Source organism: Rissa tridactyla, chromosome 23 (genome assembly GCF_028500815.1).
Source record: "Rissa tridactyla isolate bRisTri1 chromosome 23, bRisTri1.patW.cur.20221130, whole genome shotgun sequence".
In the NCBI taxonomy this organism is placed as follows: Eukaryota; Metazoa; Chordata; class Aves; order Charadriiformes; family Laridae; genus Rissa; species Rissa tridactyla.
The window spans coordinates 2,850,138-2,983,332 of NC_071488.1; the positions used below are offsets into that span (position 1 = coordinate 2,850,138).

At 60.8% G+C, this 133,195-nt stretch overlaps 10 protein-coding genes across 24 annotated transcripts in view; 6 read left to right on the forward strand and 4 right to left on the reverse strand.

The window, feature by feature from the left end:
* The first annotated feature begins 2,154 nt into the window (after positions 1-2,154).
* Positions 2,155-9,886, forward strand: ANKRD35 (ankyrin repeat domain 35). Its single transcript, XM_054183028.1, has 12 exons — positions 2,155-2,193; positions 3,828-3,958; positions 4,075-4,163; positions 4,438-4,502; positions 5,089-5,146; positions 5,275-5,345; positions 5,431-5,537; positions 6,389-6,552; positions 6,673-8,201; positions 9,338-9,427; positions 9,507-9,572; positions 9,745-9,886. Exons 1-12 carry the CDS (start codon positions 2,155-2,157, stop codon positions 9,802-9,804), a joined length of 2,469 nt encoding a protein of 822 aa, XP_054039003.1. The 3' UTR covers positions 9,805-9,886.
* Positions 9,887-11,508: 1,622 nt separating this feature from the next.
* PIAS3 (protein inhibitor of activated STAT 3) lies at positions 11,509-31,495 on the forward strand. Of its 3 annotated transcripts, XM_054182523.1 has the most exons (15): positions 11,521-11,655; positions 13,284-13,341; positions 15,882-16,347; positions 19,994-20,078; positions 20,635-20,685; positions 23,045-23,135; positions 24,639-24,773; positions 24,911-25,016; positions 25,613-25,686; positions 26,214-26,374; positions 26,839-26,975; positions 27,421-27,592; positions 27,938-28,071; positions 29,224-29,261; positions 30,018-31,494. In XM_054182523.1, exons 2-15 carry the CDS (start codon positions 13,327-13,329, stop codon positions 30,288-30,290), a joined length of 1,938 nt encoding a protein of 645 aa, XP_054038498.1. In that variant the 5' UTR covers positions 11,521-11,655; positions 13,284-13,326; the 3' UTR covers positions 30,291-31,494. The 3 variants fall into 3 exon arrangements, with proteins under 3 accessions (XP_054038497.1, XP_054038498.1, XP_054038499.1); XM_054182522.1 differs by lacking the exon at positions 13,284-13,341 and having other exon boundaries at positions 11,509-11,655; positions 30,018-31,495; XM_054182524.1 differs by lacking the exons at positions 11,521-11,655; positions 13,284-13,341 and adding an exon at positions 14,476-14,642.
* Positions 31,496-32,120: 625 nt separating this feature from the next.
* On the reverse strand, positions 32,121-34,853 carry NUDT17 (nudix hydrolase 17). Of its 10 annotated transcripts, XM_054182536.1 has the most exons (8): positions 34,706-34,853; positions 33,892-34,014; positions 33,637-33,820; positions 33,534-33,559; positions 33,326-33,418; positions 33,140-33,238; positions 32,511-32,647; positions 32,124-32,417 (listed from the first exon to the last, which is right to left on the reverse strand). In XM_054182536.1, the coding sequence occupies exons 1-8, from the start codon at positions 34,775-34,777 to the stop codon at positions 32,222-32,224; spliced, it is 930 nt and encodes a 309-aa protein (XP_054038511.1). In that variant the 5' UTR covers positions 34,778-34,853; the 3' UTR covers positions 32,124-32,221. The 10 variants fall into 10 exon arrangements, with proteins under 10 accessions (XP_054038505.1, XP_054038503.1, XP_054038502.1 ...); XM_054182535.1 differs by having other exon boundaries at positions 32,122-32,417; positions 33,140-33,418; positions 33,510-33,559; XM_054182533.1 differs by lacking the exon at positions 34,706-34,853 and having other exon boundaries at positions 32,123-32,417; positions 33,892-34,640.
* Positions 34,854-34,941: 88 nt separating this feature from the next.
* POLR3C (RNA polymerase III subunit C) lies at positions 34,942-40,687 on the reverse strand. The gene is made up of 15 exons (XM_054182525.1): positions 40,548-40,687; positions 39,675-39,851; positions 38,941-39,196; positions 38,421-38,606; positions 38,195-38,283; positions 37,815-37,919; positions 37,566-37,658; positions 37,314-37,394; positions 37,177-37,228; positions 37,020-37,080; positions 36,795-36,945; positions 36,538-36,639; positions 35,497-35,546; positions 35,258-35,407; positions 34,942-35,157 (listed from the first exon to the last, which is right to left on the reverse strand). The coding sequence occupies exons 2-15, from the start codon at positions 39,819-39,821 to the stop codon at positions 35,076-35,078; spliced, it is 1,605 nt and encodes a 534-aa protein (XP_054038500.1). The 5' UTR covers positions 39,822-39,851; positions 40,548-40,687; the 3' UTR covers positions 34,942-35,075.
* On the forward strand, positions 40,648-59,631 carry RNF115 (ring finger protein 115). The gene is made up of 9 exons (XM_054182543.1): positions 40,648-40,957; positions 50,927-50,985; positions 52,076-52,127; positions 54,806-55,017; positions 55,595-55,666; positions 55,841-55,924; positions 57,729-57,811; positions 59,104-59,219; positions 59,386-59,631. Exons 1-9 carry the CDS (start codon positions 40,865-40,867, stop codon positions 59,515-59,517), a joined length of 903 nt encoding a protein of 300 aa, XP_054038518.1. The 5' UTR covers positions 40,648-40,864; the 3' UTR covers positions 59,518-59,631.
* A 2,720-nt stretch (positions 59,632-62,351) lies between these two features.
* ITGA10 (integrin subunit alpha 10) lies at positions 62,352-79,518 on the reverse strand. The gene is given in 31 exon segments (XM_054182624.1): positions 62,352-62,880; positions 62,993-63,106; positions 63,222-63,317; positions 63,474-63,587; positions 63,678-63,779; positions 63,902-64,015; positions 64,088-64,172; positions 64,274-64,357; positions 64,457-64,533; positions 64,613-64,705; positions 65,571-65,712; positions 65,795-65,880; positions 65,977-66,084; positions 66,209-66,351; positions 67,714-67,880; positions 68,088-68,218; positions 68,394-68,597; positions 68,971-69,114; positions 69,229-69,377; positions 70,344-70,488; positions 70,815-70,888; positions 70,992-71,157; positions 71,319-71,469; positions 74,048-74,196; positions 75,403-75,530; positions 75,617-75,731; positions 75,849-75,937; positions 76,091-76,188; positions 77,272-77,291; positions 77,293-77,384; positions 79,467-79,518. Coding segments are annotated over 31 exon segments (3,495 nt in total). The 3' UTR covers positions 62,352-62,817.
* Positions 79,519-80,347: 829 nt separating this feature from the next.
* LOC128901008 (toll-like receptor 2) lies at positions 80,348-84,881 on the reverse strand. The gene is given in 3 exon segments (XM_054182731.1): positions 80,348-81,134; positions 81,136-83,008; positions 84,794-84,881. Coding segments are annotated over 2 exon segments (2,442 nt in total). The 5' UTR covers positions 82,915-83,008; positions 84,794-84,881; the 3' UTR covers positions 80,348-80,471.
* Positions 84,882-99,584: 14,703 nt separating this feature from the next.
* Positions 99,585-104,641, forward strand: LOC128901063 (SLAM family member 7-like). Its single transcript, XM_054182834.1, has 7 exons — positions 99,585-99,651; positions 101,523-101,852; positions 102,172-102,444; positions 102,520-102,645; positions 102,843-102,934; positions 104,300-104,387; positions 104,518-104,641. Exons 1-6 carry the CDS (start codon positions 99,588-99,590, stop codon positions 104,372-104,374), a joined length of 960 nt encoding a protein of 319 aa, XP_054038809.1. The 5' UTR covers positions 99,585-99,587; the 3' UTR covers positions 104,375-104,387; positions 104,518-104,641.
* A 2,067-nt stretch (positions 104,642-106,708) lies between these two features.
* On the forward strand, positions 106,709-115,700 carry ETV3 (ETS variant transcription factor 3). Of its 4 annotated transcripts, none has more exons than XM_054182755.1 (5): positions 106,709-106,982; positions 108,167-108,229; positions 109,219-109,456; positions 111,710-111,825; positions 114,429-115,700. In XM_054182755.1, the coding sequence occupies exons 2-5, from the start codon at positions 108,184-108,186 to the stop codon at positions 115,616-115,618; spliced, it is 1,590 nt and encodes a 529-aa protein (XP_054038730.1). In that variant the 5' UTR covers positions 106,709-106,982; positions 108,167-108,183; the 3' UTR covers positions 115,619-115,700. The 4 variants fall into 4 exon arrangements, with proteins under 4 accessions (XP_054038730.1, XP_054038727.1, XP_054038731.1 ...); XM_054182752.1 differs by having other exon boundaries at positions 106,709-106,871; XM_054182756.1 differs by lacking the exon at positions 114,429-115,700 and adding an exon at positions 112,232-112,877 and having other exon boundaries at positions 106,709-106,871.
* A 16,628-nt stretch (positions 115,701-132,328) lies between these two features.
* LOC128901194 (ETS translocation variant 3-like protein) overlaps positions 132,329-133,195 on the forward strand; it is a 2,796-nt gene continuing 1,929 nt past the window's right edge. The window contains exons 1-2 of the mRNA XM_054183029.1: positions 132,329-132,389; positions 132,628-132,865. Of these exons, the coding sequence (XP_054039004.1) occupies positions 132,329-132,389; positions 132,628-132,865 (299 nt within the window). The remainder of the gene's footprint in view (positions 132,390-132,627; positions 132,866-133,195) is intronic.

Genomic DNA, 133,195 nt, shown 5'->3' on the forward strand with positions numbered 1-133,195 from the left:
GCGTGGAACGAGTCCGTCCAGCCTCAGCTCACCTGGGTTTGGGGCCTGAGGTAGGGGGAAGATGAACTCATGTATGACATGAGTGTGTTCAGCCTCAGCTGATCTGGCTTTGGGGCCTCAGGAGGTGACGGGGCCTGGGGGGGTGGGGTGGGAAGGATGCACTCATGCGTGACACAAGTGTGTCCGGCCTCAGCTCATCCGGCTCTGGGGCCCTCGGGGGGATGGGGAAGGGACGCGCTCATGCATGACACGAGTGCGTCTGGCCTCAGCCCCCACGGGTTGGGGGGGGCCGCGGGGGCTCAGGCCTGATTTCCACCCCCACCCCCCCCCCCCCCCAAACATCTCCCCTTCCCTCTCAGCAGCTGAGCCACAGCCCCCACCCCGCCAGCCTCTCCTTCCACCACCCCGCCTTCGCCCCCTGCCCCCGGGAGGAGCTGGATTACCGGGGGGGGCGACCCCGACCGGCTGCGGGACGGCGAGGACTCCCTGGATGTGCACCTGGAGGACGAGGCCTTGGGGAGCCACCACTCCCCCCCCGCCAGCCCCCGAGGTGGGTCCCCGCGATGGGGCCGGGGGGGGGGAGGGCGGGAGCCAGCCCTGGGCACCCACTTTTCCCGTGCCGGGGATGGGGGGAGGATTAACCGGGTGTTTTTCCATAGATTTCCTGAGGATGCAGGATATTCCCGAGGAGGTGGAGAACAGCCAGGAGCTGAAGGAGGGCGACGGGGGCTCCTCGGACAGTTAGGGACCGGCTCCAGCCCCGGTCCCCCCCGGTCCCCCCAGCACGCCACGACACCCCCTTCCCCCCCCCCCCCCCCCCCCCCCCCCCCCAAAGGAGATGCTGGGGGCAGGATCCAGCCGTGGGGCGGTCGGGGACAGCGGGTGGGGGGCACCCAGGGGGGGGTTTTGGGGAGCTGCTATTCCCGTGGGAGCCTTATGGAGCTGGGGGGTGGAAGGGGGGGGGGTGTGCGGTTGCCCCTTCCCCTCCTCCAAGCCAATGGCGGGGCGGGGGTGGGGAACGACACACAGCGGTTTGGGACCGATGTCCCCCCCCTCCCGCTCTGCTGGGATTTATTTATTTATTTTGTTGTCTTGGGGTGGGAGGAGGCGGCCGGGGGGTGGGGGTGTGTGTGTGGGGGGGTCCCAGTTTGTCCCAGCGTTGGGCAGGATGCGGCTTCTCCCTTCTCCCCCCCCCGACCCCCCCCCCCGGGGACAGCAGTGACGTCCCCAGCGAGGGTGAGCCCGTCTCTACCAAAGCTTGTCCCCCAACCCTGGTTTTTTGGGGGGGCTGCCCGGGTTGGGGGGGGGTGGGGGGGGGGGCCCCGCCCGCCGGGACAGGTGGTTTTAATCGGTTGGTTGGTTCCCCTTGGTTTAACTGTAAAAAAAAAAAAAAAAAAAAAAAAAAAAAGGAAGAAAGAAAAAAAAATTGGAAAATGATTAAAAAGACCAGTTTGGACCCAACTGTGCGGGTGGGGGGGTGGGGGGAAGGGGGATATTGGGGAGGGGGCTGCGGCAAGAGCCGGATCCAGCACCCCCGGGGTGGGGACACAACGTGGGAGGGGTGAGGTGCTGTGGCCGTGGCCTGCGGCGAGCGCGTGGGGTCTCAGCCGTGCGGCGAGCGCGTCGGGGTCTCAAGCTGACGCCTGCGTCCATCGGTGTGTGTCGTCCCCCCCCCCCCCCCCCCCCGCAGTGGGAGAGCGGTGGCGGGTGACACACACTCCCCCCCACCCCCCCCAACAGCTGTCCTGCGTCCCCAGCCTGTCCCTACCTTGTCCCCTCGGGGTGAGCTGAGTGTGTCTGTTCTCAGCAGGCTGCTCTTTGCACGGCGCCTGACGCCAGGGTGATGGGTGCCCATGGCTGGGGTGCCCGGGTCGGGTGGGGGGGGGACGGGACCTGGGGACAGTGAGGAGGGTTTTCCCGGCTCTGACGGGGAAACTGGTGAGCGGGAGGTCCCCGGGGAGGTGACGGGACAAGCCCGGGCTGGGTGCGAGCCAGCCCCGGGCGTGGGGAGGTGACGGGGCGGAGGACGCGCACCCGAAGCGCCCGCACCCACACGCCTCCGACGCTCGTCGCACCCGCATCCACCCCGGCCCAGCGGGGGCCAGGGGGTCCCGACCCCCCTCCGGACCCCCCCACCCCCCGGCCTCGGCCACCATGAAGCGGATCTTCTCCTGCTCCAGCTCGCAGGTGGCGGTGAGTCCCGTGTCCCCGTCCCCCCCCCATATACCCCCATCCCGGGGCTGGGGACCCCCCTCCCCACCCGCCCCGTGGAGGGGGGGTGACACCCAGCCACGGTGCCCTGCCTGCACCCGTGGGTGCTGCCGCAGTGCCCGGGGGGGGGAGAAGGGGGGGTGCGGCCATATCTGGGGTGAGGGGATGCTCCGGCCCCACTGCTGCCAGCCGGCCCCCAACCGCAGCCGGCCGTGGGGCTCGGCGCCGGTCCTGCCCCGATGCCGGCTGCAATCCCAACCCCAGCCCCAATCCTGGAACCGATCCCGGCCCGATGCCGGCTGCAATCCCAATCCCAGCTCCAATCCTGTATCCAATCCCAGCCCCGATCCTAACCCCACTCCTGGCCCCGGTGGTGGCTGCGATTCCGACCCTGATGCCAGCCCCGATGTTGGCTGTGATCTTGAACCCCCTGTCCCAGCTCCGATGCCGGATCGAATCCCAAACCCAGTCCCAGCCCCGATGCCGGCTGCAATCACAGCCCCAGCCCCAATGCCGGCTACAGTCCCCATCCCAGCTCCGATGTCAGCCCCCATCCCGACCCCAATCCCAGCCCTGCTGCTGGCTGCAATCCCAATTCCAGCTCCGATGCCAGCCCAACCTCAATCGGGACCCCAATCCCAGCCCAGATCCCTGCTCTGATGCCACCTGCCCGATCCCTGCTCTGATGCCAGCTGCAATCCCCATCCCAGCTCCGATGCCAGCCCCCAACCTCAATCCGGACCCCAATCCCAGCCCCGATCCCTGCTCCGATGCCTGCTGCAATCCCAATCCCAGCCCCAACCTCAATCCCGATCCCCGTCCCAGCCCCGATGCCTGCTCCCGATGGCCCGTTTGCCCAGCTGCTCCCCGATGCCAGCTGCAGCCCCTATCCCAGCTCCGATGGCCCGTTTGAATCCCAGTCCCAACTCCGATGCCCTTTTGATCCCGATCCCAATCCCAGCTCTGATGCCGGCTGCAATCCTAAACCCCAGTTCCAGCCCCAATCCCAGCCCCGATGCCGGTTTGAATCCCAACCCCAATCCCAGCTCCGACGCCGGCTGCAATCCCAACCCCGGTTCCAGCCCCGCTGCCAGCCCCGATCCCAGTTTGATCCCGATCCCGACCCCCAGTCCCGACGCTCAGCCCCGCTGCTCGGCCCCAGCACTTGCCCCCAGCCTGGTCCCGGTGCCCGGCCGTATCCCACCGCCGGCCCCCGCTGCCCACCCGGCCCCTCGCGGCGGTGGGGCCCGACACGGCGTGGTGGCAGCCCGACAAACCAGCCGGGCAGGCGCAGGCAGGGACACGCTCGCCTGCCTCGCCTCACCTCGCCTCGCCTTTCCCCGGCCGGCACCCAGCGCCCGGCCCCGCGGGGGCCCGGCCGTCCCCAGCGAGGTGGGGGGAAACTGAGGCACGGCTCCGCGCCGCTGCCCCGGGGACGCGCCTCCCAAGAGAGGGCTCAGCCCCAAGGCGCCGTGGGCTTTCTGCCTGGTGGAGAAGCCGTGCCTCAGTTTCCCCTCTGGGGCAGGGGAAGGAAGGGTGGGGGGGAGGGGGGTGTCCCCCTTCCTACAGCCCCCCCCGGAGCTGCTGGCCGCCCCCCCCCCCTCCCCCCCCCGCAGGTTGAGAGCTGGAACAAGCAGGACCAGAAGCTTTTGGAAGCGGTGGAGAAGGGCGACGTGGGCAGGGTGGCCGCCCTCGCCTCCCGCAAAACCGCCCGCCCCGCCAAGCTCAACGCCGTGGGACAATCTGCGTACGTCACCCCCGGGGGGGGGGGGGGGGGCGGGGAGGGACACACATATACAACACGGGGGTCCCCAGGGTGACAGACAGGGACCTCGGTGGCAGCCACCTCTCGCCCTCCTCCAGCTTCCACCTGGCCGCATCCAGGGGTCTCACCGAGTGCCTGACGCTGCTGCTGGCCCACGGGGCCCCCGTCAACGAGAAGAACGATGACGGTAAGTGGGGGACACTGGTGGGGACACCGCCTGGCATGGAGGGGGGGGGGCACACACAGCCACAGGGTCCCCGTGTCCCCTTGGGGTGACGGCGAAGGGCTGAGCGTACCCCACACCTGCACCCCGAGGCACCGAGCCCCGGGGGAGCGCCCTGTCCTGCCACGCCGGGGAAAGATGTCCCCAAGGCGAGACGTCCCCTGGGGGCGGGGGGGACATACACACACGCTGGCCGTATCCCCAGTGCCCCCATGCCCAGCCCGCGGGTGTCTCGCAGGTAGCACCGCTCTGCATCTGGCCACCATCGCCTGCCAGCCCCAGTGCGTCAAGGTCCTGCTGCAGGTAGGAGCCGGGATGGGGACAGGGATGGGGACAAGGATGGGGACGGGGGATGGGGACAGGGATGCAGAGGATGAGGATGGAGCTGGGGACGTGGCTAGGGATGGAGACAGGGATAGGGATGGGGACAAGGACAGGGATAGGGACAGGGGCAGAGATGGGGATGGGAATGCAGAGGGGGATGAGGACGGAGCTAGGGATGGAGATAGGGACAAGGACGGGGACAAGGACAGGGATGGGGATGGGGATGGAGATGCAGAGGGGGACAAGGATGGAGATAGGGATGGAGATAGGTCAAGGATGGGGACAAGGACAGGGACAGGGACAGGAATGAGGATGGAGATGCAGAGGGGGACAAGGAGGGAGATAGGGATGGAGATACATCAAGGATGGGGACAAGGATGGGGATGGGGACAGGGATGCAGAGGGGGATGAGGATGGGGACAAGGGACGGGGGTGGAGGAGGCAGGGACGAGGACGACGATGGGAACAGGGCTGGGGAGGGCCCGGGCAGGACGCTGGGTCCCGTCCCCAACCCGGGGAGGGTCCCTGCCCGCTGTCATGTGTCCCCCCACCCGTCCCCCCCCAGTACGGTGCCAACGAGGGCCACGTGGACGGGCAGAACCGGACCCCCCTGCACTGGGCTGGTGAGTGCTGGGGACCCCAAACCAGGCGGGGACTGGGGGGGACAGCGAAGACTCCTACTGGGGGGGGGGGGGGGGCCTCACCTGACACACCCCCCCCCCCCCCCCATGTGTGTCCCCCCCCCCCGTAGCCTCCTCGGGCTGCGCCTCCAGCGTGCTGCTGCTCTGCGACCACGAGGCCCTCCTGGATGTCACCGATGCCGTGAGTGGGGACCCGGGGGGGGGTGTGTGTGGCAGGGGACGGCAGGGACTGACGGGCCCCTCGTGTCGTCGTGTTCCCCCCGCAGCACGGACAGACCCCCCTGATGCTGGCGGCGCGGGGGAACCACGCTGCCATCTGCGCCCAGCTCCTGCAGAGAGGGGCCGACCCCAACCTGGCCGACAAGGACAAGAAGTGAGTGGCCGCGGGGACAGGGGGAACACCTGTAGGACATTTGGGGGTGACAGCGAGGGGTGGTGGTGGGGGGGTGTCTCTGCTCTGCCCCCCCACGCCCGGGGTGAAGGCTGGGTGGCTCTGCTCCATGGGGACCCCGGAGGTGCCCCGAGCAAAGGCGGCTCTGGTGCTGTCCCCTGTCCCCAAGGGTCTGCGGGAAGCCACCGCTGCGGAGAGCGGTCCCCGGGGAGGGAGGGGAAAAGGGGTGGGGAGGGACCCATGGCACTGCGTCACCGTGCCATTGTATCACCATGCCACTGGGCCACCGTGCCATCATGCGCTGTGCCATTGAGCCACTGTGCCGCCGTGCCACCATGCCACTATGCCACCGAGCCACTGTGCCACCGAGCCATTGCGCCACCATGTTACCATGCCATCGTGCCACCATGCCATCATGCCGCCATGTCATTGTGCCACCGTGCCACTATAGCATTGTGCCACGGTGCCATTGTGCCACCATGTCATTGTGCCGTCATGCCACTGAGCCATCGTGCCACCATGTCATTGTGCCACCGTGCCATCGTGCCACTATGCCATTGTGCCACCTAGCCATTGTGCCACCGTGCCATTGTGCCACTGAGCCATTGTGCCACCGTGCCACTATACTATTGTGTGACCATGCCATTGTGTCACCGTGCCACTATGCCATTGTGCCACCTAGCCATTGTGCCACCATGCCACCGAGCCATTGTGCCACCATGCTACCATGTCATTGTGCCACCGAGCCATTGTGCCACCGAGCCACTATACTGTTGTGTCACGGTGCCACTGTGCCACCATGCCATCGTGTCACCATGTCACCGCTCCCGCAGGACGGCCCTGACGCTGGCCTGCGAGCACTGCAGCGTGGAATCGGCCGAGCTGCTGCTGAGCCACGGGGCGGCCGTGGGGGACGAGGACCGCTGGCACTACGCCACGCACAACCCCAGCCGGGCGCTGCGGCGGCTCCTGCGTCGCGCCCGCGGCGGGGGGAGAGGTGAGACGCCCCCCCCCCGCCATCACCCCCACCCGCCACCACCCATCCGGCCTCGCCCGGCTGCTTATTTTTGGGGAAAAAAAGGAAGAAAAAGGGGGTTGTTTCTTTTCCGCCCGGCAGAGAACGGCACCGGCTGTGCCGGCGACCCCCCGCCGCGGGTGGGAAGCCAGGGAGAGGGGACGCTGAGCAGCGACAGTGAGGAGGAGGAGGAGGAGGACGAAGAGCAGCAGGATGGGCGCACTGTGCGGCGGCTGCAGGAGCGGCTGGTGAGGAAGACGCGGGAATGCCAGCGGCTGGCGGCCGCCGCCGCCGGCATCCGGCAGCAGGTGCGGGAGCTGGCGCGGCTCCTACCCAGCTGCAAAGCCGGGGACGGGACGGAGGATGAGGATGGCGCCTGCCTGGCCCTGCTGACCCAGCACGTGGAGGAGCTGAGGAAGAGGATGATGGCCGAGGAAGACGGGGATGGAGGACACCAATCCGCGGCACAGCTCGATGGCGGTGCCGGCGTGCCGGCGCTGGCGCCGTTCCTGACCTGGCTGGGGGAGGAGTGTGCCAAAATGCGGGCAGCGAAGGCGAGCGCCGTCATCCGGAGCAAGGGGCTGCGGAAGGAGGTGGAGGAAGCCCTGCGGAGCAAACTGCACTACGAGGTGGTGTCGGCCGACGCCGTCCGGAAAAGCCTGGTGGCTTGGGAGAAGCTGGTGGTGGGGCTGGAGCAGGCGCTGAGCCGCGCCGACGAGACCCACGCCAAGATGCTCGAAGGATCCCGCGTCCTCCTGGAAAACCTCCGGCGGGAGCCGGCACGGCCGCTCGCCGGGACGGCGCCTTCCCAGTGCCTGGTGAACGGCACGGAGCCGGTTCTGTGTGGGAAAAGCCAAGAGGAGCCGCCGCGGGAGGGTGGGAGGTTGGAGAAGGAGCTGCTGGAGCTGAAGGAGAGCAATGGGATGCTGCTGGGGGAACTGGCCCGGCTGGGCCGGGAGCGGGAACGGCTGCAGGAGGAGCTGCGGCGGCTGCGAGAGCGGGATGCCGGTAGCGAAGTGGCAGCGGAAGGTTCTGGAACAGCTACTTTGGCCCAGGAACTGGCGGCTGAGCGGGAGGAGGCGGCGCGGCTGCGGCGGAGGCTGGCGGGGCAGCGGCGGGAGCTGGCGGCGCTGCGGGACGGGGTGGGCGAGAGGGTGCGGGAGGCGGCGGGCGACGCCGGCGACGCCGGCATCCTGCGGGAGCTGCACCGCAAACTGGACGGGCTGGTGAGGTCCCAGCACGAGGCCTTGCAACTCGTTGCAGAGATGGAAGGTGACGGCACCCACGGGGACGGCGGGTCGCCAGGCGAGCCGGAGGGGGTGCTGGGCCAACTGGTGGAGGAGCCGGGGACGGCAGCGGGTCCCTGCGTGACGCCGGAGCGGGACACCGGCACCGCCGCCCTGTGTGGCCAGGAGGTGGCCGGGGAGGTGGCGGGGGACGAGGCCGGGAGGTGGCGGGCGGCGGCGGCGGAGGCGAAGCGGGCGGCGGAGGCGGCGGAGGCGCGGGCGGCCGAGCGGGAGCGGGAGGCGCGGGAGCTGCGGGAGACGGCGCAGGGGCTGGAGCGCAGTGTGGGCAACCTGCGGGCCCGGACGGGCGAGCTGGCCAGCGCCTGCCGTGACAAGGACGCGAAGGTAAGGGACACGGGCGGGCAGGGACAGTGACCCCTTCCCATGGACACCTTCTTCCCATCGCTGTCCCCTTCCCATCGCTCTTCCCATCGCTGTCCCCTTCCCGTTGACACCTTCTTACTGTCACTGTCCCCTTCCCATTGCTGTCCCCATCACCCTCCCCTTCCCATCTCCTTCCCATTGCTGTCTCCACCACTGGCCCCTTCCAATTGGTGTCCCTACTGCCATCTCCTTCCCATCACTGTCCCCTTCCCATCACTGTCCCCATCATTGTCCTCATCACTGTCCCCTTGCCATCACTGTCCCCATTGCCATCTCCTTCCCATTACTGTCCCCATCACTGTCCCCTTCCCATCACCACCCCCCTCCCATATCTGTCCCCATCACTGTCCCCTTCCCATCACTGTCCTTTCCTATTATTGTCTCCATCGCTGTCCCCTTCCAACTGGTGTCCCCCTTGCCATCCCCTTCCCATCACCATCCCCAATGGTGTCCCCATCACTGTCCCCTTCCCATCAGCATCCTCTCCCATATCTGTCCCCATCACCGTCCCCTTCCCATCAGCATCCTCTCCCATATCTGTCCCCATCACCGTCCCCTTCCCATCACTGTCCCCATCGCCATCCCCTTCCCATCACTGTCCCCATCACTGTCCCCTTCCCATCACTGTTCCCATCACCGTCCCCATCGCCGTCCCCTTCCCATCACCGTCCCCATCGCCATCTCCTTCCCATCACCACCCCCCTCCCATATCTGTCCCCATCGCCGTCCTTTTCCCACCCCTGTCCCCCTCCCATATCTGTCCCCATTGCTGTCCCCACCCCCTTCCCCTCGCCATCCCCTTCCCATCCCTGTCCCCTTCTCCGTCCCCGCCATTGCCCGTCACCCCTCACACCAACCCTCCCGGGGGGAGCCGGAGCTGGGGGGCCGGGGGCTGCCCAGGGACCTCTGGGGCGACCAGGAGCTTCTTCCCACCCAAGTCCATCTCCCAGCCAGATTTGGGGGGGGGGGGAGGGGACACACGGACAGGGACAGACGGGAACCAAAGGGACAACCCCGGGGTGTGATGGGGACCGGCCGGTCCCCACCAGCACCCTGACTTTACCCCCCCGCCCCGATATCCTCCCCCCCCCCCCCAGATGAAGAAGCTGCTGGCGGAGACGGAGAAGCTGTCGGCAGAGGTGCTGGGGCTCCGCAGCCAGAACGCCCGGCTCCAGCTCCAGCTGGAGGTGGGTGCCAGCACCCGGTGGGTGCCAGTCACCCGTTGGCACCCTCTTCGTCGCCCCACCTTCCTCTTCTCCTCCCCAGGTCCAGCAGAAAAACCACCGGGACATCGTGGCCATCTATAGGACCCACCTGCTCAATGCTGCCCAGGTGGGACCCCGCGTTCCCCCTCGCTTCGGGGTGACACGGGCGGGAAGGGGGGGGGCGGGGGGTGGGATGACAATTTTTGGCTGGAAAAATACAAATCTGGAGAGCGGCACGGAATCTGGGTGCCCCACGGGAGGCCGGATCCGGCCCCACGGCAAAGCCCTCCTCCCCGCAGGGCTTCATGGACGAGGGGGTCCACGCCATGCTGCTGCGGATCCTGCGGACGGAGGAGTGAGGGGCAGGACGGGGGCCAGGCCCGTCACCCCCCCACCACACACACCCCACGCCAAGCCATTAAACTGGAAAAGCCGCGTGTCCCCATCTCGTGTCCCCGTCCGCAGCCGGGGAGGGTCGAGGTGGCGGGTCCTGCCCCATCAGGGGACCCGGGGGGGGGGGGGGACACCCCGGGAGGGCTCGCAGCACCTACCGTGGGCCCCGGTCACCCCCACCACGTCCCCGGCCAGGACTGGGCAGACCACAGGCCAGCACTGGTCCCAGTAAAGCCCCAGCCCCATATAGCCTCAGCCCCACACAGCGCCGGTCCCCATATAGCCCCTGTCCCATACAGCACCGGCCCCTATACAGCGTCAGCTCCATAGTGCACTGGGTCTATACCGTCCCAGCCCCACACAGCCCCAGTTCCATAGGGCCCCAGCCCCACACAGCACTGTTCCCATATAGCCCCAAGTCTCATACAGCCCCAGCCCTATATAGCTCCAGCTCCCCCCCCAGCCACCGTCCCATATAGCCCGATCCTATATAGTCCCAGCCCCATATAGTCCTGGTCCCACAAAGCCCCAGCCCCATATATCCCGGTCCTACACAGCCCCAGTCCCATATAGCCCCAGCCCCACACAGCCCTGGCCCCGTATACTGCCGGTCCCATATAGCCTGGTCCCATATAGCCCCGGTCCCATATAGCCTCGTCCCCCCCCTACAGTCCTGGTCCCATATAGCCCAGTTCTGTATATCCCGGTCCCATACATCCTGCCCCCACACAGCCCTGGTCCCATATAGCCCCGGTCCCACACAGCCCTGGTCCCATATAGCCCAGTCCCGTATATCCCAGTCCCACGCAGCCCCGATCCCATACAGCCCAGTCCTGTATATCCTGGTCCCATACATCCCGGCCCCACACAGCCCTGGTCCCATATAGCTGGGTCCCACACAGCCCCTGTCCCCACACAGCCTTGGTCCCATATAGCCCGATCCCATATATCCCGGACCCACACAGCCCCAGTCCCATATAGCCCCAGCTCCGCACAGCCCCAGTCCCATATAGCCCAGTCCCGTATATCCCGACCCCACACAGCCCCGGTCCCATATAGCCCCAGTCCCATATATCCCGGTCCCATATAGCCCAGTTCCATATATCCCGGTGCCATATAGCCCCAGTCCCGTATACTCCCAGCTCCACACAGCCCCGGTCCCATATAGCCAGGTCCCATATAGCCCAGTCCCGTATATCCCGGCCCCACACAGCCCCGGTCCCATATAGCCCAGTCCCGTATATCCTCGTCCCATATAGCCCAGTCCCGTACATCCCGGTCCCATATAGCCCAGTTCCATATATCCCGGTCCCATATAGCCCCAGTCCCGTATATCCCGGTGCCATATAGCCCCAGTCCCGTATACTCCCAGCTCCACACAGCCCCGGTCCCATATAGCCAGGTCCCATATAGCCCAGTCCCGTATATCCCGGCCCCACACAGCCCCGGTCCCATATAGCCCAGTCCCGTATATCCTCGTCCCATAGAGCCCAGTCCCGTATAGTCCCAGCTCCACACAGCCCCGGTCCCGTATAGCCCAGTCCCGTATGTCCCGGCCGCACACATCCCGTTCCCCCCCGGGACGGGCCGCCCCCGGCACAGCCCCCTCCCGGCCGGTGCCGGTGCCGGTGCCGGGGGCGGGGCGGGCGCGGCGTTGTGGTTGCGGCTGCGCGGCGGGCGCGGAGTTGCGCGACGCTCCCTGCCCCCGCCCGCCGCCCGCTCCCCGTCCCCTGCGGCCGCGGCGGGGCGCGGAGTTTGCCTCGGTCCCTGCGCGGCGGCTGCCATGTCCCAAGATGGCGGAGGCGGCGGAGCTGAAGGTGCGGCGGGGCGGGGGGAAGCGGTGGCGGCGGCCGGGGCACCGGCGGTGCGGTGCGGGGCTGGGCGGGCTTGTGGGGCCGGGGCCAGGCAGTGTGGGGCTGAGAGGTCTGGGGGGTTGGGGCCAGGGAGTGTGGGGCTGGGGGGGGCCTGTGGGGCCAGGGCCAGGGCCAGGCAGTGTGGGGCTGAAGTGAGGCAGTGTAGGGCTGAGGGGTCTGTGGGGCTGGGGCCAGGCAGTGTAGGGCTGAGGGGTCTGTGGGGCTGGGGCCAGGCAGTGTGGGGCTGAGGGGTCTGTGGGGCTGGGGCCAGGCAGTGTGGGGCTGAGGGGGCTTGTGGGGCCAGGGCTGGGCAGTGTGGGGCTGAAGTGAGGCAGTGTAGGGCTGAGGGGTCTGTGGGGCTGGGGCCAGGGCCAGGCAGTGTGGGGCTGAGGGGGCCTGTGGGGCCAGGGCCAGGCAGTGTGGGGCTGAGGGGCCTGTGGGGCTGGGGCCAGAGCCAGGCAGTGTGGGGCTGAGGGGGCTTGTGGGGCTGGGGCAGGCAGTGTGGGGCTGGGGCCGGGTGGTGTGGGGCTGAGGGGGGGCGGTCCTGTGGGGATGGAGTGAGGCAGTGTAGGGCTGAGGGGTCTGTGGAGCTGGGGCCAGGCAGTGTAGGGCTGAGGGGTCTGTGGGGCTGGGGCCAGGCAGTGTGGGGCTGGGTGGGGTGGGGTGGGAATGTCAGTGTGGGCATGGAGTGTAAGGCTGAGGGAATCTATGGGGATGGGGGGGCCTGTGGGGCTGAGGGGATCTGTGGGAGTGGAGTGAGGCAGTGTGGGGCTGAGGGATGTGTAGGGACAGAGGACTAGTAGGGGTTGTTGTGGGGCTGAGGGGGTCTGCGTGGGGATGGAGTGAGGCACTGTAGGGTTGAGGGGTCTGTGGGGCCCAGGGATTTTCCTGGTTGGGGATGTGATAGTGTGGGGCTGAGGGTCAGGCAGCCTGGGACTGGAGGGGTATGGGTGAGTGAGGACTTGCATGGGGCTGGGGGGGATGTGTGGGGCTGGGGGACTCTGCAGTGGGCCCCAGGAGGTGTGTGGGGCTGGGGACAGATGGGGGAGGGGCTGTGTGGGGCAGGAGTGGGGGGCTGTGGGGTGCCAGAACCAGGGGTTAGGGCTGTACCGGGGTGTGGGGCAGTGATGGGTGAAGGCGGGGGGGGGGGGGGCGGGCACAAGGCGTGGGGATGCTGTGGTTGGGGTGCACGGGGGGGGGCTGAGGTGAGCCGTGGGGAGAAGACACAGGGACCAGCGGGGCGAAGTGGCCACAGGGAGGGTGCCGGGGTCTGGCTCTTGGGGTGACCCACGGCAGCCAGCCCCGGTGGATTCCCCCCCTCCCCATCTGCGAGAGGAGGGGGCCGCAAGTCCCTGGGCGGGGGCTTTGGAGGTGCAGAGCCACGGAGAAAAGAGGTAGAAAGCGGAAAGACGGGAGAGCCGGAGAGGTCAAGAGCCCCGAAGGATGGCGGGGGGAGGCAGGTTTGGGGTGCGGAGGCAGGTTTGGGGTGCGGGAGGAGGGAGCGGAGAGCGTGTAACATGGTAGTGCTGCACCAGTGCTCACGGCTGGATGGGGTTTCATCTCCCTCCACTCTCTTTTTCTCGTTTTTTTAGGAGTCAGAGTGTGTCACCACCTTTGCCCACCAGACTGTGGAATATGAAATTGCCCCTGGTAACTAATTCCAAAGCTGATTTTGGTTTTTGTTTTTTTTTTTTTTTTTCCCCTCTCTCCTTGTTCATTTAATATTTTTCCCCCTCACAGGCTGGAATATAGGTTTTAGCTGGCTGAAGTGGCCTGGGAGTCCTGCCCCCTTCCCTGCACTGGGAACAGTAAGACATTTGGGAACTGGCACCTTTTTGGCAGCCAGCCACCGCAGGAAGAGAATTCTCTGGAGTATTATTTGTCCGTAATCTTTCCAGCAGTGCCCTATCCAAATTTTTCATACAGCCTTACAGTGTGATCTTTCTTCCTCCCCCTGAAATTGAAGCCTGGCTACAACGGGAGCCCCGTCAAATGGCAAAACGTTAACGATCTCGGTGGAGAAATTGGATCCGATAATTGTAATTAGGTGACCTGGGAGAGCGCAGAAGTCGAGCTCCGTCAGCCATGGCTATAATCCCACGATGTGGGGACACAGTTTAGCAAACGGTAGAGCCCAGAGCGACCCGGCGCGAAGCGTCTGGTGCGTTTTCCGCTCCCTCTGCGGATAAATCCCCACAGAGGAATTCAGGTTTAAGTCTAGACGTAGCCTAGTGCACAGGTTTTCCTCTCTGGGGTTTGCCCCCCGCCTCCCCCACCCTTTCGGTGGAGCTTGGCATTATTTGAGGCTTCTTCAAGTTTATTTTTCAATCTCTGCTCCTTTTCTCTCCTCCATCTCCCCTAAACCCCCTTTCTGGTTTCCTCGCCAGGAGTTTGTTGAAGCTTTTTACCATCTGTGTCTCATTGTAAAAACGAGACGAGCCAGTTGAAAACGAAATGATTTCTCCTTATAAAGCCCGGAGTTGGCTTAAGCCGCTTTCCTTTATTTAAAAGCCCAAACGGTGACTCCCCTGGAAAGAGAAGAGGTTTACGGACGTGCCTTGTTCAACAGCAGCACGGTCGGAGTCGAGTCTGCTGCGGCTCCAGCCGCTTCCCAAGCCTCGGCTGCCCTCTGGGAGCTCTCGATTGCCGTCTCTTCTGGCAATAAAGAGAGGGTTTTTTTTCCGCCGCTCCAATACTCGGAGCGGTAATCGGAGAGGTTCCGGGGGAGATAAGAGTCCACAGCTGCAGCAGCGGTGGTGACACAGCCATCCTATGTCACGAGTGTTCTTTTAACGGTAAATGTGACTCTCGTGCTGCCGAGCCATGCTACACTCCTCTCCTGCTGATCGAAGGACTCTGTCCGGAGGATTTGTGGGAATAATGGATGGGGGAAGAGGTCGGCTCCTTTACAATGATTGTCGCAAAAGGGGAGGGATGGGTATTTGACAAAGGTGTGTCCCTAATGTGTTTTTTCCGAGAGGTGTTTAAAACGGGCACTGTCAAAGTCGAGCGACCCCAAGTCGAGCTTTTTCACCGTGCTGCCAAGGGTTGGGGGGCAGGAGGGGATAAAATTGATCATTCTTCTCTTGAACATATTGCCCAGCAAAGGTCGTAGGCAAATCCCACGTGTTTTTTTTTTTTTTTTTTCTACGCGAAACCCGGCGCTGAGTCTGTTCTGCATCAGGGCCCACATGGCACTTGTTGCAGCGGCGGCGCTGGCTTTGGTGGCTTTAACAAATGCTTCCCTTTTTCTCTCCCCGCCCGGCAAGCGGAAGATCCGTCGCATTGTCCTCCCAAGATGATGCTTTTTGTGGTGCAGGGGGTGACATGATCCTCACACAGGGAATCAAACTGCCTTAAAACCCCTTGGCGCGTAGACCGGAATTAACTATTTAATAAGCTTGACCTGTTGGTTCTGGAGTTGCGCCTCTTCGTTTGGTGTTTATTAGTGACTCTAGAAAACTTGGTCCGTAAGCTGTAAAGTCAAGGTGTTCCCGTCAGCTTTTTTCCCCAAAGGAAAATAACTCCGTTGGGGTTGAGAATCGGTCCGAATGCAAAATGCACCTCCCGTTAAACCGATGAGGTTTCAGCCTTTATTTTGCATTTCTTTTATCAAAGGGATTGCCCTTTTTTGGCGTTTCTGAACTTGCAGAAGCCAACCTTCCCCCTCTCTCCCTGTCCCCCCGCCGGTGCTCCGCTGCAGCTGGACGAAGCCCCTCCGTGGAAGCAAAATTGGGGATTTAACCCCAAATTGTAACTAATTTGAGAACAATTTTGCTGTTGTTGAATTGCTTGCGTTTTGGGAGCCTGGAGGGCAAAGTCTAGATGCGGAGCGGTGGTGAAACCCTATTTAAAAGGGAGAGTGTGGGGAGTTGCTCCATCCCAGGTTTAACCCTTTTTCAGTCGCGTGAAAGAAAAGCTTGTGCTATCCTACGTACAGATATATCTATGCTCCCCTAGTGCTGTATGTCATATTACAAGGTCAGAAGAAGTAAAAACAAAGGTAAAACCAAATCTAAATATTTACACTTCTGCTACTGACGAGGTTACCGGTGACAAGGGGGACTTCAGACTTTGGCAGCGTCTCTTTTAAGGCCTCCACCATCTTCCTTAGCGAAGCCGTGGCTTGTTTTTGGACGGTGTTTGCTCCCGCAGTAGTTGTAATGGTGGTTGTTTTATTTTTCTTGCAGCATATGGTTATGAGCTTTAGGGTATCAGAGTTACAAGTTCTCTTGGGCTTTGCTGGAAGGAACAAAAGTGGAAGGAAGCACGAACTTCTCACCAAGGCGTTACAGCTGCTGAAATCTGGCTGCAGCCCGGCTGTCCAGATGAAAATTAAAGAACTTTACCGCCGGAGGTTCCCAAGAAAGATCTTAACCCCTTCGGACTTGTCCATGCTCCACATTCAGGCGAGGCAGCTGCCCTCGGCCACCGCGCTGACGCAGGGCACGGTGTGTCACCTGCCCTATGACCACAGCTCGGCCGCGGCTGCTGTGCCGGCGGCTCTGCTGCCTCCGGCGCCCGTGCTGGGACCCAAGCACGAGACGGATGTTCAGCACCTATCGCCGCCCATCCATCCCGTCCATCCCGACGTCAAGATGAAGAGGCTGCCCTTCTACGACGTCTACGATGAGTTGATAAAACCCACCACGTTAGGTACGTTCCAAACTGCTTGTTCCTCCTGTTCTTCGGAGCCTCCCTTTGTTTGCTCGGGTAGAGAAGACAGAGTGGGAGCGGCGTGACCAGGGCAAGCCACCAGTGCGGATTCAAAAGGCTGATTTCCAGATGGAAGTGGGATTTTGTAGAATCATGGAATGTTTTGGGCTGGAAGGCACCTTTAAAGGCCGTCTAGTGCCACCCTCTGCTATGCACAGGGACGCCTCCCACCAGCCCAGGTTACTCCAAGCCCCATCCAACCTGGCCTTGAACCCCTCCAGGGATGGGGCAGCCACAGCTTCTCTGGGCAACCTGGGCCAGGGGCTCACCACCCTCAGAGCCAAGAATTCCTTCCTCACATCTCATCTCAATCTCCCCTCTTCCAGTTTAAAACCACTACGCCTTGTCCCATGGCTCCCCTCCCTGCTCCAGAGTCCCTCCCCAGCTTTTCTGGAGCCCCTTTAGGAACTGGAGGGCGCTGCAAGGTCTCCTTGGAGCCTTCTCTTCTCCAGGCTGAATCCCCCCACCAACTCCCCCCATAGCAGAGGGGCTCCAGCCCTCGGGTCATTTAGACCCATAACTTCCCTCTCCAACTTGTGTGGGCTGCCAGAAACGGAAGCTTTTAGTTGCTTGTCAGTCTTATTCCAAATTTATTTGCATGCAAAAGGGTATTTCTCTCCCAGCTGACACCTTTTCTGTTCAGTGTATATTTTATAGGCGTACATAAATTTGGGATTATTTACTGTTTTCACCCGGTAGAGCCTGGGGTTTTATTTGCGTTCTGAATTGCGAAGCTTTCTCTGGTCTGGCACATCAGAGAATAAAAACGTGGATAAATTGGCACAGGCCCCCTTTCCGAACAAATCGGTGACTGCCAGGAGAGTTAATTATGAAAAGTGGTTTGTTATTTTTGCAAACAATTGGTGATACAACTGCCAGCAAAATCCTCTGCCACCTTTGAGTCTCAGTTCTGCCTTAATTAGTAACAAAAATGTCCTAAAAATCATCAAACAGGTAAAATTAATGAAGGTGGCGAACCTGAGCGGAGGCCAGGTCTGCGTCGGTGAGAAAACTTGACGTGGGGCAGGAAGCAAAGAGGGATCTTAAAATAAGAGCAGAAATGGGGTAGGGCAGAAGGGCAAAGCCACTTGTTTCTCGACGTGATGTGGGGGCCGGGTGCCCCGATGCTTCTCCGTTTGTAAGGTAGGGATAAGAAAATGCTGGGGTTTGCCGAATTCCAGAAAAATTGGGTGTTTGTTGGAATCTTTCGAATGCTGGCGGGGAGGCGTACAGTGCGGAGTTGGCCTGGTAGTTCCTGCTGGCTTTGGAGGGGCCGCTGCGCTTGGGGCGATTGGAATCCACAAAGAAAGGAGGTTTATTCTGGTTTTTAGAAGCAGTTTTGAGCTGTATTTTTACTTTAGGCTGAGCCCGCCTGGCCTTTTCAGACTAGAACCACCCATCTTATGCCTTTTAAATGGTTTTTGCTTGGATTCGGGGTTGTTTTTCTTTCATATAAACATAGTAATGTTTGATGAAGTGGAGATAAGTATATCTGTACTCCAACCAAAACCCCTGCGCTTTTTTGGGGGCTTGGTTTCGTTCCCATTTTGCTAAAAATTGCCTTTTCTTGGGTTTGGCTTTATTCAGCCTCTCGGACAACCTGTGGTTAAGCTTCTTCCTGAAATGGAATACTCGCCTTGAAAAAGAAATGATTTTTTTTTTTTCCCCTCTTCCCTGATAAAACTCCCGTACTTACATGTTGGTGCTTGAACTTGAAATAATTTTTTGTGTAATTCCTAGGGAATCGTGGGCTTTTATTTTTGGCTTCTGGTGGTTTGTGTCTTTCTTCTCCCTTTAGCTGTGTAAACATCCCTTTCCCATTCTTTTATTTTAGTTACTTGGGGCAATTTGTTACGAGGACGCAGATAGGAAGGTTCTGGTGTCCGAAAAATGCCAGAAATAAGCAATAAATGAAAACGGGGATGGAGAGGGTGATGACGGGGGTTAACGATGAAGCCTCCTGGTCCGTCCACGCTCCATTTGCCGCCAGCGAGGAAGGCCCAGCCTTTGGCTATCCCACTCCCCATCCTATTCCAAACCTCTGGCTGGGATGTTGCGAATCTCGGAGATGTCGGTGTTCCTCGCTGGGTTGGATGAAGGCTGCCAGCTGAGCAATAACACGGGTTACGAACTGGTTATAAGATGGAAGTTGGTTATCGATTATAAATGGAGGTGGCGGAGAAAGCGGCAGATATCGGTTAGAACCGCTTGGATACCGAGCGGCTTTACCCCAGCTCTGTTTGGAGCAGGATTTTGTCATCGAGGAGCGAAAGGCTCAAGCAGAAAGTCCTAAGATGGTCAAAATTCCTCTGAATTTCCCCGCTTCGGGTCTGCCAGCCTGTGGCTGCTGCCGGTCTGGGGAAGATCTGGCAGGTCATCTGCCAGGAAAAACTCAGGGCCTCGCATTCCTCGCATTCCTGAGCTGCAGGAGGCTGGAGAAGCAAAACCCCTCGCCCCACTGAGGAATCTGGGCATGAATCCGCTTTTCTTGGGAGGCCAGCGCAAGGGTGTCCCTCTCCCAGGGCAGGTGGCACCGAGGACGGAGCCAACCTTCTCCTCTGTGGACCTGTGGTCGCCTCGGATGGTCACGCTATGACCAGCTCATCGCAAGTGTCACCCGACTCCTTGAAATAAATAACGGATCAAAACGTGAGGTTTACACTTAACACGTGCCACTGCGATAACGTCCTCGGTTTCGTTTTCTCTTGGCCCAGGGATGCTCCGCATCCCTGAGAGCACCGGCGGGAGCTGCCGTTGCTCAGGACCTCTCCTGACGGGTGTAAAAACGAGTGCAGAAGAGGCCAAATTGGCTCTTTGCAAATGACATTGGTTTCTGGCGGCAGCTGTCTTCATTCTAGGATGCTGATGCTCTGCAAATATTAATAAAATAGCTCCCTGTCGTTGTGAGGGAGACAGACACCCGCTGGTTTTACCGAGGGAGAAGCTCAAGCGCAAAAGAAGTCACTTGGTTAAGGTCAGGGTAAGAGAGGGGGAAATCCTGGTTTATTTTTACATGTTTCTTGCACCAAGCGTTTTTGCTGTGCTCCTCACTAACCCCCACCTAAAATTCGTGATTCTCCCACGATGTGGGTTTCTCCCCGTGTTGTTTATTTTTGATCGAGGCCGTGGCTGCTTTTCTCTAAATTCGCCGCGACTCCGTCCATGTGCCCGAGCAGAAAATGGCAACGCCTGATTCTTATTCAGCAGCTGTACTTATTCCACAACCACAGTAATTATTATAATTTCTAGGGCAACGGATGATCTCTGGCGTTCCCTTAGCTCCGCGTGTGATCTCCCTTTTCCCAGCCTGTCTCCTGATCCCCGGGCAGCACCATACATTCCAGGTCTCAGTTTCCCTCATTAATAAAATGCCGGAAGCCGAACGTTTACCTTGAAAGACAGACCCGGCGCTTGGTTACGTGGTCAAGAACTTGGAGGGCCCCTGCATGAACCGCGGCTAATTTTGAACAACAGATCGCCTTCTGCTTTTAGTGGACGCTGTCCTTTGTTTCTTACGAACCCGGGCGCCTGCAGGTGTAAGAATGACTTAACGATGATTTAATTTGTCTTAAATTCTCTTCTTCAGCCTCGACGAACAGTCAGCGGTTTGAAGAAGCTCACTTCACCTTCGCTCTAACCCCCCAGCAGGTTCAGCAGATCCTCACCTCCCGGTAAGTGAACGGGCGTCTCGGGATGCCGTGCGGAGCGTGTGGCTTCCACGTTGTCACCGCTCCGGTGCCGTCCAGGAGAATAAAATGCCAAGTTGGGTGTAAAAAGGGGAGTTCCTTGCTGTCAGCGGTGCTGTGCTCCTTACAGCCATCGGGGACCTGCCTCAAAGCCGGCAGAGCGGAATTATTGCATGGAAGAAAGAAAATTGGGATGAAAACTTGGTAGTTCCTCCCAAAATTTCAGACTACCCTCCACCTGGGCTTATAAACACAGTCAGTTGTTTGCATCGGCAAGTCTGTAGTTGGCATTATGTTCTTAAAACAGCAGCGGCAGGAATCCTGGAGGTTGATTTTTCTCCTTTTCTCGCCTCTTCTGTTTGCTGGCCTTTTGCTTTACCTCCTTGTTTGGGAATTTTGCCTGCTAGTTCCGGCAGGTTTCGTTCGTGATACGCCTAACGTGTCTCGATATCGGTAGAACTTAAGAAAATCTCATGCTGTTCTAGTTGCAATTCTTTGTTAAGCGCTGCTGAGCGTCTAAAGAGCTTCTTTTCCATTGCAGAGATATCTTGCCAGGTGCCAAATGTGATTACACGATACAGGTGCAATTAAGGTAAGGTAATGCCTTTTTTGATGAACGCACCAAGTCCCGTTCCCTGAGCTCGTGTCTCGGTCTTAATTTATCTTTGATTTTGCCGAATCCCGCTTGTACCACTTGATTTGGTTGGAAATTGCATGGCGATTTGCTCGGAGGAAATGGGAAACGTTTGGCGCTGCGTTCGGAACTCGGGTTTTTCTATGGAGCGAGGGTTTGGCAACACCAAACCACGCGGCTCCTTCTGACCTCGGCGGGGCCGAGGGAGTTGTCTCTGGGCGGCGCTTTGCTGGCAGAGGCGGCACAGCCTCGCACACAAGTTTTCTCGATTTGAAGTGTGGCAAAATTCGATCTTTTCCGGAGTTTTACGCGCATAGATAGAACTCGCTTCTTTCTCTTCTCCGTTTTAATTCTTTGCCTGTTTGCAGACTGGTTGCAAAAAGGCGGGATAAGACACGGGAATGACATTGCCTTCAAATTTGAACATTTTTTTAACATTCACTCAGCTATTACTCATGTAAATGCAAGACACGTTGGAGAGCGTGAGTAGAAAAATAACTTGCGAGTGCTTCCCGGGTTGCCCTCTGATTCTTGCAGTCGGTGCCGGGGCGGTTATTTAAGTGCCTGCCCACGTTGTCCTACAGCTCTGAACAGGAACCGAGGTGGCTCTTGCCCAACATTCAACCCTTGGCAGGGTTAAAAAATGTTAAAATTTTATTACCAGGGGGTTGAATTTGGCAAAGAGACGGAGAATGACTGCTGTACTCTCGGGGGGGGGAAGCAATGAGGAGCTTAGGGCTTTAGTTGTGCTATCTGGAAGTCTGCAGAAAAGCGGTTATTTGAAATCGAAGCCTTTGATTTAATTCAAAAGGGAGCCTGGTGGGTTTCAGGAGGGCGTTCGTTGTTAATTAGGATTCCGTGACAATGTCTCTCTGATTTGGGGCGCGCGGTGGCAGTTTTCCTGCTGTGTCCATCTGTTCCGCTCTTGCGCGTGGAGCTGGTGGAGCGAAGCATACGGGCAGCCTGTTCCCTGGAAGGCGTCAGGAGGTGGATGCTTGGAAACGTCTCTTCTGGGACGCAGAAAAACACCACGTGCATTTCAGAAGGGCCAGTTCCAGCGTGTGTTGCTTCTTACTGTGTTTTGGGCATTGCAGATGAAACGGAGTTTACCAAATAATCCACCGGGAAACTTTCAGGAGGCTCCTGGAGTGTCCGAGTGCATCCCTTCACCTGGAGAAGCTGCCCTTTATTCAGCAAACTTCAGTGCAGGAGTTAAAAAAGAGGGTTGGGATCGCTTCTCCTCCTCCTGATGTGCTTCAGCACGTGCGGTATTCTCGTGTTCCCAAGCAAGAAAAAGATTAACTCTCAGTTTTTATTCTTTGTTTTATTTGGCACGCAGGGAGAGGTTAGAAAACAATAAGATCGGATTTATTTTTTGAGAACGTTGGCATCGGCGTGAGGGGCCAGGGCTTGAGCTCGCGGCTCGGAAGGAGCCGGCCGAGGTGGGAGCCTGGCTCGGGGCTGCGGTTTCGGCTCCAGCGGAGCCCCCCCTCCCTGGAGAGAAAACAGAGCGCGTGGCCGTCCGATTAAACGGGGTGAGGATTTGAACCCTGGCCCCTTCTGGGCTGCTGGTGCTGACGGTTGGACTTGACGATCTTAAAGGTCTTTTCCAGCCTCGGCGTTTCTCTGAGGGAGGCAGCGGGAGGCTCTCGAGTGGTGGCAGATGAGTTTTGAGAGAGTCCAAGCAGTAACCACGCTGTCCTGCAAGATTTGCTTTGGGTCAAATACAACTTTTTAGTTCCTCGGTTGCTTTTGTCGGGGAGCTTGGAGATGTAATTCCCTTGCATCTTGAAGGGCTGCAGAATCTGTGGGTGAAGAACACACCCAAAGCTGAGTTAAACCGTCCCCTCCGGCGCTGCTGGGGTGGGATTCCGTCGCAGAGGGGACGGCAGCCCTCCTTCGTCCCGCCCGGGTTAGCTCTCCCTGCCGCTTGAACCCCGAGCTCACTTTGCGGCATTTTTAGGAAGGATGTTAGGCCGGAGAAACGTGCGTCGCCTTTGAAACCGCGATTCTGGATCACCTAAATTCTCATCTGGGGTGAATAAAAATGAGCCCTGCCCCCTACACGCCTCGTCCATGCACGTTAGTAGTTGGTTTAAATTGCTGGCATTTTTCTGTCTTGTTTCTTCTATCGCTTTTGCCGCGCGTAGGGTTTGAAACACCTGTAGGGCTGTCCATCTGCTTACGCGTTTCCCAGCCATTCACGCGTCCTGCTCGGAAAATGTTTTTTTCCCTTTTTTCAAGGGAAGTTTGGCTGCCGTTTTTTTTTTTGCGAGTGTCGCCACTCACTTGCCAGTTTCTCCCTCCTGCTTCTTAGGTTTTGCTTGTGTGAAACCAGCTGTCCCCAAGAAGATTACTTCCCTCCTAATTTATTTGTCAAGGTCAATGGAAAACTCTGTCCCCTGCCTGTGAGTAAATCTTATTTCTTCCTAATATGTTGTAGACGAAAGCCTGCCCTTTTAGACAGCTGCAGCTCCCAGGGAGCGCGGTGGGAATGTATTTTCTGGAGATGAAAGACTTGACATGAAGAAATGGTGCGGTCAGAGCACAAAACTGATTTCATGTTCCAGGGCTGTGGATTGGCGATGAAAGCTGCTCTTTGATTCAAGGAAAAGAATATGCAAACTGTGGGCCTGATTTTTTTTTTTTTTTTTTTTTTTTTTTTAAACCAGCAGATTACGTCTCGTTTTTGGACAAAAAAAAAACCAACTTGATAATAAAAATGCAGAGTAAAGCCTGCGTTTTAATGGAATAACGGCACTGCCCTTAGTTTATCGCGCTGCAGGATGCTCCGGTCAAGGAGCGCTGGGTCACGTGGGGGAAAAAATAGAATAAGAAATAGCGCTTGCTACAGTTAACGGCCCAAAAAGGGATGCGATTCGGCGTCGCACCTAGGAGAGGTATCGGCGGTCGAACAGTCAGGGCAGCTCCCTCTCAGCTGTCCCACGCTGGCTTCGCTCCATTAACGCTGGCGCTTCTTGCAATCAAACCTGCAGAACAGCCTCTGAGCTGCTCTGCCCCAGCCCCTCCCTTTGCCTTTGCAGAGATTTGCATTTTTTTGCCTCAAACGTTCGGTCTGGTTTTGGCCGAGGCAATTAGTAACCTGCTTTGAAAAAAATAAAATAAATAAAAAATAAAGAGAGAGAGAGGTCGTTTCCGGCCTCGTGGGGCGCAAAGAGGGAAGCGCATGCAAGACGCGAGATGGCTAAAGGGTGTCCGTCCCCCCGCCCCAAGCTTCTGCTCGCAGAGAAGGTTTCCTGCGTTCATTTTTGGGTGAGTCATCTGCAGCTGAGAAGCTCTTCCTGCCGCAGCAGCTCAACGGGAACGCTTTTTTAGTTTTACTTCTGCTTAAAACTGATGGGCGGCTGCTGAGTCGGTCTCGAGCTGCCCCCTCGAACGGAGGGCAATGCAAAAAGGGTGGCGTAAATCTGAGCTACGGAAAAGGCGCTCTTGGGCTGAATGGTGGGGCGGGTTTCTAAGGAAGTCGGAATGTGGCTATAATAAAGCAAAAATGAGATCAGTGCGAGATTTGTCGCGGGGTGTCATTTTTTAGCTTCCCAGCCTCGTGGAACTGGGTAGAATTTGGTTTTTAATTCAAGGCGATTCGTGTACGACACATCCCGGACTGGCGGTTCTGTGTTTGGGGAGAGGTTTGGCTGGCAATGAAAGTGAGCCCCAGCGCGCTCGTCGGCGTAAGGGTATCAGAGGGAACCTTTATTCTTAATTTCTTGACGCTGAGGAATAATAACGTACTGCGTTGAGATTTTTTAGACCAATTCTCATACGAGCGCTCGGGTGCGACACGAAGTATCTGCAGGTACAGGAAGAAATCGGGTTGGTAGGTTCTTGCGTGCGGCCTTACGCCTCGGAGAGGATTTCTCCTGTACTGGGTGATCGTTCTCTCTTCGCAGGGTTATCTCCCACCCACAAAAAACGGCGCGGAGCCGAAGCGACCCAGCCGCCCCGTCAATATCACCCCCTTGGCGCGCCTTTCGGCGACCGTCCCCAACACGATTGTGGTGAACTGGTCCTCGGAGTTCGGCAGGGTGAGCGAGGGGAAAGCCATTTGCTGCGGGACCGAGGTCGTTTTTGCAGCAGCGTCGAACTGCGCGGATCCAGGAGGGCCCTCTCCTTTCCCGGTGGGTTTTTCTAGGTCTGAGCAGTGTCAACTTCTCCCCGACAGAACTACTCCCTGTCGGTGTACCTGGTGAAGCAGCTGACGTCGGTAACGCTGCTCCAGAAGCTAAGAGCCAAGGGCATCCGGAATCCAGACCATTCACGAGCCCTGAGTAAGTACATCTTGGGAAAGCGTGACTGTGCTTGACCTGATCCCGGGGAGACAGAGCAGGTCGGAATTAGCAGCGCAGACCTTTATTGCGTGTCCCTTCTCGCAAGCCCCCACGCGCTTGCCGGGTCCCGTTGGTGAGAACTCACTGGGAAGGTGAGGATTGTAAAGATTACGGATTATTTTTCAGCGATGCCATTCGACGGGGCTCTAAATCTTCGTATCGCCGCCCATCTCCGTGGTGATACTTCCAGATCCTTGGTCCTGTGAGCAGCAGTGCGAGCGCAGCCATTGCTGCTCGCGCTCAAATTATACGCTGTTGCCGACAACCAAGTGTTTCCCCTGCGCTGTCATTTCACAGGCGGGTTAAAACCTTCAGGGTAGGGACTGTCTCCGTGCTGCATCTTGCCAAGGAGACTCTTGCCGGAGCTGTTAGCCTAATAGTAATAACGAAATGTCTGCTGCCGTGAGCATTGCCTGCCTGTAATTTGGATAATAAGTGTTGTGGTGCAAATTATAAAATCATGTCTGTACGTATTTCTGCGTGTAAAAGAAGGAGGATGTTGACAGGAGACCTTTTTTCCCCTCCTCTTCTTTCAGTCAAAGAAAAACTAACAGCTGATCCTGACAGTGAGATAGCTACAACCAGCTTACGAGTTTCCCTGATGTGTCCAGTAGGTTTCTACGTTTTTGTTCGTTTTGCTCGGACAGGCCTTTGCGAACAGCTTCCCGCTTGACCTTCCCTTTGCGTAGGAACGCTTCGGAGCGAGCGAGACGAGAGCTAATGCTGCCCCAGCCCTGCTTTTGTTCAAAAGTCAGCTTGGATTCCTACAGAAAGAGCGGAACCGCTCGCTTTCAGGCATTAAAAAAAACCTCCCGAGATCGCTGGCCTAAACTGCCTAGCCAAAAAATGTCTTCTGTTGACCTGATCCTTGTCTTTCACCTTGAGTATTAGCATGTGTTTGAGGTGGAAGCAAGCTTCAAAACAAAACAAAAAGGCAAAAAACACCCTCAGGAAAGCTTGTTTTCTCTCGCGTGTTAATTCTTCAGTGACGTTTAGTTTTAACCTTGTGCTAAAAGTGCTGGAGTGCTGGGCAGGGGAGAGAAGGGAATGAACGGAATGACAGCGCTGGCTTTACTTGGTGCTGCGAGAGGTGGGTTTGGACAAAACCACCTTCACTTCTTCTTTCTTGTCCCCCAGCTGGGTAAGATGAGGCTGATCGTGCCCTGCCGAGCCATCACCTGCACCCACCTCCAGTGCTTCGACGCAGCGCTCTATCTCCAAATGAATGAGAAGAAACCCACCTGGACTTGTCCCGTCTGCGATAAGAAAGCCCCGTATGACAACCTGATAATCGACGGGTGAGCTGAGCTGGCTTCGTACAAAGTCTTTAGCCGGGATAATGTTTTTCTTTTCAGGCTTATCCTCTAATGCCAGCATATATAGGCAAGTTACAGCCTCGAAGAACTTAAAATCTGATTTTCGTTCCCTAAACTGCTTTGATTCCAATCTGGAGAGATTTCTCCCAAAGAACAAGAAGGCTTTGTCAAAATCTTGGCTGCCTTGCCGGCAGTCTCCGCAGGGGCAGTGACGAGGGAACCTGCTTCCCGGGGTTTGAACAGAGCCCTCCTGTGTACGTTGAACAGCCCCGTCGTAAAACTAAATTTGCAGGTGATAACTGGCGCAGGTTTTAGAGCAGTAATTCTTCGTACCCCTTTCACCTGAGCACCGTTGGTCCCCGGTCATTTCTGCCCTCCGTCCGCGTGCGTTTATGCGCGAGGCCGTGTGGTGGTTGCTGTCCCCAGCGTGTGCTCTCACCCCGCAGGTTGTTCATGGAAATCCTGAACTCCTGTACGGACTGCGATGAGATACAGTTCATGGAGGACGGCTCCTGGAGCCCCATGAAGCCGAAGAAGGAGAACCAGGAGGTGTGCCAGACGGCTGCGTTCAGTGGGATCGAGGGTACGGGAGCTGTGGTCACCAGCTGTTTTGTTGGGGTTTTTGTTGAGATCTTTTTTTGCCAAAGCAACGTTTACACTTAACAGTTTTTACAATTACAAAACAACATTCAGAGCGTTTCGGATCCCATCTGGGAGCCGGTATTTGGGATCACGCTGAAATACCAGGAGCATGGCAGGCACTTAGCACAGCACTGTAGAGTAAGTGCTAGAAAAAACAAAAATAATCAAGAAAAACGCAAGTTCCTCTTGAAACTGCAGCATTAATTCCAGGTGGGCTATGGAGACCTGACCCTTAGCGTGGGGCGGGATGATGCTTCTGGTCTGGGACAGGGTGTGGATTTGGTACGAGCTGTTTGGAAGCCCCGAGTGTATCGCGGGGCTCGTGGAGGCGATGGGGTTTCGCTCGTCTCCATTTCGGCAGCTGATGGCTGGTTTTTCCCCTGCAGCCACCTCCCTTTACACGGTGAGCTCCGAGGGCAAGAACTCTTCGGAGGGCAAAAAAAAGGTGGAGGTTATTGACCTGACCCTGGAGAGCTCGTCGGACGAGGAGGAGCCACCGGCCAAGAAGCAGTGCCCGGTCTCCAGCGTGGCTCTTCCGACGGCGGCTGGTCCCAAGGGGTAAGGCAGGACGGGAACACACCCCGCCCCCAGGCTCTGCTGGGCTTTGGCTTCTCTTGCTTCCTGCCCTCTGCTTCCTTCCTTCCCTCAACGCTGGTGTCGGGGCGGTAACCGGATCCACGTCTGCTTGGCCCTGGGAAGCGCCACCGCTGCTTCCCACACCTGGCCAGGGTGAGGGGACACCCCTCTTGGACCATGGGACCTGGGAGGAGGGAGGGAATGTTTTTGCTGCGGGTACGGCGGCATCGAGGTTGGGGTTTCTTGCTGATAAACAACGGAGGAATGTTACCCTCGGCCTGTTGTTCTGCTGCTGTTAACGGGCGTTGGGCCTGTGTTGTGTTTCAGGGTGTTAAGTATTGATCACCGGCCGTCTTCCGTGCTTCGGAGTCCTCCCATGGCAGCTCTCGGCAGCGACTATCTCTCCAACCTCCCCATTCCTGACTACCATCCCTCCTACCAGGTGCCTTCAGAGCTTCAAGGTAACAACAAAGGCCTCTGGCAGCAGTTACCAAATACACGCAGTTGTACCAGTTCACCAGACTAAGCAGCTGGCCGAAACGGCTGGTGCCCGGGTCCCTCTTCCCACCGAGCTACGGGGGCCTTTGGGTCGCTCACATGCAGAGTCTTTCTCGGCCGGGCGGCTGCTGCGGATCCCAGCGAGTGTTTTTTGAGTGACAGAGTCGACTGGCCCAACACAGAAAGGGGAAGAAGGAAACTAGAGTTACCTCCCCCCTGGGGTGTGACGCCGGGGGGGCGGGGGGTATCCCCGGGGCCCTGCAGGTGAGAGCGGGAGTGACAGAACAGCTGGAAATCCGGGTGTTGGTCGGAGATCGCAGGTAGGAATGACTCAGGTTTTGGTTAGCGTGTCCCAGGGCCACCGAGAGACGCGACGAGGCTGCGACTCCCTTTCTTGGGCGCTGGCTGGCCGGGTGGGAGATGGGATTGCGTGTCCCGACCCAGCAGAAGGAAAGAGAGAGACTGGGGTCCGTGACCGTGTAGTAAATAACAAACCATTCCCAGGAACCCACTGGGGTGGGGATCCCCGTGTGCTTCACGGGAGTTATTTAAACCTCGCTTGTGTTTACAAACCCGGTTTTACAGGCGGGGAGGCAGCTGCCCAAAGGGAGGAGGGTGACGGGTTTGAGTCTGCCTGTCCGGTCAGCAGTGAGACCTGGAAATACTCTCAGTCCTGCGTGCAGCTCACGCGTCCCTCGTGCCCCGTTTGGCGCAGGCACAGTTGTCATCTGCTGGAGTTGGTTTGGTCCCAGACCCTTTTGTCGAGCGGTTTGAAGCGTCGCGGCGTCGCCAGCCGGGTGGGGGCTGCGTTGAACCGGCCCTTGGCGCTTTGCTGCCACTTGGGTTTGGTGCCAGGCCCCACGACAGCTCTGGAGGAGGGAAATTCCATCCGCTCTGTGCTGTGCCGAGGTGCCGAGGCCGCGGCGCTGGGTTACAGAGGAGTTGTAGGAACAGGGCGGGAGGGTGTGGTGACGATACTGGGGTGTCTGGTCCTTGGAAGCAGCCGGAACCCATCTGCTGCTGCCCCTGCGTTAGCGGGGTTTGGCTCCCCTTTCCTGCCAGAAGTTTATTTACCGTCAAGAGATTTATTTTTTTTCCCCTTTCTGTTTTTCTAGGTCTGGATTTGTTTTCCTTCCTTCAAAGCGAAAATCAGGTAGGTTTTGGGGTTGGTTTCCTTTTTTTTTTTTTTGGTTTGTTTCGGTTTTGTTTTCCTTTTCTCTTTGCCAAATCTGTGGACTGGCAAAACACATCCCTCGCCACTCGGCGAACCTTCCTCCTCCATCCTCCTCCTCTCTGAGAACTGTTGTAGGCCGGCGGTGGGGGTGCCAGCTTTGGCGCTCCCACGGGCATCGCCTGACACCGCAGGGAGACACCTCGCGTCTGCCCAGCACCTCTCTGCTTTCGCAGTTACCTACTTTCTTGAGTGCCTCGCTAAGGCAAGTTTAGAATTGCCAAGGGCTCGGGGGTGGAAGGATTTTTGCTTTTCCGCGGCTGAATCCACGCGGACGTAGGTGGAAAGCAGAGGGATTTGGCGGCGGTCGCTGGGAGCTGACTCGTTCCATCCACGCGGGGCTCGGTGCAGGGCACGGATCCTGCACGCGCGGCTTTTCAGGGTCCTCACTTTGGGCTCCGTCTCCTTTCTCTGTGCCGCGTGTCGTTCCTCGCTGCTGCCGCGTGTCTCCTCTGCCGTTGGTGCCCCTGAAGCCCACGCTCGCACCGGGTGGCACTGCCAGGAGGCAGCGGGTGCTGGTGGCTCGGGGGCCAGTCTTGGTAAACTGGTACGTTTACCTGGGGAGCTCTGGGAGGGGTCCCTGCGCGACCCCTCGTCTCTGTGGGCGCCTGCGTGGGACCGGGGCTGGGGTTTTGTGGGCACCGTGAGCTGATCGGGGGTTTTTCCTTCGCTCGGCAGCATTACAGCCCGTCCGTCATCACCTCCCTGGACGAGCAGGATGCGCTCGGCCATTTCTTCCAGTACAGAGGCACGTCCGGCCACTTCCTAAACATGAATCCCCTGGGCCCCGTGATGGCAGGATCCCACAGCGCCGTCAGCCCGGCCGGCGGCCGCATCAGCAGCATCGTCTCCACCAGCTCCCTGCGAGAGAGCCACGGACACAACGGCACAATCAGTAGCACCGCCGCGGCGCTCCCGGGCTGCCGGCCAGACATCATTTCCCTGGACTGAGCCCACGCCGATGGCCGTTATTCCCTCTCCCAGGGATGGGAGACAGATTCCCCGTAAGACTGGGAGACGAGGGCAGATTCCCTGTCGGATTGGCTTCCCTGTCCCGGGGCTGGAAGGACCCAACCGAGCAGCGTTGGGTTGTGTCTCTCCTCTCTCTGTGGAGGCCGTCTTCCCCCCGCGCAGCCCCCAGCCCTTGCGAGGGAGGGGTTCCCAGTCTTCTGGATGCATCCCACAGCTGTATCCGTGCTTGCGCCTTCCCGAGTGCGTTGGGATGTGGGCTGGGGAGTGCCTGTTTCTGAGGGGGGGGTGTGTGTGCGTGTGGGTGTGTGTGTCACCAAACCCCCTGACTTTAGCGAAGTATTTTATTTAAAACCTTTTATATCGTGTAGGATTCTGCTACAGCTATCAAAGAGCTGGGGAGGGGAAGGCAGCCGCCCGCTCCGCCCCGGGGCCCCCACGGGCCCTCCCAGGCGAGGCCGGGACCCCCTCCTGAGCGTCCCCCCTTTCCCCCCCGGGAAATTATTCCTCATTTCTAATGGAAGGCGGCAGGGGGAGAGCCGAGGGGTGCAGGGCTGTGTTGGAGGAGGAGGAGGACGGGGGGAAATGGGGGGACCCGGGAGGAGGCGGCGGGTGCCCCGACCACGCTGCCGCCTCCTGCCCGTCCCTCCAGCGACGGCGCCCTCTCGGTTGTATTGACGATGTATTTTTTTAAAAGAAAATGTAATTTGTTTTCCTCCTTTTAAATATTTCCAGCACAGACCTGTACAGAGAACAAATAGATGATCTATATTTTCAGTTGCAGCTTTTGTACATATAAAACTCCAAAGATTTCCCCGTTTCTGTATCTCCGCGCGGGCTAAATGAAGGTTGCGGCGTCTCTGGGGACGGCGCATCGCCCATTGCACAAATTATTTATGTATTTAAACGTATACTTTAGTTTGTAACCTCTACAGCGATGTACCTGCGGCTTCGTGAGTGTCCAAACCGGCTTGCTCCCTGCCGCCGAGCTCATCCCGGTTCCTGCGGCGCGACTCGCCGAGAGGTACCACACGTAGCAACTCTTTTCTTTTTTTTTTTTTTTTTTTTTTTTTTAAGCACCTTTTTAGCTCCTTCCCCCGAAATTCAGAGCGGCGTCGGGAAGGGGGAGCTGCGCACAGTATTCCGCTTGGACCATTTCCTATTGTATCGTAACCGCGGTAAATATTTCAATGCAATAAAAGTGTTAAAATGCTGAGGATCTGCCGAGGTGCCCGGGCACGGGGAGCTGCTCCTGTTTAGCGGGAGCCAAACCCCCGCTGCTGCTGCTGCTGCTGCTCCGGCGTGAAGCGCGGGAGCTGGGGGCACCCAGGAGAGCGTTGGGATCTTGACCTTGGGTTCCTGGAGTTTTTGAACCTCTGGATTCCTGGAATCCCCCCCGTGGGAGGTGCGGGGCTGGCTCGCCACGGGCTGGGCTCCCCCACGTCCCCTAACTCCGCTCTGCTTTCCCCGCAGCGAGACGTACCCGGCGAGGGACCCTGCCAGCCCGGCATCGGACCCCGCGCCCCAGCGTGCCCGCCGCTGCCTCTCCAGGTACTGCCAGGGGGACGACACGTCTCCTGCCACCCCGGCAGAGTGACGTGCTGGCAGCCTGGGAAACGCGTACCCCGCTCCGTACCGAGCTGCCCGACCCCTCGGAGCAGCTTCTCTAACGACACGGAGTCCACCCTACGCCCAAAGAAACCCACCCAGCCCAGTCTTGAGCAGCTGCTGGGCGCTGATCCCCTGAGCTGTGTCCCCCCCGTGCCACCTCCCTGTCCCCTCCTCGCCCTTCCCGTGGCCGGCAGAGTCTGTGCCCACCTTCCTGCTCCCCTCGCCACCACCTGAGATCCCCCCCCAACTCCCAACACGGACTCTAGTCCCCGCGGGCAGGAACTTTATTCCCTTCTGTGGGGTCACGGGAGCGGGGTGACGCCACCCGAGGGCTGGACCTGTCCCCGCTCCCGGAGGGACTCCAGGCAGAGCCGAAGGGCGAACTTGGTGCCGGTGCTGACCCGCTCCACGTCCTCCCCTTCGGCCGGCGCTGTGTTCAGGAGGGTGGCGGTGGGGAGCTGGGTGGTGCTGGAGGAGCCACCGCTCACCTCCGTGATGCTGAGAGGGACAGAAAACGATTAGGGATGGGGCCGCGGGGGGTCCTGGGGCTCTGCGCCCCCTTTCTTGCTGCCCCAGCATCCCTGTCCTCACCTGACGGTGGCCGGCAGCTCGCTGGGGACATTGCTCAAAGTCTCGGCTCCGTCCTCCGTGGCTGCGATGGCCTCCAGGACGGGGGGCTCCAGCCAGGCGTAGGCGCTCACCTCGCTCTCGCTGGGACGCATCCTGGCCTGGACCCCGGCCTGGCGCTCAGGGGAGGGACCGACCCCGGGGACACACCGGGACGTTGTCCCCAGCCCAGGGCTCAGGAGAGGGATCACCCCCAAGGACACACCGGGACATTGTCCCCAACGCAGCAATTGGCAGAGGGATCACCCCCCCACACACCCCCCCACGCCCAGGGAGCCACGGGGACAATGTCCCCAACCTGGCACTCAGGTGAGGGATCAACCCCGAGGACACACTGGGGCAATGTCCCCAACTCGGCACGTGGCAGAGGGATCCCCCCATGGGGACACACCTGGATGTTGTCCCCATCCTGGCACTTGGCAGAGGGGTCACCCCACACTGTGGGGACACACCAGGATGATGTCCCCAACCCCACTGCTCAGGAGAGGGACCAACCCCCAGGGGGGACACCTGGATGTTGTCCCCAACCTGGCACTTGGCAGAGGGGTCACCCCAGGGCCACACTGGGACACTGTCCCCAACCCCACACTCACGTCCAGCCCCTGGTGTGGCTCCTGGCAGAGCAGCAGCAGGTAGGTGACGATGTGGTGGCGGCGCGGCAGCCCCCGGCTCAGCATGGGCGGGTAGATGGACTGCGGGGACAGGGGGGCTCGCGTACAGGAGGGGACCGCAGGGGTACCCCCAGGGGTGCTGAGCGCCCCCCCGGGGAGGGCCGTTACCTCCCAGAGGCCGAGCATCCTCCAGGAGAAGGTCCCCGCTTCCAGGCGCAGCCCCGTCTCCTCCTCCAGCTCCCGCAGCCCCACGTCCAGCAGCTTCGCCCGAGGAGAAAATGGGGGGGGGGGTGTGTGTGCGTGGGGGGTGTTTAAGGTTGCACACCCCCCCAATTCACCCTCTCCCTGTCACCTTGTCCCCACGTTGTCCCCTCACCTCTTCACCCGGCTCCACGTGCCCACCTGCGAGGAGGGAGAGTGGGTGAGGGGCACCCCAAAGAAACCAGACTCCCCCCCCCCCCCCCCGCCCAGGGACTCACCGGGCGGCACCCAGAGGCCGGGGAAGATGCTGAGGGTGGGGGCGCGGCGGGTGAGCAGGATGTGGCCGGTGCTGGCCCGCAGCAGCACGGCCACCCCCGCTGCCACCCCCCGGCCCCGCAGCTCGGCCGGGATGGCCGCGGCCTCCCGCTCCCCCAGGAGCTTGGCGGGGCAGAAGGAGGGTCTCTGCGGGGAGAGGGGACGTGAGGGGACGGTGCGGGGTGGTGGCACCGGGGGACAGGAGGGGGGTGACCCACCTTGAGGAGGGCGGGGGTGGAGCCGGGGAAGGCCACGTCCGAGAGGAGGAAGCGGCCGCGGTCCAGCCCGCAGCTCACCACGGCCACGTCCTCCTGCGCTGGGCAGAAGGTGCCGGTGACGCTCTGTGGGGGGGACGGAGAGGGCAGCGCTGGCAGGACGCGGCCACCGCCATGGCACCACCCTGCCACCGTGATGGCTACCACCATGGCTGCTGCCATAGCCACCACGATGACAACCACCATGGCCACTGCCATGGCACCACAAGGGCCACCACGCTGGCACCATGGTTGCCACTGCCATGGCCCTATGATGGGCACTGCGATGGCCCTTTGATGGCCACCATGATGGCTGCTGCCGTAGCCATGATGATGGCAACCACCGTGGCCACTGCCGTGGCACCACAAGGGCCACCACCCTGGCACCATGATGACCACTGCCATGGCACCATGGTTGCCACTGCCATGGCACTGTGATGGCCACTATCATGGCACCACAAGGGCCACCACCGTGGCACCATGATGACCACTGCCATGCCACCATGGTTGCCACTGCCATGGCATGGCCACTACCATGGCGCTGCACTGCCCGCTGTGCTGGCCACAACCATGGCACCGTGCTGGCCATCACAATGGCCACCGTGCTGGCGTGATGACCTCTGCGATGGCACCACGATGGCCACTGCCATGGCAGTGTAATGGCCACCACCGCGCTGGCTACTGCCGTGGCCACCATGACGGCATCGCGATGGCCCCCCCCCACCCCCTGCTCCTTGAACACGCGGGTGTCCGCACGCCCCCCCCCCGCCCCCGGTACCTGCCCGAAGCGCGCGGGCGCCCCCGCCCCGCCCCGCCTCACGTGCACCAGCACGCGCGCCGTCCCCGCCATCGGCCCTTCCGGGATGGGCGGGGCCTCCCGGGGAGGGGGGCGTGGCTTGGAGAGGGGGCGGGGTTTGGAGGCGAGCGCGCCCCCTGCCGGCGGCCGCCGGCGCAGCGCCAGCCCCGCAACGGGGACGACGACGACACACAGACACGGGGACAGCGGTGCCACCCCCCCGCCACCGCAGCCCCAGCCCACCCCGGGGGAACACCCTCCCCGAGGGACACCCGGGCAGCGGCTGCGGCTTTTATTGGCCTCAATAGCGCGAGCGCCGCGGGCGGGTGCAGCCTGTCCCCGTCCCCCACCCTCAGGGCTTCTTCACGGTGCTCTCAATGAAGGACTCCAGCACAAAGATGGTCTCGTCCACCTGGTTCTCACTGGCGTCGATCCTGGGGGACAAAGGGAGTGGTGGCAGCAGGCGGGATGGCCAACGGCGGGGTCCTCGTGTTCCCTCATCCCCGTGTCCATCCCCATCCCACCAGCGCTCACTTGTTGACGTTGCGTTTGAGGTTCTCCAGCTGCTGGCGCTCGGGGGCCGTGATCATCTCCTCGATCTCCTGCAGCTGCGCCTCCTCGGCACCAGTGGCCTGCATAGATGCCAGGATGGCTTCCACCCGCTGCGACTTCTCCAGCAGCCTCCTGGGGGGACAAGGGACAGCAACGTGGTGGCTTTACCTCCCCCCAGATCCACCCCCCGCATCCTCACGACGCCTGGGCCCTGCGCTCACTTGTTCTCCTTGGTCTCGTACTGGCGCCGTTCCATCAGGTTGGCCACGCTCTGGGGAAAGAGAAAAGGGGTGGGGGTGAGCAAGGGGCAAAACCCAAAATGGGTGGTGAAATGGGGACGGTGCTGCTGCCACCCCCCCCCGGTGGCACCACCCAGGAGAGGCCCCAGCGTGGAGGGGGTGGCTGTTAACACTGAGCCACGGTGCTCCTGGGGCTGGGGGATGTGAGGGGGTGGCCCAGCAGCCGCCCTCGCTCCTGGGTGGTGGTGGTGGTGGAGAACCACGTGTGGTGATGGCAGAAGACAACCACGCATCCACGTGTGGTGGTGATGGAGGAGAAGGAAAACCACCCATCGTGGTGGTGGAGAAAGAGAAAAACCATGTGTAGTAGCAGTGGTGGACAACCATGCGTGGTGATGATGGAGGAGAACCACATGTGGTGGTGGAGGAGAAGGACCATATGTAGTAGCGGTGGTGGACAACCATGCGTGGTGATGATAGAGGAGAACCACATGTGGTGGTGGAGGAGAAGGACCACGTGTAGTAGTGGTGGCAATCAACCATGTGTAGTGATGATGGAGGAGAACCACATGTGGTGGAGGAGGAGGAGAAGAACCACGTGTAGTAGTGGTGGCAATCAACGATGCGTAGTGATGATGGAGGAGACCCACACGTGGTGGTGGTGGTGGTGGTGGTGGTGGAGGAGGAAGAGGAGAACCACGCGTGGTGGTGGTGCTGGTGGTGGAGGAGGAGGAAGAGGAAGAGGAGGAGGAGAAGCACGTGTGGTGGTGGTGGTGGTAGTGGAGGTGGAGGTAGAGAACCACACATGGTGGTGGCAGAGGAGAACCATGCATGGTGGTGATGGAGAGCCACTGGGCTCCACTGCCTGGAGCAGAAGCACGCCTGGTGGAGGGCCTAGATTTCTCCCCCTGCTTTGGAATACTGGTGTGGATGGAGGCCATGTGGGGACTGATGGGGACGGGTGGACCGAGAAGAGCCACCGGCGGGTCCCCGGGAGCATCCAGGGTGGTGACTGGGCTGTACCTTGTAGCACCTGTGCAGGAGCATCCGCGCAGAGGACGGGACGTTCACCGTGTACAGGTAGAAGGTGCGGGACGGCGCGTGGTCGGGAGTCTTGGGGATCTCCTACCGGTGGGCGAGAGAAGGAGAAGGACGTCACCGAGCAGCACGGCCCCATGTGGGCTACGTGGGGTTGGGGACTGAGCCGGCATTTTGCCCGTGTCCCGTGCGGGGCGTGGGGTCCCTCGCTCCCAGGAGCGACGCTCGGAAACGCCCGTCACCTGCAGGGAGACGAAATTCTCCGAGAGCATTTTGTAGAGCATGTCCTTGGCTTCCTTGGCCGGGATCATGGCAAAATCCTCCACTTGCTTCTGCTCCAAATGCTTCTTTCGCAGGAGCAAGCGGAATATCCTGGCGCAGCGGGAACCAAATCTGAGCGGGAGAGGAAAATAAATCAGCGGGCGGAAAGGAGAAAGGGTCCAGAAGTCTTCAAATCGCCGCTTTACCTCTCCTCCACGATGGACTCCAGCGTTGCCGTTGCCAGCGACGCCAGGGCCTTGTGAAGATCTGTACGAGATCAAGGTCAAGGGACGACACCGACACTTGGGAATGGTTTTACGCGCCGGAAAACGCCGGGTCGGGTGGGTGACCCACAAAGGATACTGACGGTGTACATGCCCCCGCCGCTGTCGCCGGATTTACCCACGAACTCGAGCTGCGAGAAGAAGTAAAAAGTTCAGGACGTCCTAAAGCGCTAAAAATCTTGATTGTAACAAGTAATACAATCGCGCGTTTCTTACCGGGTCGTCTGCTAACAAGGTGAGATACTGGTCTAAAACTTGCTTCACAATGTTGTATCCAGCTGGAAGAGATCTGAATATCTACGGGAGGAAAAACAAGCCGAATATAGTGGGGGGGGCGGGATTTAAAATGGAATAAGCAGCTTTATAAAATCTGCAGGTGCTTTACAGACTTTTCCTGCCCGATCCAAACACGTTGCCAGCGGAGAAAGGCCCCGGCTACAGCCTGACCTCCCAGGGGCAGGAACCCACCTCGTTGGAAGAGAGCGGCTGGGTGTAGGGCGCGCTGGAGGACGTGGTGACTTCGCTCATTCGCAGCATCGTCCGCACTATTTCGCTGCTGGTCTGGTTTGGCCGGGGAAGGAAACGGCCGTTAGCGTGGGAGAACCTCTGTCCTGGGCTCTCGCCGCAGCAGGGACTGAAACCTCCCCACCACGACCATCGAGCTCCCTGCCCGACGCGGAGAGCGACCGCGAGAGGGTTCTGAGCGCCTCCACGAACCTGATCCATGCGGTTGGCCACGGCACTGACGATCCCCTGGTCTCGAAAATGCTGGTGGAACCGGTCAATGTTGACTTGCCAGTAAATGCCATCGTCCGGTGGAGGCTGTGGGGGAAGAGCGAGAGAGAGGAGCCACCAAACTGAGGGAGAGGAGCCACCAAACTCAGAGAAAGGAACCAAAAAACGAGGCACGAAACTGCTCGTTTGGTTTCCCCAGGAGAGCGTGTTTGGGAAGACGCTGGATCCCTTGAGCTCAGAGGAGGAGGAAGGAGCTCAGCCCTTGGCAGGCCAGGGACAGAGGCACCGGCAGCATCCGGCCCAAGAGGCAGCTGCCTCCGATTTACAGCCCCGCAAAGCCGAGGGTGGCATTGCTGCCGTACCTCTGAGCTTTCTCCATCTTGCTTCTGCTTTTTAGCCTTGGGTTCACCCTCCTCTTCCTCGTCGCACGATCGTCTCCGCTTCCCTTTCCCTGTCAAACAAAGATGACGGCGTTTGCTTTTAAAAACTACTGTCACGGTCTCGGGTGAACAGCGCGTGGCCGAGTGCTCCCCAACCACCCCGTTAACCATCCGGTAGCACCCGGGGTTACCCCGAGGGCCTTCTCACCTACGAGGTTCAGCCTGGGCACGACGTACATGTCCTTCTCGTTGATCACCAACGTGGGCGCAGGGGGAGGCGGCGCATCGGGGCTCTCGGGGGTTTCGGGGACCAGCGGGCACCTCTGCACAAAGTGGGTGTCCGCCAGGCGCACAAACGTGTTGGAGACGTCGGCGTAATCCATGGTCTTCCCGTCTAGAGGAAGAGGAGAGAGACGGCGCCATCAAGCTCTGCCAGCCCCAGGTGGTTCCTGCGGCTCCAGAGGACGAGGTGACGCTGTGGTCCCCAGAGAACCGCTAGGAACAGGCTGCTCGGAGGCTGTTTTGCGGCGGGGGGCAGCATTTATAACCCCTCTGGCAGCGAGGCCACTTTGGGTGGCTCCTTCTCCAAGTTCATGGCCAGCTTTCCACTGCAGCGCAGCCCAAAGAGCCTCCGGTACCACATTCACCGAGCAAAACCCGCCTCTGGCAAACGCTGCTCCTCCTCCCGCTCCCAGATCCCTTTTTTTTTAAGGAGAGGAGATTCCCACCTTCCATGGTCTCGGTCAGCCTGTCCGCCACCTTCCTCACCACCGCGCTCATCGTCATCTTGCCGTTGAGGAGCAGCTCCTCCACGATGAGCTCGCCCGTGTCATTGTAGAGGGTCTTGGCGGTGTAGATGTAACGTGGGTAGCGGAGGATCCTCAGGACCCGCTTGCACTGGGCCTCGTACTCCACGAAACCTCGCTTCTGCAGCTGGTACGTCACCAGGTTGTGTTGGATGAGGACGCAAAGGGCTTTCTTAACCTGCCCGAGGCAGAGCGGGGCTCGGTTACGCGACGGAGAACCCCGCGCTGTGCTCACCCCCCTTCACAGCGGCCGCGGAGCATTTCCTCCCTGTGCAGCCACCATTTTTCCCCTGCTGTGACCCTCCCCAGTGCGGGGGTGCAGATGGTTGTGCCACCATCTTGTCCCCTGCGCATCATCCCCGTCCCTCTGGACTCTTATTCCCTGCCTTTGCTCCTGATGGAGACATCAGAGTTGCTTTCCTCCTTCCCAGATACTTCTTTAGTGAGATAACGAACCATCTCTGCCACCTAAGAAAACCCACGTGATTTATTTTATAAGCAGCAAAGCGCTCATTTGTCCTTCCCGAGGTTTTGCTACCCGTGTCTCCTTCAGGAGCAGCAGTGGCGGTGACTGACAGCTGGGGCTGATATCAGAGTGGTCCAGGCTGTGTCATCTCACCGAGGCTAAAGCCGCCGCGGGCGGGTTTGAGACGTACCTGATCCAGCACCAGCCCCGTGCCATTGACGATCATCCGCAGCGGCTGGGGCCCCGTCCTGATAAGATAAGTCCCTATCTTCTCCACGATCTCCCCAAAATGTTCTTGCAGCAGGAGGGAACACAGCTTTATTTCCGCCTGAGTCATCTCGACGGCAGATTAAACCACCCGGCGGTGCTGGGGAAGAGCGCTGTTGTTATTACGGCTGTTTTGGGGGGCCGGGAGGGTGGGGGCCACCCAGGGAACCCCATCCGTGCTCCTTCCCAAAATGGAGGTCTGATGGAAGACCCAGTCTTGAGTTAAACCATCCCCTGGCACTGCAGCAGGGGTGAGATGGAGAGGGGACGGACCCTGTGGCACACGGCTGGTCCCTCTGTCCCCTCCTGGGGGATGGCAGTCATGTCACAGGGCTCCCTGTGTCCATGGGGCCCCCCACCGAAGGGGCAGCCATGTCAGAGGGGTCGGCGTCCCTGGTGTCCCCCTCCCAGGTGGGGTGCACCCCCTTCCCAAGGGCTGGGATCCTGTCAGAGGGGTTGGGGACCCTGTGTCCCCTCCCAGGGGGGATGACAGCCCTGCCTGTCACAGGCGGCCCGGGTCCATGGGTCCCTCCCACCCACGGGGCAGCCATGTCAGAGGCGTTGGGGTCCCTGTGTCCCCTCCCAGGGGGGATGGCAACCATGTCTGAGGGGGCCTGGGCCTATAGGTCCCCCCCCACCAAGGGGCAGCCATGTCAGAGGGGTCGGGGTCCCTTCAGTCCCCCTCCCAGTTGGGATCCCTTCCTCCCCAGAGGACTGAGGCCCTGTCAGAGGGCTCGGGGTCCCTCTGTCCCCTCCCAAGGGACAGTCGGAGGGGACCCGCCAGGCTCTAACTCACCCAGGCCTGGCCTAGGCCCATGCGGCCACCATGGCAACCGGCACTTCCGTTTCTCCGCCCGCTACTTCCGGTCGCCCCCGTCGCCTCACCTCCTCTGGAGGACCGGCTCAGGCGACGCTCTGCCCACGCCGCCTCGTCGGGCCGAGGTGACGCTCTGCCTACGCGAGCGCGCTGCTCGGCGGGGAGCAGACGAGAAGACCGGAAGCTCGAGGTCTAGCCGGCCGTTCCGGCGGGCGCTCTGTCCGGCGGGCCGCCTCCTCGCTGCCCCGGCGGAGGACTGACGGCAGGGAGCCGGCGGAGGCGGGGGGAGAGAGAAGATGGCGGAGGCCTCGGCAGCGGCGGCGGCCGCCGTGTCCCAGCACCGCTTCTTCTGCCACAGCTGCAAGGGGGAGGTCAGCCCCAAGCTGCCGGTAAGCGCCGGGGGTTGGGGCGGCAGCGGAGCCGGGGGGCGGTGGGTGAGGAGGGGAAGAGGCCGAGGCCTCTCAGCGCCGCTGCCCCCCACGGCGGGGGCGGGCCGGGCTGGGCCGGGCCGGCCCCGGGGGTGAGGGGCTCGTCCCTCCTCCCCCCACCACGGGTTTCCCCTTTGGGGGAAGGGGGGGCTGTCTGGGGTTCAGCCTGGAGGGGGGAGGCTTTAGCCCGCCCCCAAACCTTCAGTCAGGGGTGAACCCCCCTCCCCAGTCCCCTCCCTGCCCCCTGTGGGGAAGGGCAGACACCCCCCTCCTCCCCAAACCTGCAGTCAGGGGTGAACCCCCCTCCCCAATCCCCTCCCTGTCCCCTGTGGGGAAGCGCAGACACCCCCCCGCCTCCCCAAACCTGCAGGCAGGTGTGAACCCCCCTCCCCAGACCCCTCCCTGCCCCCTGTGGGGAAGGGCAGCCCCCCCCCTCCCCCAAGCCCTGCAGTCAGAGGTGACCCCCCTCCCCAGTCCCTTCCCTGCCCCCTGTGGGGAAGGGCAGACCCCCCCCCCGCGCCCCAAGCCCTGCAGGCAGGGGTGACCCCCCCCTCCCCTCCCTAATCCCTTCCCTGACCATCCTGGGAAGGGGTGTTCCCTTCAAACCCTACACACAGTAGGGGGTGCCCCCCCCCCCCCCCAGTCACCTTGTTGACCCCTGCAGGGCGGGGGTGTCCACCCCCCCCCCATCCTGTGGAGAAGGGGGTGCCCCCTGGAACAGGGCTGCCCTGCAAAGCCTCGGAGGCTGGTGTGAGACCCCCAGACTGCGGGGAAGGGGTGACCCCCGAAACCCTGCAGGGGAGGGGGGGCTCTCTGAGGACAGGTTGACCCGCACCCTGACATCTGTAGGGCTGTAGGAGAGGATGAGTCCTCTGAGCCCTTTGGGAAGCGCTGCTGGCCCTGCAAAAGACTGCAGAGAGCAGCTGGGGGGGCCTGTATGTGGTCCCCTCCCAGGGGTGACCCCCAGCTCTAACCCCCTGAATGAGCCTGCCAGGGGTTCTTTGTCACTGCTGTCCCCCCGGGTGGGGGGACCCCCAACCCAGAGGGACCGAGTCCCCCGTATCTGGGGAGCCCAACGCCCCCAACTCCAAAGAGGGGAGCAGGGAGGTAACAAATCCCTGTGGCCCCTCAGCAAAGCAGCTCAAAGTGGGTCTGGGCCGGCATGAATTTAATATCCTCCCCCCCCATTTTAGAGGTTTCGAGGATGGAAGGTTTGGCTCGTGATCACTGAGGTTGGGGGACATTTAGGGGGGGGCAGGACTGGGCTGATGCTGCTGTTCCCCGTGGCGGTGGGTATAATCCCAGTGCCCAGGCTGGGAAGGGGTAGGGGTGGGACTGGGGGGGTGCACCCAGGGCTTGCGCGGGGGGCGGCAGGAGGAGCAGTTGAACCAGGCGGCCACCTTCATCCTGCGTCCTTCCCCGGCTGAGCAGCGTGGGACGGCGGGGAGATGTCTCAGCCGCCGTTAGCCACAGGCTGCGTCTACATCCAAGTCGGATTCCCGAGCTGCCCTTGCACTGCTCGCGTGGGGGACTGTATCTCCCGTCACCTCCAGGGTCTGCAAGGCAGGGAGTTATCAGCTGCATTAACCCCAAAACTTAATTTCTGAGCTGCGAGTTGTGGGTTTTCTCTGCTCCTTTGCTGCCCAAGGGTGTTGGAGCCTTCCCTCTCCTTCCCTGTCACTGAGACAGGAGCAAGGCCACGCGCAGACCCCTCGGGCACCGAGCCCTGTTCCCTGATATCTGTAAAATCCAGGCAAACGCAGCGACGCGGCCCCTGGGCAGCAAGAGGGGGGCACGCAGGCTCTGAAAGCGCTTGCACCCAGCGCGGGCCCCGGCACAGCCTCCAGCGGGGGCTTCTGCAGGCGGCCCCCTGAGGCTTATCCTCGTTTGATGGGATGGAAGTTGGATATCTGCATCCTGATCCATCCCAACTCCTCTTCTCTGGAGATGGTAGCTTCACCTTCAGGTGCTTCTCTTCCCAAATTTTGCTCCGCGTTTTTTGGGGTTTTTTTTGTTTTTTTTTTTTACACCATTTCCATCTGTTGCTGACTTCAGCACTTTACCCTTCAACGTACAAAATCTACTTTGTTGAAAGAATTCCTGTCCAGAACCTACTCAAACCCCATGCGTCCCCAAGATTCAGGCTTTCCCGGTGCCTCAGTAAATCTTTCTCGTTTGTCCTGGGAGTAAAACTCCAGGCCTGCTCCACCAAACCCCTTTCCATCAAACCTCCGCTGGTTTTTCCTTTGCTCGGAGCTGGCGTGCCGCGAGCGGTTTCCTTCGCTTTCTAAATCGGGAGCCCGGGTGGACCGAAGTCCCTCCTGCTTTGCGTGGGCATTAAAGAGGTCGCCGCATCCTCTGCCTGCAGGATGGCTTGCCCAGCTCTCCCGGCGTGTCTTGCTCCAGTTTCTATTTCAAGAGCACCCAGAAACCCAGCTCAGGGTTGAGGCCTCGGTGGAGGCTGCTGTTTCGCCTCTCCCGCTGGGCTCTGCTCCCGTCCCCCTTGGAGCCGGCTGGATTTGGGTAGGGTTAAGCGTCGTAGAGCTTTTGGTGGGTCTAGAAACGCAGGTTGTTACAGTCTGGGTATTAAAACATCTATTTGGAGCCTGTGCCTGCCAAGGTAATGAATCGTTTTGCTCTTTTGAGATCTCCCGTCATCTTCTGGCCTGGCCCCGGGGTGGGGACGGGGACTGACAGGTTCCCGGTGACCTGCTGGGGACTGTCAGTTGTCCCCAAACCTGTTCCTTCACATCATCCCTTTGAAGGAAAGCGTAGCCAGAACTTCCTTATGCCCTTCCCCGGCCGGTCGGCTTGGCTGGGAGAGGCCTTTGCAATCTTCACTCGGCTCCCAGACGTGCTTTGAGGAGCATGGCCACTGCGTTGGGTTGGTGCTGTCCCTGTGGCTTGGGGACGTTTGATGTAGGGGTGTCACCTGAACCCCCGGCTGTGAGGAGGACGTGGCTGCGGGGCTGCTCTCCCCACGCTTGCAACAGGGTGACCTTGGGAGCTGCTTTTGCCGCTTCCCTTTGGTCTGTCCTCGGAGGGTCCCCTCCTGGCTGTGTGGCTGTCACCCTGCCTTGCAGGAGGAGCGCTGGCCTGGGTGTGCACCCCAGCCTGACCCAGCACTGATTTCTTTTGGCCTGGTAACTCTCTCTCCGTGCCTCAGTTTACCTCCAGCAGAACAATTACTGGCTCCGTGGGGGAGGATCTGCAGAACCAAAAGTGATAAATCTGGGAAAAGCTGGACCCGTTCGCCAGGACCAGGACACGGTTCCGTGCCCCCGACCTCTTTTTCTCTCACCCGAGACAAGGAACTTCTCTCCCTGTCTTTGCAAGAACAAAACAAAATGCTGAGCCCGCTGGTTTGGTTTTTTTAACTGCTTTCACCAGGATAATGGCAACCTAAACTAAAACCCCGGCTGCAAATCGTTTGGCTGTCCGGGAGGTTGTTCTTCATACCGACCCCCTCTGAGCAAGAGGATCTGCTCATCAGGCAAGATTTAGAGGCGGGGGGCCGCTGCCTCCTACCAAAGTGCGTGCGCAACCGCCGGGGTGCTCGTTGCCATTGCTGGGGCCTGGCGAGGGCTCCCACCAGATGGGTTTGGGATGCAGCAGTCGTCCGGCGGAGCTGCTGCATCTTCTCACTTTGGCAGTGACCTGGCACCTCCCAGAGAGTGGGCAGAAGGGATGTAGACTGCGCTCCCTGCCTGCGCCCCCTGAAACGTGGGTGTCCCGAGGAGGGACAGCACCTCGACAGGTCACTTCTGGTACTCTCGGGGCGGTCGGGGGCTGCCTCCGTGTTGGCAGGAGCCTGTAGTGCTGATGGGAGGTTGGGTCTTGGATGGGCTTGTGTTGTGTCTTGGATGGGCTTGTGTTAGGTTGTGTTGGGTTTTTGATGGGCTTGCGTTGTGTTGGGATGGGCTGCGTTGGCTTCCATTGGCTTGGGATGGGCTTGCTTTGGGTTGTGTTGAGTCTTGGATGGGCTTGCGTTGTGTTGGGATGGATCTTTGAGGGGCTTGCCTTGGGTTGGGATGGGCTTGCGTTGGGTTGGGATGGGCTGCGTGGGTTGTATTGGATCCTTGATGGACTTGCTGGGTTGTTTTGGGTCTTTGAGGGGCTTGCGTTGTGTTGGGATGGGTCTTTGAGGGGCTTGCATTGGGTTGGGATGGGTTGGGATGGGTCTTTGAGGGGCTTGCATTGGGTTGGGATGGGTTGGGATGGGTCTTTGAGGGGCTTGCACTGGGTTGGGATGGGTCTTTGAGGGGCTTGCACTGGGTTGGGATGGGTCTTTGAGGGGCTTGCACTGGGTTGGGATGGGTCTTTGAGGGGCTTGCACTGGGTTGGGATGGGTCTTTGAGGGGCTTGCACTGGGTTGGGATGGGTCTTTGAGGGGCTTGCATTGGGTTGGGATGGGTCTTTGAGGGGCTTGCATTGGGTTGGGATGGGTTGGGATGGGTCTTTGAGGGGCTTGCACTGGGTTGGGATGGGTTGTGTTGGGTCTTTGAGGGGTTTGCATTGGGTTGGGATGGGTTGTGTTGGGTTGTGTTGGATCTTTGAGGGGTTTGCATTGGGTTGGGGTGGGTTGTGTTGGATCTTTGAGGGGTTTGCATTGGATTGGGATGGGTTGTGTTGGATCTTTGAGGGGTTTGCATTGGGTTGGGGTAGGTTGTTTTTATTTTAAAGCGGGGAGGAAAAAACCCTGAAAAAGAGACCGTGTGGCTGGATGAGAGGCAAAGCTGAGCAGCGATCTCGGCTCCTGCGGTGCCACCAAGCTGTGTGTGCTTGTTTCGGCCCCGTTCTGCCCTCCCCAAAGGTGGTGGGAGGAGAACGGAGCGATCCCTCTGCTCATCCCTCCTGTGGCTGGCTGGTTTTGTCCATGCGATGCTCCTGTCCCCGCTGAAATATCCTGTCCCCTTCGCTGGCGCGAAGCCGGGTGGTCTCAGCTGGGAGCGAGCCGGGAGAGGGGCTGTTCTGGCTTCACGTTCCCTTACCCTTGAAGAGCTCTGTATGAACGCCGAGGGTGACAGACCTTCCACCCGGTGCCACGCTCGGTTAAAAGCTGCCCCTCCACTGTCCGGTGTTTCGGTGATGGAGTCTCCCTTGTGCTCGGCGCGGCGCAAAGAAACCCTTGAATCGGCTGATGAACCGTGCGGCGATGCTGAAACGGAGTCAAGGTTAGGATGCGGTAGTCCACGTCTGTGACACCGATGACAACGCGATTAATATTTATAACGAAGGCACGTCTGCGTCTCTCGGAAGGCTCTGTCCTTGCTCTGGGGGGAAGCAGCAGCAGCTTCCGAGCTCAGGTCCTGGGGCGGAGGAGATGCCGCGTGGCTTTGTATGGGAGCGAGCAGGTAAGGGGGGTGTTGCCTCGGAGCGTTTGATGTCACCTGCTGTCCGGCATGACAACCGCTTCATCTTCTTTTGGCAAAATAGTTTTTTAAAAAAACCTACAGGGTGGTGGTTCTTTGTTGTGTTGTTTTGTGGGGTTTTTTTCCCCATAAAATTATCTGTCTTGTGTCACTTGAGCCCTGGATGTTCTTTCTGAGAGGGATGAGACGAGAGGTTGCTGAGCAGTCTTTCTTCTAGACCTCCCTGTGCTGAAGCATCTCCTGAGCTGGAGGCCGTACCTGCGCTCTTGGCTTTAAGAATCACAATCCCCCAAGAATTCGTCTTTTTAAAGACACTTTATGTTTCTGGCCTCCTGACGCGCTCTGGCCGCAGCCTCCACGGCTGATGTGTAGCGTAAGGAAAGTCCTCGGGTGGCGAGGTGATGAGCTGCCTTGAGGAGCGGGGACCCAGGGAGAAGCTGTCGAGCTCCCAGGGTGAGAGACACGGTCCCGGCTCGTGTGCCGGTGCCGTGGGAGAGGTCGGGAGCTTCGGAGTGCTCCGGCATCCCGCCGGGGGAAGAGATGCCGTGGAGTTTATTTTGCTGCTGCTTCTTCACGTGAGAATGGAAGCGCTGTCTTTTCCTAAGACGTGTGAGGTTCAACCTTTCCGTGAGCTGCAACTCGATGGTGTGGCTCCGAAGTGCTGAATTAGGGTCAGTTCTCTGCCTCTCTCTCTTTTTACCTATGTCAAATACAAACCGGGTAGTTTATTTAATGCGAGGAGCAGCCGCCCCGTGGGTGAAACCAGTTTGGACAGATGTTGCCCAGGACTTAAAGACAAGGAGTGAATGGTGTTGCAGCTGTGGGGATTACAGGAGGGATCTTGAATTCAGTAAAGACAAATGAGTCAACCCAAGCCCGGGGTGGTGGAGCTGAGTTATCCTGCCTGGTGAAGAGAGAGGAAGGTAGTTTAGAGCTGTAGGATGAGCTCATGGCCGTCGAGGGGAGGACAAGCGACTAGAGTAGGAGCGTGCCCAGCTGCTGGATGGAGCAAGAGTTGGGAAAAACTTCTCAACTTGCCTTATTCTCTCTCCTTCGTCGCAGTCCATGCCTTGCCCATCAGGGAACTTGCTTTGATGTCTCCTCTCCAAGTTGCGGGTGGCTGGAATAGTCAGGAGAACATGAGAAGGGGATGGTTTGAGTCCTACCTTGCGGGTGAGGGTGATAGCACTGTTACCTGTGGGCCCTCGGCCGCGGTGGCCGGGAGCAGCTCGGGTTTGGCGCCTCAGCTGGAAAGATGCTGATGGCGCTGAAAGCGCGGTGAGGGAGGGCTGAGCCGGCAGGACAGGCTGGGCTGCGGAGGGGACGTGCCATGCCACGCTGGCCTCGTCGCTACAGCACGGGACGCTTGGCCTTTGGGCACCGTGGTGTCCCCCGAGCGGGATGTGGCGCTGACGGGGGGGAGTTGGTGGCTCCTGGCTTGCTGTGGGACGATGGACAGGGAGAAGGCGTGAGCGGTGCCTCTGCCAGAGCCTGGCCACATCCCTCGCTTCGCCTCTTCAGCCCGAGAACCCAAACCGTGCTGTAGATGGACCAAAGCAACCCGCGCGTCGCTGTTCCTGGTGCTTTGTAGCCTTTAAATTCCGTTTTCTGCCGGGACCTCGAAACTTCGACCGGTTTGCTGCCACGCAGCTTCGCTTGCTTCTTAATTGGAATTGCATTTGCAGCTTTCCCCTCTGTTTTGGGGGCTTGGGGACCACCTGGGTATCCGGACTTCCAAACCGGAGGCTGAAACACCGCTGAGTCCATGGCTTCCGCCCCGAGGTAGGATCAAGTCTAGCGACATCTCTCCTGCCAGACGCGCTTAGGCTAAACGTGTATGTGCCACCCGGTTCTGGCTGCTTAGGAGATGAGCTGGCTGCTTTCCTCCAGCTAACGAGCCTGCGTCTCCCGTGAGCAGGGCGCAGCGGGCTCCCGTCGGGCAGAGCCGTGGGCAGCGAGGGCTCCTGGTGGGATTTTCTTTTATTTTTCCTTCTGGGAAACACAGAGCACCAGGCCGAAAGGGAATGGTAGCCATAGGGTGCCGTCATTTCTCCCTGGAAAGGCTTTTCCTTTGTGCCGTGGTCGGATCCCGCGTGGGGAATGAGGTCTCTGCGCTCACCGAAATGGTCACGGTGGCAGTTTTTGGGATGTGGGGCACCCCATCGAGCTCCTTCTTTGCAGGAGGCCCCGGCAGAGACCGGGGCCGCCTGACGCATCCCTAAACCTCTTGCAGAAAGGGGGGGGGGGGGGGGGGGAGACGAAGGGCTCGTGCCGCTCCGTGCACGCAGTGGCTCTGCAATATCCCACCCACCTCCCGTCGTCTGTTCTGGTTTCCCTTCTCCCTCCCCCCCCCTCGTTGCTATTTATCCCAAATGCCATTTTTATCTCTCTTCATGCTCTGACTATACGTTCGAGCTTCTGGGCAAGATGCTGGTAATTTCCATACAGATTATAACATAAAAAGAAACATTCAAAAGCTTCCAGAAACGCATCAGACCCGCAGTGTCCCCGATGGCACGGCCTGCTGCTAAGTTTAGAGGGGGGGTGGAATAAAAAAAATCTTTCTAACGTGGTCGTTTTTGACGTGGAAAACACTGGAAATGAGTTAAATGAGGGCTTTTTAGGAGGCGCAGAATGTCCTCCTGGTTGGGTATCGCTCTGAAGCCCGGCGGGATGGTGTGAAAGGAGGTGGTTTGTACGAAATGAGCTTTTTGACCCCAGTATTTTAGTGCCTACCTTTTTGATTCGGGAGCTATTCATTACTTCTAAGAAATTCCAGGCGTTCACTGCTCCTCGCTTCTAATTTGTGGTCGAGACCCAGCCCCTCTGAAGAGGGACGCCTGAGACCACTCCGCGTTTCACAGAGCCTCTCCCCCCAAAAAAAGAGCTCTCTTTTTCTTTTTTTTTTTTTTTTTTTCCTTCTCCTTCCTCCCTGCGTTGCAATTTTTGTTCAACGGTGGCTCTGTGCTGTACGCCCCCCCCCCCCCCCCCCCACAACACGCTCTTCTCCGTGGGGGCATTTAGCCCCGCAATTTGCTCCTACGCAGAACCGAGCAACGCGCATCCCTCTTTCGAACCCGCGCGTCTATTCTCGTTAGCCTTGCGATTCACCGATGCAAAGCCGAAAGCCCCAGATGAATTTTTTGTTGGGTTTCCCCCCCACCTCCCCCTCCTTTTTAAGAGCTCATCGTCCATCGGTTCCCATTATACCGGAGGCTGGAGCTCTTTTGAAAATACACCCCGTGTTTGGCTGCCTAAACGGGCTTTTGTGAAAAACCTGTGTTCCGCCTCTCCCCTCGCAGGCTGGGGTGTCCCGAAGGTTTGGGGAGCGGAGTTGCTGTGGGCCAGCCCACCCCCCTCCCACCCCCCCCCCCCCAAAAGGCTCTTCTCCATCCCTGAAGCCGCTCCAGCTGGCGTGCCCCCGTGTAAGCACAGCACCTGGTAGATATTGCCAGCTAATGCTTGGCTTTAGTGGGGGGGGGAGGAAAAAAAAAAAGGCAAAATGAGATTAATTGAGGTGTCTTAGAGGGCTTATGTGCCATTCCCAGGGAAATTCAGGTTCAGGGGAAAAGTGATACGGTGCTGTACGGGGATGGGAAGGCGAAGCTTGTGTTTCACGATAGCGAAAAAAAAAGACGCGGGGGAATTTGGAGCCGCCTCGGCAAAGGCGTTGTGTTACAGGGCCGGGAGATGTCTCACCTGCGCTCAGGGTAACGCTGCGCTGGGAATTGGATCGGTCCTGGAGCTCGGCGGGGGCTCGGGAGTTCAGAGCTGGAGGAGCTGGGCCGTGCGGGGCAACTGGGGTGTCCCATCTCTTCCCTCTTCCTCCTCCGGCTCCAGGTCTCGGTGGCAGGACTTGACGCCGAGGGCTGGAGGTTGTGGTTCCCGGGATGCCGGCAGGGTTTTTATCTGTGGTCTGGGAAGCGTGAGTAGAGAAAGCAAGGCTCTTCTCAGGAGGATTTATTTTCGGACAGAGACCTCACAAGTCAAGTCAGGGGTTGGAAAATCAATGCCCAGAGAGCGGGTTTTGGGAGTGCTCTGTCTCCCGTGCCCTGCAGTGGGACGGGTCGGGGAGGGAGGATCGGGAGGTGTTTTTTGATTTTGGCGATGTTTTGCCCTAAATGGAAGCAGAGCCACAGCTCTGGGACAAAACGAGGGCTCTCGCAATGAAAACTGAGAAACTTTTCTCCTCCAAAGAAGTCTCCCCCGCTGCTCCTAACAGCTCCAGCTGCCTCCGCGCTTCCCTGTGAGCAGCTCTTCCGTTCGCCGGTGCGGAACCCGGGATCGCCATGTGGTCGTGGTTTTTTTTCTGTTCCGCAATTGTCAATTGAGGTTAAGAATATCTGTTGTGATCCCCCCCTTCCCCCCCGACCCCAGGCTTTGAAAACCCTTGTAATGAAACCGAAACTCTGCTCTTCCAGGCTGCCTTCGCAGGGAGGTGGAGCTCGGGAATCCACGTCGCGTTCCCGGGCCTGGCCCTTTTTGAGCTCTTGTTCTTTTTCCTGAAATAGCGAGTGAAGTGCCCGGTGGCTAAAACCAGTTTCCGCTCTCTTCGCAGGAGTACACTTGCCCGAGATGTGAATCCGGCTTTATCGAAGAAGTCACGGATGATTCCAGGTAACGTACCCGTCTGTGCACCGCTTGTTTTACCCTTCACTGACATTCCCTCTGGGTTTCTAAAATGCCTGGTGTAAAGCTTCTAAAAACTCTGGACAACAAGGATAAAATAAGGAACGCAAAAGAAAAGCTTGTATACTAGCGTGAATTTGGACTTAGGACCCGATGAGACTGCAAATACAAGTGGCCGTTGGTCTTGTGCTGGAGCCACGTGGAGGGGTGTGAAGGCTTCCAAGATGGGAGTTGCAAATTAAGGTCCTGTGAACAAAAGCGCTGCCGGGTTTTTGAGGCCTGTTTTCTTCCGTCCGTTAGAGTGAAAAGCAGTATTTTTTTTTGGGACTCGAGCTTTTATCGCGGCGACTCACAGTACCTTTTTGCCTCTGTTGGCCCCGGCTCAGGCTCCTGACGGCGTCTCCAAGCTCACGGCTCAGGCCGAGAGAGAAAGAAATACCTTTTCTCTCTAGGATTTGGTCATTGGTCACTCAGCAGAACACGCCGCTGGCAAATTAGGGATCCAAAATGATGCCTTTTCAGTCCTCACTATATTCTGTCTTGAGTAATTGCTGAGAAAAACGCTTTATTTGGGTTGGGGGGAGGCAAGGTGAAGAGATTACGTGAACCTTTGCTATCTGAGACTTGCCGCAGCTGAAGTTTGTGGACGGCGAGAGGACTTGATGTCATGCTACGTCGTCCTCTTAAATATAAAGTGTATACCTGTCACTTAAGGCAGGACCGGAGGGATCCTGTGGGGCACTCAGCGCACGGTCCCGTTTGATCCACCTCAAATGCCTCCTTTTAGGAGGCTCTTCCGGAATCCGGGTGCTTAAAACCCAGGTTTCTTCCACGGTCAGGTTGTGCAGAGTGTGCTAACACATAAACGAGCTTTTTAACTTTTAACTTTACTAGTCCTTTTCTGTCCCTAGGAATGACTCGGCTGTGTTGGCACAGGCAGGCGGGGTTTGCTCATCCCTTTCTCTCTCAGCCCGCACGGGGACTGTCTTGCTCACGCGCGCTCCCGTCTGTGTTTAACCCGGACGGGGAGCTGCTTTCTGGAGGGGTGACCCGCTCTCACTCGCCTGTTTTCCTTCAGTTTTCTAGATGGCAGCGGCATCGACGACGGCCCATCCACACAGTTTGCAGAGGTGAGTTTTGCTGTCTTTTGGGGGTTTGGTTTTTTAGTGTTTGTTTTTTTTTTTTTTTTTGTTTTTTTTTTTTTAAACTAGCTGTGAAGAGGTTTTTCAGTCTCAGCTCCAGGTGCAGTACGTGAAGGCATCTTCGCTGGCTGCTTTGTAAAAAGGACAGCTCACCTTCTGAGGAGTTTTCAGGAACTTGGCAGATTTTAAGGAGACTGTTGACGCTGCCAGAAGTTTGCTCACTGGGCAGGGCAGGAAAAGGACAGACGCCCTGGTGCTGGCAGATGCTGGGACGCGTGTCGATGACCAGCCGGGGAGGGTGTTGCCTGACTGCCCTTTCCTCCCTGCTCGTTGCTGCTCTGAGTTTTACCAGAACTGCAACTTTCTAAAAAGTCCAAATTCGTACTAAAGACAGTCTCCTGTAATTCAGTTGCGTGGACCTTGGAGGCCGGGCTGTTGGGCAGCGAGGCCTGGAAGCGTCTTTTCTTACCCCGTTACCTAAAGTCTCGAACAGCCTGAGTCGAGCTCGGCAAATGCTCGCCCTGAACTCGTGCTGTGGCCTCTCCTGAGTCACCCCGGGCTCCCGGCTGTGGCGGCAGCTCCTCTTCCAGACCCCAGGAAAGGAAGGGCGGCTTTAGGCTCTGATTGCAGGCTCCGTTCCTCCGGGCTCTGTTTCCCTTCAGGAGTTCAGCTGAGCCACGTAAAACAGATGGGAATAAAATTTCCATGTGTCTCCTCTGCCCGCAGGCCTTGCTCAGACATCAGGTTATTCGTTTGCTCGGTTATTGAGGAGTTTTAACCGTTCCTTGGTCCTGCCAGAAGAGCTTCCCCATGTCTTGTGTCGCGGCTCCTCGGCCGTGGTTATCCCCGGGTAGATTCGGGGGGCTGCGTTGTTGCTGAGCCCTCTTCGGGTGCTGCAGCAAAGCCACTGCCTTCGGTGCCAGAAACAGGGTCGCCAAATAGCTGAAGTTCCTCTACAGCTTTGTGTTTCGGATCTGGATCCCTCCTGTTTGCTTCCACGTTCCCCACGTACGGCAGGTTTGCCTCTCCTCCCATCTTCAGCTGGATCCATTTATCTCCCGGACAAAACCGGTGCCTTTATATTGCTCTTCCCCAGCGCCGTATCCCAGAAATGCCCCTGTTTGAGCGAGATAAAGTGATCTCGGCTTATAGCCCACGTGACGGTTTACAAAGAGCTTTGGGATGCCTCTGCGTGAGAGGCGCTGTGTAAATTTAAATGGCTTTTAGGATTAATAATAAATGAAAGTCTTCTCTCGGCAGCGTGGCTGCAGGCAGGCAGAGCTGTATCTTGATCCTAACCAGCAGGAGAACAGGCAGGACTCTCGTATTAATTCAGAGAGCAGGTCATAAACTTGACTTCTCCCTTTACCTCCAATACCGGATTGAACCGGGCGACGGAGGAGACGTGTAAAGTGAGCTAATTTGGTGTGAAATGGAAATTAGGCCACTCTGATCATGTCATAAGACATGAGGAGGGTTTAGTACGAATAAGAGAAGAACAGCCCTGGTGTTACGCTCCGGGGCATTTCGTTCCCGCAGTAAATCCGAGGGCACTGCTCCTTCCGATATCACTTTAGGAGCGTGGAGCCAGGCCCGGGCGTACAGAGCATGAGCAGCGGCTCTACCACGTGGCACACGGAGGGTTTCTTGTCCGGTACTCCTTGTTTTCTTGTGTCCTACAATTAAGTTTTTTGTTGTTTTTTTTTTTTTCCCCCCCATAATCCCACACGATAAATCTCCAGTGTCCTCCTCAGCTGTTACTTTAAGCCGCGGGTGATCTGAATTGCGGAAGGAATAAAACCAAATGGGTTTTGCAGGTGAGGGTGGCCCAGGGGGCTCTCGGCTCGGAGCTGTGGCTTGGGATGAGGATGCTCTGGGTTCCTGGGTGTTTTTGTGCACCCCGTGGTTTCTTTGCGGGCTAGCAGCCCGCGGCAGGGTGCGTAGCCAGGAGCTCGGCAGGGATCCATCGGTGACCCCCGGCAGCTCTTGATTTGTGTCCCTGCTTGCCCTCGGAGAGGCTCAGGGCTGGCGGTTTGACTTGCTGAAGGAGCAGGTGGGTTTTTTGCACCACCAGATGTGCTGTCGCGCCAGGAGACGGCTTTACTCGCGTGGAGGGACCCACAAAACAGCAGGACGCGCCGTTTCGTGCCGCTCTGTCCTGCTGTGTCGGGTACGCCGAACCAGAGGGCACGACCAGAGACACAAACCCTCCTTCTCAGGGCTGTGCTTCGGTTCTTTCAGCCACATCCATTTGCCACCCGTGGCTGTGAGGGCCCAGAGCACTCAGTCAGCCCGTGGATGTGGGGGCCTGGGCGTCCAGCGTTCCTTCTCCTCAAATTCCAGCCCTTGCAGAGAGAAACCAACCCTCGCGGTGGCCTGGAGTGACTTAACAAAAATATATGTTGTTGAGAATCTGTACATAGCGGGGAAAGAGCTGACGTGTTGGTCTTCCCGGGGGTGGGACAGCTGATTAGCTTGGGCTATAATTAAGCGTTTTTGCCAGACTTTTTTTTTTTCCTTCTGGGAGCCATGGTAACCATGTGAATTTGCTGAATTACTTCTGTCGAGGTGGACTTCCCTGCCCCCGTGCCGGCAGCAGAGTCACTGGGATTAGTGACGGAGCCCTGTGTGGTTTGTGTCTCCCTTTTTCTCTCCCCCCTCCCCAGCTTTGGGACCATTTGGACCACACGATGTTCTTTCCCGACCTCAGACCCTTTCTGAGTAGCAGCTCACTGGATCAAGACAGCAGGGACAATGAGAGGGGCCACCAAGCTCACGCCGACCTCTGGGGACCAAGCCGACCCCCGCGATTGCCCATGACGCGAAGGTACCGATCCCGGGGCAGCTCGCGCCCCGACAGGTCTCCTGCTATCGAAGGGTAAGCACCTAAATTACCCCCTGGAAGTGTTTCCCTCCCTCATCGGTGGAAAAATGTGGGATCTTGGGGAGAAAGCCGATGAAATGGGATGCTGGCACTTATGGTGGGTGACCCTCAAACCTGGAAGACGCAGATTTTCACATTGGATGCTCTGCCCTTTGTCCCCCTGGGGGGGAATCCAAGCTGCCTGGTGGGAAAGGTGGGTTTTGCCTGTACCGGTGCCAACCCTCACCGCGGGGAAACGAGTCAGTGCTTGGGAAAACTCAGTCATTTCCTCTCCCTCTCCCAGCCCTCCCACACTCTGATGAGTTAGCATCTCTCCTTCCTCCGAGCTCTGTCTCGGGGCTCGCCCTTCTGCACAAGTTTACCTGGGCCTGAGTCTTGCAGCAACGTGGCCACGATCGATCGGAGCAGTATTTCGTGTTTTGCTGCCCGTTCTTGCTAAACTGTTGCTGGTGACACGTGTTTGTTTGCTCAACTTGTTCTTTTTTTTTTGTCTGTCTTTCTTTCTTTCTTTCTTTCTTTCTTTCTTTCTTTCTTTCTTTCTTTCTTTCTCTTTCCATTCCGCCCTCTTTAGAATAATACAGCAGATCTTTGCGGGGTTTTTTGCAAACTCGGCGATTCCTGGCTCACAACACCCTTTTTCCTGGTGAGTAGCAAGAGTGGTTTAGACCGTGGCTTTGATCGCGGCTGTCCACACCAGTGGTCTGGTGCCCAGGAGCTCCGTCTCCCCAGTGTGGCTTCTCTGGGAGGATCGTGTAAACCCTGGGGGCTGGTTTAGGGTGAGTGAAATGGTTTCCTTTGACTCTGCTCCTGTCTGCAGGAGTGGGATGCTGCACTCCAATCCCGGGGACTATGCGTGGGGACAGAGCGGCCTTGATGCTATTGTCACCCAGGTAAGACCCACGTGGGTGGAGAAAGTCCCAAGCTGGCTGACGTGGGCTTTAAACTGTGCCTGGAAGCTTCTGCGCTCCTCTCTGGCCCGTCCCACTGCTGGAAACGAGCCCTGGGTTTCGGATGAGGACTAGGAACGGACCATGGGTGTCTGGCTCGGTGGCTGCTTGTTCCCTGCCTCTTCAGAGGGTCTAGGAGCAGAGGTCGGACCTTATTCCGTGGAAATACAGTATCTTAGTTCACCTCTTTGTCAGCCCACGTGTGGTACAAGGCTTGCAGGTGCCTTCCACCAGGCTCAGCAGAGGCCAAAGATTAAAATCCCCAGCGTCAGCCCCGGATCTCTCGCCAAATTCAGCTCTTTGCAGCCATGAGCCGCTTCCCCCTGTGGTTTGTGGAGGGATGAGCTCAGTCCGTTCCCTGGAAGCAGTGTCTGGCTCCCTTGAGGATCGGGGGTGTCCGGCTTCCATCCACAAACAGTCTCTTCCAGGGCGTTGGCATCGCTGGGATGGGAAGAGCAGACGAATGCTTTACTGAGAGCTAATTTGGCTGCTGTTGTCGTGCTGACACCGCCTGGCAAAGCCATCTGCTGCCATTCATAAGTAGCCCCCGGCTTCCCAGGCTGCATCACCCGCCCGTCTCGCCCGCCTTACTCACTGCTTCCCAAAATGAGCCTGCAGCCCACATGGCCGCTCGGAGACAGCACCTTCCCCCTCCCACCCCACGCCCAGCAGAACCGAGCAAGCCCCGGCAAGCGCCGCGCCATGGAGTTGGTGTCGCGGTTCGGGTTTGGGCTGGATGGGCAGCTCCGCTGGGCTCCGTGCTGGGTCTGGAGCAGCGGCCCTGCCCGTCCCGGGGTTTCATGTCACCCCAGGCGTCTCAGTGTGGCCTCCAAAGTTAAATGAGGCTCCTGCAAATGCTTCTCCGCCCTCTCCCTGACTGTGCTTCAACCCATTTCGGCTGATTGCCGGGTGAATCTAGGTCTTAACAGTATAAAATTCCGATGAGTCATGGAAGTATAACGCTAGGAAAAGAGGTGCTGGCAGCACCATGGCTGCGGCTCGAGCTCAGCCCGTGTTAAACGTCAGAGGCTCCACGCAGGAGACGGAGACCCCCAGGAGTGCGGGCTTTGGCCTGGCGGCTCCTTGGCTTGGTGGCGAAACTCGACTGAAGCAGCTTCTCTTTGTAGCCCTGGGAGGTCGCCCCGTTCCTCCTGGCACCCTGGTCAAGGCCCAGGAGAGGCAGAAGGTGCTCCGTCTCCCTTGTTTCTGCAGTACGAGGTTCTTCCTCTTCTCAAAACATCTCTACTGACTCCCGTTCAGAATCCTCCAGGAGTAGCTTGACACCTTCTCCCATGTCCGTGGCCACGTCTCCCTTCCCACCCAGGCCCTTCCGTCCCCGACTGTTGATGCAAGAGAAAACGTTTGGTGGGCAGAGGTGTTAGAAGTGAGATGGCCAAGGGCGTGAAAGGAAGGTTTGAGCACCAAAACTGTCGCTGCGGAGAAGGGGGAGGGTCCCTTGGGCACTGGATATCTGAGCTGGGATGCCATGGCCCCGGCTTGCTCCTAGGGTTGGGCGACGGGAAGGTTTCTGCCCTTGGCGCGGCCTGTCTGGGCTGCCGGCGATGTCCGTCGCTTCAGGGGCTTTAGGAGCAGGTCAGAGCCACCCGCGGGGACAGCCTGTGCTGAGCTGCTCGGGCCCGGCTCTCTGGTTGTGGGCCGTGGCGCTCTCGGTGTTTGTACGACGATGGTCCGCACGGCGAAGCCCTGTCCCTACCCCTGAGCTCCGCTCGTTTTCTCCTCCACAGCTCTTGGGGGCAGCTGGAAAACACGGGACCCGCCGCCGGCTGACAAAGAGAAGATCTTGTCTCTCCCGACGGTGACAGTAACTCAGGAACAAGTCGGTAGGTGAAATCGGTCGCCAGCGTCCGGTGTCGCTCAGCCCCTGAGCTCCCTCTGCTGAGGATCGCGCCCTTTGCTGTGCCCTTGCGCTCCCCGGGCTGATGCGGGAGGGTCGGAGGCTGCTCCGTCCTCGATCCCTGCCTGGACTCGAGCTGGAAACGCTCGGCTCTTCCAGCTCAGGAGATCCTGAGCTTTGCTGCTGCCGTCGTCTCTGAGCTTGGGTTCTCCTGGGGCTCTCGGATCTCCGCCAATTCAGGCCATCAGCAAAGACCCTATTCCTTCTGCAGAGGGTTTGCGCAGCGCCTGAGCGCCGCTTTTCTGGCCTACCGACCCCCTGATGGCTTTACCTTCTCCTGAAATCTTCTGTTCGGGGCTGTTGTTTGTGGTCTCGTTAGAGCCGGGCTTGGCACGTTGCTTTTTTCCCTTCCCAGTTGGCTCGCGGCAGGGCTGGCGGACGAGGCTCGGAGCGTATTCCTGCCGAACCGTTCTGGAAACGTGACGTGAAACGCGCCGGTTCTTGCGGCACAGCAAAGACCTGTGGGTTTCTCCTAACGTTTATGGTTTTGCAATTAGCTCATCCCGGGGATTTTTCTCCCCGCGTTTGCAGGAGGCTGTCTCCGAAGCCTGCTCAAAGGATCCCTTTCCCTCCCAGCTACTCTATTACTGGAAACTAAAATGCTCCGTTAAGACAAACCGTTTGATTAGAAAAGCCGTTTCCACAACAGCTATTTTTATCCGGTGCTTTTTATATACCCGCGTCTCTTCTTTTTATCTGGGGAGCCAAGAGGCAGCTGAATTTCCATGGTGTAACGCTGGCTCTGGCCCCTTGGCGTTGCCGGAGCCGGGGCCGCGCAGGGCTGGCGAGCGAGAGAGGCCGAGGGCTCGCCGTCCCCGCGGCCGGGACATCTGCCTGCGCGTTATGGACTGGCCGCGAAGGAAGAGGGAGGGGGGTTTTCACCATCTCTCGTGGGCGATGGCGCAGCAGGAGGAGGGTGTGCAACAGAAGCATCCCCCCGCCGGCCTTGCAAAACCATCCTTATTCCGCGCGAGGAGGTTTTGGCACAGGACAAAGTTTTGGCAGGACTAAAAATACCCGTAGCTTGACTTATTTTTTTTATTTCACTTTATTTTTTTTTATTTTTTTTTTTTTCTCCCCTCCCGTTGCTGGTCGCACGCGGAGAACGTCAGGAGTTTCTTTGGCTGCCTGGCGGGTTGTCCGCCCGCAGGTGAGCGTATGGCGTTTCCTGGGGAGGGTAAAGCTTCACCCTCCTCCCCTCTCCGCGTCTCTTCCCAGATACGGGTTTGGAGTGTCCGGTGTGCAAAGAGGACTACGCGGTAGCGGAGCAGGTTCGGCAGTTACCTTGCAATCACTTCTTCCACAGCAACTGCATCGTGCCCTGGTTAGAGCTGGTAAGAACCCGCCGCCGTCATGCCGGGGACGGGACCCCGAGAGCTCCCCCGGCTCCGAGGCTCTGCCTGCGCCGTGGGGGGCAACCCTGCGGCAGGAGGGGTGGGGGGCGGAAAGCAGCCCGCCCCAGTGGCGTTTTCCCTCCCAATTCCCTCCTTTCTCCGGCAGCACGACACGTGTCCCGTCTGCAGGAAGAGCTTAAAAGGGGAAGATTCGACTCGGCAAACGCAAAACCCCGAGGCCTCGGCGAGCAACGGCTTCAGCAGCGAAAGCCAACTACACGATCGATGGACTTTCTGACGCTCGGGGGGCTCTGGCCGGAGTATCGTTCCTACAGATGTACATTGTATTATAATTCAAACAGAAAAAAGAAAAACCCAAGAGTAGCAGGAAATCTAGGGCTGCGGGCGGGGGGGGGCGGGGAGGGGGGGGGGGAAGGAACCCGCCCTGTGGTATTACTGCACCGAGTGCTGTCTTTTTCCTGAAACTTTAGCATCTCCCAGCGAATCGCGTCTCCGTTGGAAATCGCCTCGTTAGTCCTAAATCCCGAGCCTTTGGAGTGATTTGATTTGATTTTTTTTTTTTTTTTTTTTGGACTCGCGAGACCTTCGCTTCAAACGTGGGCCCTTGCGAAAGCGGGGACGGGGGACACGGTGGGGGGGGGGGGGGGTGTGTGTGTGAGCGGCCTGGGTCGCTAGCGAGCCCACCTCCGTCTGCGCGGTGTCGGCGTCCCCATCCCGTGTGTCCCCCCCCCTCCCTACAAAGAGGTGGGGAACGCGTCCCCGCCGTCGCGCTGCTCCTTGCGGAGGAGGAGGAGGCGGAAAGGAGGCGATTTTGGCCCCTTTCCCTCCCCCCTCGAACCGGGTGGGCGGAATCAAATCCAGGAGGTTTTGGGTTGGTTTGGTTGGTTTTATTTTTTTTTTTTTTTACTTTCCTTCCCCCCCCCCCCCCCGCTGTTGGGTGCCGGTGTCGATAAATTAGTGCTGTAGTTTTTCTCAAGGGGGTGAAAAACGGAGGCGTAAAAGGGCTCTGGGGGGGGGGGCTCTCCCCCAGGCGGGGAGGAAGGAACGTGCTGGGGATGCACCCCCCTCCTCCCCCCCCCCCCCCCCCCCCCCCCCCCCCTTTGGTTCTGGGAACAGGAGTTTTCTGTCTTGTCGTGGACTTTAGGTTGGTTTTTTTGGGTTTTTTTGTGGGTTTTTTTTGGTTGTATTTTTTTTCTGGCCCTTCTCCATGTGCCTGTGTCCCCCGGGGCTGTGCCGGCCTGTCCCCCCCGCCCTGTTCCCCCCCCCCCCCGCAACGGTGAGGCGCGGAGGATCCTTAGCTGCCTCATGGTGTATGGACCACATTAAAGGCATCCTTTAGGAAAAGGGACCTAACTGCGCGTAGCCCTTTCGACGGCCGATTCCTCGGTGTTTTAACAGGCAAATCTTAATCCTCCCTTAGTCCCGCAACTTTGAGAGAATCTCTTTATTTTCGTGGAAATTTTGTTTTCTTTGTCGTTTTGGTTTTCGTTTCGGTTTTTCGGGGGTTGGGTTTTTTTTTGTTTAGTTGTTTTTTGTTTGTCTGTCTTTGGTGTTTTGTGTTTTTTTGTTTTTGTTTTTTTTTTTATCCCCCTCCCAATTTGTAAACATTTCATCCGCATTCAACTTTCCCGTGTGGTTTTTTGGGTTTTTTTGGTTTTTTTTTTTTTGGGGGTTTTGGTTTTTTGGGGGTTTTTTTGTTTTTTTTTTTTTTTTTTAATCGTCCCGAATAACCTCTGTGCTTAGGGCACCCCACTTCAACGTGGGCGATGTTGAAACCCCCCCCCCGCCGCCCCCCAACCCCCGGGGCCGGGCAGCGGGCGGGAGGGAGAGGTAGGTCGCGTCTAAACACATGTTGCCGCTTCGTTGCTGTAAACGGTGTACTACGTACACTCGATTTAAACTAGTGTTTCGTTTGCTATTCAGTCAAATAAAGGCCTTTATAAAGAAGACCGGGCTTGGCGAGAGGTTGGCGGCGCTGGAGGAGAAGCTCGGGGACTGACTGGGATGGAAATAACCTCCGCGGGGGTCGGGGGGGGACCTGTAAAGGGGCTTTTCTGGGGAGAAAAAAGTCTCCTTTGGGTGCCGGAGGTGAGCGGTTGTGGGCTGGGGAGCGGGGGGGAGCAGTGGTGGGACGGCGTTTCGTGGCGGCGGCGGCGGTGTCCCCTTTTCCCACCACCGTGACTCCCGTCCTCCAGGATTCGGCTCCTGGGGGACGGACGCCCCGAAACCCCTCTCCCTGTCGTTCCCCCCCCCCCGCGTCCCTCCTTTGTTTCGGGGGAAGGAGACCCGTGTGCTGGGGGAGGAGGTTTCCCTGCCCTTCCCCCAGGGCTGGGACCCTGCAGGGTTCGGACGAAGCTTTTCCATCGGCGGGAGCGGGGTGTTGCTGGGGGGGGATGTTGGGGAGGGGGGGGGGGAAGGCAAGCAGAAGGGGAGGCACTGGCCCCACCATCGCCCCGCAACCTGCCGGGCTCCCCCCTGGAAAAGCAGCTCCTGCTCGGACGCTGCACCCCTTCAAAACCCCCAAAATCTGCTCGTTTGGGGGCTTTCTGATGGCCGGGCTGGGAGTTTGGAGACAATAAATGGCTCTGGGCCGCGTGGGTTGGTGAATCCGAAAGGGAAAATGCCTTAACCTGCGGCTAGATCCCCTTTTCCGCGTTTTCTTTGCTGGGTTTCTCTCGTTGCTTTTCCCCGTTATTTAGGATTTCAGCAAAGCACCCCACAAGCGGGGTGGGTTTTGGGGGTGCTGGGCCGGGGGTGGTGGGGGGGGGGGGAGCCCCACACCTTCTCCCCGCTCCCTCCCTCTCGCCCGCGGCGCCGGCTCAGCCCTGAAGCGCCTGAAATCGGGGATTTCTTCCCCGGGAGGGGGGTGGGGGGGGCAGAAATTTAAGCCAGATGCTTCCCAGGGCGTCTCGCGAGGCAAGACCCCGCGGGGGCAGGGGGAGACGCACGGCCGAAGGGACCATGGAGGGGGGGGAGTTTGGGGTGTATTTTGGACCCCCCCCGGCCTTATCCCCCTATTGCTTTATATTTCTTGGCTGTCGCTGGTGCCTCTCCAGAGGGTTTTGGTTTTGGTGTTGGTTTGGTTTTATTGGGTTTTTTTGATTTTTTTTTTTTTTTTTTTTTTTTTTCCTGGGAATTGGAAGAGTTTCTACTCTTGGAGCATCCCCGAGGCCCCGGGGCGGCGCCAGGGATGCAGGCGGAGCGCGGCGGCGGGTACCACACGCTGGAGCATCTCCGCTGGGGCTGAGCTTTATTGGTGGAGCCGCTTCTTTCAGCCCCGGTCCCTTTTCCCCCACCTCCGCAACCATCCCCCGAGTCCTTCGGCTCAAACCTGGGGGGGCTCCTTCCCTTCTCCCCCCCCACCCCCCCCCCCCCACCTCCGACCTCACCTGGCTGCAATCCCTGTGCCAGCCCAATCCAGCCCCCGCGGAGGCATCGCCCTCCGCAAGGATGGAGCCGAGGCGGGAATGGGGGGGGGGACAGTGGCAGAGTCCCGAGCCCCTGCTTGTCCCCAAGGCTGGGGAAGGGACGCGGGCCCGTCCCCACGGCGCTGGGCTCGAGGGGCCACCGCTTCCCCTCACTGTTCCTCCTTCTCCTCCTCCTCCTCCTCGGGGAGCTTCTTGCGGGTGAAGAAGCCCAGCTGGGGGGAGAGGGTGGAGGGGAGCGTGGGGAGGGCGGGCAGAGCCCCCTGTCCCCTGCTGTCTGTTCCCCCCCCCCCCTCGCCCCAAAGCCCATCCCGGCCCCGTTCTCACCTTCCACAGGCAGAAGATGATGAGGGCCAGGAGGAGCAGCCCCCCCAGGATGCTGCCCACCAGGATCCAGAGGGAGACGGGCACCCGCTTCGCCTGGATGATTTCAAGGACCACCTGGGGGTGGGGGGGGGGAAGGAGTGAGTGGGGATGGGGGTCTCCCCACAGCGCTGCCCCCCAGGTTTCGGGGGTGGGGGTGGGGGGTGACAGGGGTCTGGGGGGGGGCTCCTACCTCCCTCCGATGCGCCCCCTCCTCCAGCACCAGCACGCTGCTCCCCGGGACCCCCAGCCAGACCGTGCTGACCACCCTCACGCTCCTGAATTTAGCCTGGGGATGGGGAAAAAAAAAGGGGGAAAGGGGCGGGGGGGGGGGGGGTTTCAAGCCGTGTTTCGCCACCCTGAGCTCTTTGCTCTGCACCAGAGCATGGCAGATGGGGGGGGGGGGGGGGGGGGGTGTCACCCTTCCTCGTCTCCCCCTCCTCACCCCACGGAAGAAGTCGTTGTGGATGGCGCGGAGGACATGGATGGAGGCCTCCCCGCCGCGGTCCAGCCGCCCCAACCGGCAGCTCAGCTCCTGGCACCAGGCGTTGGCACAGTCCTACGGGGTGAAATGTGGGGTGCTGTGGCAGGGGACACCCCCTTCCCCCCCCCAAAAGCCCAGCTGGGGGCAGCTCAGGGTGACTCTCACCAGCCTGTCCACGCGCAGGAGGTCTTCGGGGTGCACCGGGACCACCGTGGCCGTTCCCCGCTGCCGCGGCTCCTCGGGGGGGGTCCGCAGCGTGCAGGTAGCCTGGGTGGGGGGAGAGGAGCTGGGCTCAGTGCTGGGGGGGGGGTGTGCGTGTGTGTGCAGGGAAACCCAACCCCCCCCCCCCCCCCCGCCCTCAGCACCCCCAGTTTGGGCGAGGGACTCACGTTATCGGCCAGGACGCGTGTGACGGAGAGGAAGGTGGCGCGGCGGTAGCCCAGGGCTGGCAGGGCCATGAGGAGGGTGAGGTTTCGGACCGGGTAGCACCCCAAATTCTGCACCTGGGGGGAGAGCGGGGTGAGCCAGGACCCCCCCCCTGCAAAACACCACCCCCTCCCCCCATATCTCCTCACCTTCACCGTGGTCTTGAATTCGGGGCCAGGGCCGTGGGGGAAGGTGCCGAGGGGGTGAACCTCGTAGCGGTGCAGGTTGGCGTCGCTGCCGGCATGAGAGCAGGAGGGGGTCGGATCCTGCCCCCAGCACCACGAACGCCCGCCCCCGCCATCTTTGCCCCGCTCCCCCCCCACCCCCAGCCCTACCTGGAGAGGAAGAGGTCAGGCTCGTAGCGGATGGGGGCAGAAAGCCGGAGCGCGTTGTCCTCTGGCGTCGCCTCGGTGCTGTCACTGGAAGGGGGAGACGTGACCATGGGGAGGACCCCGAGACCCCCCCCACCCCCCTCAGCCCCCCCCCAAACCCACCCCGTGGGGTGCAGCCCGTCCCACCTGCTGGCCTCGAGGGCGACCTCGGCTCGGTCGAGGAGGACGGAGCAGCTGAACTCCAGCTCCAGGGTGAAGGAGACCTAGGGGGGAGTGGGGCCGTCGGTGGGGTGGGCTGGGTGCATGGGGGTCCCGGGGGAGGGGGGTGTCCCCGTCCCCTACCTTGGCCAGTGAGCGGAAGACGGGGTAGCCGACGCTGCAGAGCCGACGGTGACCTGCCAGCGCCGTGCACTCCAGCTTCACCGAGCTGGTGTCCTGCTGCGGGGGGGGGGGGTCACACGTCACCCACGTCTGGATGGGGATGGGGACGGGAGGGAGCTGGGGGGGGCGCAGGGTGAGCACAAGGGTGAGGAGCCCTATGGAACCCCACCTGGGATCGGTTGTGAGCCCCCCCGTAGGGCCACATGGACCCCCATCTCCCAGCCAGGATGGGCTGGGGGACCCATGGGGACCCCCCCATCTCCCACGTGGGATGAATTGGGGGACCCATATGGGGCAAAATGGCCCCCCACCCCCACCTAGGATGGGTTGGTGGCCCAGATGGGCTATATGAACCCCCCACCCCCCACCTGGGATGGGTTGGGGACCCATATGGGTCATATGAACCTCCCCCATCTCCCACCTGGGATGGGTTGGGGGCCCACATGGGCCATATGAACCCCCCCGTCTCCCGCCTGGGATGGGCTGGGGGCCCACATGGGCCATAGGAACCCCCCCATCTCCCACCTGGGATGGGCTGGGGGCCCATATGTGTCATACAAACCCCCCCGTCTCCCACCTGGGATGGGTTGGGGGCCCATATGGGCCATACGAACCCCGCCGTCTCCCACCTGGGATGGGTTGGGGGATCAATATAGGACTAAATGGACCCCCACCTCCCACTTAGGATGGGTTGGGGGGGTCCATATGGGCCCAGTGGACCCCCCCACCTCCCACCTGGGGCAGGTTGGGGAGGAGAATGGGTTGGAGAATCTCTGTAAGACTGGAGAGACCCCAGCCTTTGTCCCGGGACGGGCTGGAGGGTCTGTGCAGGGCTGGAAGGACTACGATGTCTTGGAGGGGCTGGGGGGGGGGGGCAGGTGGGTCTGGGGGACCCCCCCTCCCCCCCATGGCCCTGTACCTGAAGCGCGAGGCTGGAGAAGTGGAGGTTGCTGGAGAAGCGGAGGAGCAGGCTGGTGTTGTAGGCGTTCTCCTTCTTGTTCTCCAGGACCACATCCACCATCACCTTCCTCCTGCCCTTGCGCAGGACGTGGGGTCTCTGCCTGCAGCCACGAGGGGGGTTACGGCCCCGGGGGCTCCCGGGACATGGCTTAACCCCGGGGAGACCCCAGGGACACCCCATACCTGGAGCCCACGATGTCCATGGTGGCCCTGACCACCAAGTCCGTGACGCACTCATCATCCTCCCCGCAGTCCTTGAAGAAGGGGATCTGGAAGGAGCCAGGGGGTGATGCCGGTGCTGGGAGCACTGGGGGGGGATGGGGGGGGGCGGGGGGGGTGATGCGGCCACCTCCACCAGCACCCACCAGTTTCCGGATGGTGGTGGGGGACGTCTCATCCAGCACCGGGCCGGTGGATTCGGCCATGGCCAACCTCACCGTGAAGCTGAGGGGTCGCAGATAGTCCGTGGTGTCCTGGGGGAAGGCGGAGGGGTCCCCGTTAGCCCCCAGGTCGGCGGGGGGGGGGGGGGGGGTGGGGGGGGGGAAGCGGTGGCAAAAGCCACCCTGTGTCCCAGGGAGGGGTCCCGCCGCGGCTCACCAGGACGTGGAAGGGGAAGCGGAGGCAGCTCTGCCGCCCCAGCGAGAGCTCGAGGCGACGCTGCAGCAACCGCCGGGCGCCGGAGTCGAAGGCAGCCCGGGCTCCCGGCGTCCTCTCCTCCAGGGACACATTGTACCGGAGCTCTGCGTGGGGAGACAAGGATGGTGGGGGGGGGTGTGTGTGTGTGTGTGTCGGGGGGGGGGATAATTACTAAAAAAATGGCCAAAAATACAGCATTGTTCACACATTACGGAAAGGTATGAAAGCAAAAGGCTTCTAAGGTGGAACACGGAGCGCAAAGAGTTCGACGCCTGCGATTCCCTGTCCACTATCGCTTGCGAAGCGACACGGGGGATGGAACGGGAACGCGACCTTCCGTGGCCTTGCCCCGTGACGTACAGCCACTACGGGAACGAGATGGCCCTATGGAACCCATAAGCTGCCCGTCTGCTACCCTGAGCCGGCGTTTTTGTCAAATTTTGACGAAATGCTGTCCTTTGCGCCAGCTTTGCTCGCTGTAACACCGAAACACACCTCCGTCCCGAAGGCCACCCGCCTCCAAGGTGCGACCTCTCCCCCTTGGGTCTGCGCCCTGAATTTTTCGTAAGCGCTACCTTTAAATGTGAAGCCAGAGAATTTTACGCCAATCATAAAATAAAAGTATTTATGGCTGGAGTCACTCAAACTCCGCCTTGAAGGTAAAAAAATAGCATTAAAAAAAAAAAAAAATAGCCCAAGAAAGGGGGGATATCGGGGAAGATGCCGTCGATAGCGCAAGGGGGGGGGTTTATTGTCTGCCCAAACCGCTTTGCCCCTTTCACGCAACAGGGGGTCGGCGCTTGGGGCCACCCACGGGGTGGGGACGCCCTGGAGATGCTCCGGGGACACCCTGGGATGCTCCAGGGATGCGTTGGGGCTACATCAGGGATGCTCTGGGGACACCCTGAGGATGCTCTTGGGGTGCTCCGGAGGCGGCATATGGATACTCCGGTGATATTCAGGGGACACCCCAGGGATGCTCTAGGGAAGCCCAGGGGACACCCCAGGGATGCTCTAGGGATGTTCTGGGGATGCTGCAGGGATGCTCTGGAGAAGCTCCAAGGATACCCTGGGGATACATCAGGGATGCTCCAGGGACACCCCAAGGATGTGGTTGGGATTCTCCAGGGATGGCGTATGGCTGCTTCGGTGATACTCCGGGGACACCCTAGGGATGCTCTTGGGATGCTCTGGGAATGCTCCAGGGTCATCCTGGGATGATCTGGGATTGGCGTATGGATGCTCCGGTGACATCCAGGGGACACCCCAGGGCTGCTCCGGGGTAGCGCGGGGGATGCTATGCAGGGGAAGCCCTGGAGATTCTCTGGGAACACGCTGGGACGGGCATGTGGATGCTCCGGTGATACTATGGGGACACCCCAGGGCTGCTCCTGGGATGCTCCTGGGATGTTCTAGGGACACCCTGGGATGCTCCAGCTGCTCATCCCATTCCCCCCGTCACTCACCGATGTCCCTGTCCCGCTGGCCCCGGGCGCGGGTCCCAGCACGGAAGCAGACTCTGGCCCGGAGGCAGACGGCGCCGGTGCCGCTGCGCTGGCAGTTCTTCTGGATGACGTTGATGGCCGGTGGCTCCACCGTCAGCGACGTGTTGACCTGGACGATCTGGCGCGACCTGGCAGCCAGGGGACAGTGCCACCAGGATGCTCACGGGGACGGTGACATCCACCCCTGCACCGTCCCCAAGCTCTCCTCCTCTTATTGCAAGGGGAAACTGAGGCACGGGGGAGGCCGGGAGACGCCCGAGAGCATCCCGCCAGGCAGGGCTGAGCCGGGTGGCCCTGGGCTGTCCCCTCCGCCCGTCCCTGTCCCCAGGACTCACCGCAGCAGCACGGCCGCCCCCTGCGCCCCCACGGCCAGGTCCACCAGCCCGTCCCCATCCATGTCCAGCCGCCCGTCCAGGCTGCGCCCGAAATAGCTGAGGGTCGGACCCAGCGCCGCCGCCTCGATGCGCTGGGGAGGCGAGAGCAGGGCAAGCAGTGGCTTCACCGCTGTCTCGTATAAGGTAGCGCTCAACCTAATAGAAACCACCACCACCACCGCCACCACCCCACCCTCCCCCAGCAAGATGGCAGTGAGACACACACCCCCCCGCCTCCAGCACCCCCCCAGGTCCCATCTATCTCACCTGCTTGTAATGGGGCAGGAGGGTACCCGGGGCGCCGTGGTAGACGTAGACGGCACCGCGGTGCCCGTCCTCCAGCGGAGCCCCCACCACCACGTCATTGAAACCGTCGTGGTTGAGATCGGGCACGGCGGCCAGGGCGTAGCCGAACCGGGCATCCTGCGGCTTCTTGTCGGCGTGCAGGGTGCCGGCAGGGGCCAGGAGCCTCTGGGTGGGTGGGGGGGGGGAACAGGGTGGCCCTCGGTACCCCACCGTGCTGGGTCCAGCCCCATGTGCCCCACAGCTGAACCCCCCCCCCCGCCCCCCGCCCCCAGAGGTGGGGAGAGCAGGAGGAGCCCCTGGGCTGCCTCACCCCCTCAGCCCTGCTGTGAACCCCCCCCAAACCCTGCTGCGACCCCCCCCTCCCCTCCCGCCCCAGTCCCCCTCAATTCCACTGCATCCCCCTGACCCTTCTGCACCCCCCCTCCCCACCTTATCATGTCCCCCCAGTCATAGTGCATCCCCCACACACACCCAACCCCACTGTGTGTCCCGATCCCCCCGCATCCCCCCACAACACCCCCCCCCCCGAGCCCCTCACCTGCCCCACTCTGTAGAGATACACCCTCCCCGTCTCCCTGCTCTGGGCACCCAGGTACATGGGAGCTGCCACCAGCAGCACGTCGGTGACCCCGTCGCCGTCCACGTCCAGGACGCACACCTCGCTGCCGAAGTAGGAGCCGATCTGTGGGTCGCAGTGCGTGTTGGGGGGGGGGTCTGCATGAGCCTGAGGGCTGCCAGCATCCCTTTCCCATGGCTGTCTCCTCCCCCCCCCTCCCCGGCCCCCAGCAGCACCTACCTGCTCCCCTGTCAGCGCCTGGGCCACCGTCACGGTCCCCGTGGTGTCCATCTGGAAGAGGATCACCTTGCCCTTGTGCTGGAAGCGGGGGGCCCCGGCCACGTACAGGCGCTGCCCCCCGAGGAGCCGCAGCGAGGAGACGGCGTAACCTGCCTCAACAGCAGGGAAAAGCTCTGGGGCTGGGGGGGTGCCATTCCTCTGCCACCCTGTGTTCCCGGGGCACCCAGCATCCCTGGGACACTGAGCACCCCTGGGCCATTCCGCATCCCCGGGGCATGGAGCATCCCTGGGGAGCACCACATCCCTGGGACATGGAGCATCCCTGGGGCACTCACCATCCCCGGGACACCCCGCATCCCCGGGGCATGGAGCATCCCTGGGGCACCCATCATCCCTGAGGCATGGAGCATCCCCGGGGCATGGAGCATCCCTGGGGAACACTGCATGCCTAGGGCATGGAGCATCCCTGGGGCACCCCACATCCCTGGGACATGGAGCATCCCCGGGGCATGGAGCATCCCTGGGGAACACCGCACCCCTGGGGCATGGAGCATCCCTGGGGCATGGATCAACCCGGGAGAACACTGCACCCCTGGGGCACGGAGCATCCCTCGGGCACCCACCATCCCCGGGACACCCCCCATCCCCAGGGCATGGAGCATCCCTGGGGCATGGGGCATCCCTAGGGAACACCACAGCCCTGGGCATGGAGCATCCCTGGGTCATGGAGCATCCCCAGGACACCCTGCATCCCTGGGTCATGGAGCATCCCTAGGGAACACCACAGCCCTGGGCATGGAGCATCCCTGGGGCATGGAGCATCCCCGGGACACCCCGCATCCCTGGGGCAGGGAGCATCCCTGAGGAACACCGCATCCCTGGGCATGGAGCATCCCTGGGGCACCCACCATCCCTGGGACACCCCGCATCCCTGGGGCATGGAGCATCCCTGGGGCATGGAACATCCCTGGGAACACCGCACCCCTGGGGCACGGAGCATCCCTCGGTTGCTGGTGATTCCCCATTTGCCCTATATTGCCGGGACACGGAGCACCCCTGGTTCACCCCGAATCTCCAGGACACGCTGCATCCCTCGGGACACCCCCTCCTTGTACCCAAATAAGCCGCGTGATTCTTCAGCTCCAACGGGAATTCCTTCTGGAAGGCTTTGCGGGGCGGGATGATGCGGCCGCGCCGGCTCTCTTCCAGCACGGCCCCGTCCCAGTCGTAGGCTCCCACCGTGCCGAAGAGGATCCCGTCCTGGGTGAGGTGGGGGGGGGGGGGGTGGTGGTGACATGATGCTGCAGCGGGATGGGAGCTTGGGGGGAAGCGTGTGTCACACGCCTCGAGGACATCGCGTGCGTGGCGATGCCTCACTGTCCCCAAATCTCCCCCCCCCCCCCAAAAAAAAAACCCCCATCACCTGCCCAGCCTGGGACACTCAGTGCCGGGGATGCCCAATCCCGGGTTGGGTTGAGGATTATTTTCCACTTCTGCAAACCCCCCGGGACAGGCAGTGGCTGCCGTCCCTCCCCCCACCTCAACCCTCCCCGGGGCCGCATCCTGCCCGGTCCTGGCCGTCTCACCTCCAGGAGGTGGATGGAGAAGCCGATCTGGGACATCTCCAGCTCGAAGGAGCTCTCGTTGTACCCGTGGGTGCCTGGGAAGGGGGAAGGAGACGGGATTCCTCCAGATGAGGTTCCGGATGTTTTTTCTGCACCCCTTCAACCCGGCGTCCAGACCCGGATCCGGCCCCACGTCACCTTCCAGGCTGAAGATGCGGTCACCCAAGGCATCCACGATGTCGTTGAGGGCGGCCTCGTCGGTGACGTTGAAGAAGTATTTCTCATCCGGGTCGCTGGCGATGTACTTGATCTCGCGAATGAAATCCTCGGGGTCCTGCTGCCGGCGGAGGTAGTGCCCCAACACCTGGGGAGAGGGGACCCAGCGTCACCCGGGGGCCAGATCCGGACCCCGACGGAGCTGGCATGGGCGTCCCCCACTGCAGCCTGGCCCGAAGGGGGAATGGGGAAACTGAGGCACGGTGCCTCCTCCCGGCTGGCGGGCAGGGAGGCGGCCGTGGCGCTCACCGCGATGGCGTAGCGGGTGACGTTGCGCTTTTCGCACTCGGCCAGAGCCTCGGGCAGCTCCTCGCCGTCGTGGGACTCCCCGTCCGTCACCACGATCATCAGCCGGGTGGCATCCGCCCGCCCGCCCTGCTCGGGGCTGAAGGCTTCAGTGCTGCCGGGGAGGGGTGGTGTGAGGCTGAGCCAGATCCCGATCCCAATCCCGACCCTGATCCCAATCCCAACCCCAATCCCTACCCTGATTTCAACCCCGATCCCAATTCCCATCCCCAATCCCAAATCCCAACCCCGATCCCAACCCCCATCCCAATTCCCATCCCGATTCCCAACCCCTATTCCCAATCCCAATTCCCATCCCCAATCCCAATTCCCAACCCTGACCCCATCCCCAATCCCAATTCCCATTCCGATTCCCAACCCCGATTCCCAACCCCAGTTCCCAATACCGATTCCCAATCCCAATTCCCATCCCCAATCCCAATTCCCAACCCTGATCCCAACCCCAATCCCAATTCCCATCCCGATTTCCAATCCCAATTCCCATCCCCAATCCCAATTCTCAACCCTGATCCCAACCCCAATCCCAATTCCCATCCCAATTCCCATCCCAATTCCCAACCCCAATCCCATCCCGATTCCCAACCCCCACTCCCAATCCCCATCCCATTCCATTTCCCATCCCCAATCCCAATTCCCATCCCAATTCCCAACACCAATTCTCATCCCGATCCCAACCCTGATCCCAACCCCAATCCCAACGCCCATCCCGATTCCCAACCTCAATCCCCAATCCTGATCCCATCCCAATTCACAACCCCAATCCCATCCCAGTTCCCAACCCCAACCCCGATTCCCAACCCCAGTTCCCAATCCCGATTCCCAATCCCAATTCCCATCCCGATTCCCAACCCCAATCCCATCCCAATTCCCAACCCCAATCCCAACCCCAATTCCCACCCACCCCACCCCCACCCCCACCCAACCCCCACCCCCAACCCCCAATTCCCAACCCCATCCCACCCCACCCCCAACCCCAACCCCCAACCCCACCCCAATTCCCAACCCCAATCCCCACCCCAACCCCAACCCCAACCCCCACCCCAACCCCACCCCAATCCCAACCCCAATTCCCAACCCCAATTCCCATCCCAACCCCAACCCCAACCCCATCCCAATCCCAACCCCAATTCCCAACCCCAATTCCCATCCCAACCCCAACCCCATCCCAATTCCCAACCCCAATTCCCAACCCCAATTCCCATCCCAACCCCAACCCCAACCCCATCCCAATTCCCAACCCCAATTCCCAACCCCAGTTCCCATCCCAACCCCAACCCCATCCCAATTCCCAACCCCAATTCCCAACCCCAATTCCCATCCCAACCCCAACCCCAACCCCATCCCAATTCCCAACCCCAATTTCCAACCCCAATTCCCATCCCAACCCCAACCCCAACCCCATCCCAATTCCCAACCCCAATTCCCAACCCCAATTCCCATCCCAACCCCAACCCCAACCCCATCCCAATTCCCAACCCCAATTCCCAACCCCAATTCCCATCCCAACCCCAACCCCAACCCCATCCCAATTCCCAACCCCAATTCCCAACCCCAATTCCCATCCCAACCCCAACCCCAACCCCATCCCAATTCCCAACCCCAATTCCCAACCCCAATTCCCATCCCAACCCCAACCCCAACCCCATCCCAATTCCCAACCCCAATTCCCAACCCCAATTCCCATCCCAACCCCAACCCCATCCCAATTCCCAACCCCAATTCCCAACCCCAATTCCCAACCCCAACCCCAACCCCATCCCAATTCCCAACCCCAATTCCCATCCCGATTCCCAACCCCAACCCAATTCCCAACCCCAATTTCCAACCCCAATTCCCATCCCAACCCCAACCCCATCCCAATTCCCAACCCCAATTCCCAACCCCAATTCCCATCACAACCCCAACCCCAACCCCATCCCAATTCTCAACCCCAATTCCCAACCCCAATTCCCATCCCAACCCCAACCCCAACCCCATCCCAATTCCCAACCCCAATTCCCAACCCCAATTCCCATCCCAACCCCAACCCCAACCCCATCCCAATTCCCAACCCCAATTCCCAACCCCAATTCCCATCCCAACCCCAACCCCAACCCCATCCCAATTCCCAACCCCAATTCCCAACCCCAATTCCCATCCCAACCCCAACCCCAACCCCATCCCAATTCCCAACCCCAATTCCCAACCCCAATTCCCATCCCAACCCCAACCCCATCCCAATTCCCAACCCCAATTCCCAACCCCAATTCCCATCCCAACCCCAACCCCATCCCAATTCCCAACCCCAATTCCCAACCCCAATTCCCATCCCAACCCCAACCCCAACCCCATCCCAATTCCCAACCCCAATTCCCAACCCCAATTCCCATCCCAACCCCAACCCCAACCCCATCCCAATTCCCAACCCCAATTCCCAACCCCAATTCCCATCCCAACCCCAACCCCATCCCAATTCCCAACCCCAATTCCCAACCCCAATTCCCATCCCAACCCCAACCCCAACCCCATCCCAATTCCCAACCCCAATTCCCAACCCCAATTCCCATCCCAACCCCATCCCAATTCCCAACCCCAATTCCCAACCCCGATCCCAACCCCGATCCCAACCCCGATCCCCATCCCCGTGCCCATCCCGCCGCCCGTTCCCGCCGGGCTCCGGCCGCGGGGCGCACCAGGCGCGGTGGATGGCGAGCGCCGTGCGCGTCTCCCTGCCCTCCTGCCGGCTGATGTTCTTGGCCGCCTCCACCACCTCCTGCGCCGTGCGGTACCGCCCCAGCGCCCACTCCTGCACCGCCCGCTCCCCGTACTGCAGCACCCCCACCTGCCCCACACGCCGCCGTCACCCGCGGGCCAGCGCCGTCACCCCCGGGGTGGCACCGCCACGGGGACGGCAGCACGGCCCTGGGGACGATGGCGTCACCCCAGGGGTGGCATTACCCCAGGGACTGTAGCATGGCCCTGGGGACAATGGCTTCACCCCGGGGGTGGCATCACCACAGGGACAGCAGCACGGCCCTGGGGACGATGGTGTCACCCCAGGGGTGGCATTACCCCAGGGACAGTAGCATGGCCCTGGGGACAATGGCATCACCCCAGGGGTGGCATCACCACAGGGACAGCAGCATGGCCCTGGGGACGATGGCGTCACCCCTGGGACAGTAACATGGCCCTGGGGACGATGGCGTCACCCCAGGGACAGTAGCACGGCCCTGGGGACAATGGCATCACCCCAGGGGTGGCATCACCCAGGGACAGCAGCATGGCCCTGGGGACGATGGGGTCACCCCAGGAGTGGCATCACCCCAGGGACAGTAGCATGGCCCTGGGGACAATGGCATCACCCCAGGGGTGGCATCACCACAGGGACAGCAGCACGGCCCTGGGGACGATGGCGTCACCCCAGGGACAGTAGCACGGCCCTGGGGACAATGGCATCACCCCAGGGGTGGCATCACCCAGGGACAGCAGCATGGCCCTGGGGACAATGGGGTCACCCCAGGAGTGGCATCACCTCAGGGACAGTAGCATGGCTCTGGGGACAATGGCATCGCCACAGGGACGGCAGCATGGCCCTGGGGACAATGGCATCACCCCAGGAGTGGTGGCACCCCAGGGACAGTAGCATGGCCCTGGGGACAATGGCGTCACCCCAGGGGTGGCATCACCCCAGGGACAGTAGCACAGCCCTGGGGACAATGGCGTCACGCTGGGGATGATGGTATCACCCTGGGGACAATGGTGTCACTCCAAGGGTGGCATCACCCCAGGGACAGCAGCATGGCCCTGGGGACAATGGCATTGCCACGGGGATTATAGCATGTCCCTGGGGACAATGGCGTCACCCCAGGGATGATGGCACTGCCCTGGGTATGGTGGCGTCATCCGGGGGACCTCATCACCCCAGGGACAGTGACGTCGTCCTGGACATCGTGGACATGGACGTGTCCTGGACACGTCGCCATGGCCCTGGGGACACCGGCGCGGCCCTGGGGACACCAGCATGGCCCTGGGGACCCCGACACCTCACCTGGATCTGCCCCGGCCCGATGAAGAACTTGCTGAGGACGTTGCTGAGGAAGTTCTGCACCTCGTACCAGGGGTAGATGCTGTTGGAACCGTCCAGGACGATGACGATGTCCATGTAGGTGGAGCAGCCTGGGGAGGGGGGGACGCAGGTGTCACCGGCCCGGCGTGGCACGGCCCCCCCCGGCCCCGCACGCGGCAGCCGCCCCCCAACTCACGCTGGGCCGTGGGCGCGACGGTCCCCACTGGCCGGAGGTCACCATCCAGCCGGGCGCAGAGGCCGGTGCTGTAGAGGGAGGTGCCGCACTCCTGGGACCAAAGCGGGGCGCAAGCCTGGGGGGGGGGGGACAGTGGGGGGGACACACGGAGGGCACACACACAGCATGGGCTTGGCAGCCGTCCCCGCGCCCGGCCGTGCCTCAGTTTCCCTCGGGGGGAGGCTCCTCTCACCACGAAGCCGCCGTCCTTGGAGTCCAGGAGGGTCATCCCCAAGTGGACGCTGTGGCCGGGGAGGGGGACGAGCCAAGGGGCTGCGGACCCTGGGACGGAGCGACGCCGGGGGCTCAGCACCGGGGTGACACCCCCCCCCCCCCCGACCCCACCGGGGTCCCCCCCCCCCGCCAAGGCCGTGCCGGGACCGGGCGAAACCGGGCACCGTCTGCTGCCCCCCCCCCCCATCCCCATGGCGGTACCGAGGTTGGCTTTGGCGCAGGTGGCGTTGGGGGGTCCCACGCGGCACTTGTAGATGTCACCTTGGCGGTCCCCGTCCCACGGGGCCCCCACCAGCAGCCTGCGGGGAGGTGGCGGGGGGGGGAAGGTGAGGGGACACCGGCAGGGGGTCACCGTCACGCCACACACGCCCCCCCGCCCCCAGCCCCAACCCCCGTCTCCGTCTTGGCCTCTCTCGGTATTTGGGGGGGCGCGGAGCCAAACCCTGCCGCCCCCGCGCTTCCGCCACCGGTTTCCGTCCGTCTGTCCGTCTGTCCCTCTGGCTGCGGTCCCCGCCGTCGGCCGCCCCGCCGTGGAACGGGCACCGGGCCCCCCGCCCCGGGTTTTACCCAGGGGGACCCTAATTTTCATTACCCGCCCCCCCCCCCCCCCGGCTCCCCTCCCTCCGAGCCACGCCGGGGTAAAGCGCAAATCCACGGCGAGCCTTAAAAGCCCATTTCTGCCCCCGGAAAACACCGCGGAGGCTTTGCTGGCCCCTCCCTGCCTCAGTTTCCCTTTTCCTGCCTCAGTTTCCCCTTTTCCTGCCTCGGTTTCCACTTTTCCTGCCTCGGTTTCCCCTTCCCCGCCTAATTTTTTCCTCTCCTGCCTCAGTTTCCCATTTTCCTGCCTCAGTTTCCCCTTTCCTGCCTGTTTCCCTCTTCCCTGCCTCAATTTTCCCCCTCCCTGCCTCAGTTTCCCCATTCCTGCCTCAACTTCCCCCTCCCTGCCTCAGTTTTCCCCTTCTCTGCCTCAATTTCCCCCTTTCCTTGGCTCAGTTTTCCCCCTCTCTGCCTCAGTTTCCCCTTTCCTGCCTCAGTTTCCCCATTCCCGCCTCAATTCCCCCATTCCTGCCTCAACTTCCCCCTCTCTGCCTCAGTTTCCCCTTTCCTGCCTCAGTTTCCTTCTTCCCTGCCTCAATTCCCCCATTCCTGCCTCAGTTTCCCCCTTTCCTGCCTCAGTTTCCTTCTTCCCTGCCTCAGTTTCCCCCTTTCCTGCCTCAGTTTCCCCCATTCCCTGCCTCAGTTTCCCCTCCTCGCAGCCCCACGAGCCCTGCCCCAGCCCCACACACCGACCCCGTGGGCCGTGCTGGGGGGGGGGGGGGGGTGGTGAGAGAGCCCCATGGGTGTCCCCGTGTCCCCCGTCGCCCCCCCTGGGTGCCACTCACCACTTGTCCCCGCCGCTCGCCCCGCTGCAGCACCTTGTAGCCAAACTGGCCCTGGGCTGGCCCGGGGAAGACCCGCGGCCGCCGCACGTCGACGTTGAACCCCAGGCACAGCCCTGGGGGCCGGGGGGGGGACAGTGACCCTGAGGGGGGCGACGCACACGCAGCCCCCCAACCGCCAAGACCCCACCCAAAGAGCCCCTAAAAGCTAATTTTTTGGGTGCTGCTGCGAGCACCCACCTCCCACCCATAAAAATTGGGGGGGGCGCGGGGGGGGGCAGGACATGGGTGCGACCCACGGGGGGCTTGGGGCGGTGGGGTGGGGGGGGTGGGGGTGGGAGGAGGCTGGTGGGCAAGTTGGTGCCCACCCATGGGTGCTCGGGGGGGGACCTGTGGGGAAAGAGGGGGAGCCCAGCGGGGAGGGGGGGTCCCCGGGGTGGGGTGGGGGGAATCTTAGGGGGCACTGGCTGCGGTGGTGGCCCCTGTCCCCGGGGGGGGAAGGTGGGGGGGGGTGGGCAGGGGGGTGCTGGGTGCTGAGCACCCCGTGTGCGGCTCCGAGCACCCCAAACGCAGCACCCAGCGCCCCGTGTACGGCACCCGGGACCCCAAACGCGGCACCCAGCGCCCCACAGGCAGCACCCAGCACCCCAAAATGCAGCACCCTTCATATAGCACCCAAGCACCCCAAATACGGCACCCCCAGCACCCCACATACAGCACCCACCACCCCAAATACAGCACCCACCACCCCACAGGCAGCACCTGGGACCCCAAACGCAGCACCCCACATACAGCACCCAAGCACCCCAAATACAGCACCCCCGGCACCCCAAGTGCAGCACCTGGGACCCCACATATAGCACCCAGCACCCCAAATACAGCACCCAGCACCCCATGTACGGCACCCAGCACCCCAAACGCAGCACCCCTCATATAGCACCATGCACCCCATATACAGCCCCCCCAGCACCCCAAGTGTAGCACCCCACCACCCCAAATGCAGCACCCAGCACCCCAAGTACAGCACCTGGGACCCCACATGTAGCACCCAAGCACCCCAAATGCAGCCCCCCCAGCACCCCAAGTGCAGCACCCAGCACCCTAAATGCAGCACCCAGCACCCCACAGGCAGCACCCAGCACCCCACAGGCAGCACCCCTCATATAGCACCCACCACCCCAAATACAGCACCCAGCACCCCAAGTACAGCACCTGGGACCCCACATATAGCACCCAAGCACCCCAAATGCAGCCCCCCCAGCACCCCAAATGCGGCACCCAGCACCCCACATATAGCACTGAGCTCCCCAAATGCGGCACCCAGCACCCCAAACGTGGCACCCAGCACCCCACATATAGCACCCAGCACCCCACATATAGCCCTGAGCACCCCAAATGCAGCACCCAGCACCCCAGGAAGCCCCAGGGTGGACGGGACAACTCGGGGGGGGGAGTGTGTGTATGTGTGTGTGTGTTCCATTTGGGGGGGCCCAGGGGGGTTGTGTTTGCCTCCAAACTTCAAAAGGCCTCCAAAGTGCTCCCCCCCACCCCCCCCCCCCCATATCCCCCCCCCCCGGCTCCGGGTGGGGAAACTGAGGCACGGGGAGCCCCCAGGGCCACCGGGGAGCGTGCCCCACTGTCCCCCCCCGGCCGGGCACGGCCCAGGAGCGCCGACGTGCCCAGATGGGACGGAGACGGGCTGGGACCCAGCCGCCAACCCCGCCTTGGGACAAAAAAACCTCAACTTTTTTATCTTTTTTTACACCCCCCCCCCCCAAAAAAAAAAAAATAGAGAGATTTGCCCTTAAAATCGTTTCTTAAGTTCCTTTGAGTGGGGTTTGGTTCCCTCCACGCCGGCACCGAGCCCGTCCCCAAAGCCGGGGGTGGTGGGAGGTTTTGGGGGTCCCCCCTCCAGCAATAAAAAAGCCCCAAATATCCTGGGAGAGGGGATGAGCCCCAAAACCAGGCTTTTTTCCCCCAAACGCCCCCCCCCGCCCCCCCCCAAGACCGGCTCAGCGGGGGGCATCCACCCATCGCTGAGCTCTGGGTTAATGGGTACCCAGCTCAGCCCCCACCCCCCCCCAAACCCCGCCGCGTCCCCAAAACGCCTCCGCTTCACCCCCCCAAAAAACACCTTCCCCCCCAACAAAAAACCCCTTCTTTTCCCAAATCCGGCTAAATTTTGGGGGTGACGTTACCTGGGAGCAGGAGCAGCACCCGGAGGAGCCGCCGGCACCCACCACCCTCCATCGCCCCGGAGCCGCCGGCTCAAAGGTTACTCTGTCTCCTTACGGGATATATATATATATATTTTTTTTTTTTTTTTTTAGTTTTTTTCCCTCTTTTTTTTTTTTTTTTTTTTAATATTTTTTTTCCCCTCCTCCTTCATCTTCAATTGGCTGCTAAAAATAAAACAGCCGGCGGGTTTGGGGTTTTTTTTGGTTTTTTTTTTTTTGGGTTTTTTTTTTTTTTGAGGGACGGAGTTGGGGGAGGGGGCCGGGGGCGGGGGGGGGGGGGGGAACCAAACCCGAAAAAAAAAAACCCCAACAAAACAAACCCGAAACCGACCCCCCCAAAAAAAACGGCCAAGTGGAGAAAAACGTGGAAAAAAAAAAAAAAAAAAAAAAAAAAGAGGAGAGGGAAGGGGGGGGGGGGGGGCAGGGGAACGCGGGGTCTGGGGTGGGGTGGGGGGGGGTGGGGGGGGGCTCGGGGTGCTGCTGATGGGGATTTTCTCCTTTTTTCCCGACAAACCGGACCCCGCACGGGGTGGGAAGGGCGTCCCCGGGGTGGGAAGCGCGTCCCTTGGTGTCCCCCCCTGGAGCAGGGTTGAACCCCCCGGAGGTGGCCGGGACACCCGGCTCTTCTCCCCAGGGACCTCGACGTAAGGCTGGGGGTGTAGGGGTGGGGGGGGTGGTGGTGGGGGGGGTTTGGGGGTCACCGCTTGTCCCCGCCGTCTCTCGCTGGATTTAGGGTGGATTTAGGGTCGCCACGTCCTCTCTCTGGGTGACACTGCCACCTCCTGGACACCGTCCCCATCTCCTGGCTCTTGGAGGAGAGCGAGAAGATGGAGTGACTTTGGCGAGGACCTCCCCCCCCCCCCCCACCCCAACTCCTCCGCTGAGGCAGGGGGGATGCTTGGCACACAGCGGCACCCCAAGACCACCTTCCAGCTGCTGAAGGACATGGGACAACAGAGGCCACCGCTACGTGGTGGCATCCACGGCTGTCTCCTCCTCGCCGGTGACGGGACCGAGCCCCCCGGGGCTGCCCAAGAGGCTTCGGAGCTGGAGCCAGAAGAAAGGGCGTCTCCCGGGCTCATGGGGCCACTCCAGGTAGGTTTTGCTACCCAACATCTTCCGGAGCCGGGCGAAACGCCGGGGCAAACCCCGAGCGTCGATGGGTTCCTTCACCACCAGGATGACGTCCTCGCTGCCCAGCCCCACGGCGCGCTGGTGGGCGAAGTAGAGCTCGTAGTTGCACCACTCGCTGTCGACGAAGCTGCGGGAGAGGACGAAGATGACCTTGGCGCTCCTCTCGATGTTCTCCACGATGTTGTCAATGATCCAACGGCCCGGCGTGAAGTCCCGCTCGTGGATGCAGAGCCGGTAAGGTGGCCTGGTGCTCTCCAACCGCTGCAGAAGCTCCCGGCGAACCCAGCCGGCGTCGGCGCAGCTGTAGGAGATGAAGGCGTGGTAGGAGCATCGCCGCGTGGTGCCCACCCGCCGCCTGCCGTACTTGGCACGCACCAACCGGTACGTGGCGCGGAGGTACCAACCAGCGTCCAGCTTCCAGCAGAGCACGGCGCACGCCGCCACCACCACTGCCGTGCTGGCCACCGCCATGGCCACCAGAGCCGGCACGTTGCATTCCAAGGGACGTGGGGTTGTAGGAGGCCACGGCTGTATCCAGCAGCGGCTCGGGGTGGTAGCAGGTCCAGTTGTGGGGCCAGTCGGCCAAGGTGGGGCGTCCCCGTTGCCGTGTCTCCTCCAGGAAGAGGTAGAGGTCGCAGGTGCAGTGGTAGGGGTTGTTGCCGGCCGCCAGGCTAACGAGCCGCGGCATGTTGATGAAGGAGCCGCGGTTGATGACGCCAAAGGAGTTGCCATCGATGGCCAGCACCTCCAAACGGGGGCATCTCCACTCGGAGGGGATGAACTTGATCTTGTTGCCACTCAACCGCAGCTCCTGGAGCCGGGGGCTTCGGGTGAAGTAGTCCATGTCCAAGCGGTCGAGTTGGGAGTAGGAGAGGTCCAGGTACTCCAGGGTGGTGGGCAGGCACCCAAAGGTGCTCACCGTCACACGGTTGTGGTGGAGGGCCAGCCAACGCAAGGTGTGACTCCATTGGCACGTCTCCTGCAGGCTGCCCAAGGCGTTGTGGCTGGCGTCGAGGCGGGTGAGCCGTGGCCAGGTCCGCGTCAAGGCGGCCACCACGGCCAGGCTCAGGAGCTGGTTGGTGGCCAAGATGAAGCTCTCCAGCTTGGGCATGACGCCCTGGTAGTGGCAACGCTGGTTGTAGATATAACCATCTTCCAGACGGTTGCTGGAGATGTCCAAGGCCTCCACGTTATGCAACTCACTCCAAACGTCACAGGGGACGTAGTTGAAGTTGACATTGATGATGGAGAGGGCGGCCACGCCGCTCAACCAGGTGAAGGTCCAGTCGAAACGCAGGATGTCGGGGTTGCTGATGTCCTGCAGCAAGAGGCGGTCGAGGCGCGGGGTGGCCGCCCCCACACCGGAACTGTTCCACCGCGGCGAGCGGGCAAAGTCGATGGCCACCAGCGCCAAGTCACGGATGCTGGAGCGTTGGACGTTGAGCAGGGCAAAGCGGAGGAGGTTCTCGTTGAACTTGCCCCGGTAGAAGACCAACTTGGTGATCCGCAACTCGGCCAAGCCGACGAAGGGATCGGCGTTGCCGGTGTAGTAGGTGAACTCGAAGAGGTTACGGAAGCGCAGGTAGTCGAGAGGTTTGTCCCGCAGGTCCCGCAGCATCACCGGCAGAGCCGTTGCGTTCTCGTCCAAGGCCACGTCACACCACAGCTCTGTGGTGTTCAACCACGAGAAAGCCCCGGCTTCGTACCAGCGCAGGCTGGAGGCCGATTTGATGGCGAACTTCTGCAGCGCCGTGTCCTTCAAGACGGCGAAGTCCCCCCAGGAGATGTCCCGCAGCAGCGGCCCCCCCAGCGACAGCTCCCGCAGCTGTCGCAGCCTGCCGAAGGCGCCGTCCAAGGCCGCGCTGCGGTAGAGGTTGTTGGACATGTCCAACCAACGGAGGTTGACCAAGGGTCGCAACGCCGGCGCTGGGATGTGGTGGAGGGAGTTGTTGAAGAGCCGGAGGTGCTCCAAGAGGAGGTTGGAGAGGAAAGCGTCCGGCGCGATGCGGGAGATGTTGTTGTAGCCCAAATCCAAGCGCCGTAGCTGGGTCATGCCGGCGAAGTCGCCCGCCGTGATCTCCCGGAGCTTGTTGTAGGAGAGGTCGAGGCTGCGCAGGCCGCCGGGGAGGCCGCTGGGCACCTGCGCCAGGCCCTGCCCCTTGCACAGCCCCGTCCCGTTGCCGGCGTCGATGTGGCACGGCGGCCGCGCCGCGTCCCCCGCCAGCGCCAGCAGCACCAGGCACCAAACCCGCCGGGCGGTGGCCGGGGGCCGCATGGCCGCCGGGGTGGCAGCCGGGGTGGCCGGGGAGGCGCCGCCGGTGGCGGGGATGGGGTTGGAAGGAGCATCCGGGCGTCCCCGCGGAGCCGCCCTGCGGAGGGAGATGGCAGGGGGGGGCGGTCAGCAGTGCCACGGCGGGGGGCACGACCCCGACCCCCCTGGGGAGCACCAGGATCAGCTTCGGGGTTAGATCCTGCCTGGGGGGCTTGGGGACTGGATCCCGGGGGATTAGGGAATGGATCCTGGGGGATTGGGAGGCTGGATCCCAGGGGATTAGGGAATGGATTCTGGGGGATCGAGGGACCGGATCCCAGGGGGGAGTGGGGGACTGGATCCCAGGGAGGATCCGGGGACTGGATCCTGGGAGGTTGGGGGACTGGATCCCAGGGGATTAGGGACAGGATCCTGGGGGACTGAGGGACTGGATCCTGGGGGATTGAGGGACCGGATCCCAGGGGGGAGTGGGGACTGAGTCCTTGGGGGGAGTGGGGGACCGGATCCTGGGGGGATCTGGGGACTGGATCCTAGGGGATTAGGGACAGGATCCTGGGGGACTGAGGGACTGAATCCTGGCGGATTGGGGGACTGGATCCCAGGGGATTAGGGACTGGATCCTGGGGGACTGAGGGACTGGATCTTTGGGGAGTGGGAACTGGATCCTGGGGGACTGAGGGACCGGATCCTGGGGCAGCGGGGACCGGATCCCGGCAGGGAGTAGGGGACTGGGTCCCAGGAGGATTTGGGGACTGGATCCTCAGGGAGTTGTGACTGGATCCCAGGGGCATCAGGGATTGGATCCCAGGGATCGAGAACCCTATCCTGGGGTAATCGGATTCCAGGGGGACTGGAGACCGGATCCCGAGGGCATTGCATTGGGGGTGGAGAGGGGTGGGGGGTGGGTGTCAGGGTGTCTGGGATTTGCAGACCCGATCCCGGGGTGAAGCTCAGCCACCAGATCCCCTGGGATTTGCGACACCGGATCCCGTGGGCTGAAGGCCCAACCCTTCCTCCTCTTCCTCCTCCTCGCTTGGGGCTGCCCGGAGCGGGGCTGGGGGTAGGGGGGGTGTGTGTGTGTGTGTGCTCCCCCGGGCCGAGCCCCCCGCTTGGCTCCCCCCGCTCATTTTCAGGGCGGGTTTTATTTTCCAATTAAAAAACAAAAAACAAACGAAAAAAAAAAAAAACACAACCCAAAAAACCAACCCGAAACATTCAAAAATTAGCTTTTTTTTTTTTTTTTTTTTTTGCACAGAGGCAAACTTGTGCTGCTCGACCGCCGGGCGGTCGCGGCCAAGAGTTTTGGTATTTTTACCGGGGGGGCGGGGGGGGGAGAATTGGGGGGGGGAGGAGGATTAAAAAAAGCAGGAAACTGGAGAAAAACAGACGGGCGTCTGTCCTGCCCCAGCGCCGCGGTGGCATGGCCAGGCCAAGTGCGGCCCCCCCCCCCCCCCCCCCCAGGGGTCCAGGGCCAGACCCCAGCCTAGGGGGAGGGGGGGACACACGTGGGGACAGGGGGGAGTCACCCTGCTTCGTCCCAAAACCGTGCGCCCCCCCCGCCCCGCTCCTCCCCACGCTCGCAAGGGAAGAAGGAAAAACACTTGGAAGTGGCCCAATATGGTGGCGCGTTGGGTGAGGGGGGGACCTGGGGGGGGGGGGGGGGTCACCCGTGGGAAGGGCCTGTGTCACCGCAGCACCCACGTGGGGAAACTGAGGCACGGGGGGGGGCCCTCCTTCCCCGCCCCCCCTCCCCCAGCCAAAGCCCTCCTGGCACCAAACTCTTCCTCATTCCTGACACCCACATGCGGCAGCAGCAGCACCCGCTCACCCCCCCCAAAAAACCCCCCCCCAAAGTTCCCCCCCCAGCCTGGCCCCTGCTCACCCAACGCGGCGCCTGGGATGCGGTGAGTTCGGCAGGTCTCAGCCGGGGCGGGAACGGGAGCGGGACGGGGCGGCGGGATGGCAGCCGGGGGGGGGACGGTTGGCACCCGGGGTGGAGGGGGAACTTTGTCCTCGGCAGGTTTACGGCAACGGGCTGCGCCGAGGGCCTGGATCGCAGCGCCTGAACGATGCCACCTTGCGCGTGTTCAGCGCTCCCAGTACAGCCCAGTGCCCCCAGCCCAGTACTCCCAGTCCGGCCCAGTACTCCCAGTTCAGCCCAGCACCCCCAGTCTGACCTAGCGCCCCCGGCCCAGCACCCCCAGTCCAGCCAAATGCCCCCAGCGCAGCCCAGCTTGGTGCCCCCAGTCCATCCCAGTGACCCCAGAGCAGCCCCCCCAGTCCAGACCAGGACTCCCAGTTCAGCTGAGTGCCCCCAGTCCAACCCAGCACTCCCAGTTCATCCCAGCGTCCCCAGTGCAGTGCTCCCAAATTAGCTCAGTCCCACCAGTTCAGCCCAGTGCCCCCAGCCCAGCACCCCCAGTCCATCCCAGTGGCCCCAGTCCAGCCCAGTACCCCCAGCTCAGCCCCCCCCCTCCACCCCAACACCCCCACTTCAGCCCAGCTCCAGCTCTGTGTCCCCAGCCCAGCTTGGCCCCCACCAGTCCCTCCCAGTAACCCCAGAGCAGCCCCCCCAGGTCCATCCCAGGACTCCCAGTTCAGCTGAGTGCCTCCAGACCAGCCCAGCCCCCCCCCAGTCCAGACCAGCCCCCCCAGTCCAGCCCAGCACCCCCCAATCCAGCCCACCCCAGTGTCCCCAGCCCTCCCAGTCCATCCCAGCATCCCCAGTCCTTCCCCACAGCTGCCCCATACAAGCCCCCCTCCACGGCTTGGCGATGCCCCGGCTCCATCCCTCTGCACACAGGGGGTCCTGGAGGGGGGGGGGTGCCCTGGGGAGGGGGGGGTGCCAAGGGGGTTGTCCCTGGGGGGGTGTCCCTGGCGGGGGGTGGGGGTCCCAGGGGTGTCCCCTCCGGCCCCAGCCCCTCACAGAGGAGTCCAGGCACCAGTCACAAACTGGGACACATCCAGAAGCCCAGCCCCCAGCCCTCTCCTTAATTAACGACTAACGAAGACCCTCCTCCAATTAACGATGGGTTTGGTTTTTCCCCCCCCCCCCTTATCTAAGGCCTGGTAGAAGCCCCAGTAGAAAATCTGTAGAAAACTGGGTAGGAAAACGCTCTAAACGGGTGTCGCGGGTTCTGCCGGGACGACGTCGAGGTGTCGCTGAGCCCCCCGTGGTCGCACCCGCCGTCGGGCCACGGCGGGACGAGCCCTGGTTAATTAATGCCAATTAAACTTCGATGACGGTTCCCGCGTCTGGTTTCGGTTTCAGGGTTTCTCTCGCCCGGGAAAGCCCCGGCGTGGCCGCAGGAGGGTGGCTGGCAGCACCGGGCTCTGGAAATAAAGATGATTAAGTTGCAATTAGTTCGGTAATAATGCTAATTAGTTGGAATTAGAAGCTCAGACCCAGTCCCTCCTCCCCCGGGGTACGATCTCTACCCTCCTTATAGTCCGCAGCCGGATAAATAATTGGAGAAATGGATTTTTTATTATCATTATTTATTATTAAAGACGATCCTGCTGAATAATGGGGATATTGTGGTATAAAATTGTAGATTTAAGAGCGCTGGAGGCTTTGGGGGGGGGGGAACCCACACACACACACACACACACACCCCCCCCCGCCACGCAACGACCCCGTATCCCTTAATTGCAGCGAAGACGCTTCCCAAGGAAAAGGGGGAGGCTGGAAAACGGTTGTACTGGGCTGGAAAAACCTTTTAATGGTTCTGCCTGGGCGGGGGGGTGGGAAATGAGGGGCCAACACACCCCTGAGGGCACATAAATGCCAGCGCGGAGGGTCCCGGCGGGGGGGGGGGGGCTGTTGGGGGGGGGGGGAGGTGAGGGAGGCCGGAGCTTCTGCAAATTTAACATAAAAATTAAAAAGAAGGATTAAAATGAAGGGTGACGATGAAATAACCGGGAGAGTTAAAGAAACTACGAAAATTAAATGAACTAAATATGAAATATTTATATATATATAAACAGATATAACATACTTTTTTTTTTTTTAAAAAAAAATACATATATATGGGTTTATTAACAGTAATTTTCTAGTAATTCGTAACAAAGAAATTCCCTGAGCCCCAGACCTCCATGTCCTGGCCCAGGGCAGGACCCCCCCAGCCCCTGACAGTGGGGTCCCCCTTGTCACCGTGATCCCCCCCCTCCCCAACAACACCCTCGCCCCCCCCCCCCCCCAGCCCCAGCTTTAGGTACTGGCTAATGAAGGCCCTCCCCCAATTAATGATGATTTTTCCCGATCTACGGGAATTTATCGTTTGTTAAAAGCAGGGGAAGCTGGAGCTCTGGGGGTGGGGGGGGGGGGCTGAGCCTCAGTGCTTCGAGGAAACCCAGGTGAGACACACACACACACCCCCCCCCCGCCCTGGGGGTGTGATGAGTCTGTAGGGTCTCAGCCGGGGCTATCGCCAGGCTCTGCCCGTCCCCAGCCCGGCGTCGTCCCACCACAGGGCTCTGCTGGTTTTCCACTGGTGGTCACGGGGGGGGGGGGTGTCACAGTGCGGGTGACAGCGTTCAGGTGAGAAGGGACCTTAAAGCTCATCCAGTGCCACCCCGTGCCCTGGGCAGGGCCACCTCCCACCAGCCCAGGTGGCTCCAAGCCCCGTCCAACCCGGCCTTGAACCCCTCCAGGGATGGGGCAGCCACAGCTTCTCTGGGCAACCTGGCCCAGGGGCTCAGCGCCCTCGGAAGAAGGAATTTCTTCCCCACATCTCATCTCAATCTCCCCTCTTTTGGTTTCAACCCATTCCCAACGTCCCGTGGCTCCCCTCCCTGCTCCAGAGTCCCTCCCCAGCTTTCCCGGAGCCCCTTGAGGGACTGGAAGGGGCTCCAAGGTCTCCGCGGAGCCTTCTCTTCTCCAGGCTGACCCCCCCCAGCTCTCTCAGCCTGTCCTCCCAGCAGAGGGGCTCCAGCCCTCCCAGCAGCTCCGGGGCCTCCTCCGGCCCCGCTCCCACAGCTCCGTGTCTCTCCCGTGCTGAGGACTCCAGAGCTGGACGCAGTGCTCCAGGTGGGGTCCCACCAGAGTGGAGTTGAGGGCTAGAATCACCTCCCTCGCCCTGCTGGCCATGCTTCTTTTGAGATGGTTGGCTTTCTGGGCTGCCAGCGCACGTTGCCTGCTCATGTTGAGCTTCTCATCCACCAGCACCCCCAAGTCCTTCTCCTCAGGGCTGCTCTCCAGCCATTCTCCGCCCAACCTGGATTTGTGCCTGGGATTGCCATGTCCCACGTGGAGGACCTTTCGCTTGGCCTGGTTGAACTTCATGAGGTTCGCACAGACCCACCTCTCCAGCCTGTCCAGGTCCCTCTGGATGGCAGCCCTTCCCTCCAGTGTGTTGACTGCGCCACACAGCTTTGTGTCGTCGGCAAACTTGCTGAGGGTGCACTCAATCCCACTGTCCATGTCACCGACAAAGACGTTAAACAGCACCGGTCTCAGCACTGACCCCTGAGGAACACCACTCGTCATTGGTTTCCACATGGACGTTGGGCCTTGACCACAACCCTTTGAGTGTGGCCATCCAGGCAGTTCCTTATCCACCGAGTGGTCCATCCATACAATCCATGCTTTTCCAATTGGGAGACCAGGATGTCGTGCGGGACAGTGTCGAACGCTTTGCCTAAGTCCAGGTAGATGACGTCGGTTGCTCTCCCCTTATCTACCAATGCTGTGGCAACATCGTAGAAGGCCACCAAATTTGTCAGGCATGATTTGCCCTTGATGAAGCCATGTTGGCTGGCACCGATCACCTCCTTATTTTCCATGTGCCTTAGCAGAGATTCCAGGAGGATCTGCTCCATGATCTTGCCAGGCGCAGAGGTGGGACTGACCGGTCTGCAGTTCCCTGGGTCTTCCTTTTTTCCCTTTTGGAAAATGGGGGTTGTGTTTCCCCTTTTCCAGTCAGCGGGAACTTCACCAGACTGCCACCACTTTTCAAATACAATGGAAAGCGGCTTGGCGACTTCATCCGCCAGCTCCCTCAGGACCCGCGGATGGATTTCATCATGTCCCATGGACTTACGCACCTTCAGGTTCCTCAGATGGTCCCGAACCTGACCTTCTCCTACAGCGGGGGGTTCTTCATTCTCATAGGCCCTGCCTTTGCATCCCGCAACCTGGGCAGTGTGGTTGGAGCCCCTGCCGGTGAAGACTGAGGTGAAAAAGTCATTCAGCACCTCAGCCTTCTCCATATCCTGGGTGACCAGGTCTCCTGTTTCCTTCCGGAGAGGGCCCACATCTTCCCTGGTCTTGCCTTTACCCCTGATGTACTTATAGAAGTTTTTCTTGTTATCCTTGATGCCCCCAGCCAGATTTAATTCTATCTGGGCTTTAGAATCTGGTTCCTGGTCGCTCGGACAGTTTCTCTGTATTCCATCCAGTCAACCCGTCCTTGCTTCCACCCTCTGTAGGCCTCCTTTTTTGCCCTTGACCTTGTCCAGGAGCTCTTTGTTAATCCACGCAGGCCTCCTGGCATTTTTGCCTGACTTCTTCTTTCTTGGGATGCTTTCCTGGGAGCTTTCTTTCAAGCTCCTGAGCTTGGAGGAGGTGATCCTTGAATACTGACCAGCTCTCTTGGGCCCCTCTTCCCTCCAGTACTTTTTCCCATGTTACCCTGCCAAGCAGGTCCCTCAAGAGGCCAAAGTCCAGGGCAGTGAGCTTGCTGCGCGCTCTCCTCGCTGCCCAAAGGATCTTGAATTCCACCATTTCATGATCACTGCAGCCGAGGCTACCCTTGAGCTTGACACTCCCCACCAGCCCCTCCTTGTTGGTAAGGACAAGGGCCAGCGTTGTTCCTCTCCTTATTGGTTCCTCTACCATTTGAGGAAGAAAGTTCTCATCGACACATTCCAAGAACTTCCTGGATTTCTTGTGCCCCGCTGCGTTGTCCTTTCAACAGATACCGGGGCAGTGGAAGTCCCCCATGATGAACAGGGTTTGTGGACGCGATGCTGCTCCTATCTGTCTATGGAGGGCCTCATCTGCTCTGTCGTCCTGGTCAGGTGGCCTGTAGCAGACCACTACCGTAATGTCCCCTGCCCCTGCGTTCCCTTTAATCTTGACCCATAAGCTCTTCGATGGGTCTTCATCCATCCCCAGGTGGAGCTCCAAAATTTCGAACGGCCAGGGCTGAGGCCCGCGGCGAAGGCGCCAGGGGGGACAACCCGGGCCTGTTCTCACCCCTTGGGCAAACCGCTTTCGCCACCGCCTAAGTCGCGGAGCACCGGGCTTTGCTGGCCAGCCATTCGGCGTTCTTGGCAACCAGGGCGGTGGCCGGGCCCGGGGCCGGGGCCAGGGCAGCAGGCAAAGCCCGGCACCCCAGTGCTGGGGCGGCGGCGGAAGCGGTTCACCCGGGGGGTGAGAACAGGGTCAGGTTGTGGGCCCTGGCTCCTTGGCCGGGGGGGGGACAGGCCCCGACGTTCAGGGTTCTGGGGGACCCGGAGCAATAGCCGAGGCCTGAAGGGGCATTTCGGGGTCCCTCGAGGACTAAAGTTCCACAGAGACGCACTTCGGAGGAGTGAGTGGTCATTTCCGGTACTCTGGAGGACTACACTGCCATAGAGACAGGCTTTGGAGGACTGAGGGGCACTTCCGCTTGTCTGGAGGACTAAAATGCCACGAAGAGGTGCTTCGGAGGACTGAGGGGGCACTTTCGGGGTCTCGGAGGGCTGAACTACCATGGAGACACACAGCGGAGGACTGAGGGGGGCACTTCTGGGTTTCTGGAGGAGTAAAGTGCAATAGAGGTGCTCTTCGGAGGACTGAGGGGACACATCCCGTGCTTTGGAGGACTAAACTGCCATAAAGACGTGCTTTGGAGGACTGAGGAGCACTTCCGGGGTCCTGGAGGACTAAAGTGCCATAGAGATGCCCTTGAGAGGAATGAGGGGGCACTTATGGGGTCCTGGAGGACTAAACTGCCATAGAGACGCACTCCAGAAGACTGAGGGGGCACTTCCAGGTTCCTGGAGGACTAAGGCGCCATAGAGACGCACACCGGAAGGCTGAGGAGGCACTTCCGGATTGCTGGAGGACTGAAGTGCCATAGAGATGCACTGCAGAGGATGGATGGGGAACTTCCGGAGTCCTGGAGGACCGCGGGGCAATAGAGATGGGCACTTGGAAGACTGACGGGCACTTCTGTAAGAGCCGGTACTGGAGCGCCGATGGCCGCTCTCGGGCCTGGGCGGGTGGCACAGAACCCGCTCCGGGGGGGACTGAGGGTGGGGACGGGGGTCCTGAGGGTAATGGGGAGGCCTTGAGGGGGGTTGGGAGGTCCTGAGGGGACCCCGAGGGGGCCTGGGGCGTCCTGAAGGGTGATGGGGGTGTCTGAGGGGACTCTGAGGGGGGATGTTGGGGTGGAAGGAGGGCGCCGAATGGGAATGGAGGGGCTGTGGAGGCCCCCAAGGAGTGAGGGGGGGCCTTGATGGAGACTGAGGGGAGCAGGGGGGGTGTGGGGGCTCCGAAGGGTTATGAAGGGGGCTGGTGGGAGGCACAAGATGGTCCTGAGGGGGAGCAGGGGGGTTGACAAGGCCTTGAGAGGGGGTGGGGGGGCTGAGCGAGCTCTGAGGGGGGAACAGAGAGGGGAAGGGGGCACTGAGGGGGCCTGGACAGGGGTCCTGAGGAGTGATGGGGGGGAAGAGGGAGCCCTGAGGGGGAGTATTGTAGGGGTCTGCGTGGGGGAATATTGGGGGGAGCTGAGGGAGGGGCCTTGGGGGGGGCTGTGATGGGAGGGGCTGGCCTGAGGGACCCCTGAGCTGAGGAAGCTGCTGCCAGGAAAGCCCGGTGCCCCAGGGCTGGGACGGTGGGGGAAGTGCTTCCTCCAGGGAGTGAGAACAGGGACAGGCTGTTGGCCCTGGCGCCTTGGCCAGGGGGGACAGGCCCAGCCATTCGGGGTTCTGAGGGACCAGGAGCAATAGCAGAGGACTGAGGGGACACTTCTAGGGTCCTGGAGGACTAAACTGCCATAGAGATGGACACCGGAGGACTGAGAGGGCACTTCTGGGTTCTTGGAGGACTAAACAGCCATAAAGACATGCTTTGGAGGACTGAGTGGTCACTTCCGGTACTCTGGAGGACTAAAGTGCCATAAAGACGCTCTTCGGAGGACTGAGGAGGCACTTCTGGGTTCCCGGAGGACTGAAGTGCCATAAAGATGCACATTGGAGGACTGACAGGGCAATTCCGGTGCTCTGGAAGACTAAAGTACTATAAAGAAATGCTTTGGAGGGCTGAGGGGGCACTTCCTGTGCTCTGGAGGACTGAAGTGTCATAGAGAAGCATTTTGGAGGACTGAGAGGGCACTTCTGGGTTCCTGGAGGACTAAACTGACATAGAGACTCGCTTTGGAGGACTGAGGGGACACTTCTGGTGTCCTGGAGGTTTGGGGGGGTGGTCACCCAGCATTTGGGGTGCCCGTGTGGCTGACCGCCCCCGTGGCTGACCGCCCCCCACCATGCAGCCCATACCCGAGGGTCTGCGAGAGGCCCAGCAGCTCCTCCAATGTCATTGTCTTCGGCTTCAAGGGAGCGTCCCCCCATGACCGCCATGTCACCCCCCCCCCACCCCCGCCCCCGCCAGCAGGGGCTGCTTCCTCCGTACCAGCTACTCCCTGGGGGCCTGCACTGTCGCTGTCCTCGACGCAGGTACAGGGACACCAGGACGCCCTCCCGGAGCCCTCTGAGAGAGGCTGGGACCCCACACGTTCCTCCTGGAGCCCCCTGGGATCCTCCCACACCCGATCCAGAATCCCACGGAGCCCGCCAGGAAACTCCAGAGCCCTCCGGGACCCCCTGGAGCCTTCTCGGTACCCCCCACACCTCCCAGGGTAGAGGCTGGTGCGGCCAGGAAAGCCCGGCGCCCTGGGGCTGGGGCGGTGGTGGAAGTGGTTTGCCCGGGGGGTGAGAACAAGCCTGGGTTGTCGGCCCTGGCACCTTGGCTGGGGGTGCCAGGGCCAGCTGTTTGGGGTGGTCAGCGGCCAGGGTGGTGTTGGGGCCCGGAGCCGGCGGGGCCAGGAAAGCCTGGCACCCTGGGGCTGGGGCAGCGGTGGAAGCGGTTCGCCTGGGGGGTGAGAACAGGCCCAGGTTGTCGGCCCTGATGCCTTGGCCGGGGGCACCAGGGCTGGCCGTTTGGGCTTCTCGGTGGCCAGGGTGGCAGCGGGGCCGGGGGCCAGGGCCGCCACCACCAGCAAAGCCCGGGGCCCTGCAGCTGGGGCGGTGGCGGAAGCGGTTATCCCAGTAGATGAGAAAAAGCCCAGGTTGTCCCCCCTGGCTCCTTCGCCTGGGGCACCACCCCTGGCCATTGGAGATTTTGGGCCACTGGACGGAGCAGCAGTGGGGCCCGGCGCCGTGGCTTTCATAACCGCCGCATCCCTGGGCCCGAGTCCCTCCTCCGCTTGCTGCAGTCCCAGCTGCAAAAATCACGAAGAGGCGGGGATCGCTCCCACGGCCAATGCGCCAGGAGGGAAAACCGTGGCTTGTCCTCACGCTCTCTGGGAGCCACTTTCTTCACGCTGCAAGCCTTGGGCCCCTGGGATTTCCTAGCCGCGTCAGCCCCCAACCCACCTCCTCCACCCGCTGCAGGCCCGGCCGCAAAAATCGCAAGCGTCCAGGGATTGCTCGTACAGACGAGGCGCCAGGAGGGAAAACCATTGCTTGTTCTCACGCTCTCTGGGCACCAACTCCATCACCCCACAAGCCTTGTGGCGCCGGGCTTTCCCGGCATTGTCATCGTCCAAACAACCTTTCTTCGCTCTTCCTAGGGCCGGGCTGAAAAATGTAAGTCGTCCAGCGGCTGCCGGCTTCAAATCAGCCCGTAGGATTTGAGTAGCAGCAGCACCTTTCACACAATATCCAGTGCTGCGCCGGTTTCTTTTCCAGAAAACCACCGCTGCAAGACATTCAGGAAAAAAAAGCAATAAAATTAACATCTTATGCAAGCAACGCTCGTTTTCTAAACAGCCCAAACCCTTTCCACTCCCTAGGCTCTACTTCGTGAAATATTACTAATTAAATAAAAGGGAAATAATGAAATAGATACAATATTTACATATACAAAATCCTATCAAGCTCCCAGGGAGATCTCACGGGCAGGCACTGGGGAAGTTCCAGCCTAGACTCAAGAACGGATGGGAACTGGATTCCGGAAAACACTGATGGGGATCAAAGGCAGCCGAGCGGACAGGGTCTTCCACAGACGTCGGTCATTGAAGGAAGAGACCCATTGAAGAAGCGAAGCCATTGAAGAAGAAGCAGAAGAAGCCACTGAAGAAGAAGAGGAAGCCATTGAAGAAGAAGAAGAAGCCGCCATTGAAGAAGAAGAAGAAGAAGCCATTGAAGAAGAGGAAGCCATTGAAGAAGAAGAAGAAGAGGAAGCCACTGAAGAAGAAGAAGAAGAAGCTGCCATTGAAGAAGAAGAAGAAGCCATTGAAGAAGAAGAAGAAGAATAAGAAGCCGCCATTGAAGAAGAAGAAGAAGAAGACGCCATTGAAGAAGAAGAAGAAGCCATTGAAGAAGTGAAGCCATTGAAGAAGAAGAAGCAGCCATTGAAGAAGAAGAAGCCATTGAAGAAGAAGAAGCCATTGAAGAATCATAGAATTATTAGTGTTGGAAGGGACCTTAAAGATCATCTAGTTCCAACCCCCAAGAAGCAGAAGCCATTGAAGACACCAAACCCTTCAAAAAACCCCTTTAACAAACCCACCTGACCCCGTTGATCTCTCAGCTTTTACACTGAGCGCAGCAGATGGGATGGAACACCCTATTGGTCAGTTTGGGTCACCTGACCCGTCCAGTCCTCCTCAGAGGTGTGATCCCTCCATGGAGCAAACGACCAAATCACCTGCCCCTGGTTGGCAAAGCAACAAGAAAAAGCAAGACCCTCTCCCTGAAGAGACAGCCGGCTTTCATCACCCCACAGTCCTTGGGGTGCCGGGCTTTCCTGGGGACGTCATTCTCAAACCGCTCCAGGAAAGCTGGGGAGGGACTCCAGAGCAGGGAAGGGAGCCATAGGACGAGGGGGGAACGGTTTTAACCTGAAAGAGGGGAGATTTAGGTGAGATGTGAGGAAGAAATTCTTGGCCGTGAGGGCGGTGAGCCCCTGGCCCAGGTTGCCTGGAGAAGCTGTGGCTGCCCCATCCCTGGAGGGGTTCAAGGCCAGGTTGGACGGGGCTTGGAGCCACCTGGGCTGGCGGGAGGCGTCCCTGCCCAGGGCAGGGGGGTGCATTGAGATGCTCCTTCAGGTCCCTTCCGACCCAAACCATTCCGTGAATAAGGCGGATGCACCCCCAAAAGCTCAGCGCTGAGCTGCCCTACAACCCTGGATGGAAGGTCCCTGTCCCCGCTGTGGGGAGGTTTCCCGATGGTTTAACCTCAAACCCGCCCCAGTTGGAGCCCCGCTCGGGCACAGGCGTGGTGGGGACAGCATCCCCGTCCCCTCCAGAAAGCCCTGGCTGGCCCCTGTCGTGGGGATGACCCATGCACAGCGTGGGGGGACACTGGGACGACGCTGGGAAGGCCCCGCGAGCGCCCAAACATCCCCCCTGGCCCCGGGGGACGCCCAGCCCCGCGCGTGGTACCCGGCCGCCGGGGATGCTGGCAGGGGAGGTGACGGGTGTGGGATTAAATGAGTCATCGCAGGCGGGCGCCGCACTCTCGTGACTGAGGCACGGGTGGGCAGATGCCCACGGGTGCCTCGGGGCCGGGGGGGCTGCTGGGGGTCTCCATCCTCCAGACCATCCCTCTCCCGTCCAGGCACCGCGGCCACCGAGCCCCGGCAGGTGAATGGTGTCCTGGGGGGGTCCGTGCCGCTCTCCCCGCTTCTGCCCCCCAACAAGACGGTGAAGGAGATCGAGTGGAGCTTTTCAGCCGGCGCCGGTGCCACCATTCAAGTGGCAGAGTTCGGCCCCGGCGGCTTTGAGTGCCCCGACCCCAAGGACCGGTTCAAGGAGCGGCTGGAGATGTTCAACGCGACAGCGCTGAAGATCGGGGCCCTGGAGCGGGGCGACAGCGGGGTCTACGGGGCTCGGATTAAACTGCACCCGCCGCTGGATCGTGCACTGGAGCCCCCCCGAAGGTAATGACCAGGTGAGGCCCCCGGGGGAACTGGGGGGTGCTGCCTGGGAAGGGCTGTGCCGGGGGGTCACAGCCAAACTGGGGGCGCAGCCACTCTGGGGGTCCTCAGCCATAGCAGGGGGGTCACAGGCATGTTGAGAGCCGGGGGACATGGGGGTCCTGGCCACACCGGGGGTCCCAGCCATGCCAGGGGTGACGGCAACACTGGGGGTCCCAACCACAGCCCAAACTGGGGGTCCCGGCCACACTGGGGTCACGGCCACACCGGGGTCCCAACAATACTAGGGGTCCTGGCCATGCTGGGGGGTTCAGGCCAAACTGGGGGTCCCAGCCACGCCGGGGTCATGGTGTCACGGGGGTCCCAGCCACCCTGGGCTTCCTGCCACACTGGGGGTCCCAGCCAAACTGGGGGTCCCAGAAACATTGGGGTCATGGCATCACGGGGGTCCCAGCCACATCAGGGTCCCAGCCACCCCGAGGGTCCCAGCCACAGCGGGGTCCTGGCCCCAGGGGACGCCCCATGGGTGGAGGCTGGGCTGCGTGCCGGGGCAGAGCATCCCGCAGGGGCTCCCCGAGGCCAGTGGGTCCTTCGTCATTCTCCCCTCCCCCAAATTCCTGCTGCAGGGCCTGGGTCACCCCGAAAATCGCCAGGAGCGGAGCTCGCCGCAGAAAGCACCGGTCACCACCGGCTACGGGCAGATCCGTCGGGCGCCAGAGGACACGGCCGAGGAGGTGACATAGACCCTGAGGTGCGGCGGGGGCTGCCCCCAAAAGGCGACCGGGGACGGGGGACGGGGGGTGTCTGCATGTGGGGACGCCCCCCAACTGAAGGGTTCCTCTCTCCCGCAGGCACCCGCAGAGCCGGAGCATCGAGATTTTCCGGAAGGGCTGTAAAGTGCGTTGTGTGCCAAATCCGAACCCTCCAGCCCCTATTTCGGCTCCGGGCATGGGAGGCCCCATTTCGGGGTGACAGCCGGACGGACGCTTCGCCCCCCACCGCCGGCAACGCCTCCGGTTTCTCTCCAACCTCCTTGTCTGACGCCCTCCGAGAGTTTCTGGGCAGCGGGATCCCGGGCCGAGGGAGAGTGGAGCAGTGGCCATGCTGGGGGACCCTCCGTGTTCCCGGGACGCTCCGGGATGGGATGGGGGGGACACACGGGGATTCACCTCCCATGTGCCACCGCTGCCAGGATCGGCCGGGGCTGGGGACATGGGGGAGGGCACATGGACACATCCCGATGCCGGTTGGGCCGTGCCGCTCCAGCACGGCACTGCGGGTCCAGGATGAGTCCCCTGGGGGGACATTGACCCCCCCATCCTTCCCCAGCCCCCTCCCAGCCTCCAGCTCCTCGCGGGGACCCTCTGCGGGGTCCCACCCACTTCACCACTGCCACAGAGACACGGTGGGGGGGGACACCCCGGCATGTCCCCCCCATCCCATCCCATCCCATCCCGCCCCATCCCCATCCCATGCGGCTCCACTGGAGGGGACCCGGGTGGCATCTCCGGGGCCACGGAGGGACGCAGAAGGGACCGTCGCCCGTGCAGATCCCCCAAGAAACACCCCCTTTTCCCCCCCACCCCCCCCCCTCTCCGCCGTAGCCCGTGCAGCCCATGCACCGTCGCGACGGAGGGGGTGTCACCGCCTGTGTGTCCAGCACCCACTGTCACGGGGCACCTCGCTCGGCCGGACCTCCCGCCGCTGTAAAAACGGCGGATAAATGTCGGTGAGATCCCAGGGGAGAGCTGGCAGGGGGGCGGGCAGGCGCGGGCACGCGTGTGCATGCATGTACACGTGCATACATACATGTACACGTGCATACATGCGTGTAGACGTGCATACATGCGTGTACACGTGTGTACCCGCACTTGCACGCCTGCGCAGCCGCGCATGGACCCGTTGCAGTAAAAGCATCCTCGGGGGCGCGCAAACCGCCCAGGTTTCGGGGCTGCACCCTGAAAAGCCCCAGCCCACCCCCCCCAAACCCCCCCCCCAATGCCCGGGGGGGGACCCAGCTGCCTCTCGTTTCCCTTTTCGGAACGGCAGCCGCGGCACGACCTCCCCTTGCGGTCCGTGAGATGCCTGGGAACAGCCCGGACCCCCACATTCCCCCACTGCGAAAACAGGGGGGGGATGTTCCCGCAGTTCCCGCAGCCCGACTCTGCATCGCAGCCGGGACATGGCGGGAGAGCCGGGGGGGGGGGTGACAACAGGGCTGTCCCCAGAGACCTGCTTCTCTTACTTGTCTCCCCCCGCCGCGGTGGGGGTTCTGCTTCAGCGAGAGCTTCTCAAGCGAAGCCTTTGCTGCTGGCGGGGAGGAACCGGCCAGGCCCCAGTGGGAAACGCAGCCTCGGGGCAGGGGACGGGGCAGCCCTGGTGTGGTGGAGGGGACATCCCTGGTACGGGGGACAGGGCATCCCGGGTGCAGGGGACAGCGGGACATCCTGGGTGCAGGGGCCAAGAAATCCCAGGTGCAGGGGACAGGAGCATCCCGGGTGCAGGGGACAGGACATGCTGGGTGTGGGGGACAAGAAATCCCGGGTGCTGGAGACAGGACATCCCGGGTGCAGGGGACCAGAGCATCCCGGGTGCAGGGGACAGCACATCCTGAGTCCAGGGGACAGGAGCATCCCAGGTGCAGGGGACAGGACATCCTGGGTGCAGGGGACAGGAGCATCCCGAGTCCAGGGAACAGGAGCATCCCGGGTACAGGAGCATCCCAGGTACAGGGGACAAGAGCATCCTGGGTGCAGGGGACAGGACATTCCAGGTACAGGGGACAGGACATCCTGGGTGTGGGGGACAAGAAATCCCAGGTGCAGGGGACAGGAGCATCCTGGGTACAGGAGCATCCCAGGTACAGGGGACAGGAGCATCCCGGGTGCTGGAGCATCCCAGGTGCAGGGGACAGGAGCATCCCGGGTGCAGGGGACAGGACATGCTGGGTGTGGGGGACAAGAAATCCCGGGTGCTGGAGACAGGACATCCCGGGCACAGGGGACAGGAGCATCCCGGGTGCTGGGAGCCCACCCTGGGTGCAAGGGACAGCACATCCTGGTGCTGGGAGCCCAACGGGGACATTTCCAAGCCAGCGGGGACCTTCTCCCCAGGGTTTCAAGCCAGGCCAAACCCTCCTCGGGTGGAGCAGCCACCCAGGCGCGGCCACGCCGTGGGGACAAGGACTCACCCTGGTCCCATGTGTGCTCGGCTCCGGCGCGGTGCCCCGCAGCTGGCCCAGATGGTGTTATTTACCCGGCAGCAGCATCCGCCTCCTGCCTTCGTTTATTGCACCTGGGGAAAAAACAAGGGCTGGGCAGGTTGGGACCGGTTCAGGGACCAACCTTTGGGGAAGGGGGGGCTTTGGGGAACCGGCACCAAACCCTGGGCGCAGCGGGAGGGAGAGATTCCGCCAGCCCCCCCGAGCCACGCCGGCTGGGGCTCTGCGAGGTCCCCGCTGATGTCCCCACGGCGGGGCCATCGCCACTCCCCTGGGAAGGTGGGGGTAGATTTGCATGTTGACACCCTCCGAGCCGGTACGTGGGAGCTGAGCTCAAGCCTTCGAGCACCCAGCGTGGGAGCGATGGGGATGTCACCCGGCCGCCCGCGTCCCCGCGTCCCCTGGCTGCTGGTCCCCCTCCTCGTGGTGGCAGGTAGGCGTGAGGGGAGGGCAGCGGCCGCGCTGGGAGGGCACCACGGCTTTTCCAAAGCTTGCGACCCCCATTTATTACCCACCCCCTTTTTATTAGCGACCCCCAGTTCTTAGCGACCCCCATTTTTTAGCGACCGGGGGGGGTGGTGGTGGGAAAGAGAGCTGGGGAGCGCGGCTTAGGGTCCCAGTTGCAAAATGAACGTTATCCCCAGGGGGTTTAGAAAATATATGAAATATTAAGGGTGAGAAAAAGATTTTCTCCCCTGCAAAGGAGCTGGGAACGATGCACCGGGGCAGCGGCGGACCCTCGGGGTCGGGGTGGGGGGTGACCCGGGGGTGCTGGCTCGGCATTGCAGCCGATGGGGGAAGCGATGCGGGGCGTAGCTCAGTCTCCCCTCCTCGCTTTACTGCCGGCATAAATCAGCTCCCGAGAGGTTTACGGTCCCGGACGGGGCTGGGACCCCGGAGCTGAAACCTCGGGGCCGATGCCCGGGGCTGTTGACTCCTTCTTCTGCTCTGTGGCTACTGCCGGGCACCCCGGGCTCGGCCGAGCCGCTGTGGGGAAAAGGGGAAATGAATTTTTGGCGAGTTACAGAGGGAGGCAAAAAAGGGGCGACCTGTCCTTTTTGTCCGCCTGCATGGTTCCGCGAGGAGGAAGAGCGAGGCTGAAGGGTGGCTTGGCCCCATGGGGCCGGGGCGGGGGGGTTCGCATCCTGCGGCCATTTCGGGGAGAGAAGCTGGAAAACGCTCGACGGGTGCAATGGGTGGGCTGGGGGCTGGCCGGGGTCTGACCTGGGTGCCCTGGGGACGGCTGGGACACGGCGGTGCCACGGTCTCGCTCCCCGTCACGGCCGCCGAAGCCAACGCAGCATCCGACGAGGTGGTACCCAAACGCATCCCTGCCCCCCGCCTCCTCCGCCGCCCCCTCTCCGCTCCCCCACCTAGCACTGTGAGGGGTCCGCGGCCGTGCTGGCGTGACGGGGGTAACGAAACCCCAACACCCCGTGTGTGTGGTTTGCCAGCGATGCGCCGGCCGCGCCGTTCCCCTCGCCTCGCCTTCCTCTTTGCAAACCAAAGCGGCGGCGGTGAGCGTGGGGTGGGGGGGGGGGGAAAGGTCCGAGCCGGCCCCGAAAGCACGCAGGAAGCGAACAGCCTGCGAGCTGGGGTGCAGGACGGCTCCTGCGGCGTGGCGACGTGGCCACCCTGTCCGTCTGTCCCCCGGCTCGGGGTGGGGGGGGGGGGTGGGGGGGGAGGCTGCGTCGGCTTCTTGCAGCGTTTAGTGGCATCTCAGAGCCGCGGCCCCCGCCGTGTGGGCGGCTCTGCCGCCGGGAGCATCTCACTGTCACCCCAGGAAGAGAAGCAGCCCAGACCCCCCCCGACACCCCGCATCCCCAGCAGCGTGGGCAGGGGGGCGAGGGGGGGGGATTCTGCCCCTCTGCTCCGCTCGGGGGAGACCCCCCTGCAGTGCTGCCTCCAGCTCCGGGGCCACCAGAAGGACACAGAGCTGTGGGAGCGGGGCCGGAGGAGGCCCCGGAGCTGCTGGGAGGGCTGGAGCCCCTCTGGCCCCTGTCACCCCGTACACGGCGTGGGGAGACACAAGGTGACACTGGGACAACGCAAGACGACGCTGGGAAGGCCCCGCGAGCGCCCAAACATCCCCCCTGGCCCCGGGGGACGCCCAGCCCCGCGCGTGGTACCCGGCCGCCGGGGATGCTGGCAGGGGAGGTGACGGGTGTGGGATTAAATGAGTCATCGCAGGCGGGCGCCGCACTCTCGTGACTGAGGCACGGGTGGGCAGATGCCCACGGGTGCCTCGGGGCCGGGGGGGCTGCTGGGGGTCTCCATCCTCCAGACCATCCCTCTCCCGTCCAGGCACCGCAGCCACCGAGCCCCGGCAGGTGAATGGTGTCCTGGGGGGGTCCGTGTTGCTCTCCCCGCTTCTGCCCCCCAACAAGACGGTGAAGGAGGTCGAGTGGAGCTTTTCAGCCGGCGCCGGTGCCACCATTCAAGTGGCAGAGTTCGGCCCCGGAGTCTTCAAGCGCCCCGACCCCAAGGACCGGTTCAAGGAGCGGCTGGAGATGTTCAACGCGACGGCGCTGAAGATCAGGGCCCTGGAGAGGGGCGACAGCGGGGTCTACGGGGCTCGGATTGAACTGCACCCGGCACTGGTGGAGGATCAGTCCTTCAACCTCTCCGTCTACGGTGAGCGGCGGGTGGCGGCGCTGGGTTTCCAGCCCCCGGCAGGTCCCCGGTGGGACCAGCTCATGGGAGAGGCGATAAAAACCCTCCCGCTCCCGGCGTTATCAGCTCCTGGGAAAGGGGAAGAGAAATTGCTCTTGTTGCTGAGCATCTGTCACGGGGATTTTCCTGGGTTTATGACTAACCGCGATCCACTCCCACCTGCGCTTCCCCTTCCCGCACCCTCTGGCTGCCCCTCCAGCACAGGTCACCCTCCCTGGGGGACCCAGGGTGTCCCCGGGGCGTCCCCAAACACAGCAGTGTTTGCTTGCGCCTTAAACAGGGCCGGTGGCAGAGCCGGAGATCCAGTCCCAGCGGCACTCCCTCACCACCCAAGGGTGCAACGTCACCCTGCGGTGCCGGCTGCCGGCCGGCAGCGATGCGGAGGCCACCTGGCAGGCGGGGACGCCGTGGGGACAGCTCTGCGAGGACAACCGGACCCTGTGCCTGGCCGTGCCCGCCAGCGCCTTCGACTCCACCTACACCTGCGTGGCCCGAAATCCTATCCAGGAGCGGAACGTCTCCGTCCGCCTGGACACCCTGTGCCGGCAGCAGGGTAAAAAACCACCCCCGGCACCCGGTGCCACCCGCCCGGCGGGGTCCTGGCACCCACCACGGTTTGTCCCCGCAGAGACGCGTGGCTGGCAGAGGTGGCACTCGTGCCTGGTGCTGCTGGTGGTGGCCGCGGGAGCCCTGCTCGGCGGCGTCTGGCTGTGGAGGAAGAAGAAGAAGAGGAGGAAGAAAAGAGCCGGGGGAGGTGGGCGCTGCCGGGTCAGGGCCGTGTCCCGGCGGTTGGGATCGCTCGGCAAACAGAGCCGGGAAAGAGGGAACTGGCTTTTTTCCTCCGCTCCGGCTCTGCCTGCCTGGCCTCGCTGGGACCAGGGTGGCTCCAGCCCCCCCGTCCCTTCCGCCTGGCTCCCCCCGGCTCATCCCCGCCGTCTCCTCTCTCCGCAGCCGCCCTCGCCTTCCCCACCAGCGAGGACGCTCCGCCGGAGCCGCAGTATGCCGAGATCCAGAGGAGATCCCCCCCGGAGACGGATGAGAGGGTGAGGCTGGGGGGGGGGGGGTCGGGGCCAAATTCGGCTCCTGGCCCACGGCACAGTGATGCCGGAGCCAAATTCAGCTCCTGACCCCTTTCGTGGCGATGCCGGGGCCGAACGCGGCTCATGCCGGTGCCGGGCTCTGGTTTCCAGCCCCTCCCCTCCAGGCGCGGTGGCCGAGGGTCCCTCCGTATCCCTGAAGCCCCCGGAGCCACCTGCACAGCTGGATCCCAGCAAAGTAGGGTCCCCACACAGCTGGATCCCTGCACAGCTGGATCCTCAGCCCCCTCCCCCCCCAGCTGCATCCCAGTAAAGTGGGATTCCTGCACAGCTGGATCCCTGCACAGCTGGATCCTCACATGGTCACACTCCCGCACAGCTGGATCCCAGTAAAGGGGAACCCCTGCACAGCTGGATCCCCCTCACACCTGGATCCCTGCACAGCTGGGCCCCCATATACTAATACACCTTCACAGCTGGATCCCTGCACAGCTGGATCCTCACGCAATCACCCCCCTTGCACAGCTGGATCCCTGCACAGCTGGCTCCCCATGCAGTCATGCCCCTTGCACAGCTGGATCCCGCTAAAGCAGGGACCCCGGCACAGCTGGATCCCTGCACAGCTGGATCCTCATGCAGTCATCCCCCTGGCACAGCTGGATCCCGCTAAAGCGGGACCCCCGGCACAGCCGGATCCCTGCACAGCTGGATCCTCATGCAGTCATCCCCCCTGCACAGCTGGATCCCACTAAAGTGGGACCCCGGCACAGCTGGATCCCTGCACAGCTGGCTCCCCATGCAGTCATGCCCGTTGCACAGCTGGATCCCGCTAAAGCGGGACCCCCCGGCACAGCCGGATCCCTGCACAGCTGGATCCTCATGCAGTCATCCCCCCTGCACAGCTGGATCCCGCTAAAGCGGGGACCCCGGCACAGCTGGATCCCTGCACAGCTGGCTCCCCATGCAGTCATCCCCTTTGCACAGCTGGATCCCGCTAAAGCGGGACCCCGGCACAGCTGGATCCCTGCACAGCTGGCTCCCCATGCAGTCATGCCCGTTGCACAGCTGGATCCCGCTAAAGCGGGACCCCCCGGCACAGCCGGATCCCTGCACAGCTGGATCCTCATGCAGTCATCCCCCCGGCACAGCTGGATCCCTGCACAGCTGGCTCCCCACAGGCCCCTTCCTCAGCCCTGGGAGCGGCTCCCGGCACCGCTCGAAGCTTCCCTGGGGGGAGGACGCGATGGCGGCACCGGGGGACACTGAGGCCTTTTTCCGTGTCCCCAGGGGCTGGGGACCGTCCCCCCGCCGAAGGGATGGTGGCTCACGGCGGGGGGGGGGGGTGTTTTCTCCTTGTTTTTTGTCCCCCAGCAGCGGGACCACCCCACCACCATCTACAGCTGGGTGCAGGCAGGCGGGGGCGGCGGGGCCGAGGTGCTGGCCTAACCCGCCACGGCCGGTGAGTACCGCCGGCACCGGGGGGGGGCGGAGGTGGGGGGGCTCCGTCCTCACATCACCCCCCCCTCCCCACCCCGAAGGGACCCGGTTCTATCCCCGCGCTGACTGTCCCCCGCTTTGTCCCCGAGCAGGACGGAGCAGCAGGACGGTGACGGCTGAATCCCCCCCCCCCGACGGCGGCGTGGGCTGACAGACGCTCGTGTGTGTCTGTGTGTCCCCCCCCCCCACCGTGATGTCTCCTCCTGCCCCCTCCCTGCTCCGTGACCCCCCGATTCTGCTGCGGGAGCAGAGCAGGACTCGGGGAGGGGGCGGGGGGGGCAGCATCCCTTTGGGCTGCCACATCCCCTTTCCCCTATTCCAAGAGTTGCCCGGGGGGGGTGCGGAAGGGGCTGGAGGGGGGGGTCGTCCCCCCGCCACCCCCCCCACCCCTTTAGCTCACTGATGACTCTAATAAAGGCGGGTGAAGGCAAGTTGCGGGTGGATTTATGGGGGCCAAAGTCGTCGTCCCCCCCCCACTCCCGCCGCCTCGGGGCAGGCAGGGACATGGGGGCTCTGCAGCCTGGTGGGGGTCCCAGGCTGCCCTCCCCGCAGCGGGGCGGGGGGCTCTGGGTGGTGGGGGGGGCCGGTATGTGTGTGTGACAAAGCTGGGGTGGGGGGGACGACGACAGGGCCATGCTCAGGGCTGGGGCTGGCACCGGGATGGGGCCCCGTCCCAAAGCCGCCCCCGCCCGGGAGCTGCAGCAAGGGTGGGGGGGGGGGACGACACAGCACCCACGGGGTGGGGGGAGCACCCACGGGGGGGTAATAGCACCCATGGGTCTGTGCAGCGCATCGGGAGACACACGAGGGGTGTCCGGTGCGTGGGACCCCCCCGCCCCCCCCCCGTGGCCCCCAGCTGCCCCCAGCCCAAGGCCGGATCCTGCAGGGCTGGGTCCCCGCACAGCTGGATCCACGCACAGCTGGATTCTCATCCACTCACACCCCCCCAGCACAGCTGGATCCATGCACAGCTGGATTCTCATCCACTCACCCCCCCAGCACAGCTGGATCCACACACAGCTGGATTCTCATCCACTCACCCCCCCAGCACAGCTGGATCCACACACAGCTGGATTCTCATCCACTCACACCCCCCAGCACAGCTGGATCCACACACAGCTGGATTCTCATCCACTCACACCCCCCCAGCACAGCTGGATCCACACACAGCTGGATTCTCATCCACTCACCCCCCCCCAGCACAGCTGGATCCACGCACAGCTGGATTCTCATCCACTCACCCCCCCAGCACAGCTGGATCCACGGAAAGTGGGACCCCTGCACAGCTGGATCGCCATACAGCGGAGTCGCCACACAGCTGGATCCTGTTACAGCTGGATCCCTGCACAGCTGGATCCTCACACAGTCACACCCCCCCCCCCGCACAGCTGGATCCTCAGCCCCGCCCCCGCCGCCCCCCCCAAGCTGGTTCCCAGTAAAGTGGGAACCTTCACAACTGGATCGCTGCACAGCTGGACCCCCGTATAGCAGAGCCCCTGCACAGCTGGATCCTCACAAAGTCACCCCCCTGCACAGCTGGATCCCCGCACAGCTGCATCCTCGCCCCCCCCCCCCCCGCCCAGCTGGATCCCAGTAAAGTGGGAGCCCTGCACAGCTGGATCCCTGCACAGCTGGATCCTCACACAGTCCCACCCCTGCACAGCTGGATCCTCAGCGTCCCCCCCCAAGCTGACTCCCAGTAAAGCGGGATTCCAGCACAACTGGATTCCTGCACAGCTGGATCCTCACACGGTCACAGCCCCGCACAGCTGGATCCTTGCAAAGGGGGACCCCTGCACAGCTGGATCCTGGCAAATTAGGGTCCCTACACAGCTGGATCCCTGCACAGCTGGATCCTCAGCCCCCTCCCCCCCCACCAGCTGGATCGCAGTAAAGTGGGATTCCTGCACACCTGGATCCCTGCACATCTGGATCCTCACGCAGTCGTCGGCCCCCCCCCCCCCGCACAGCTGGATCCCGCTAAAGCGGCACCCCCGGCACAGCTGGATTCCCCCACAGCTGGACGCCCGTGTAGCCGGGGCCCCGCACAGCTGGATCCTCACACAGTCCCCCCCCGCACAGCTGGATCCCGGTAAAGCGGGACCCCCTGCACAGCTGGATCCCGGCCCCGCCGGGCCCTTCGCTTTCCGCCCTCCTTTGTCCCTCGCCGCCATCCGTAGCCGCGCGGGGGCGTGGCCGCTCCGTGCGCGCTCCCGCCAGGCGCGGGCCGGAAGCGGAAGCGCGTGGGAGCGTGCCCGGAAGTGTGTGGGCGGTGGCGGCGGTTCCGGTTCCGGCGGCGGTGCGGGGGAGGCAGCGGCGGCGGCGGCGGCAGCAGCGAGGCGAGCGGCGCGTACCCCGCATCGGCACCGCGGCCTGGGCGCGCTCCGCCGCCCCACCGCACCCGCTTCACCCGCCGGACCCTGCCCGGCCCCCGCCGCCCCCGCAGGTGGGTCCCGGTACCGGGCGCGGCCGAGCCGCCCCTTCCCGCCGCCGCCATCGCGCTGGGGACCGGGGGACCGGCTGCTGTGCGAGGTCTTGGCGAGGCCGGTTGTTGGAGGTGGGGGGGGCGGCGGGACGTGGTTGCTCCCGGCAACCGGGAGTCCCTCGGTGGGGTGAAGGCGGTGGCGGGGCCCGGTGGTGATGGGCGGGGGGGCGGGGAACGGGGACCCCGCGGTTACCGGGGGTCGTTCGGCGGGCGGGGCTGTGAGAGCGCTGTACGGCTGCGGGCGGCGGGGGGGGGGGGCCTCCCGGTAACCGGGCGCCCCGGTATGTGGGAGGCCGGTGGGGGCGGACGGTTCGCGACGGCGGTGGGGGCCGGTAACCGGGGGGGAGGTGGGAGAGAGAGTGGGTAGGAGCGGCGGGGAGACGGCGGCGGCGGCTTGGGCCCTTGCCGGGGGAAGGGTGGGGGGGGGCGGCGGTGCGGCGGCGGCCCCGCCCGAGGCAGGGGAGGGAGCGGCGGGCAGGCCGGGGCAGGCCGGCGGCAGGGAGCGGCGGCGGCGGCGGGGCTGTAACGGGAGCCCGGACCCGGCCGCCGCCGCGGCGCCTCGGCTCCTCCTGGCAGCCATTTCCAGCCTTTGAACAGTTCAAAGGAGGAAAACCCGGCGGGGACGGTTCCTGCGGAGGGGGGGGGCTCGTCTGGCTACCGGAGAGGCTCGGTGAGGGGGGGCCGGGGGGGGGGGGGATGTTTCCCCCGTTTCTCCTGGAGCCTGTTTTACCTTTTTGGCCTTGATTTCCGAGGCGCCGGGTGGTAGCGCCGAGCCGAGCCCACCTCAACCGATTGGAATCAGATGTGGCGTCTCGGAAGGGGGGGGGGGATCGGGAGCCGGGATTTGATTTGGTTTGATTTGATTTGATTTCCCACCCCACCCCCCCGTTTTTCCCTCGCTGGTACATCTGGGCGAGCTCAGCAGCGTGTGTATTTTGGCAGCCGAACCCGTCTCGGAACAGAAGACAAACTGTGTTTGGCTTGTTTTGTCTGTCTGACGGCCTCGCCGTGCCGCCGCGGTCCCTTCGCCGCCTTTAACGGCCGGGCAGGGCTTAAACACCACTTTTTTTTTAAATATTATTATTATTATTTATTTATTTTTTTCCCCGGCAAAAGGGGGTGATTGTGGTGAGGGAGAACCCCGGGGCAGCGTCTCGGGGGACGGCTGGTGGTGGCCTCCGCCGTGAAATTCCAAAGTGCCGCCCGCGAGAATGGAGCGGGGATGTCGCTGATGCCGATTTCCTTCTGTTTCGCAGTCAGCAGGAGGGAGAAAATGAAAGCAGGCTGCAGCATTGTGGATAAGCCAGAAGGAGGAGGAGGTAAGGAGGGCGAAAAGCTGAGTTGTTCAGCTGTTCCGAATTCTTTTCCCAGGATAAAAGAGCTCAGGAGGGATTAATTCCACCTCTCCCAAAAGCTCTCGTACGTGGGCAAAATCCGTGTGCGCGTGAGGATCGATCAGACGTTTGCTTGACGGGCTGTCGGCGTGTTTTTAAGAGCGCCGGGTTTAATATGGAAATAAATCTTGCCGGAGCTGTTTTATCCCTAAGGATTTGGGATCTCTAAGGTGGATCCCCCTCCGCTTTGGTAGAGCTCGTGCCTGGTTTTGGCTCAGGCGGCAGCCTGCGAGAGTGGTGTGGGTGGCGTTGGAGCGTGATGCCGCTTCTTCCCCGCTGCCGGAGAGCCTGAAATTGTGGCCACGATGATTTGGAAAAAAAAAAAAAACCCTAAAAAAAAAAAAAAACCACCCAAAGCCTCGCGTTAGTAGTTGTGCTGGGAAACTATTCCGAGAAAGCCGAACTTGGCAGGCGCTCAGAAACATCTGCCGGCGCAGTCAAGGCTGGAGCGGGCGGCCGGGCTCTGAAATAAGGGGGAGCGGGAGGTGCTGAGAGCTAGCCGCCCTTGCGCCCCCCCGCCCCCAACATCAGCCCACCAAATGCTCAAATCCGGATTATTCGCCTTGTTTGGGCCACCTGGAGTCCAAATTGTAGCGATTTCTGAAGCTTTTGGGCTCCTTTCCACCGCTTCTCGTGCTTTTGTCCCTTTCGGTTTTACCATTTTTTGGTGGTGTTTGGGGATTCTCCGAGGAGAGGGGAGGGCTAAGAAGAGTAAAAAAAAAAAAAAAATTTAAAAAAAAAAATGGGCAGGAGAGTAGGAGAGCCGTGTTTCTCTGCTTCCACCTTGGATGTTTAATAGAATTACAGCCCCCAGCGATGCTCTGTGGTCTCGCTCTAGAGAAAACACGATAAATACGCGGTTGTTGTGTGCTCCTGTCGCTGTCTGAACGACTTTTTCTTGCCCCTTTTCCAAGGTTATCATTTCCCGGAGTGGGCTTACAAAACCGAGTCCAGCCCCGGCTCCCGGCAGATCCAGTTATGGCATTTCATCCTGGAGCTGCTGCAGAAGGAGGAGTTTCGCCATGTCATCGCCTGGCAGCAGGGCGAGTACGGGGAGTTTGTCATCAAGGACCCTGACGAAGTGGCCCGGCTGTGGGGCAGAAGGAAATGCAAACCCCAGATGAACTACGACAAGCTGAGCCGGGCTCTCAGGTGAGGAGAAACCTCCGTGGAGGTGAGGGGTTGGTGAGGTGCCCTCCTTCCAGCCTCCCCTGCCTCGTTTGGCTAACTAATTGTAGATATTCAGTCCCCGGCTCGGCGGCGGTTGCGTTTTTGGGAGGTTTGTGTCGAATTTTGAGGTCTGGGATAGCAGATTGCTCGCCCTGTACTTGGGTGTGATTAGAGAGAGAGGGGGAGGGAGCTCCCCGTGCCGTCTTCTGCGTCACGGTGTAAATTTGCACCTCTAGCTCAGGTTGACGTTATCGGGATGACTTCCTTCCGGGGAGCTTTTCTCTCTCTTTTTTTTTTTTTTTTTTTCTCAGCTTCCATTGCCGCTGCTGGTTTGAGCAATGAAGGTGTGGGAGGAAACCAGGGGTGTTACTCTATTATCGCCCCATCAAGGGTTTCAGAGAAAGCAACTCCCCTTTCTAACATAATTTCTTCTTGGCTCTTTACCGCCAAATCCGTGCGAGGCAGAGGTTTGGTGCCAGTCCCACGGCGATGGCCTGGCCTGGAGGTTTCCCGAGGCCCGGTGACACAAAATTTGGGTATCCTTAAGGCCACCCTCTGGCCACCAGTGTCCCTTTGGGTGAGACAGGGGCTGAGCGTTCCTGGCTTTGCACTTCACAACCCCAAAGCCTCCGGGACAACTTTGCCCTCTTTTATTTACACCCTTCCGTAGGGTTTGGTTTTTTGTTTTTTTTTTTTTTTTTTCCCCCAGTTATCGCTGGGTATTTTGAAGTCAGACAGCGGAAAACTGAAGTATTGCAGCATTTCAGGCCTGTCACCTGCCAGGAGCGGCCGAGTTCCTGACAGGTTGGGGCATTATCAGTCAGTAACGTGGACTTCGCTGCCTTACGCCCTCCGATACCTCCTGGGTGGAGCTGACAAAGACAAACAAGGCAGCAAACACAAGAGTCTCGTACTGGAACAGGAAGGAAACAATAAATTCGGTGGCACCGAGACTGTAATTGGTGCATGGGAGGGGAAAATAGCCTCCACCTGCCAGCACCGATCACGTCTTGGCATCTCGATGCTGAGTGTGACGGCGACGGGGCGAGAGCGCTGCGGGTGTCGGCAGCCGCTTCAGTTGGGGACCTGTGGCTCCTTCCCCCCTTCCCCGACTCCTGCTTTGTTTGGTGCGCGCTGTGGCAACAGGCGGCGTGTGTTAATCCGCCTCCTAAGGACAGAGAACGGCGGCGACGAGCCGCCTGTAACACCTTTGTTTGTACACCAGGCCGAGGACAAACAGTGGTGGGGGTTAAGCGGGGAGGAGGCTGCGGTGGGGATTGTACCCTCTGTCTCCGCGGCCGAGTTCTTCTGCTTTCGTCCGGTGCCGCGAAGATGAGGAGGGGAGGCCGGGCGGCGATTGGGGCTGGCTCCCAGTGCCTGCCCTCCACCGCCCTGAGCCAACGCTGCCCGCGAAGGCGCGGGAGTGTTTTTAATCCGAAGGTGCAAGCGGGTGAAGCAGAAGGGAAGCAACTTGCTCATGGGCATGAGAGTGGCAGAAACCAGCTCTCCCGATTTCCAGCCCCGTGCTCCCGTAAGCTGTTACAATAGCCTGGGCGCCGTGAAGATTGCAGAAGTATATTAAAAAAAAAAAACCCAAATCTGAGGCTCTCTGGGGAATTTGGTGCCTTTTGCACGGAGTTTTGTTCGGCCCCAGCTCCGGTACACCTTCCCCTCTTCCAGTTTGTGTGTCTTAGCGCGGGTTCGCTTGAATTTTCCTCTCCTCTCCCGGGTCCTGGAGCGTTCCCCTGGCAGTCGCAGCCCCCCGGCCGGGCGTATTTCGCTGGCTGCGGGGCGCTTGCACTGCTCGGAATAGGGGTGAAGTGCCGGCACCATGCGGGATGCCTGTATGAGACCCCCCGCCCCCAACCCATGGCACTGGTCCCAGTTTGGACAGGGGTGAAAACCGCATGTACGGGCTTGGCTTGTTGTTCGGCTTTCTCTTCCCTTCAGGATCTCGCCTCTTCCCGCACGTTCGAAGGAACATAATGACCTGTAAAACGGTTTGGAACCTACTGCTAAAGAACGCGTTGTAAAAGGAGCGGGTGTCGTTTGGAAACTTCCCAACGGACTAATATTTTTTTTGTTTGTTTTTTATTGTCCTAATAACATAAATTCTCGGGGCGAATTAATTTTTGTAGATGCTTCAGAGGTGGATGTCGACGGCGCTAAAAGGAACGAGACCTTTGAACGGATCGCCGCCCGCTTTGATCGCTCTCTTTTACCTTTTGTTACCAGATACTATTACAACAAGAGGATTCTCCACAAGACGAAAGGCAAAAGGTTTACCTACAAGTTCAACTTCAACAAGCTGGTGATGCCCAACTACCCCTTCATTAACATTCGGCCTAACGGTGAGTGGAGGGTCGGGGCTGCTGGTTTTAAGCGTGGAACGGGGCCGGCACCGATCCGCAGATCCCCTATCAGTCATCTCCTGCGCTTAAAAGGCGGCCGGGGCAATCAACGCTGCTGCGGTGGGAAGGTCTGGACGCCGATAAAGCCTTATCTGGAGCCCTTTTTTCCCTCGGGTTTGTCCCAGCCGCAGCCGTGGTTGTCTTCGGGGGTGACTGGAGGCATTTTGGTTTCCTATTGGAGCTGGCTTGTCGGCCTGCCTTTATGGGAGTCGCCGCGGGTTTGCTTTGCTTTGCTTTGCTTTGCTTTGCTGCCTGGGGGGCGAGGGCGGGGGGCGGGTGTCCTTGGGATAAGCGGGTTTTAGTTCTCTTGCAGGGCCCTTGCCTCACTCACGTGTTTGTAACGCAGGTTTATGGGGCCATATAAATGTGACCCTTCTTGACAAGGAGCTTAGAGGTGCGCGGCGAGGCACGCACGCGGGCGGGCGCTGTCGGAAAGTTCGCGGCTTAACAGCGGTTTGCTCCCCTCCCCGCTTCTGCAAAAGCCCCTGGTTTGCTTCGGGTCTGCTCCTTTTCCAGCAGAAAGGAGCTTTTCTTAACCAGCTTCTCTCGAGAGTTCGGAGGAACGTCATAGCGCTGAGCGGTTCCCAGAGCGGAGCAGCAACTCGCCTGGGTTTGACCGAAATCGCGGGTGTTTCTCGATTCTCCCTGACAGCAGAACGGCGTTCGGGGTAACGAAAAAGATTTGGGGAATGGAGCATAATTGTTCCCTTCTCATCCTAAAAGGCCTTTGAGTCTCTTGCCAGGAGCAGTAGCAGGAGTTCGGTCTGGGTTTGTCCCAGAGTCAGCAGAACTGCTGTGGTTTCTCTGGAAGGAGGGTCCTTTTGTTTGCGAGCAACTTTTTGGTGGAGTTAAGTCCCGTCCCTGTCCCCCCCCACCCCAGCTAGATTTCTACAGCTGGGGTGATGGCCTCCGTAACTGCGCAGCCACGGCGCAAGCAGGGAAATTAGTGGCCATCGAGTCCATCAAAAAAAAAAAAAAAAAAAAAGGAAAAATCCCTTCTGGAAGTCATTACGGCGAGGGCCCGAGACTGCAAACCCTCGGCGGCAAAGAAAGCGTGAAGGCAGAGGCGCCTGAGCCAGCCTTTTCTCACAGCCCTGAGTTCTCACCTCTGGAAGAGCGCCCCAGGGGAAGCCTTGAAGATCCGTCTGGCAGGGGAGAGGGAGAGCAGGGGAAAGTTGGGGATTGAATGTTGCCTCTGAAACCCCGGCGGCTGAGAAAAACAGGTTCCGTGTGGGCAAGAGTATTTCTCATCGGGGCTCGTGCAGCCTGTGCCTACGTACGGCGGGTGGCTGCGCGTTGCATTCATTTATTTATTTATTTACTTTTTTTTTATCTTTTTTTTTTTTTTTTTTTTTTTTGGCTGGCGAAGCGACCCGCGTCCCTCCTCCCCGCCCCCGGGGAGTCCCGCCGCAAAGGCCGTTTCAAGGCATTGCCTTCGCGGCGCGCGCACGCACGCCAAGCCCGAAAACGGGGCCGGGAGAATAGAAATGTTCAGAAAAGGGCGTTCTGCTTCACCTGTGTGGGCCGCGCCGCCTTTATGGCAGCGGGGAGAAGGAAATCTACGCTCCAGGAGCCCTTAGCCAAAGCGCGGGGGTGTAAGATGTAGTACGAAGCTGCACGGCAAATCTATAATTACTTGCAGCAACGAGTCTGGGCAGTTCCAGCTCGATATTGCTCACTGCCGTTCCTTTTCCCTGTTTGCAGCCACTCCCTCCTATCTCTGGGGCACGCATTTAAAAAAAGAAGTTTGGAGAACTGGAATGCACTTGTCTAATTACAACCTGTTTTCTTTCCTTCTGGCTGGGATGGGGGTTGGGATATCGAACCTGTTTGGGGCACGCTGGCATCGGGTTTCTTCGCTGGCCTGGCGCGGTTTTGAAGGGGAAGGGAGAACCGAGGGGCGCCTTGCGGACGTGAGAAAGTAGGTGGGAGAATTTGCCTCCCTGTGGCTGGTTTATGGCAGGAGTTTCGTCGTAGACAGGCGGCTCCGTAGGCAACGGCGGTGGAAGAGGAGCTGGCAAAAACGTTAAGAGAGGAGGCGCGTCTTCCCAGAAAAGCCCAAATCAGTGACTTTCAGTCAGCCCCGGGAGCGCGAGGTTTACCGGCAGCGCTTCTGCCGGTGGCGTTGGAGCGGCGATTGCTTCACCCCGCTGCTCACGCACCCTCCTCGAGCCGCCGTCTGGTTGAACCAGGGCGGAGGAGGTCAGGGCAGGCCGTCCGAAAGTGGAAGTTCTTTTCGGTGGCGCTGGAGGTTCACGAAACCTCAGCCGGGGGGTGCGGGGGGGCGGGCGGAGAGAGGAGAAGCTTCATCCCCAGCGGCGGCGAGGGTTTGAGGTGGGCAGAGGAGAAGCGGGGAAGGGAGCAGATGGGGAAGGCACCTCCCATCTCGTCGCCCGCCGGGTTGTTGATAGCGCGTGGTATTTTTCTGTTACTCTTCCAAACGCCTGCGGGTGCAGCCCGAAAAGCAGCTCTTTACCTGTGATTTAACTCGCTCCCGTCCTCTTTCTTCCCCCCCACCACCCCGGCCCCTTCCCTTGTCCCAGGTGTGGTGCCGCAGAGCGCTCCTCCTGTCCCCACGGCTTCGTCCCGCTTCCATTTCCCACCGCTGGACAGCCATTCTCCCACCGAAGATGCCCAGCCCGCTCGATTCTCCGGTGGATCCCTGGTCCCATCTAATCCAGAAGCTTTGGGTGACGGCGGCGAGAGGAAGCCGGACATGCCGGAGCTGGAGGACGGCTCCTCGGATTGGCGCCGTGGCGTGGATCTCATGGCCTCACGCAACGCCGTGGGCGCCGGTAGCGTCAACCACCAGAAGCGCAAGCCCGATATTATGCTCCCTCTTTTCACCAGGCCTGGGATCTACCCGGATCCTCACAGCCCCTTTGCCGTGTCCCCTCTGCCGGGGCGCGGCGGGGTCCTCAACGTCCCCATCTCTCCGGCGTTGTCCCTGACTCCCACCCTTTTCTCCTACAGCCCCTCGCCGGGTCTCAGCCCCTTCACAGGTAGCAGCTGCTTCTCTTTTAACCCCGAGGAAATGAAACACTACCTGCATTCGCAAGCTTGCTCCGTCTTCAACTACCACCTGAGTCCGCGGACTTTCCCCCGCTACCCGCTCATGGTGCCGCCGCTACAGTGCCAAATGCCCCTGGAGGAGCAGCCCCAGTTTCCCATCAAGCTCCAGCCTCCGCCCGTGGGGCGCAAAAACCGAGAGAGACTGGAAAGCGCCGAGGAACCGGCCGCCCCCCAGCTGGCTACTCCTCCTCCCAGGGTCAAGGTGGAGCCCGCCGGGGACAAGGAGGTCGAGTCCGAAGAGCCGCTGCCGCCGAAAGGAAAAGAGAAAAACGAGAGAGAGGAAAGCTCCGGCGCGGCTGCCGGCCTGGAAGAGGAAAAAGGGCCCGTGTTTGCCAGACCAGCCGCGCCGTCGTGGCACCCGGCACCCAGCCAGGCCGGTTCCTCGGCTGAGGAATCCCAGGAGCAAGGGGAGAGCAGCGGGGAGAAACCCTCCCGCGATTCCGCCGGCGAAGCGGGAGCTCAGGAGAAACGCGAGGACGCCCTCATGCCTCCCAAGCTGCGTCTCAAACGCCGTTGGAACGGCGACCGGCAGGTCGACGGCCCCGAGGAACGGCCCAACGGCCGCCTCCACTGGAACGGGGCGCTGGGCACCCCGCACCTGCCGGCGGCTCCCAAAGCCGTGACGGCCGCTGCCGCCGCCGCCGCCGCCTCCGACGCCTAAACCCCGGCAGAGTCCGTCTGGCCGCTGAAAACATCCGTGTATTTATGTAGCAAGGTTGCAGAGCGTGGGGAAGGGGGCGGGCAGGCGGTGGGGGGGGGTGGGTGGGGAGGGGGGGGCACGCGCTGGGGCTAGCCTGGTTTGGTAATTCTAGAAACTAGGGGGTTTTGGTTTGGGTTGTTTTTTGGGGTTTGTTTTTTTCTTTTTTTTTTTTTTTTTTTTTTTGCGTGTGTGTTCTTTTTGTTGGCGTTGTTGGATTGCAGGTGAGACGCGGTTGTCTCCGCTCCGGTTTGGGAGAGGCTTCGACGGGGGGGAAGCCGCCGGCGCCGCCGCTGCCGCCACGCGCGAGTTGGGCGCCTCGCGCCAACTCCGGGGCGCGGGGTTGAGGCCTCCGCCGGGATGGAGGGAATTCCAGAGACGGTCGATTTTCTTTCTTTCTTTTTTATTTTTTTTTTTTCTTTTTTTTTTCTCCTAGAAGCAGGAATCTCCGGATTTCCGTCTAGCTCCCCCTTAGTAGTCGTCTTATTTTTGATATACGGAGCCCGGGGTGATGGCGGGAGAGGATTCCCTGCCCCTTTCAGCCGGGGCCGTGCGTCAGGCTGGGAAAACCGGCTGCGTTTTTTGGGGGTTTTTTTTTGGTGGGGTTGGGTGGGGAGGGGGGGGGGAGGCTGGAGGAGGGGAGCGAGGGGAATTTTGCACTGTCGGAAGGTTGCGGAGAGACACGAGTTGGGAATGTCACCGGCGCGCGGTTGGGGACGCTGCCGGAGAGGGAGCCAAGCGGATCTCGGTAGCGCTTCAGGATACGATTAATGGTCCTTTTCGCCTTTTTCGATTTTTAACTGCAAAAGCCATGAGCAAAATATTATTTTAAAAAAAAAAAAAAAAAAAAAAAAACAACAAAAAAAAAAAACAAAACAAAAAAAAAACCAAAAAACAACAACAAAAAAAAAACAAAACGAAAACCAACGACAACAAAAAAACAACAAAAATCTTTCAGGGAAAGGGAGTGGGGTGGGAAAAAAAAAAAATAACCTAATGCCTTTAATATACGCATTAAAATGTACCCTAGGTTTTTCTTTTTTAAAAAAAAAAAATATATATATATATATATATTCTTAATTGTATGGGTGGAGTCGGGAGCGATTGGAAGATTAAGACTGAGCTGATTGCGGTGAGTTCATGGCGAAGGAATGACAGGAGCTTTGTTAAATCCGATCGCTTTTGTTTGGTCGTTCCCCCCCCCCAGCTCCCCGCCCCCCCCCCCCCAACACCCCCCACCCCCCCCCTTTTATCTCCCCCCCCCCTCTTTCCCCTATCACTTTGACTCATGCCTTAACTACGCGTACACTTTATGTGAGCCGGGGGGGGCCGGGAGCAGCCCGAGCTCCGCAGCAGCAGCCGCCGCCGCCGCTTTGGGTTTGGCGGCGGATTTGGGATTCGCAGAGGTCGGTTTCGGGTTTGTTTGGTTTTGGTGGTTTTTTTGGGTTATATATATTTTTTTTTTTCTTTTTTTTTTTTTTCTTTTTATTTGGGATTTTATCCGCCGCCGGAGAACGGCCGGAGAACCGCGCGGTGGTTGCGGGAGCGAAGGAGGGCTCCGCGGTGTAAATCTCGCTGTATTGATTGATGATGATGATGATGATTGATTGATGATGATTTATTATTAATTTTTTTGCTATAAATCTGCTATTTCCCTCCGCGGCTGCGTTTCTCGTTAGGCTGATTAACTTAGGCTGCGGATTTACACGCCGGGAACGCGCACGTCTCCCGAATCCCTGACGATTCCTTGAAAAGGAGCTTGGAAACAACCCATTGCCACGGGGCCGGAGCCGGATCCCGAGATTATTCCCGCGGGTAGATCCCCCCCCGCCCCGCCTCCCATCCCACCCCAGTCCAGAACTGGGCGACTCTTTGCAGGAGGGAGCGCGTTGCGAGCACAAAGATTAATTGCAAACGTTAATTAGGCAGGTAAAAAGCTGGGGGGGGGGGTGTGGTGTGTGCATCTATCGGGCCCTGCCGAGAGATGCCGGAGCCATCCCGAGGGATGCGGGGATTTTAATCCGCTTCCCTGGGCGAGCTCGGCCCCCCCTTCCCCAGGCTGAGCTCCGGTCCCCCCCCCGCCCCGCGCATGGATTTATGGAGCTGGGAATGGAGAAAAAGCGGGGGGGGAAGGATCCCCTCGATCCGGCCCCGGAGGGATCGGAGCCGGGGGGGGGGGGGGGGGGTTGGGGGGGGGGCTCAGCGAGTGAACTCAGGAATTAGAAACACGAGGCCTTTCCCATCAGGAATTCATATCGTCCCGTCCCCCCCCCCCGACCCCGAAGTGCCGGAGCCCGCGGGCGCCCTCCAGTTAAAGCAAAAAAAAAAGAAAACCACCCCCCAAATCGAACTGTTATTTGGCTTTAAAAGTTTGTAAATTTATTTTTTGGGGGGGTGGGGGGTGGGATGGGGCGAGGGGGGGGTCGTTGTCTTCGTAGCCATTGCACTGCAAAGCGGGAGCTCGGCGCGTTCAGGGATAAACGGACTCAGGTTCTCGGGACAACGGACCAGTGACGCCAGGCAGCGTCCCCCGTGTGTGTCCCCCCCCCCCCGCCATGTCCCCGTCAGCTCGGAGTGAGGGGGGGGGGTCACCCCGACGCGAGGCGGGGGCTCTTCCCCACTGGACTTCACATTGCCTGGCGGCAGCCTTGGCAGAGGGAGTGGGGGGGGCGGGGGGGGGGCACGTCGAAATAATGTTGGAAAGAAGGAGGAAAAAAAGAAAAAAAAAAAGTTTTGAAAGAAGAAAAAAGTTTCAAAAAAAAGGAAAAAAAAATTTCAGTGAAAAAATTTCAGGGAAAAAATCAGGAAAAAACATTTCAGAAAAATTTTGGAAAAAATTCTGAAAAAATTTGAAAAAAGTAAAATTTCAGAAAAAAATTTAAAAAAAATCAGAAAAAATAGAAAAAATTTGGGGAAAAAATTTGAAAAAATTTGGGGAAAATTCGAAAAAATTCGGAAAAATTCAGAAAAATTTCGAAAAAAATTCAGAAAATTTCGAAAAATTTCGAAAAATTTCGAAAAAATTTCGAAAAATTTCGAAAGAATTTCGAAACATTTCGAAAGAATTTCGAAACAATTTCAAAACAATTCGGAAAAATAATAAAATTTGGAAAAAATCGGGAAAATCGAAAAATTTTCAGGAAAAAATTTTGGAAAAATTTTCAGGAAAAAATTTGGAAAAAATTTTCAGGGAAAAAAATTTTGAGAAAATTTTCAGAAAAAAATTCAGGAAAAAAATTCAGGAAAAACATTTCAGGAAAAACATTTCAGAAGAAAAATTCAGGAAAAGACCAATTCAGGAAAAAAACCAATTCAGGAAAAAAATTTCAGAGAGAAAAAAAAAACAACCTTTTAAAAAAAAAAAAAGAAATTTTCCAAAAAAACCCCAAAAATTCCCAAAAAAAAAAAAAATCTCTCTCTCTCTCTCTCTATTCCGATGTGCCAAAACGTTTGGAGCTGTAAAGGGGGGGAGGGGGGAGGCGGCGGCCGCTGCTGTGAGTTCGCGGGGGGGGGCGGGGGCGGCTGTGAACCGTTTTCGCCGCGTTTCGCCGCGGAGAGTCCGTAGGACGGAGACTATTTCTAAGGGGACAACCCCGGGGGGGGGCGGGGGGGGTGAAAAAAAAACCACCCCCCCCACACACACACACCCCCCCCCCCTTCCAAAAAGGGAAGATGGGGGTGGGGGGGGGGGATGAGACGCCTCCCGACAACAGCCCGGCGGCACCCAACGAGCGGCGGAGCTGAAACCAGCCCCCCCCGCCCCCCCCGGACCCCGAAAGCCAGGAGGGGGGGGGGAGAGGAGGAGGAGGAGGGGGAGGAAGAGCCCCTCCAGCAGCATTAACTCGGCCGCCCATCGCCGCCCGCGGGGGGGTTGGGGTGTCCCTTCCGCTTTGCGCTTTTTTTTTTTTTTTTTTGAATTTTGTCTTTTTATTTATTCCATAATTACGTTTTTAAGGTAATTTTGTGTGTGCGCGCGGGGGGGGGGGAGGAGGGGGGGGGGGGAGGAAGGGGGGGGTTGGGGGGGGGGGGGTTGATTTATTATTTTATTTTATTTTATTTTATTTTTTGCGTCTTCCGGATTTTCAAAAGGAAAAAAAAAAAAAAAAAAAAAAATCATGAATTTCTTCTTTGGGTTTGAAACGGTTGGAATTGGGTCGGGGAGAGAAAAGCGAAAACCGGTGATTTGCTTTTTTGGGGGGTTTTTTGGGGGGGGGGGTTGTGGGTTTTTTTGTGATTTTTTTGTTTTGTTTTGGTTTTTTTTTTTTTGTTTTTCGGGGTTTTTTGGTTTTTTGGGGGGTTGTTTGGTTTTTTGTTTGTTTTTTTGTCATTTTTTTGGTTTTCGTTTTTTGCGTTTTGGTTTTTTTTTATTTTGTTTTTGGTGTTTTGGGGTTTTTTGTTTTTCTTTGGTTTGGCTTTTTTTGGGGGGGTTGTTTGTTTTTTGGTGTTTTTGGTTTTTTTGGTATCTTTGGTTTTTTGGGCTTTTTTTTGTTTTTATTTGTTTTTTGTTTTGTTTTTTTTTTGTTTTCTCTTTTGTTGTTTTTTTTGTTTGGATTTTTCGTTTGTTTTTTTTGGTTTTTGTTTGGTTTTTTGTTTTTTTTTTTGTCTTTTGGTTTTATTTTGGGGGTTTTTTTTTGGTTTTTTTTGGGGGGGGGTTGTTTGGCTTTTGTTGGGTTTTTTTGGTTTTGTTTTTTTTTTGTTTTGTTTTGGGGGATTTTTTTGTTTTTGGGATTTTTTTTGGTTTTTGGGATTTTTTTTGGTTTTTGGGAATTTTTTGGTTTTTGGGATTTTTTTTGGTTTTTGGGAATTTTTTGGTTTTTGGGATTTTTTTGTTTTTTTTGTTTTCTGTTTGGTTTTGTGTTTTGGTTTTTGGGTTTTTTTGTGGTTGGTTTGGTTTTTTTTTTGTTTTGGTTTTTTTTTTTGTTTTGGTTTTTTTTTTGTTTATGGTTTTTTTGTTTTGGTTTTTTTTTGTTTTGGTGTTTTGGTTTTTTTTTGTTTTGGTTTTTTGGGGGGGGGTTGGGGGGGTTTTTGGGGTTTGTTTTTTTTTTTTTTTTAGAGTGCTTTTTAAGGAGAAAGTATTTACCGATAGAACGTCGTATTGGGTTTTTTGGGGTTTTTATATATATATATATATATATATATAAATATATATATATATATATATATATAAAAAAAGAAAATTTTTTTTTTCTTCCCCCCCCCCCCTCCCCCAGGCATGTTCTTTTTGACTTTTTACTAGGATTCGATCCAGCAGGGATTTTTAGCCGGACGCGTACACGTCCCGGGGGGGGCAGCGGGGGGGGGGGGGGGGCGGGGGGGGGGGAGCGAAGGGGCCGGGACGTGCGCGACGGCGATGTACATACCCGTGTAAAGTAGCCTTGAAGAAAACAAAAAAACAAAAAAAAAAAAAACCAAAAAAAAAAAAAACCCAACAAAAAAAAAACCCAAAAAAGAAAGAAAAAAACACAACAAAAAAACACAACCCCCCCCCCCCTCCATTGTGCAGTGCCTTTAGACGTTCCACTTTCTATAAAGTCTTCAAAAAGAAGGAAAAAAAAGAAAAAAAAAAAAAAGCGCGGAGATAAAAAAACAAAAAAAACGACAAAAAAAAAAAATGTTTGCATATATATATATTATATATATATGATGTAATGTTATAGAAATATATGTATAATATACATATTTTTTTTTTCCAGGGGTATCTGATAGCTCTGTATTTTGTTATGGAAGTTGAAAGAAAACAAAACAAACAAAACAAAAAAAAAAGTATTTTACCTCAAATTAAAAGTTAAATAAACCTTTTAAATAAGCAATTTCTTCTGCTGGTAAATTGGGTTGGTTTTTTTTCGGGGGGGGGGGGGGGGGGGAGGTGGAGGCCGGGGGCTGCGGGGGGGGGGGGAAGTGGGGAGGGGGGGGGGGGGGGGTGTTTTGACCCGGCGCCGCCTCTGGATGCTTTTGGCTGGATTTTGCCCGTTTTTAGAGGATTCCCCCCCCCCCCCCCAAAAAAGAAAAGGGGCTGGGGGGGGGAGGGGACGGATGATGCCCCCCCCCCCCCGGGTCAGGGCAGGATTTTAGGGGTCGGAACCTCCTGGATCTTCGCACACGGCCCAGCCCCCTCCCCAGCCCGCCCTTATTACTGTGTTATGATTAATTATTATTAATAATTATTATTTTCTCCAGGCCCCCCCCCCACCCCACCCCACCCCACCCCCCCCCGGCTCCGTGCCACGCTCTCGGAGGGACGGCCCTGCCCGGCAAAAACCTTCCCCCTCCCTTCCCGGGACGCGCGATTCATCTAATGAGAAGTAAATTTAATTAAATTGGGGCGGGGGGGGTTAATTAAAGCTGACAGCCGGCCGGGGGCTTTATTTTTAATTTATCAATCAGCGCTTCTCAATCGGGGTGTGTGTGTGTGTGTGTGTGGTGTCTCAGGCCCAACTTGTGGGGCGGGGGGGGGGGGTGTGGGGGGGATTTGAGACAATTTTTTTGGGGGGGGGGGACCGAGGCCCGTGCGGAAGTTTGCAAAAACGGGCATTGCTATAAAAAACCAAAAAAAATCCCATTGCGCGATGAGGGACGGGGTTCAGGAGTCGCGTGTGTGTCTCCCCCCAAACCCCCCCCCCCCCAACCCCCATCCCGGGATGCTGCACAGGATCGGGCCCCTCCTTGGGAGAGAGGGGCTGGGAAAATTTGGGGGAGGGGAGGAAACAACGCACTTTTCGCAGACGCTTTTCTAGGTTAAAAGGGGAAAAAAAAGGTCAACTTTGGGGCCCCGTTTGGTGACGCAGACGAGCCCCCGCCGCGGATCCCGGAAAAACACGGGAGATTTGAGCCCAAACTGGGAAAGCCGAATTTCCGTCTTCCTAAATTTCCAGCGAGGGCCACGCGGGGATTTTCCCAAGCGGAGCCGGGAGCCGATGGAGAAGCCCATGAGGAGCCTCAGGAGCCGGGACCTGCGCTCCCGTCCTTCCCGTCCTTCCCGTCCTTCCCATCTTTCCCGTCCTTCCCGGCACCAGCACGGCCAAGAGCCCAGTTCGAACTGGGGGAGCAAGGTGGGGGCCGGCGGAGCACCCCCCGGTGCCATTCCTCCTCCCATTCCTCACTTTTCCCTGCCTCGTCCGGAGCGGCGCTGGCTCCCGGGATGGGGGTGATGCCCCAGGAGGACCCCGGGGGGGAGTCGCGTGCCTTCGTCTGACCCTCGTGTCACAGACCCATAGAACCGTGGAACGGTTTGGGGTGGAAGGGACCTTGAGGACCACCTCGTCCATGGGCAGGGCCACCTCCCACCAGCCCAGGTGGCTCCAAGCCCCGTCCAACCTGGCCTTGAACCCCTCCAGGGATGGGGCAGCCACAGCTTCTCCGGGCAACCTGGCCCAGGGGCTCAGCGCCCTCGGAAGAAGGAATTTCTTCCCCACATCTCATCTCAATCTCCCCTCTTTTGGTTTCAACCCATTCCCAACGTCCCGTGGCTCCCCTCCCTGCTCCAGAGTCCCTCCCCAGCTTTCCCAGAGCCCCTTTAGGGACTGGAAGGGGCTCCAAGGTCTCCCCGGAGCCTTCTCTTCTCCAGGCTGACCCCCCCCAGCTCTCTCAGCCTGTCCTTACAGCAGAGGGGCTCCAGCCCTCCCAGCAGCTCCGGGGCCTCCTCCGGCCCCCGCTCCCACAGCTCCGTGTCTCTCCTGTGCCGAGGGCCCGGAGCTGGAGGCAGCACTGCAGGGGGGTCTCCCCCGAGGGGAGCAAAGGGGCAGAATCCCCCCCCTCGCCCCCCTGCCCACGCTGCTGGGGATGCAGCCCAGGCTGGGGGGGGGTTCTGGGCTGCCAGCGCACGTTGCCGGGGCGTGTTGGGCTTCTCACCCCCCAGCGCCCCCAAGCCCTTCCCTCAGGGCTGCTCCCCATTTCCCACCAGCCCGGGTTTGGGTTTGGGGTCGCCCCCACCCGATTTACCCCCCTGAGGTTCACGCGGGGTCACTTTTCCAACCTGTCCAGGCTCGGAGCAACACGGGCTGGTGGGAGGTGTCCCAGCCCAGGGCAGGGGGGTGGCACTGGATGGTCTTTCAGGTCTCTTCCCCCCCCCCAACCCATTCCAGGATTCCCTAAGAAACACCCCGCCCACAACCCCCCCCCCCCCCCGCAGGGTTTTCCCTTCTCCCTGGGAGGAATGGGAGCCCCGGCGGGGCTTGGGGCAGGGCAGGGTTTGGGGGTCCCCTGTCCCCACCTCGTCACCCCGGGACCACCAGCCGTGTGTGTCGTCGTCGTCCCCCCCCGTCCCCCCCATCCTCTTGCTTGTGGGAGGCGAAGATGAACCTTTCATCCGGCCTCCTCTTAACGGCAATTAAAACCGCCTCCGGCCCCTGTTCCTGCCTGGGGGGGGCTGTTAATCCCCCCTTGGCACCTGGGAAGGCCCCCCCGGGAGGAGGGATGAGCCGCGCTGTCCCAGGGCCCCATCCTGCCCCGTCCCAGGGCTCGGCACGACGGCGGTGGCAGCCAAAAAATGGCCCTGGAGGCGGCCGTGGTCTGGGGGGGACTGGGGGGGGGTATTGGCAGGGGGGTGGGGGATGATGGAGGGGGGCCGGGGCGCGCGGTAAAACGTGAGCAAAATGGGTTTATTAACCGGGATTGCATCGGGGCGATTGCCATCGATCGGCAGCTGTCACCTTCCCTCCCCGCTTCACGGGACCCGAGGAGGCTTCGGGAAGCGGAGCGGGACGCGCGCCCGCAGCCCACCCCTGTCCCACCCCCCACGCCCCTCTCCCTTCCCCCGCTCCCTCTTTTATCCTTTTCTGCCAATTCTGTCTTCCCCTCCCCTCGCCCCATCTCCGCTTTTACCACGTCTTCTCCCTCTTCATCCCGCCTCTCACCCCGTCCCTCATCCTCATCCTCCGACGAGCATCCCTCACCCCTCCGTCAGGCGTCCTTCATCCCTCATCCCTCACACGCGCATCCTTCATCCCTCATCCCTCACACGCGCATCCTTCATCCCTCACACGCACATCCCTCATCCCTCACACGCGCATCCTTCATCCCTCATCCCTCACACGCGCATCCTTCATCCCTCACACGCGCATCCTTCATCCCTCATCCCTCACACACGCATCCTTCATCCCTCATCCCTCACACGCGCATCCTTCATCCCTCACACGCGCATCCTTCATCCCTCATCCCTCACACACGCATCCTTCATCCCTCATCCCTCACACGCGCATCCTTCATCCCTCACACGCGCATCCTTCATCCCTCATCCCTCACACGCGCATCCTTCATCCCTCACACGCGCATCCTTCATCCCTCATCCCTCACACGCGCATCCCTCATCCCTCACATGCGCATCCTTCATCCCTCACACACGCATCCTTCATCCCTCATCTCTCACACGCGCATCCTTCATCCCTCACACGTGCATCCCTCATCCCTCACACGCGCATCCTTCATCCCTCACACGCGCATCCCTCATCCTCAGACAAGCCCCCTCTGCTTGTCCCCTCCTTCCTCCGGCTTTTTCACCCCGTTTCTCCTTTTTTCTTTTATTTCCCCCCCCTTCGCTCCCCAGCTCTGGCCTCTCCCCTCCACCCCGAGCCCTCGGCCGCCGATGCCCACGCCCATCCCTCGCCTCCCGACCCTCCTCTTGCTTTTCTCCCCTTCCCGCCCTCAACGTATTATTATTTCAATTCGCGAGGTTTCCCAGAGGATGGGGGGTGTTGGGGTGGGGGGGGTGGGGGAGCAGATTAACACGTGAGAAATGACTTATTGATCCCGGCTCGCGCTTTGCGGCTCCACCCCGGGGGGGCGATGGGGACGTCTCGGCGTCCTGCCGGCCGTTATTGGCAACGAGTTACCGGGGCTGGACCGGGAGCATCCCCTGGGCTCTGTGCCGGTGTCACGGGTAGGGAGAAGCCGCGTGTCCTGGGTGCCGGGACACGGTGGGATACGGATCCAGCCCCCGGCAGTGCCACCGCCTCCCCATCCCGCTGACTCCCGGCGTGCTCCCAAAGTTCAAGTCTGAACGGATAACGAGCCGCCCAGGCCCTTCTTCCCAATTAGGAGGGAAAGCCAAAGGAGGGGGGAACTCGCCTGGCGCTTTGGTAGGCAAAGCTCGCCGGGCGCCGCGGGGGCCCTGGCACCGCGCCGGGGCGGCTGAGGGTGTCGCAATGGGTGGGCAGCCGGGAGCCGGCTCCACCCTGCGGGATCGGCAGCCAAGCTCCTGGATGGGCAAGAAACGTTCTCCGGCTCCACCCGGGGCCTCGGCGCTGCCGGGACGCGTCTGGCTGGCTCCGGCGGGGCTCGCGGGCGCTGCCGACGGAGCTGCGCCGGCTGAGAGCGGGAGAAGCTCGGGCCGAGCGCCGGGGATGCGCCGCGGGCACCCATGATGGGAGCATCCCGGGGAGCGCGGCCGGGCAGGGGGTCACGCATCCCACCCCGGGCCTGTATCCCAGTGGGATCTGGCCAGGGAGATGGTGCCTGACTGGGATGGGGGGGTCTCGGCACCGGTTGGGAGATGGATACGGCACGGAGAGCCAGGAGATTTTCCTTCCGGCCCCGATGCCTGGGCACCACGGACCCGGATAACTCCGTTTCGCAGCATCCCTGTGACCCCCGAGGGTGACCCCCCGCAGCCATCCCCAGCTCACACCCCCCTTTGCTGTCCCACCCCCACCCATCCATGCACCCCCTGCCCCGTGCCGCCCTGGCCTGTATCCCTTTCCATCGCGTTCGCCGCGCTTGATTTAACCGGGATTTCATTCCCCGGCACCGGGCGGAGCCGGGAAGGATGCTGCTCCCCACCGTCACCTTGCCAGGATACTCCTGGCAGAGGCAGGGGGTCTCCGGCTCTGTGCCCCCCAGCCCAGCCTTTCCCTTCAGGTCCTGGCTTTTCCCCACTCCCGGGGGGTCCCGGGAGGCCGAGCTGTGCCCGCCGATGCTTCCCGAACCCGGTGGGTGCCGAAAGCGTACGGGGCCGGGTCTTGCCGTCGAAGGATGATGCTGATCCTGGGGATGCGGCACATCCCCGGCCCCGGGAAGCCGCGGTTTGGTACCCAAATTCTGCACCACCCCCCCCCGCCCCCAACCCCGGCTCTGACGTGACCCTGCGCCGCCTGAGGTGATAAACTGATCCCGTCGCCTTTCCAACCGGCCAGCATCACCCGCTCCTCCCGGTTCCCAAGGATGGGGAAAACCGGGCTGGAGGGAACGCGGCGCCCGCGGCCCTCGGGTGCCCTGGGCTTCCCGTGTGGCTCCGGGGGGTTTTTTCCAGGGCTGGTGAATCCCCGGCCTGGCCAAAACATCCCTACTGGATCCCCGCTTCTCCGACGGGACCCCGCTGGGCTTCGTGGATGTCCCCATGGGTGCCCCGGGCCGGTGTCCCGTAGGGAGGGACGGGCGCACGTGGAGCTGCGTCGCCGTCACCGCAGGGAGCGGGAGGGAGGAAGAGGAGGAGGAGGATGGTGAACGGCAGCGGCCGGTGAGGGGTTCACGCAATCCGCGCAGCCTCCGGGGAGCGGGAGCGAGCGTGGCAGGGCTGGGGTTTTCGTTTGAAGTGACCCGAACTCCGTGAAACGCATCGGGGTGGGTGCACCAGGGGCGAGGACGGACACCGGGCGCCGGCGGGAGGTAGGAGACCCCTGAGCGATCCGGGAGAGGCACGGCCAGCCCTGCCCTCGCAGCCGCCCGGGGGTCCCTGCACCCCTCGCAGCCCTTCGTGCTCCCGGCGGGGGTCGGATGGCCCCGGCGATGGCAGCGGGGATGGCCCTTCGCGGCTGCGTGGGGCACGAGGTGGCTCTGCTGGGGGTCACTGCGGTGGCCTCGTGCTCCCAAGGCTGATCCGTGCTGACACCTCTGCCTGCAGGCAGGGCTTGGTACAGGCAGGGGTTGGTACAGGCAGGGCTTGGTACAGGCAGGGGTTGGCGCAGGCAGGGTTTGGTGCAGGCAGGGTTCGGTGCAGGCAGGGGTTGGTACAGGCAGGGTTCGGTGCAGGCAGGGTTCAGTGCAGGCAGAGGTTGGTACAGGCAGGGTCTGGCGCAGGCAGGGGTTGGCGCAGGCAGGGTTCGGTGCAGGCAGGGGTTGGTACAGGCAGGGAGGGTCAGATACAGGCAGGGGTTGGCGCAGGCAGGGGTTGGTACAGGCAGGGAGGGTCAGATACAGGCAGGGGTTGGCGCAGGCAGGGGTTGGTACAGGCAGGGAGGGTCAGATACAGGCAGGGGTTGGCACAGGCAGGGGTTGGTACAGGCAGGGAGGGTCAGATACAGGCAGGGGTCGGTACAGGCAGGAGTCAGTGCAGGCAGGGGCTGGTGGAGGCAGGGTTTGGTACAGGCAGGGGTTGGTACAGGCAGGGTTCGGTGCAGGCAGGGGTTGGTGGGGCAGGGTTTGGTACAGGCAGCGAGGGTTAGACACAGGCAGGGGTTGGTGCAGGCAGGGTTTGGTACAGGCAGCGAGGGTTAGACACAGGCAGGGGTTGGTGCAGGCAGGGTTTGGTACAGGCAGAGGTTGGCGCAGGCAGGGAATGGGGCTCGTTTCCCAGTTTCACCAGTTTCCCCGACTCACGGCTGGGTTTTCACCCCAGCTGCCTGGGGGGGTGCCAGCTCCTCCCGAGGGGATTTTAGGCAGGGAGGGAAAAACCCAAAGAGTTTTGAGGATTAGGGCTGGGCTCCGGGGGATGGAGCCGACGATATCCCAGCCCAAATCCCAGCTTCGCTCCTCGGGGTGGCCGTAGGAACCGGTGTAACACCTCTCCCCTCGTGCCCAGCAGAGCCGGCCCTGGGATGGCCGTATCCAACCCTGGATGGCCGTATCCAATCCGGGATGGATGTATCCAACCCCAGGATGGATTTACCCAGCTCTGGCATGACCATATGCAGCCCCAGGATGACCGTATCCAGCCCCAGGATGGATGTATCGAGTCCTGGATGGCCACATCCATCCCCGGTATGGCCAAATCCAGCCTCAGACGGATTTATCCAGCCCTGGGATGGACACATCCAGCCCAAGACAGCCATATCCAGCCCCAGGATAGCTGTATCCAGCCCCCGGATGACAATATCCAGCCCTGGGATGGATCTATCAAGTCCTGGGATGGGCGATATCCAGCCCTGGATGGCCATATCCAACGCCATGATGACCATATCCAACCCTGGGATGACCGTATCCAGCCCCAGGATGGACTTATCCAGCCCCCGGATGACTGTATCCAGCCCCAGGATGGCCGTATCCAGCCCTGGATAGACTTATCCAGCCCCAGGATGACCGTATCCAGCCCCGGGATGGCCGTATCCAGCCCTGGATAGACTTATCCAGCCCCAGGATGACCGTATCCAGCCCCAGGATGGCCGTATCCAGCCCAGGATGGATGTATCAAACCCCGGGATAGGCTGTATCCAGCCCTGGGACACAGGAGGGGAGCGAGCAGGGAACAGGGGACATCACCATCCCAGGACACGGCCCCCCGGGGATCCCCCCTCAGCCCCTCTCCTGGCTGTTTCCAGGGCTGTGACTCTCCGATGTGACCTTCATCCCCTTGTCATCCTCCTCCCCCCGCCCTCGCTCCCCTCCCGCCCCCCCCCCCCCCACCCCGTCCCCGTCCCTTTTGGGGTTTCGGTTTGAAACTTTTTAAATCCGGGTGTCCCAGGAGAGCGAAGGATGGGATGGAGCGGGACCAGGGAGGGGGAAACCGCCGGCAGAACCGGAGGATGCTCCGAGCCCGGGGATGGGGCTCCCTGCCGTGGCGGGGGGGGGGGGGGGGTCAGACCCTGTGTCATGGTGGGGGGGGGTCCCGGCCCTGGGAGATGAGGGGGTGACGAGCCACCGAGGGTGGCCGCGGTGACGCTCCGTCCCCATCCCCCTGTGGCAACCCCGCTCCCCTGCCCCACACCCGGGATCTGCCCCCCCCCCCCCGGCACCCTTTGGGGTCCCCCCCCCCAACCTGGGCTCCTCTCTGTTCCGACGCTCCCTAATCCGCTTGTTTTAATAGCATTAAACGCTTTGAAACAAACAGCCCCTTCGCCTCTGCCTTCTCCGGGGCGGGGGGTGGGGGGCAATGCCCCCCCCTCCCCGAGTTCGGGAGCGGGGGGACAGACACACACACTAAGGAGATTGGAGCGGGATTTGGGAGAGATAAAGGGGCAGGAACCCGGCCAAATCCCAGCCAGGATCAGGCCCAAACCCCCCCCCCCCCCCCTTCCTTGAACAACCCCCCTCCCCGCTGTCCCCCTCCATCCCGGGGGGGGACACAGGCGTCCCTTCCCACCCCCACAGACCCCTCCGCGTCTGCTCCTCTCCCCCTTAATCCAGGCCGGGGGGGGGGAGAACACCTTCACCCGGAGATGGGGCACCCCAGGAAACCACCCGCCCTGCTCCCCCCCCCCCCCCCCCCACTCCTGGAGACCCCCACCCTGCACCCACGGCTGGGAAGAGGCGCCCAGGCCCTCGTTAGGAGGAGGATAAACGAGGAGAGAAAAGCAAATTAGCCTTTCTGCGCCCCCCCCCCCCACAAAGGGAATATAGGGGGAGGCGGGGGGGGGGGTCCGCAGCCTCCCGGCCTTTGGCTCTGGGGGCCCTTTTTCCCTTCCCGCTCCCACCCCAAATCTCCCAAATTGCCCCGTTGGTGTTTATCCGGCTCGGACACAGGGTCGGGGGAGGGAGCCGGGGCTGGGTGTCGGGGGGGGGGACACACACAAAGCCCCCCCCCTCCCGTCACCCGGTCCCATCGCTCCCATCTCTTTATTTTCCCGTTATTTTTTTTTTTCGGCTAAATCCGGAATCCCGCTCAGATAAAACGGAGGGGGGGGTGTGGGGGGTGTGGGTCCAGGAAATTGCAGCCCCCCCCCCCCCCCCCCCCCCCCCCCAAGGGGCACAAACCTGTCGGGTTTTGGGCAGCGACTCCTCCTTGGGGACCCCCAAATCTTCCCCCCGCCCCCGCCTCTCCCCGCACCCCCGCACCCCGACCCTGCTCCTTCCCGGCCATTCCTCGCTCCCTCTCCTCCCTGTCGGGGGGGGGTTAAGAAGATTTACCTTAACCCCCCCCCCCCTTTATATCCGCAGGCGATGCTCCCTGAGACCCTCAGAGGGTTTCTCCTGCCCAGCAGCTCCCACCCGGGAAGTGCCCCCCCCCGCCCCCCCCCCCCCCCCCCCGGCGGGGCCGCAGGTGAGTGGAGTTGGGGGGGGGGGTGGCGGCGGGGTCCCCCACCCCCGGCACCCCACGGAAAGGGGTCAGGGATGGTGGGTTTGGGGGGGTTTGGGGGGATGCTGAACCCCCCCCCCCCCCCCCCCCCGCAAGCGATGGGGGCATCCCCCGAGCGATGGGGATTTCTCGGTGGTGGGGGGCACCCCCCGAGCGATGGGGGCATCCCGGTGCTGGGTGCCACCCTCCAAGTGTTGGGTACATCCCCCCCCGTCCAGGGTGCACCCCCCCCGATGCTGGGCGCATCCCTGGCGGTGGGCGAATCCCCCCCGACGCTGGGTGCTTCCCCCCAGCGTAGGGCGCATCCCCCGGGTGCTGGGTGTCCCCCCACGACGCTGGGTGCATCCCCTGGGTGCAGGGTGTCCCCCCATGATGCTGGGTGTACCCCCACCCTGTCGGGTGCATCCCCCGGGTGCTGGGTGTCCCCCCATGATGCTGGGTGTATCCCCTGGGTGTTGGGTGCACCCCCCCGGGTGCTGGGTGTCCCCCACGATGCTGGGTGTACCCCCACTGTGTCGGGTGCATCCCCCCGGGTGCTGGGTGCATCCCCTGGGTGCAGGGTGTCCCCCCATGATGCTGGGTGTACCCCCACCCTGTCGGGTGCATCCCCCGGGTGCTGGGTGTCCCCCCATGATGCTGGGTGTATCCCCTGGGTGTTGGGTGCACCCCCCCGGGTGCTGGGTGTCCCCCACGATGCTGGGTGTACCCCCACTGTGTCGGGTGCATCCCCCCGGGTGCTGGGTGCATCCCCCGGCTGCTGGGTGTCCCCCACGATGCTGAGTGTACCCCCACTGTGTCGGGTGCATCCCCCCGGGTGCTGGGTGCATCCCCTGGGTGCAGGGTGTCCCCCCATGATGCTGGGTGTACCCCCACCCTGTCGGGTGCATCCCCCCAGGTGCTGGGTGTACCCCCACCCTGTCGAGTGCATCCCCTGGGTGCTGGGTGTCCCCCCATGATGCTGGGTGCATCCCCTGGGTGCTGGGTGCACCCCCATGATGCTGGGTGTACCCCCACCGTGCTGGGTGCATCCCCCCGGTGCAGGGTGTCCCCCCATGATGCTGGGTGTACCCCCACCCTGTCAGGTGCATCCCCCGGGTGCTGGGTGCATCCCCTGGGTGCTGGGTGTCCCCCCATGATGCTGGGTGTATCCCCTGGGTGTTGGGTGCACCCCCCCGGGTGCTGGGTGTCCCCCATGATGCTGGGTGTACCCCCACTGTGTCGGGTGCATCCCCCCGGGTGCTGGGTGCATCCCCTGGGTGCAGGGTGTCCCCCCATGATGCTGGGTGTACCCCCACCCTGTCGGGTGCATCCCCCCAGGTGCTGGGTGTACCCCCACCCTGTCGAGTGCATCCCCTGGGTGCTGGGTGCACCCCCACCTTGCTGGGTGTACCCCCACCCTGTCGGGTGCATCCCCCCGGTGCAGGGTGTCCCCCCATGATGCTGGGTGTACCCCCACCGCGTCGGGTGCCTCCCCCCGGTGCCGGGGGCTCTGCTCTCTGCCCGCAGGCCGGAGGATGCCGCGTTCCTGCCTGTGCCGGGGGCTGCCCGTCCTGCCCGGCTCCTGCTGGCTGCCAGGTGAGCACCCAGAGGTGCCCAACGGGGGAGCGACAGGGTGGGGGGGGGGGCCTCATCCTCAGCCCCCCACTCTCCTCCCTGCCTCCGTCCCTCCGCAGACCCGCTCCGGGATGGGGCACGGATCTCCCTCACCAGCCTCCCCGGAGCTGCCTCGGGGTTGGGGGGTGGGGGGAAGTGACCTTGGACCCATGTCCCCCGGTCCCCAGAGAGCCCTAAGCGTGTCCCGCTCGCCCCGTAGGGCTGGTGTTCCCCGCCTGGGCGTCCAGAGCCGAGTCCAGCCCCGGCTCCCGGCAGATCCAGTTATGGCATTTCATCCTGGAGCTGCTGCAGAAGGAGGAGTTTCGCCATGTCATCGCCTGGCAGCAGGGCGAGTCCGGGGAGTTTGTCATCAAGGACCCCGAGGAGGTGGCCCGGTTGTGGGGCAGAAGGAAACGCAAACCCCAGATGAACTACGACAAGCTGAGCCGGGCGCTCAGGTGCCGCAGGGGACAGGGGACATGGAGAGCCCTCACCATCCTGGGGGACCCCATGGGGTGGCATCCACCATCCCAAGGGGAATCCACCAGGTGGCATCCGCCATCCCAAAGGGACCCAACAGGGTGGGAGCCAACAGGGTGACATCCACCATCCCAAGGGGACCCAACAGGGTGGCATCTGCCATCCCAAAGGGATACGAGGTGGTGGCATCCGCCACCCCAAGGTGACCCAAGAGGGTGGCATTTGCCATCCCAAGGGGATGCAACACGGTGGCATCTGCCATCCCAAGGTGACGCCATGGCGTGGCACCCACCACCCCGAAGGGACCC

Excerpts from the sequence above, each read along its gene's own strand:
- ANKRD35 (XM_054183028.1), top strand. The coding sequence starts at position 2,155 with ATGAAGCGGATCTTCTCCTGCTCCAGCTCGCAGGTGGCG. Across the intron at positions 4,164-4,437 it reads CAACGAGAAGAACGATGACG|GTAGCACCGCTCTGCATCTG; the intron begins GTAAGTGGGGGA and ends GGTGTCTCGCAG. Across the intron at positions 4,503-5,088 it reads GCGTCAAGGTCCTGCTGCAG|TACGGTGCCAACGAGGGCCA; the intron begins GTAGGAGCCGGG and ends GTCCCCCCCCAG.
- PIAS3 (XM_054182522.1), top strand. The coding sequence starts at position 11,632 with ATGGCGGAGGCGGCGGAGCTGAAG. Across the intron at positions 24,774-24,910 it reads GGTCCTCGGAGTTCGGCAGG|AACTACTCCCTGTCGGTGTA; the intron begins GTGAGCGAGGGG and ends TCTCCCCGACAG. Across the intron at positions 29,262-30,017 it reads TCCTTCAAAGCGAAAATCAG|CATTACAGCCCGTCCGTCAT; the intron begins GTAGGTTTTGGG and ends TTCGCTCGGCAG.
- NUDT17 (XM_054182527.1), bottom strand. The coding sequence starts at position 34,624 with ATGGTGGCCACGGCAGTAGCCAGCGCGGTGGTGGCCATTACACTGCCA. Across the intron at positions 33,560-33,891 it reads CCACCCCCGCCCTCCTCAAG|GTGGGCACGTGGAGCCGGGT; the intron begins GTGGGTCACCCC and ends CCCTCCTCGCAG. Across the intron at positions 32,418-32,510 it reads GAGCTGCCGGCCACCGTCAG|CATCACGGAGGTGAGCGGTG; the intron begins GTGAGGACAGGG and ends TGTCCCTCTCAG.
- POLR3C (XM_054182525.1), bottom strand. The coding sequence starts at position 39,821 with ATGACTCAGGCGGAAATAAAGCTGTGTTCCCTCCTGCTGCAAGAACAT. Across the intron at positions 39,197-39,674 it reads CGGGGCTGGTGCTGGATCAG|GTTAAGAAAGCCCTTTGCGT; the intron begins GTACGTCTCAAA and ends TGCCTCGGGCAG. Across the intron at positions 35,547-36,537 it reads TCCTGCACAGGTGCTACAAG|AGCGTGGCCAACCTGATGGA; the intron begins GTACAGCCCAGT and ends CTCTTTCCCCAG.
- RNF115 (XM_054182543.1), top strand. The coding sequence starts at position 40,865 with ATGGCGGAGGCCTCGGCAGCGGCGGCGGCCGCCGTGTCCCAGCACCGC. Across the intron at positions 52,128-54,805 it reads CATCCACACAGTTTGCAGAG|CTTTGGGACCATTTGGACCA; the intron begins GTGAGTTTTGCT and ends CCCCCTCCCCAG. Across the intron at positions 57,812-59,103 it reads AGTAACTCAGGAACAAGTCG|ATACGGGTTTGGAGTGTCCG; the intron begins GTAGGTGAAATC and ends GTCTCTTCCCAG.
- LOC128901063 (XM_054182834.1), top strand. The coding sequence starts at position 99,588 with ATGTCACCCGGCCGCCCGCGTCCCCGCGTCCCCTGGCTGCTGGTCCCC. Across the intron at positions 99,652-101,522 it reads CCCCCTCCTCGTGGTGGCAG|GCACCGCAGCCACCGAGCCC; the intron begins GTAGGCGTGAGG and ends TCTCCCGTCCAG. Across the intron at positions 102,445-102,519 it reads CACCCTGTGCCGGCAGCAGG|AGACGCGTGGCTGGCAGAGG; the intron begins GTAAAAAACCAC and ends TTGTCCCCGCAG.
- ETV3 (XM_054182755.1), top strand. The coding sequence starts at position 108,184 with ATGAAAGCAGGCTGCAGCATTGTGGATAAGCCAGAAGGAGGAGGAG. Across the intron at positions 109,457-111,709 it reads AAGCTGAGCCGGGCTCTCAG|ATACTATTACAACAAGAGGA; the intron begins GTGAGGAGAAAC and ends TTTTGTTACCAG. Across the intron at positions 111,826-114,428 it reads CATTAACATTCGGCCTAACG|GTGTGGTGCCGCAGAGCGCT; the intron begins GTGAGTGGAGGG and ends CCCTTGTCCCAG.